The sequence below is a fragment of the Pseudopipra pipra genome, chromosome 8, assembly GCF_036250125.1.
Source record: "Pseudopipra pipra isolate bDixPip1 chromosome 8, bDixPip1.hap1, whole genome shotgun sequence".
Taxonomy (NCBI): Eukaryota; Metazoa; Chordata; class Aves; order Passeriformes; family Pipridae; genus Pseudopipra; species Pseudopipra pipra.
In genome coordinates this window covers 35,232,290-35,376,468 of record NC_087556.1, presented here as the reverse complement: position 1 = coordinate 35,376,468, position 144,179 = coordinate 35,232,290, and the positions used below count along the sequence as shown (strand labels likewise).

Below are 144,179 nucleotides of genomic sequence, written 5' to 3'. Positions count from 1 at the left end.
AGATCATTTGCATGATGGAAGTTAACTCCCAACAAAGCAGGGGTGACTTTAGAGCACAGCAGCTGCCCCAGGTGGACAACCCTGTGAGCCTCCAGGAGCCATCCAGCCTACACTCACCAGCTTTTTAGTCAGTCAAACACTGATAGTTGCAGGGGACAACTCCTGCTACCTCTTTCACACCAAGTTGAAGAGGGAATGAATTGCCTCCTGCAGACTCTGTCAGGCAGAGGGCACCCAGATTTTGGGCAATCAAGGATGGAGCACTGAGCAGCTCCAGCCAGCATGAGCTCTGTGAGCAGTTCCCTGCTGAGACAGGACAAGAAGACCTTCCACACCACCAATTTTTTAGGCATTTTGGTTCTTGCTGCCACTTTCTGTGCAGATCAAGTAGTCCTGCAAGAATTTCCCGCGGGGCTGTAAAACCACTTTCCTGCAGCCACGTTTGTCCTTTTGTTCCAGGGACTCTCTTGGCACAAAGCACAGGTTCCCTTGCCCATCTGATTAGATCGAATTACATGCTTTTACTACTCCTACAAGCTAAAGCAGCAGACCTACAATTAGGCGTGGGATGGTTTAGGGTCTAAATGGAACTAATGTCTGGCCCTAGCAAATGCCCCGGGTTCTATTTTTTTTTCTCCTTTCAATTTATATTTTTTCAGGCTGTTTTCCAAAATTTAAGCCCCTGAAACAAGTCAGAACAGTGAACCCACTCACTCTATTCACAATTATTGTTGCTCCCAAGCCATTTTTAGTATCTCTGACAAATTACTCACCGTACAATCTCGCCCTTGTAAGGGAGGAATGAACTGGAAGCAGCAACATGATGTCATTCAACCTTGTACAGTATCAGGAAATATGACTGTTAGCATGACCATGGTTATGGGCAAAACACTGCAGCTTTATTTTTCTCCACCTTGAGGGTGGAATACAAGAAAATATTGCATGGGATGGAAAAAAACCCAAACAAACAAACAAGACAAACCAAACCAAAAAAACAACCAGTCCTAGAAGCCCCTCCTTCCCTGGCAGGAAAGCGAGAAAATACCAGAGGTGTTAGAAACCCTCTGGCACTGCAATTCCTGAAATTATGACAGAGCCTTCGAATTTGTCCTGGCTAGTTAGTCTGAAAACTTCCTAGAGGGAAACAGATAACTGGATAACAACATGATTATTGCCCACAGGCCCCATATGGAACAGGAGTGTAATTTCAGTGCACTGATATGATTATATTTAATTTGCTTGCTATAGGCTGCAGCTTGTCGTGTGCTGAGGAGGACAATCAGATAACCCTCTGAATGCTGCTCATGGAATTCAGAGCTTCTGGCACCAGCCCTGAAATAAGATTAATGGTAACTCCCTTCACTTTGCCTTGAAGTAGGTTTGAATCTGGTTTCGCTGGATATTGTTGTTCCCGGCATCGTTATTAAAAAATCACAATAACAATTTAACATCCAGAAACCTGGCAGCATGAGGAGCTGAGGTCTCATTTGCATTCATCTTCCTCAGTGATACGGGGATTTTGTTAACTGAGCACTCTGTGTGTTTTCTTCAGCTTTTAAAGGAGCAAGAGAAAAGTCTTCTATAACCTGCAGTGGGACACTCAAATTTAACAACAATTTAGTCCATCCATCAGAACTTCCAGGCAAAATTTTCCAGCTGAATTTTCTCATTTGGAATAAGTTCACAAACAACCTGATTCACACTGTGCTCACTTCCCTCTCCCTTGTTCTCTCTGCTCAAATTTTTTATACACTACACTTGATAATTAGCTTTAAAGATCTACCCAGATCAAGGCAGTTTTTAAAATTTGTAGTACTGTGAAGTTTACTTTTTCCAAAAACATCCTGGTTTAATTCCCTGTGATATCCATTAAACATCTCTATCTCCTGTATAATAATAAAATCAATAGGTTCATAGAATCATAAAAGGGTTTGGGTCGGAAAGGACCTTAAAGATCATTCAGTTCTACCCCCTGCCATGGGCAGGGACACCTTCCACTAGCCCAGGTTGCTCCAAGCCCCATCCAACCTGGCCTTGGACACTTCCAGGGATGGGGCAGCCACAGCTTCTCTGGGCAACCTGTGCCAGGGCCTCCCCACCCTCATAGCCAAGAATTTTTTCCTAATATCCAATCAAAACCTGCCCTCTGTCACTCTGAAGCCATTCCACGGGAAAATATTATGGTTTAGTGTGTCAGAATGTGTCATTTCTTATACACAATATGGAAGTGCCTACAAATGTTCAATGAAGTAACTGATTGATTGTTGAAACCATTAAGAGTTAATATAAACCCTTGTTTCTCTCTCTTTCTCTCTCCCTCTCTCTTTCTTTGCCCTGGAGACCTGTCAGTATGTAATTATTTTCCACACTGATGAGCTTAAATTGTTGGATCTTTTCCAGCTATGTTCAACCTTCAGATTACATTCTCCTACTTACTCATTTGTGACAGAGAGAACCCCTTGGGTAACCAGCCAGCCCAGCCTTTTCCAGTCATGCTTTTTGGGAACCCCGCCCTGGGTAAGATCTATACCCCTGAGCTATTCCACTCAACAGGAAAACATTTTATATTGTGTAATGCACCTTTGTGCACACTGCAAAGGACCTGAAGCTTTCTTAAGGTCTGTCTCTCACACTCAGCACAAAGAAACCAGTAACAAACCTTCCCTCAACTTCCAATCCACCCTACCCACAAGGAAATGAGGTTATTTTTATTAAATGTGTCATTTCTTCTACTGGCATATAGGACAGTCTCAGACTAAAAGAAAACAAATGTGGTCTGGTATAAACTTATTTTTTTTTAAGCTAAAATGGTCTTTATTTACTTTTCATTCACTCTTTCATTCATTCATGGCATGTATGACATTTCACTTCCATTTCCAGACCATACCACTTCAGATACAAAAATGTGGTGGTCTGATGGACGACACTGGAAATTAAATGTGGTCGGATTTTCCAGCAAAAAAATTACCCTGGCACTTCCCACTAACTCTGATTGTGTGCAAGGCAGGCTGGGATCTCTGAGAGACTTTCACTATGTAATGTAGAATTCTTTTTTCCCTTGTCTTAGAGGGGATAATTTTTTAAATATGTGCCATTGAAGGCATGCAGGACACAAACCATTCAGCACCAATTCAGGGCACTCCTTCCTTTTGCATTCTTTCTTGCTGGTAAAACTTGGACATCTTATTCCTGTATAGATTTTTGTAGCCCTAAACTCTTTAGGTCTCTCCTACAAGCCACTGTCAGCAAGTGGGAAACGAATTATCTGACCCTACTCCACTGTTTTCATGGTTTTGCAGAGCTTTTCTAAATCATGTTTTCATGGAATGCACCGGGAAGAACAAGTTCACCTTCATATTTTTTTAAAAACTCTACACAGATTTTCACGAAATTCAGAGAATGCACAGTTCTGTGCATGTCAAAACTAACATTACATGGCCAAAATTACTCTCCTTCATCCCACAGATCACATCACTCACTCCTTGGGGAAAGCAACGCTGTTATCTCTGTCCAAATAAATGATCACTAGAAAAATAAACCTGAGCTGCAAACAGATTGTTGGACAGAGGTGTGCATGGGGGACCCAAAAGCCATCTGGTGAAGTCTGGTCTTTTTTTGATTGCAATAGCAGAATAATTCCAAAAAAATCTTAAGAGATTGGCTCTTTATCTGAAGAAATCATCTTGCCCAGAGGCTACTGAAGCAGCTAATTTGAGTTCTTTTTTTCTGTTTTTCTTTTAACACTGCAATGATGATGTGTGTATATTTTAATATTTTTAACATATATTACTAGGTCACCATGTTAGTTCAGCATCAAAATAATAGACTGTAAAGCACAAATTGGCAAAAAATATTGAGAAAACATTAATTAGGAAAATACTAAAGTTTGATGCACTGGAACCATTGCAGAAAACAAAACAGGAGGAACAAGGACAATGCCATCCATATTTCCTCCTAGGGAAACAGCCAGTTTAGGAATAAATTCCATCATTTATCTGAATTGGTCAGAAATTGCCTAGGAAATATGTGCTTATATATGTTTTTTTGCCAAATTAACATTTTATCTCTTGAAACGCAGATTATTTCAAAATTGGTTTTTTCCCCCCAATTTCTCACTCACATAACTGGATTCTTTCTGAGTAAATTCAACTGCATCTGCCATGTTGCTCAGTGGGACAAGCAGTTCAGGTGATTTATGGCCTCTGTCTGTGAGATCCTGTCTTGGGCAGACCGTGATGCACTGGTAGAGTCATATGATGGAGCCTGTGACTCATATTATTACCTCACTGAAGCCATGGTCTGGCTCACAGGGATTTATTCCACGTGGTACTCAAACATCCCTTGTGCTGAGAATACTAATTCCCTGTAGACATCAAACTGCTTGTGATCCACTGGCCAAGATTAATAAAATTAACACCAAAATCGATACATAAATATATATATCTCTGAGCAGGGAAAAGTAATTTAAAGCTCTTTGAGTTTTGGAAAGCTAATCAACAGTGGTAGCTAAAGGTGTTATTAGGTAAAGAATATGGATGGGACATTCACAAACATGGGAAATAACAAAACCTTGTATTTCCTGGCTGTTGCCAAAAGACTGATTTCATTGGATAGTACCTTTGGGTTTTTCCTTTCTGCCTTATTCTTTCCCTGATGGCAACGTGGGGATCATTATTATTAATAAAGAGAGAGAGAGAGATATTTTTTTTTTTTTGTGAGAGAAGAATTCCTTGAAAGAGCTGATGCCTCCATCCCTGAAATATTTTTGCACAGATATCTACGTATATAATTCTGTATAATCCAGACCCTAAATTTTACTACTAGTCATGCACGTTGGCTGGAAAGGTCTTTAGTCCAGTTTTCCCACTTGAAGCAGAGCTGTCACCAGCTCCAGCTCAGGCTGTAGGTGCTTACCCTGAATGGCTCCAGGCTGCAGGAGTACCCAGAGCTCACAGGATCAAGATGTGCTTACACACACACCAGCACAAGACCTGCCTGCTCACTTCCCTTTTCCTTTTTGAACAGGTGGTCCTTTGCTCCTGCTGTCCCTTTAAAAGCCATTTGGTGCCAAATATCAGTAGAAGGATGCTGGCAACACCTTTTAATAAAAGGCAAACCCCACTTACCAGTTTTGATATTCATTTCAGTACCATTAATCACGGTGAATTCATTCAGCACGTCGCGTGACGGCCGGGTGTAATTTCTTAGGAATTCCATTTTCATTTAACATTAATTAAAGAACACTTATTAGAGTGTTACCAAAATTAATTCCCGGTCTGCAGCCCCCGACTGCCAAGTTTCAACCTTCAGCAAATTATTATGGGTGAGTTATAGAGCCTGGGAAAATGAGGTCTAAAATGGAATATTAACCCTGGTGGTGCATTCATCACTACAGGGCAATATTCAGGGAGATGGTGATCTCCCAAAATAATGCACTCCATGATCCTGCTCCTGTCCAGCCCTTTAAGACAGTTATTGGAGCCCACAGAAATTACAGATAGTTAGCAAGCTTGTTTAATCCAATATGGCTTGAGTGAGACACTCAATCCTTCTTGCTTAGAGTCTGTTTGATTATGATACACTGATCAGACTCAGGATATTACCTCTCTGGCAATTCAGCTTCCTGCTGCTGAGGCTGCACAGACACCGTGGCAATATTTTTGATACAGCCCAGCAGAGCTAAGTGTCATTCATTAAAAGAAGATTTATTCACGTGCATCTGTCTTGAATCTGTCATATTCTCCCTAAAGAGACTCAGGCATTTAATACATCTTTTTTTTTTTTTTTTTTCCATCTATGACATTCACCACGGAGTATATAATCTTAGTTTTCCCATATTTTCAGCACCAAAATAGCAGTTTTGTATATGTTAAGGGATTTTGCTGCATCCTGTTTTCACAAGAAACCCTAGTGAGATCATGAATTATATAACAGACCTTCCAGGAGGAGAGAAGTTCGGGCATTGCTATTTTTTTCTTGTTTTATGCAAGTTCACACACCAGTACTTGGTCCCTTGTTCTGGCATCTTTCCTATAAAATTCTGAACAGCTCCAAAGCCTTCCTGCTGAGAAAATAAAAAAAATCAAGGCAAACAGAGTGATTTTTGCCAAGACTGGGATGGCTTTTCTTTTTTTTTTTTTTTAAGTGAATAGAGGGAAATAAATGCAGGGGAAAGCCATAGAAGTGACCAGCATGGGAGGACTCTCTGTGCTTTCCTTTCCAGTTCCTTATTTAATATTTGTCTTCGGGAAAGTTGTTCCCCAAAATGGCACTTAAGAGAATTTTTAATTCCCTTAAAAAATGCTGAATTTCACAGGTATTTAAAACCTATGGTATGAGTACAATAACAAGGGACAGAGAAGAGGCTTGTGCTGCCCATGGGGCAGATGGGTCCATCATAACCCAACTGAGAATATGTTGGGACCAAGGCCTCTGCCTTGCTGCTAGTCCAGAGCAGGTGGGTCCCATGGTGGCTACCTAAATATGTCCTCCCAGACATGGGAATACACCAACCAGAAAGACCTAAACCAACCAAACAAAAACCAGCTCAACAAAATCACAACAAACCCTGACTTCTGTCTCACATATCAGCTCCCAGGGATTCAAAATGGAATGAGCCCCCACCTGTTGCATCAGTGAGGAATCCCCACTGGATTCCTTTCTCCCAGAGGAGCTTTTGCTCCTGCACCTCCTCCAACCCAGGCCCTGGTGCCCTGTCCAGAGAGGAAACCAAAGATGCAGGGAGCCCAGACTCCTAACGTGATGTCATGTGTTTCAGGAAATTATTGTTACAGTACTGCAATGCCAAATCCAAGCCATTCTTTTCATCCTGACCCTCGGGGTCTCAACATTCAGGACCCTTATTCATTAGGTATTTGTTTCTCACACAATTAGACTCCATTACAAAACCACAGCCTGTGTTTACTTGGTGAAGAGGATGGTCTTGAGGCTATAGTGGCAGACTGGTATAAGCTTTGGTTTATAATAACTACATTATAAAAAAAAAAAAAATAAAAAAAGCTTTTCCAAGCACTAGGGTCTGTTTCCAGCTCTTAAACCACTCCAAGAGAAGCAGCTATCTTGACATGAACTGCTCAGACCTACAAGTTTCTTGTGTGCAGTGATGTATATAAAAGAGGTTAAGGGCTGAGACTGTGACTATCAGACTGAAAATACTAAAAACTGGCATGACCTTAGGTCAGGAATCAATGATTAACTACTAAACTATTAGGTCCTTTAGATACATTTGCTTTTTCTACATAAAAATATTGAAGAGAAAGCTTAACAAGGCACAAGGAAATAGCTCCAAGGTACAAAACCAGCTTCTCTCAAACCTTAATGCTGCTAAATGTTGAGTCACAGGGGTGCTACCATTCAATCTCCTGCCAGAATACATGAGCAAAACACACATTAAGGAATTTTTTCCTTTTCTTCCAAGGTGACATCCATCACATTCAAGCAGCAACTTGCAACAGTTTGCTCTGAAATGCATTTTGTGAGTAGGTGCTGCAGGTGAAGTTCAAAGTACAGATCAGTGGGTTCTGGGTCATGCACAGGCACACATCTGAGGGAAGGGAGAGGTCTTACCGACATTTACAGGGAAGAGTTTCTTGTGTGCTTTCCACAGACTTCCTCTAAACCCTGCCAAACTCTGCCAACACATGCCTCTGCTATGAATAAAAGACTCAGCTAAGCAAATGTATCTATCACTGGCAGGAAATGTGCTACAACCTGGTGACCCCCTCACATAACATTTTCAGCAAGGATATGAGTTTCACCCAACTGATGACAACAGCTCTGGGAATGTATTTCACTCCACTGTTCCATTTTAGCCCACTTTGGGCTCCTGAGCAGTTGAAGGTCCTAATCACCCCCTATAAACAGGTTGTTGGCAGCGTCTTCAATAAAAGTATCATCATGTCAAGGTTACTGAAACAATGGAAAATAAAGTAAAATGCTATGATAGAGTTACAGAGTCATTTAGGTTGGAAAAGACCTCTAAGATGGAGTCCAGCTGTTAACCCAGCACTGCCAAGCCCATCACTAAACATGTCCCCAGGTGCCACATCCACATGTCTTTTAAATCCCTCAAGGGTTGGGAGCTCCACCAGTGCCCTGGGCAGCTGTGCCAGGGCTGGACAACTCATGGTACCCAAACAAATGCATAACAAAGAGGCAAAGGGTCACAAAAAAACCCCCAACACCCTATGGGAAATAAAGAACAGAGAAACTAAGATATCTGTCCTACCTCTGTGGTGTGCAATATTTTCCAGTCTTTCTGTGAGTTTCTGTAATTTTATTATTTGCATAGTAAAAAAAAAAAAAAAGAAAAAACTCAAAGACCAGAGTGGTGCATGTAAAACATCAAACCTGATCCCAAGGGCTGAGGTCAAACAGGCAAAAGGCCTGGATTTCACTCAGGATTACTCATGGAGTGCCTGGAGTTTCCTGTCACCTCTGTAGCTTACAGTTAGTGAATAGGCACTAAATTCAAGTGGAATTGCTCTTACTAAACTCCAGCTCAGTCCTGCAGGCTGCTTGCACACAGTGAAAAATATTTAATGAGACATCTTTTCCTTTGATGGAGCTTTTTGAGTTTGTTTTTTTTTTTTTTACTTTGTTGGGAAGAAGGCAGGCTATCACCAGCCACTGCAGCAGAGGGCAAGCAAGTACATGTGCCTGCACTGACACATTTTCCACACTTTAACTTTTGTCTGGTCATAAAAGTGCATTTTAAAAGATTGTTTTGGGTTGGTTTCCCAGGCTTTGGAAAGTGAAAGGAGACTTGGCTTAGCAGGTCATTCCATCCACACCCAGCTAATTCTGCAGATGATATTGATCTCCTTCAAGAATATCACTAAAGAAATATCCCTTCAGCTCCTGATTTTTCCTCTATTTTCCCAACTCCTTAGAGTTGTGCAGAGTCTTTGCAAAGCCTTTAGTGACCATCTGAGTTTCACCCAGTCAGTGTGACACTGAAGGATGCGAGTAGATTGAATTTATAACACATGAATCTCAAGCAGAGTCTCCATTCCTTTCAACATGGATCAGTTTTTCCTCTTCAGAAATACCCTTCATTTCAAGGAAGGATACAAAGACATGTTAACATTATGCACTTAAGTCTTTTTTGCATACAGCTCTCCATAAAATCCCACTGTTGAAACACAGTTGTGTGTCTAAGACAAGTGCCAGAATAATTGAAGCTGCCAAGATGTCATGTTACCTTGAGGCTGCAAGGTAGCAAAAGCAATTGCCCCATTGCTCAATCTTATAGGAAATATTCAGAAATAATTATCTATATTTACTTGGGAACACTGGCATTTTATAGGGCTTTAGGCCCTTGAATATTTCAATTAAATCAGTAGGTTTAACTGAGTTTAACAGGTTAAAATCCTATTTTACTCACCAAAAAAAAAAAAAAAAGAAAACTGAATAACCCAACAATTGGTTCTAAATCACACCAACCCAGATGCTACTGTGTAATGAAGAACAATAAATTTAGTTCTCTTTATTCTTTGAAGCTGAGGGCTTTTACGCAGGACCTGAATAAAATATAGTGTCCAATGAACATTGAATTTCCATTTCTCTGACATTTCGCTATAAGCACTAACTTGTTGTGGAGACATTTCTTAATTTCCTTTGAAAACCCTGGTTTCTGAGTCTACAGATTCAAAAGTGTCCCCTTTGGCTGAAGATCAGAGCAGTTTAAAGCACTGTATCTCCCCTGGGTCCTCCTAAAAGACTCTTTGTTAGTTCAGATTTGGTGCCAAACCAAGACCTCCTGAGCTGGGTTCCCTGGTCTGTGTAAGCCCAGAGACCAGGCTGGTGAGGACTGGTTGAATTGGGAAGAGGATGCCAGTGCATTGTTAGTCAAAATTGCCAATGGGGTGGCAAAACAGGAGAACTGAAGTTTGGGAGATGCCAAATAATTCTCTTTCTTCCCCCCCCCAACATACTTCAGAACTGCTTTTACAAGATGTGCATGTCTGAGCTCCAGCTTGCAGGTGGAGTCCTTCAGACATAACAACTACTGAATCCATGAAGGAAACACCTTGTAGGTAACGGGCTTTGCAAAATAGAGCTGAAAAAAAAATCTAGGAGACACAGATTTGGTCAGATAGAACATTTTCGTGGAGAAGATTGGTTTTCACTAAACTTCCTTTGCGGAGCTTTCTTCGGTCTCAGGTGACTTTTCCAGTCCAAACACAGGAGAAAGCATCCACTCTAAAAAAGTCTCATTAGAATAACATTCCTCTCTGAATATACCTGTAGATGGAAATTCCATTTCAATCCATCTTTGGAAAAAATGTAAAGATTATAGGATAGTTATCATCCTTCATTTAGGATTTTGGCTGAGGTGGCTCTGCCACAGGGTCCCTTTACCCAACAAACATCCTCAGATGTTGATCTTCCCTCCAATATCAAGACAAACAATGGGAACCCTCTGTGCCAGTGCATTGGTTTGGCTTGATTCATTATCATGGAGGACTGGGAGGCTTTGATTTAGAACCTCTCCCTTCAGCTGTGAGGAATGGGAACTATTTTCCTGCGTGTAGTCAAGCCTAAGTGAATAAGAAGATGTAATACTTGGAAAGTTGCTCTGACTGGTGTAGTTGGCAGCACAGTAGCAGTTTTCCAAAGATAAACATGACTATCTTTTAAGCAATTGCTAAGAAATTTATTGTGGTAAAACAGTTTATCTTCAACAAAGGGTCTACGGATATTTCTGTTTCTCAGGTTTCCTCCAAATAATCTTTTTTTTTTTCCCAGATTTTCAATTGCATATATATACAAATGCTTTTGTCTGCCTTGGCATTCACTGCAAGGTTTTATAGTTCCTACCTCTTCCCCTGTGGCTCCCTTAATAAAATATATTTTGTGTGTTACATAAAGGAAGAAATTACTTGGGAATTGTGGTTGTTTGGGAATTGGCCATTTCCATGATACCACACTGTTTGCTGACACAGCACTGGGCACTGACACAGCACTGGTTTCACCCCTCCATCATTTGTTAGCTTGGCTTTAATTTCTGTTTAAAATACAGATTTTTTGGAGTAAAAGATGAAAAGGAGGAGTTTGCTTCCATAAGAGGTTTTTTAAAAACCTGAGTATTGTGAAGCATCACTCAGCTGAAATTCTGCAAAGTTATCCAAAATAACTACTTTTCCACGCATTAATCTTTCAAAAGGGCATTCAGCATCTATCAAAATTCCTTCTGCAAACAGGTTTAACTTTTTTTTTTCCCAATTTTTTTTTGCCATTTCAGGTAATGACACTTGACCTGCTCCGTTCAGTGCTGGGAAGTCTGGGGAATGTTACGGGTGTTTGGCAGAGGGGAAGTGACTGCACCAGTGACACTGTCCAGGAGTGAGTGGTGATAAACTCTGGCATGGCAACAAAAAAGGATAGCCAGGCAGAGTGACACGAGAACTTGTGGAGTTGCTTTCTGCAGTGGAAGGCAGAAACCCACATGAACTCAAAACATAACCAGTTCAAATAAACCTTGTCCCTTGCAAGCTGTAAACAAAGCTCAAGAATGAATGTATTGGGTATGGCATGGAAGTGAAGGGAGATAAGAGCTTTTCTTCTACTAGTTCTTTTAATAAAAAGCTAAGTATGTTGGCTTCACTGTAAGTATGCTTCACAATATAATTCCAGCTTTAATCAGTTCAGAGAAGCCCAGTTGCAGCTACCATCTTGAATTTATCTTTCAAGAATTTCCTGCTGTTATTATCTCAAAACTCTGGCAGTTTAATTGAGGCTGAATGGCAGCTCACTGTTAACCAAGTACAATAGCAGACTTACAGTTTGGAAAGAAACAAAAATGCACCAGATATTTCCCTGGATTCTGATGTGCTGCTCATGTTTTAACTTTAAGCTCCATGTCATTCTACATGGGGTTCACTCTCCTATATGCTGCTCATGCTGAATTATTGCTGTCATTCCCATTTTTGCATGAAATATGAGCCAGTTAATAGATATGCCTTATTTCTGTTCAAGATAGAAACTCAGAAAGGACTGAAAGAAGAAATAAAATCTACCTATAAGCGATGAAATATCAAATAAAATATTTGTATCTAAGAATCTATTCATAAATAAAGCCATTTTGAGCTTTCATTAAGGAAATGTTAAGTTCCAATAGATACTGACCTGCTGTATGCATGAATTCCATCCATCCTAATCTATCCATCTATTCCAAGTAATAGCTTGCATCCCATCACATCTAAAATAAACTTTTGCTAATGAGTTCAAGGGAATCGAAATATTTGCTTTGGCATCCTGGATATTTATATTTCACAGACTTAGCCCATTCTGACATAATCAACAGCAGGATAGCACATTAACTTTCCCTCAGTGTTCCTAACTCAGCAACTTTGATAGCCAAGCACAAAGTCAGGTAGTCCAGACAATTATTTAGGAAAACAAGAATAAAAGTCTTGAGAGAATAATATGAGATTCTAACCTATGCAGAGAAAGGTTAAATACAGATAATATTTGAACTAGAAATGCACAGGCCTAGGTTGAATTCTTTCTTCTGTCTCAATAGTTATCATATTTATTTGCTCAAGCAATGGCTGATTAAGTTCTCATGCCAGTGCATTAAAACATAAATTAAGACTAACTTAATCAATGGCAAATGCATGACTCAGGCACTGATGGTACCAATAATGCAGAAGACTTTGTCAGCTTACAGTCTATGCCTACTTCGGATTTTGGAAGAAAGAACAAGCCCATAATTTAGCACAGCAGTCAGTTGCCCACATGGAAGCACCCTGTTCTATTGAAGATACTCCAGAGGATCTGAGACAGCTTCATGGGAATTGTAAATAAGATATGAGACCTCTGGTAGACAAGGATCTTTGGGACATTCTGGCTTCAAGTGGGATCTCAAAGGGCAGAGAATACAAAGGCCACGGAATACAAAGATGGAAACATTTCCTAAAATTTTTCATTTTTTAATAGTTATTGGTCAAATAACCCTTATAAACATCAGGGCAGCACCTCTGGATCTAATACCAACTTAGTAGCTCCTGATGAAGTATTTCTCTTTTGAGGCACTTCCTTCCTCTTTTTGACTTGTTTCAACTTTTTTAAGACTTTACCAAAGAAATACCTGTCACAGATGGAAATATTTGTGTCTCTTTGAAACCTCTTATTCTTTGCACAGTCCTCATCCAGGGTTTGTCACAAACTGAAAAAGCATTTCACGCTCAAATCTCTGTGGTAGCTTTAAAGAGATATAAAATATGTGTATAAAACATCAAGACAGTTCCCTTAGACCATCAAAAGAAATTATTCCAAAAAAGAGGCCAGCATTAACCTAAGCTGAGATAGGGTCTTCAGCTACTCCTTCTTTCTTCTGTGTGAATTAGTTTTGGGGATTTTTTTTACTGCTGGTTTTCAATGGGGGTTCTCTGAAGCTATTTTCAGCAGTTGGTTGTCAAAACTTTTTCTGGAAAGCATTGCTGATGTAAACAGACTACTGATCTAATCTTGCAGTAGCCCTGTATTTAATTAAACTTATAGTGTGTCTTCACATTAGGGATTTTTTTTTTCTTTTTAGGCCTTGAAACCTGCATATAAAGCCAAACTCTTGCTTTGTTGGAAATGCCTCTTTGGGAAAAAGGCAATAATTCAAAATGCCATATTTCAAAGAGTTGCCACACGAGTAAATGCAAAGCTTACCTCCTCTGGGAAATGCCATATGATGGATTTAAAAGATGAACAAAATCCCAGTGTTTATTCATTCTAATGGATAAAAAGGGCAAACTCACTGGCTTATCACAATGGTCAATTGTACAAGAAGCTGAAAGAGGCCATTTCTGACAGCCAGTGAAAAGTAACATTTGTGCCCATAAAAAAAAGAAAAAAAAAAGAAAAAAGCCAAAACAACCAAACCACTCATGTTGTATTTCATAAGGAAAAGCCAACAGAAGTCCCAAGCCAAGCTCTTTTATCACTAAACTATCTTGATTTATACTTTGTTTGAAGTTCTCAAAATGAAATGTTCAGTCTCTAGCCCGCTAAAAATAACCTTTCTGTAGCTGGCTGGGAGGCAGCTGACACAGGTAAGGTTTGAGCCTTCAGCCCTTAGGAGAACAACTGAGGGATCACTCTTTTGTTCTGCAGAAAGCAAGCACGGCTTCTACATATTTCAGCTTCATGTCTGCAAATTCCTAGTAATAAATAGTCCATCTGAGGCTGATTTGTGAAATGGATTTGCAGAACCTGACCTTTTTCTGAGAAAATTCAACGTTATTAATGGGAAAATGAGCCCTCTCTGCACACAGTTCAGTTCATATCCTTGTAGGTACCTGTTAGCAGCTGAAGCACCGATAGATGCTGTGAGATCCTGAAAATAAAGCAGTCCCTATACACATTTCTTCTTTAGATTTAAGTTGTAAATTGTGAGAAAGCTCAGTAAAACCTGGCTTTATTGCATTGTTACCTGGGTTACTGCTTCACCCTCACTCCTATATACACACACCTCTTGCCTGTGGACAGGGTAGTACTTGCCAGTTTAACCAGATGATCTGTTAACCAAAATAAAGTTTTAACTGGTAATCTGCTAGGATGGCTGAAGGCTACATCATCTGACTGTTGTTAGTCAGCCACCTTTCCCACCTGAGCTTGTCTCAAAGGATAGGTGAGACCCACCACAGCTTACTGGGAAGCACAAATAGGGACTGTGTGAAGTCCCTGCAGTGTGAAGTCTGACTCCAGCATGAACAGGAGAGAATCTTAAATATCCTTTATCCCCACTCTCTTTTTTATTTTTTTTTTATTATTTTTTATCCTCCCCAGAATTTAGGCAAAGCTCTGTCAGGGTTGGTTTGCAGTAGATGACTGCTCTGAGACCAGATGACCTCTCCAGGTTTCCACTTCCCTATTCAGATTCTAAGAGTTTTTACATCAGAAAATCTGTTACTTACACGGGCAGGCACAGCACTGCTAATTCAAACATGATTTATGTAGTTGGTTCTGAACTCAGACAAGGCTGACAAACACTCTCAGACCTGAGCTACCCACAAAGACATAACCTAATCTCTGTGCAGAAGGGCACTGAAGATAATATTTAAATGACCTGCAAGACAGAAGACATGGATTATTTCAGACCAAGAGGAAGGGAAGTGGTTCAGAAGACTCCATAAGATAAGAAACTAAGTGCCTTCTTCCCACCTCATCCCTCCTTTCTTGGATAACTACATGGACTTTAGAAGGCAGAGGTAGACAGTCGGGTCTACATCAAAACCAAATCATCTTTATATCTCACAACTATATCAATCCTTCCCCTCCCAAATATTAGCTCTTTTCAGATTTCTTTTCCTACCATTTACTTTTTTTTTTTTTTAAACTGAGATGTTACAAACCCCATAGAAATATGGAAAATAAATTCCTAATCTTGCAGATGCTGTTCACATGTCTTTGGATTTGCTCCACTGACAGAGCAGTGTTGTACTGAGGTCAGTTCTGTGGGGTTGCATGATGGTCAGCTCTCATATATAATAAATATGTTCTTTGGAATATATATTTAGCAGCCACTAATGTATTAAGGGAAACTTTCCTTTTTATCTTACTAATAAACATCTTAGTTTATCATTTTCTATGCTTCAATCAATTACGTTGGGACATTCTTGCTTAACCCAAAACTGATATGGAGTAAGAAGATAAAAGTGGAAAAGTTGCAATCCATTGGATCCCACCACGTGCATAAGTCCTGAAATTCCTCATTTTCCTCACCATTTCTAACACACAGCTTCATAATCTTTGAAAGAGCCCCAAGGGACTATTTCACTCAGAATTTTACAGAGCAGACAAGGAGAAGGAAAGAAGATAGAGACATCAGAATTAAAGGCTGAATGTTTAAGGGATTCTGCTCAGCAACTGGGCTTATTTTAATCCTTAGTGCTGACATTGTTAGTCCTAAAAAAAAAAATAAAAAAAAATATCAGCTGCTGAAAGTTCTTTAAGTCTCAGAACTGGGATAAATGACATTTATGCTACATTGCAAACTGCTGCAGAAAAGGTGGACGTTGTCTTGCTTTGAATGTATTCTAAATTAAAAACCATAAGGAAACTGCTGTGCTTGTGTTCTGTAGAACAAAGTACATGTTGTAGAGTATATTCTTCAACAATTCAGATTTTAAAAGGCATGGCATTTCAAGCCTTAAAATAACAAAGCTACACTCTTGCAGAGGTTATACCACATGGGGGTGTTCATTTCCCTTTGTCTTAGCTGCATAAACTCAAAATCAGCCCTATACAGTAAATGATGGCTGCCCTATTGTCTTACATAAACACTCTTTTGTTTTTCTTCGGTGCAAAGCTGTGTTTAAAGAAAGCTCTGTACGAGTTCCAATAAAGAAACCAGTGTAAGAAAACTGGATCCGTAAAATGAATTAGAACAGCTCTACTGTTACTTCTCCTGGTGCTGGAAAGCCAGCAGAAAGTCAGATAATATTTTATTTGGAGCTGAAATGAACTGTTGTGAACTCTGACAAACCAGCACTTCAAAGCATTCTGAACACACTGCCACCAGCATAAGGGAATTTATCGTGACTGTGAGCCTGACTCTCACCCTCCTTGCACCATCTTTACTCTGCTGACTTCAGCTGGATGGAAGAGCAGACACAAGTCATTCGTGGCTCTCCCTGTTATCTGGGATTTACAGAAACGTGGAAAAGAAAAAGATGGGAATCACACTCGACACACCTATTTTACTCTCAACAAAAAAGCATCTCAGAAAAACCTCAGGCAAAAATTGGGGCAACTTCGTGGGTGGGCTGTGCAGGAATCAAGAGAAACGCTGAAAAGTAAGATGTCAGATTTTGTGATACTGCTGAATCTTAAGAAATTCCGACTTTCTGGGAATGGGATATAGCCCACATCATTATATTATTTTTCTTGAACCATAGAAATGCAACAATGTGGCTGAATTATAATATAAACCACAGTAAAAGTATTTTAAGGCTTTAAGAAAAGATACATATTTTTACAACCTCAAGCCTGTTATGGATTTCATGGAGAAATATGTGTAACAACTTGACATTATTATGATGATAATTTATTAATGATCTGTATATTTCAGTGCCCCTCTGGTTCTCCTGAGACAACATCAAGACTTCTCTCTGCTATGCATTTCACAGGCATAAAGAATGGACTTTTTTTGTCCTCATAAATCAACAGAATAATGCAATTGCTGAATGCACATAAAGGCCAGAACACAAGAGGATTGTTATACAGCAGGGTATAAATCGCACTGCCAGTTATCCCTAAATGTTCCCTTTCTGGATCTTTACAGGGTTTTTTTTAATCTATACTGTGCATGGATGTCCTCAGACAAGGAGAACTGTTGAAAACTTGTTAAATTCCTTGATCACACACAAGTGAGTGAACAGTAAATATAGTGCAGCCACCAAGAAGAATTCAAAGGACTTTGAATCTTTAGATCTGATGTGTAATTCAGCTGACACATGGCACGTGAAATTTAACATAAAGTAATGCAAATTGGTTACAGAAATGCAGTTCAGAAGGAAAAAGTGAAAGGGGGAAAAACACAGAGGGGCTTAATAACACTGGACACCCAATAAAACAATCCTAGAAACTGGCCTGCTGCCAGTACAGTACAAATACACACATCCCCGGAGCTGATAGAGCAAAAATCTCACCAACACCCCACAGGGGAGCAGGGTTAATCTTAGCTGTGGCTATGATGTCATGAAAAGCTATTATTTCATTCCCATTTTTAGAAAAAAAAGTAGAAAATTGAGCACAGCCAAGACGAATTGCACAACGAAATTGCTCCCCCTGTACTAACATGTGCCCATGGTGTGGTGGCTGGAATGCAGAGCTAGGTGAAAACAGGTTGCAGTTTTTAGGAATTTATCAGCACTGTGGACTTTTCAGCAGTATCCTCCATTACAGTTTTGGGGTGACCATCTTTAAAGTGTAGTATCACGTCTCATCCTTGCACCGAGGAGCACCACAAAATCTGTGTGCCATGTGTGCATTTCGAAGTACCCACCCTAGCCAGTGCTACCTCCCTAATCCAAAAACTGGCAGGATTATTGAAATAAGTGAAAAATTCTGTCTCTGCAAATAGTGAATTGCTGGAGTCATTAGTCCATTTAAAATACTTTTTTTTAAAGGTCCTTTAATTTTTCCTTTCCTCTTTTTTTATCGCTTCCGAGTCCCTTCAAATTCCAACGGATCATGTGTCTCTAATGGGATTGCATTAAACACTGTTGTATCTTTGCCATTTTTTGAACTTTCTTGGACAAAACAGTTTTTCATTTCTCATTGTCCCACTATCTCTAGGCATTCAGAAACACAGATTATGATGCCAAAACCAGCAAAGAATCTCATATTTGTACATGCAAGACGAGAGAAGTGCTTAACCCTGACTATTTGCAACTGGAGCTTTGCAAAACGTTGTTGCCTTGATAGTTTAAAACCTCCTTTCATTGACCACTATAATGTGCTTTTGCAAAGCTCTTGATGAATCCCAGGTTAGTTGAACTGTTCAATTACAGCTTTATCCTAATCCTACTTGCTAAGCATTAATGCTCTCAACCTCCCACATCCTAATCCTGTCCCACTTGACACTGACCCACACTCAGTCCCAAATGATGTGTGTGTTAGCATAAAGCCATGCAAACAACATATAAATCAGGAATGCAACGAGAAAGGGGGAGATATATAACAGAGCAGGGAAGAGCTTTTCAGCCAAAACACACCACACATAGGCTTGGCACATACAGATTTAAATACACCTTAAAAAAACCATAAATGCATGCACAAATGTGTTGAGTTGTCCCAGGTTTTTTTACTAAGCTCTTAGAAGGTGTCTGGATCATGATTTAAAACAAGAGGTAAATCCATTCTGAGGTCAGATTGAAACTATTAGAATTAGACACAGACTTAGAAAATGGAAAGACTTTTATGTGTGATAGACTCTCATCCTCTATAATTCACTGCAGATTGGGAAAATGATTCCTTCAGATCTGCTGCTGACAGCTTAATATCCCCAATGATAACGTTGTCAGGTGATAACACAGAGCCAGCCTATACACTTTGTTCTGAGTGGAAAGTTTGCATTAACTGCAACATTCAGAGAGATTCTGCTTGGGAGAAAAAAAGCTCAGCTAAGCTGAAAGGTTACCTGAAAAGCATTTAGTTCTGGTCAAAATAGAAGTGCATCAGCTTTGAATAGGTCTAAGTTGCCTTCCCTGAACAAATTCCAAACAGTGACCAAAATTCTCTCTCCAAAAATATTACAGAGGCAGACAAATGCACACACACACAAAAAAACAATCCCAAAGAACCTCGTATCCAGTTTTTAAATTGAGTGCTGTTGTCAACTGTATTCTCTCAAATTTCAAGAACATGAATATATGGCTTGTAGAAACTCTTGGTTTCAATGCCTCTCCACATCTTTTCCTAGCTAACCACAAGACCAATGAAATTCCTCTAGGTTTCTACATCCATACAGCTAAATATGCTTTCAATTATTTTCCTGGCACGGTTAAAGAAGACTTTTGATAGACTAAGGCCTTTATGTCAGGATAGTAAAACTGTGTCTTTTAGAATGCTATTGATACTGTTCTGTTCGTGTCTGACACAGTAATTGCACAAGTGAAAGGCTGGACTGGCCCTGTGGGTACTCAACGAGGAGGGAAGAGCTGAGCAGCATTTCCCCCACCATATACAGGAATTAAGGACAATTATTCCCTGCCCATAGGCAAACAGCACACAGAGGATAGAGAAAAGATAGGGGCATGATTCTTCTCCTCAGCCACACAGAAACCTTTGAAAAAGGTAAAAGTACAAATGTGGGGAAACTTGTAGTATGGTTGGGGGGAAAGATGCAATTTCTTCATCTTCCAGGGAGCTCTAAATTTGAGAAGAAAAGGCCAAAGAGGCACGGCTGAGTTTTGCACTGAACTCAAGAGCAGCCCATTTGCATGTTCAGGAGTCCTTTTGCCATTAAGAAAAGCCTTAAAAGCCTTCCAGTGAAATGAAGCTGATTTAACCTAAAACAGCAGCCAGCAGTGTTGGCTAACAAGCAAAGTAAGAAACAAAGGTGGAGTGCTTCCTGCCTTCTGGTTGTCAGTGGTTGATGGAGTTTCTGTGCTGGAGACTGCTACCAAACATCATGTTTAATTGGCTCCAATGCCTATTGACTGGAGAGCTATGGTGCTCTTAAAATCCTGGATGCTTTTGGCTTCACAGTATCCTCTGTGTGTGTATAAAGTTTGTTGTTGTGTCTGTTGTAAAATACAGCAAATAATCCTTCCCTCAGACAGACCTTTGTCCCTGTTTTATGCTGCATATGAATATCTGCCATAATTGATCTGTCCCTGCTTTCAGTCTCCGGTGTCAGGTGCATTCTGCTTGAGTGTTTGCTCTGAAAAAAACCTTGTCACTACAACACACTGAAGTATCACATGCTGAAGCTGAGGGATTTGAGGTGGCAAGCAATGTGGCACTAATGGTTAAAATCCACCAACACAAGCTGGAAATGGGATCTGAAAAATAACCCAAGTGTTTTAGAGATTACGATGCATTAGAACTCAGGGAATAATTTGAAAATTGCTTTCAGGTATTATGTTTACTAAAATTGCTTTCCTACCTTGACTGAATTGCCGAGTATTATCACCTACCACACATACCAGATAAGCTGTAGCATTTGTAACTTGAGTATTATTCATATCATAAGGGTTTCATTAAGAGCTTCCATCCGATACTCTGGTGTTTATATGCACACACACGTGCCCTGTTGGTCTGTGTGGGCATCATCAAATTACTTTCCTTTTAACTGCAAAATTCAGGCTGGCTTTGTGCTTAATACAGGCATTCTGCAGTGGGGAAAAAAGGAAAAGCATAAGAATAAGAGCCACTAGATTTCCTGAAATTCAAAGTGCTTCTGTCAGTGAGCATTCAATGCACTTGGCAGAGTGGTCAATTAATTGGGGCAGGGGGGGAAAGGAGCAAGCAGTGCCTTTAAAAAATAAATTGAGTACATCACCTAAGCACAATAAAATATTTAATAACATAGGAACTTAAACTTCAACAAGTAGAAAGACAACAGCAGCCATTTCTGTAATCAGGGTCTGCTTTTGGCAGTGACAGATCGTTAATAGATTTCTCGTTAGGCTGTTAATTGTTAATTTTAACCCTCATACACAAAGTGAATGTTCCAGATTGGAAATCTGGGCTTGAAAAAAAAACATATTGCCAAAGAACTGCATTTTCATTCTTCCAAGTGGAAGGAACAAAGTCTTGGTGAGCTGAAATCATGGCATAATTTTCACATAGATCTGGGTGCCACCAGGACATTCTCCTCACTGACCCCATGGGATTTATTTCTAGAGGTGTTTCAGAACTAAACTAGAAGAGTTTTGTCTTATCTTCCTATTCTAGCTATTGTGCCTGGACTTACACTTGCTTTTATTTCTCTTGTCACCTCTACAGGGGTTTTAAGTTTTGGAAACTACTGTATTTTTTCCAATTTGACCCAACAATGGCCTAAAGGTGGTTGACATATTATTATCAGCCCACTGGGGAGTAGAAAAGGCTACAAAGATAGAGCTGTCAAGTCCAGGTGAACTTGGTTAAAAGAGGTTTCTTTCATGCTGAGATGATAAAAGACCTGTGGAGTAAGGGTGGGTCATGCATCACCAAAAAGTACACGTGAAAGTTGTCCCTTGCACAGTTCTTCACTTTGTCAGTCCATTATTTATCATAAATACACCTTGTGTCACTACCTATGTCACTTCCACTACCCTGTTTACGTTAATAAAAAGCAGACTGACAAAATCCTGGTCTCATATACATGAAGACAACACCCACTGATTTCAGAGTTGTCCCAGGCTACTAAAACACTGTGTTTGGTTTAAATATTTACATATGAATATGTTGTGCTGCTCCAGGTTTTCTAGATTTTTTTTTTTAAGGAATTTTTCCACATGGTCTTGTTTTAAATTTTTGGTGTACAAGGAACTATTCCAAGCCCGTATTAAAATCCCACCTAACTTGCCAGATAAGGTGGAATCTGTGCCTTCCATCACCTTCTGTTACTGGGTGTTAAAAGTGCAGTAAAAAAGAAATCAAGCAATAAACCACTCTAGACAGTGAGAAATAGAAGTTTTCTTGCCTTCCCTCACCCCCTTTTACTATTCTTACTGTCTCTTGTAGATGCTATACTGCTAAAAACACAGAGAAGGGGCTTCCATTTGTGTAGGTATATAACACATAAAATATGTTAAATGAATTATTAAAATGGTGGAAGATTTACTGCTTTACAGTGTTCTCATCAATATATTTGATTGCCTGTCTTTATTTAGTATTGTTCATTCATTTGTTTATTCTTCTTACTCCCGTGGTCTATTATTCACATTAACATTACTGAGTGAATCAGTGAGTGGCTACTCTTACTCAATGTGCTTTAAAACTGCAATATCTGTAATTTCACCCTCAAAAATAGACACACCCATGCCCACATCTCACAGTACTGATGCACTGTCATTGATTAAATACCAAAACATAATACACTTCTGAAAATCTTTCCAACTTCAAGCGAGCTGGAATACTGCCTAGTGTGCCTGGGTAGGAATGAAAAAGGTGAGGAGGAAAATTATTATTCACATATTATTCACAGTTTTGCAACCTCTTCTACAATGTTAAGTCCGACAACTTCTCCTGTCACTCTTCTTAGAAAACTTTCAAGCCTGTGTTTTGCCCTCTTTCCCTCAAAACTTATCCACAGTTTTTGGAAATGTTTCTGTTCCTGGCAGGGCTGCCAGGACCTGGTGGCAACCCCTGCATGGGCAGCAGCTCCCTGCAGAGAAATGGCAGTGTTTTCCTTTTCCCAGAATGTTGTGTACCCTCACTGTTCCTCTCAGTGTGAGGTTCCTGGCCAGAAGAGCATTTTGTCCTATGTGTCATATGCTTGAGCCCTCACGCCTTCCTGCTTACAATCATAAGGTTGCTGCTAACAATAATAATGTCAACATTCCAAATTTACAAAAATAAAAAGGAGCAGAGGTTAAGTCCTTTAATTAATCCCTGAAGGAATAATCCAGACATTGCTACCAGAGGCACTGGGGGAGGAAAACCCTTATTTAAATTAATTTTCAGATTATTGTAAACTACTAAAAACTGAGTGGCAACAAGCCAAGCAGACATTCAGAAGCAGCAGCTGCTCAGGACAACTCCAGATCCACTTTATGGGCTCAGGTTGGGCAGTTCTGTCCTGATGCAGGGAGATGGGCTGTTATCATCACAAAACTCTAATGGGGGCTGTCACAGGCATGACAGGCACTCTCCCAAACCCAGATGGAGAAGGGATGTTCTCTGAGATGACCCAGACACTGGGGTTTTTTTAGAGTATGACCTCACTTAGGTGCAACCCTGAACGAGCTCAGTGCTTTCCATGGCTGTGGACACGTGAGCACAGTGTGGTACCAGACAATGCTCCTGCTCAGGTGATGCTGTTCCATATTTCCTCAAAAGGAACAAACCAGATTTCGCTCTAGTGGACAGAAGTCTTTCTCCAAACCTTTAATGAGGGCTGAATTGGGTCTTTTTTCACACAGCTCAATGACTTGGTATGAGTAAGAACATTACATCTTCTTCTAAGGGTGTTTAGTCACTGTTGACTTTTCCAGTACTGGTGCCAGCATTTCTCATCTTGTTGGGAAAAAAAAAACCAAAACCACAGTGAAGACCCTGGCAGTGCTATAATGGAGGTTTCATGGTTGCAGAAATCCTAAAACTGTCGAGTGTTCTTCTAACACATATGTTTGGGAGTGCTAAAACACTGACTTCACCCACAAGTAGTTCAGCATTTTACAAAGTTCCACATCCCTGCCCTTGAGAGCTTTCTATCTTAAATGGCAAAAACAAAAGAAGGGAAAAGAACAGAGCAGAACTGAAAAATATTTTTTTAAGAAAAGGACTCTGGTCTTTTGTTTTATAACTTTTGTCAGTAATTGTGACAGAACTTTTATTGTGACAGTAAATGAATTAGTATTTCTGTGAAAGAGTACTGAAAACTATATAATGGACTTACTTTAATAATTAAGTCTTTCTTCTGACCTTCTACAAAGGTTGAAAATGCCTAGGAATTGCTTCATGGGATCTTACAGGAGTCAGTCCAAATTCTATTAGCTTGGGTGGAAGGTGGCTCAGATCCATTGTTTTATTCTGTGAAATGAATGGAATAATTTCCCAGAAAGATGGCAGTGATTCAGGAAGACTAATTGTAGAATTAAATATGAATAAAGGCACCTATAAAATTATATCTCAGTAAGGCTGGGGAACACTTCTCACTGTACAGCCAGAGTGCATTTCTATACTGAATAAGTTCTTATTCTGTCAGTAAATGTTAACACTAGCCCTTTTCCTACAAACACTAAGAAAAAAATTTTCCTAAATGAAATGCAAGGAAATACTTGTAACTTGGCACTTATTAATTAAAATAAATACATTTAGGAGTTTCAGTATTAAAATAAGGAATGCATTATTGCTTCTGCTGTAAAAGGAATGGCAGTGCTGCTCGGGGAGTGATGTTGATAAGTTTGCAAAGAAATGATCCAAAAGTTGTGCAGACATTCCTAGACCAGCAGTAGGAAGTACAGCACCTACAAACCTCAGTTCCTGAGAGGAGGAGGCAACTCAGACATCTAAACTAGAACGGGGAGAAGTGAGAATGAGCAAGTATAAAGGCTGCAGTGGACCAGGCAGGGTCTGATGGTGGTTTTTGCTCTATGACTCGGAACAGTAGGATTTGAAAGCATTTTTCCATTTAAAAAAAAAATACACAAAATGACAACAGCGAGGCCCAGCTTTGATGTCTACGTATAAACAATCAGCGCTTGGGTTTGAAACTTGTGGTCCCTCAGACCTCCTATTTTATTTTCAAACAGCATACCCCCTGCCAAGAAGTTACATTTTTTTCCCTCTTTAAATAAGCAGCCAGGGTAATGGCGTGATGAACAAATTTCATTTCTCTCTGCCCCGTTTTTTCCATCTTTAATACAGCCTCCAGCAGGCCAGATGGCACCAATGCAATTGCTAGTAAGTCAATACATCTGGCTGCATTCCTGAAATGACAAATCTGATGGATAGAGCCCCAGCTCCTATACAAAGCCTCTTTTCAGAACGCTCTCCCTGGTACTTGTCTGCTTTAAGCAAAACCTAATGTGTGAAAACAAAATAAAATTGAGCTCTTTCACCACCCCGCGCTAACGTTTCGTTTGCAGTGTTTTTATTAACGCTGCTCCCTCGCTGCCCTGCTCCTGTGCCTCGGCCCTGCTCTGCCCAGAGCTCACTTTTTGGCACAAGATGGGCTCTGTTCGAAGCCCTCCCTCTTCTGGAGCTCAGAACAGTTCAAAGCAGGTTACAATAAACACTCTGGGCTTTTCTCATAAAGAGCAGCGAGATTGTTTAGGAAATTGTCCTCGAAGAGAAAACAATATGAGAAAGGCAGAAACGAAGCAAATGTTTCTTTCAACCTCAATAGTCTCTCATCGGGCGAATTAGGAGTTAGAAATACGTGTGACCTCTTGCCATCAGCAGAGCAGCAATCTGTCAGCAAGGCACTGCACTGATACTGCGGCTGCAATCCCAGCCTTACAAGGTGTGAGGAGCTCTGGGGACTCCCACAGTATCCCTGGATTATTTACAGACCCACAAATAAACCTCTGGAGGCAGCTGGTCGGACCAGCAGAATGGTGTGTGGCAGAAAAGCAACAGACAACAGCACATCAGGTGTTAACCACCTCCAGAAAACTACAGACAACAGCACATCAGGTGTTAACCACCTCTTAGACAACATTGGACTTCGTCTTATTTTATAGTTTTAACTTGGGAAAGAAGCCAGCACCAGATAAAATGCAAAAGCACAAAAAGGTGCCTGTCCACCAAAGAAGAACTGCTCTGTCCCCACAGCTATTTTGCAAAAATAAAGCAACATGTGAGGGGTGATGCTGGTAATTTGTGTTTGTTCATTACTGAGAGACTCGTGGAAAGGAAGAGTTTATTTCTGTGGTAACTGTATGATAAATATCAAACAACTGAGAGTTTTAAGTCACAGCCCCCGAGTTACTTACACAAGAAGTGGCTCAGTCCTTGAAACTTTTACCCTTAAAAATCAGTACTTTGCCTCCTGAGTAAACTTGCTGAAGACACTGAGATGGCTCGAGGAGTAACAAAGGTGCAAAGAGATCCAAATACAAAAATCAAGAGACCCATATTACAAACACTAATCACACTAGGTAGCAACTAGAGAGAAAAGTGCCGTGTCCAGTGGGTTAAAGATCCACCATTCCATCCCAAACACAAGCCATGCCTGTGAGTCTGAGCAGCCCCACCATGAGCATTTCTGTCTGCAACCTGAGATGATTAGTCTCAGCCCAGAACATTAAGAGTGCAACAGGCAAAAAATTCTGATTTATTGGGTACAGTCTTTGGGCACAGGAACAAAAATGACGACAGTGAAGCTTTCCCAACCTCTGTGCTACTCACCAGGGCTACGATCCCTTCAGAGCTCAAGTTGGCTTCTTAAAGGGGAAAAACAATTCCTGCTGAGCATTGCAAACAAACCTATTGTAGCTCAGAGTTCATCCCCAATGAGCATCAGCTGTTCAGGGGCAGATCCTCTTTAAAAATCCCTGCCTTATTCTTCTTAAGGCTTTTAGGATTCATTCTGCCTTGACTATATCCCATATGGAGAATTAAGTTACTTGCACAGGGGCTCATTGCATAGTTCAGTAATACCAAAGTTAAACCTCTATTTAAGTAGATCTCATTGTTTTAACTTTATTTTTTTATGACTCATAGAAATAAAAATGTTTAAAGCCACAGCTAACACTGGGGGTCTGGGATACATAATACAGATAACAAATCATCTGCCCAGTTCTCTGCCCACAGCCTGGTAACCTGTACCACAGCATCCCTGGCCTGCTTCTCATATGTATTTAGGGAAGACAGGAGAGGAATTTGGTTTCTTTTAATCTCTTTCCAGATAATGTGGGTAGCCCTAAAAGTCAGATTCCCATTTTTTACATTTTTCAGTGAGCAGTGAAAATAAAATCCTTGGCCTCATCGGTAATTTATGTGTAAATAATTTGGGCATTATTTTAAAAACAGCAGTGCAAAAAATACTTTGCATACCTCAAATATCAACAATCAACAACGAAAAGAATAACCTTTTCCTCATCATGTAAGTTAGAATATAAATATTTATACACAAATTTACACATGTAAACACTTAGCCAATGTATTATTAGAGGATATTACTAGATTTTATGATACAAAACTGTGTCTTCATAGACATATTTCCCAGCATTGTTTCCAGAGGTGAAGATTTTCAGATACTGAGCTACTATTATTTAAAATATCGCTGAGCATCAGAGAGGTCTATATGAATTTTCTCTAGATATTTTACCTAAGAGTTTAAAATAATTAAAAAAAAAAAACAGCTATCACTATGAGAAGAATGTTTAGAAGAGAAAATTGAAAATCCCATCAAGTATAAGGGGCTCTAGAACTGGAAGAATGAATGCAGAAAGACCCTTGTTTTCCATGGCTTTCCATCATGTTTCTCTCACTGTCTTGCTGTCTGTAGTTCTCACTTCTTAATCATTATTTCACCTTTCAATCTACTGTAGCCATTAATTATTTTACTTTTGGATTCCTTTAATCTCTCCAGGTTGCTTCCCTAGCCGTCCTCTGAGGAGTTATTACATGTGGATGAATATTTTCTGTTTCTCCATTCGTTTTTGTTCAAATGACACATTTTAAATTGCCTCATTCTTCCATGCAATTTTTGCCTACCAATGTCATTGCTTCACGGACTTAAATCATGCAATATTAGAACATTCTGAAACAGCAGGAATGATCTGCAAAGCTAAAAATAGAGAACACTTTAGAAAGATCTTTCAGTTACGGAGAACCCCAAATTATTCTAATTTGGAAATATATTTAAGCAAATTTGGGAAGGTTGTGCAGTCAGTGATTTTTCACCACGTTCATTTGGCACATTCCACGTTGATCTTCTGAAATCAAAACTTCACTGGCCTTGTCACCCTGCTTAACTTGCTTAGAGAAACAGCCCTGAGAAATCACTCTGTTTTTGAATATTTATCTGTTGAGTCATGTATTGAAGCTTAAAGCACAGTGATTGACTCTCAACAGATTAAATCACCTTTCAGGATTTGGCACATCCAAAGGATAACACACTGGCTATGTTTGGAAAGAGGCTGGTGGGGAGAAGGGAATCAAAGTAACCACCTTGAATGTGTTAATAGTAAGATGCCCGGGAAAATCCAGGCTTTACAGGCACTTACATCCCATTAGAGCTTTTTTTATGTTTTAAGTCTGCCCTTAGATATTAAGGCGATAGGAACTGTGGAAAACAGATGGTATTCAGCCCCGGGAATACTAATTACTAGAAAATTAGCATAGCTGAAAATGGCATAATGCAGGTGAGCAGATACTCTGTGTTAAAGTTTGAGCATTGTTCAAAACAATAAGCAATATGCTGAAAAGTGTGTATGTGTCTTCTGGTTGAGTAACTGGACAGAGACCCTGGAGGTGGTTACAGCTCTCCAGATTTGACACAGGCACCTGGTATCCCTGGGATTGATGAACTTCCCTGCAGGCTCCCGAGAGTGGTGCAGCCCCAGCCTCCACCAGAACCCCCAGACATTATTGCTAATAGAAGAGAAATCAGTCCCAGCTATACTAGCAATGCAAATATATCTGACCTTTGGCTAGTTTGTATTAGATCTGATACAATTATGGAGAAAACCAGTAATCCCACTGCGATTTATTCCTAGGAAATTTGATTAGGCACCTCGATGTGGGCGCTGTTCCTTTATGATTGGAATATCACAGGGATTCACCACCATCAGCCAAGGTGATGATTGTTTGTCTCATCCCACAGGATCAGCTACCAGCTCTGAGAGCTTCACCTCCTTCTAGTCTGACTTGAGTCAGGCAGGTCTGAGAGAGGCACTTGGAAGGTTTCTCCTCAGAAACAGGTGCTCAATAAGGAGATGCTCAGGCATAACTGATACTGTTTTTACCTCAAGGTTTTATTCAGTGCACGAAACATTGCTGGAATCACAGTTTGGGGCTTTGCCTGCCTGGGTTGCTTTTCTTAAAATACTAGGTCCTGGATACTTCTATCCCTGTTTTTCAGCAAATAACACAGGGCAGATAATCAGCTTTGACTGACATTTTGAGGGATTCTGACCTTTTTTTGTGCAGGAAAATGTAGTGAGCATGAAGTGATATCTCTTGCTGTGGTGAGTATGAGTGTGCTATCTCTCTCTCTCACTGCACCTCCTCGGGTGCAGAATAAATGTCCTGGATTCAGGTGTCCTCCTCCTTTAAAAGATCCCCTTGGCACCTGATACCCTGGTGTACCTGTGTAAGAGATCCTCTGTTTATCAGTACTGCTCAGAACAAAGCAGCCCATTGTCCCTGGTGTAAAAGAAGTTATATATATTAAATCATTCACCAAAGAGGGTGGTTCTGAAAAAAAAAAATGTAGCATATATGAACATAATAACCAAGTATGTGTCCCACTATTTTGGGTTTCCTTTCAAGAGAAAACAGAAAACTGGAGATCATATCTAGACAAGAGCAACCTGTAGCCATTATAAAGAAAGGTGCTTTTCAAGGTCCATTAAGCACTAATCATACCTTAGATTAAGGGGAGAAGGGGGAACCACAGGTTTAAGATTGTTTAAAGGGTACATTTCATACTATTAAGAAATTTAAGACAGGGACAGGTCAGGCTGAGTTCTGTTTAATTTAAAAGATACTCATCTCAAGCGTTAGTCAGAAGTCTCAGGATACTGAAAGTCTTTCTTATAACAGTGCACACTGGAAAAAGTGAGGAGGAAGAATTTCAGGAGAAGAAAGAGGAATGCAGTCCTGACTCAGGTCTAGTTTCTTCCATTCCCCCCAAAAAAACACAGCTTAGGAATCAATTCTAGTATTAATCTCACAAATGTGCAAGTTGCTCATCTGAAACACGTATCTAAAATACATTTATCCCACCCTAACTTGTCAGTTGATTTGCATCAAGGTGCACTATCCTGGGCAAGTTCTGCTGTTCTGCAGGAGTATTTTTCTCTCAGTTCTTCAGGCACTGCTCCTTCAGGCAGTGACACTCTGCAGGTGTAACTGCACCCCTGCACACACTGCTGGGACCCCCTCGGGCACCAGGCACGTGCTGAAATCAGATAACTCACTGCATTCTCAAATAGAAGCATTACTTCCTACTGAAAGGGGTCTTGCCACCTCTATCACACAGTTTCCAGCAGTAAAAATTTGAAATGCAAGTACAGTGATGCAAGTTCTTTAAGCTGGAGAGGGATTTTTGATAAGGGCGTGTAGTGATAGGACAAGGTGGGATGGCTCTAAACTGGCAGAGGGCAGGGTTAGATGGGATATTAGGAAAAAATTCTTCCCTATGAGAGTGGTGAGGCCCTGGCACAGGCTGCCCAGAGAAGCTGTGGCTGCCCCATCCCTGGAAGTGTCCAAGGCCAGGTTGGATGGGGCTTGGAGCAACCTGGGCTAGTGGGAGGTGTCCCTCCCCATGGCTGGGGGGTGGAATGAGATGATCCTGAAGGTCCCTTCCAACCCAAACCACTCTATGGTGCTATGATTCTAAATGTCTTTGACTGAGATAGGCAACAAACATTTTAGCCTGAGCCTAATGGAGAGGATCTAATGATTTAGCACAAGATGCTGGCAGCCTGTTCAGAGCAACAGGTGAGTTATCCAAGAGCTCCAGCCACCCAAGCCAACTGGCACCCTTCTCCCTTCCAATTTCCACACAAAGCAATCACTCAGTCAGTCACCAAGTTGGCTAAGGGCCCATGCCAGCTCTCCTGGCCAAGCACTCCAGGGCCTGATCCAAACCCCACTGGTCTCTGCTCAGCTCCACCCCAGCCTGAGCAGGCTTGGCTGCTGGAGCCTTCCCCAAACCCCCCATTCTCTGCAAAGACCTGACCAAAGTGCCCCACTGTCGAGTCAGTTCCAGACTTCTGCTCCTTTGGATGGGTGAAATAATCTCAAAGCAAGGTCAGGGAGGAAAATGTCACCTTTGAAATGGTAGGAGGTTTCTGTAGCACATTATCCTGTAATGTAAACAACAATGACACTACAGACAGCAAAAGTTTGCAGCTGTATTATAAACGTTCTTCCATCCCCCCTGCCTAGGAATAAGTCATCCAAACAAGCCCTGGCAGTTTTGACTGCTCAAGAAACTTTATGGCTGAGAGCTGCACAGATGATTTACCGCCCCGTCCCCTTTTTCCCCTCAAGCTTGCACTAAAGCAGAACTTCACAATTGTTTAATGGGGGACAGCACACTCGCCTTTTCCTCGTTTTTTTTTTTTTTTTTGCTTTTCCTTCTCATGAGAAAACTTGTTTTATAGTTTTCTTGTGAAAGAATTCGTGATGTCTGATTACAACACGGAGCTATAAATCCAAGTCTTAAAAAACAGCATCTCTTTCTTAGTTTTTTTCTTTTTTTTTTTTTTTGTGCTCAGCATTAAAACACACTTGTTTTAATGAGCCAACCGTCTAGGTATGAGAACACACGACTGCTGAGAGGGAGAAGATAAGACAAAGCACCCTGCTGCATCCCTGACGTAGTCCTGATGGATACTCTTCTAACAAAGCACGTAGCTGGTACTTAGAGCTGTTTATAAACTTTAGGCCAGCCAGTTTCTGCTTGTGAAACAGCCTGAAAAATGAAGCCCAAAGCAGCCCCTGATGCACCGAGGTACTTCAGAGGAGATGTGATTTCAAGTGCACTGCCTTCACTGGTCTGAGATTTAATCATGGAAATACTACAAGACTCTTCATTTAGTCTATGAAAATAACATATGAAAAGTAATTGGTTTTGTACTAAGACAACATCACAGAAATGCAACCACCACTTTCTTAGGAACAGGTGTAAAGATAAAAAAAATCTATGTGAGTAAAAGGAACTCCCACCTCTGGTCTCACAACCCGAATCCTTCTAAACCCAGTGATCCTCTCACAACCACTGTGATGTTCCTGAAGCCAATTTATGCACAGTCCTTCACCACAACAGGTCATCCCATCACCTGCATCTCTCCTGTTCATGCCCTTGGACCCTCTGATGACACTAACACCCAATCCCCTGAGCAGGGCACCAGAGGTGACTGTCCCAGTGTGATGGTCTCTCTGGAGTCACAGTTGCCAGGAGAGAGGGATGCCTTCAGGACACTTCATTTGCCCTTCCCCAGCCTTGGATTTGCCAAGTACATTGGGAGAGACAAAAATCTCACCCACATTTTGGGCTTCTCTCGCAGCAGATCCCAAACTTTTTGCCCCAAAATTGTGCTCTAGGCACCTGCAGACCAGTCCCTTTCCCTTCTCCAGCTGCACCAGCTGGATCCAGCTGCAAGCCTGTGAGGCTGATTATTAAATCTGCTTTTTGCAGTGCCTGTAAATACAGGGCTAGTTTGAGTGTCATCATCATCTCTGGGCAATCCAGTAACTGAAGAATATTTGCTTAAGGTATGTGTTTGCCATCCATTGGGCAAATGGATGTGATCCTTGCTTTGAAGGATCACATTTTTCATTATAATCTGCCCCCATAGTTGAGGAGATAAAGTGAGATTCAAAAGTTACATGAGGTGTTTAAGACCCTTCATGAGTGAGCACATTCCCACAGAGACCAACCAAAACCAGTAAGGGACTGGGACCAACACTTCAACAAAATCCAGTATGCCCATCAGCACTGTTTTGCTTCCCTAGACCAATATTCTTTTTTCCAGTAGTCAAAATGGGACTTAGCAAGAACAAACTTGAAAAAAAAAAGCTCCCTTCCTACATTAACTTGTACCCAAGAAACTCTGAAATGTGAGTGCAAGTGCTGCAGCTGTGATGGTGGAAGGACAAAGGCAGGAGGCAACATCTACCAACTCTGTGGCTTAAAAATCAACCAAGGAAAATTTTCAAAGCCAGAAGCACAAGAAAACCACTTTCAAACCTTGTTTTTGATGATTTTCTAGTCACTGCTCCATCAAACATCCAGGCAGACCTGCACTGAAGCAGAGGTTGCCCTAACCAACAGTAGCAGGGTGCCCTTCTTTCTTTTCCTCCCTGCAACATTCTCATTACTGTTGAAATTTGTGGAACTTAATATTTTACAGCAAATTATTCTTTGAAAGGTGTAAGACCAATCATATAAATATATATATAAATTCAAGATGCAATGACTTTTCACACCACATATTACCAATGGTGGAATATTTTCTCTGTTTTTTCTGAAGAGGTGCAGCAAGAATTTCAGAGGGATATTCAGTCAAATGAAAGTTCCATGTCTTGCAACATACTTTTCTATACTAGGAGAAAAAGAAAAGAAGAAAGTACTGCTGTACTCACAGCACCCAAGACTGCAGAAGAAAGAAGATGGACAAGACCTACATATTTATTTTGGTTCCCCCCCCCCTTCATTTTTCACTGAATAAAATGCTTCAAATTCAGTGCAAAATATTTCAGCTTGGGTCCTGAAAACTGAAAAATCTCAATTTTCTTTTTTATTCTCCCTTCTGTTATTCCTTTCTCTCTCCAGAAAGGATGAAATAATATGAGATACTAGAAATACAAGGAAGTCCACCCTCTTTATTTCTCTAAGATTTTTTAGTTAGAAAAAATTACAAACATTGGGATGCTGTGAAAGTGGGATTGAAGAGACCTGCTTTTAATGCTTAACCTCTAATTTAGAGCATTTTTAAAAGTCAAGTTCTTTATGTGTAGATACCTTTCAGTAAGATATAATCTCTCAAACAGCAGTCAGAGAACAATAAAAGAAATATTCAAGCTGATTATTTTATTCAATGAAGTTTTCATTAATCTCTAAATAGCACTGAGGTCTTGAGGGAATAACTTGTTTATTTTTCCATTCATTGTGAAAAATGGTTGACTACATCATGGTTCTTGTTGTTGATACTAATAATTTATGTTTCAGATTCATATACTGCTGCTTTAGAAACAATGGGCCTGACCTTTTCAGTTAAGAACTATCAATGAAATAGCAATGCTTATTTATTTAACAGAAAAACAGCCTTGTCTCTAACTTGCTTTGCTCGAGATAGAGCAAGATGTCAGCAGTGCTTCACAAACTGCACTCACATTAAAAACTCAGAGTTACAAGTTAATCTAAATCAAGGTTTGAGTTTGATTCAGAGAAAGAAAAAAACCCCTAAACTGCTTGAAAGATACTTCTGCTATATCAGGGCTTTTCCAAGACCAGCCTTTAAACTGAATTTTCAGCAGCCTGCAAACAGGACTCCAATGATATTTACCTGTGACTGAACCAAAATACCAAATGACTTTTCGATTTCCCCATTTAAGATTGAATCCTTGTGAAATTTAAAGGAACTCTAAACTGAGGTGTCTGTATAATTTCATCTTAGTTGTTTTTGGTTTTGTTTTTAAGAAGAAGCAGCAGGGGGACACAAAACATGTGCAGGTTTTCTTTTGAATTCAATAATTTTTTATCATGTTTTCTTTGGTACCTTGGAACTACATTCAGAATGCAGCAGAAAATGAAGACTCATGTGCCAAAACACAATAGAGGCTGAGAGTGCAGGTCCAGAGGCTTTGGAGAGCACTGAGATTTTCAGAGCAGAGATTCAGCATCTTGAAAAAAGAGCATCTCTAGTAAGTAATATAAGGAGAGGCTGCTTTCTCTCTGAGATGAGCCATGAGAGGGGACAGGGACATATATATGTGAGTTTGGATCCCCATCCAGATCAGGCTTTTGGCTGTGATACCATTGCCCATTCACAGGAGTGGGTAATGATATGGATTATGGTACCTTCTGCAAGTTCATAATACTTAAACATTGTATTTTGTATTTATGTCCTACCTACACCAAATAAACATAAATAGAAATAGAAATAGAAATAGAAATAGAAATAGAAATAGAAATAGAAATAGAAATAGAAATAGAAATAGAAATAGAAATAGAAATAGAAATAGAAATAGAAATATACTAGATCTGGATTACCTAGGTAGCCTCCCAAGCCAGCCATGTACAAAGTTAAAATTCCTGCATTAACGGATTTATCATGAGCTAAAATAAAACTAGTGCTTTTAAGAAAAAAATATATTGTTTCTATAAATACATAAAATACATTATTATTTTTTAAAAGCAATTTGCAAATAAATCAGAATTAAATATTTAAGGAGCCAGGCATACTGTCACTTTTGGAAACACTGTGAGGAAAGAAACACCGCAGGCTGGGAAAAACCTGCCTGCTTCTTAGGAAGGGAAACCGTTAAAGTAAACAAGATTCTCTCACTCCAAAAGTATTTGAACAATGGACAGTTTCAGTTTAGCTGCTGAACTTTTGAAAGACTGGGTGTACTCATAGCACAAGGTGTACCAGCCCTGCAAAGCCATCAATCAAAATGAGCAGTTCTGTGTTTGCTGCTTGAGCTTTTTGGACTCTGGCTGTACAATTTTAAATCAGAAAGTGTCAGAGCTCTGGTTTGAAGCCTGGATCTGCAACCTTGAAAGCTGAGTATAATTTCCTGCATCCCACCACCACCATCCCCCGCACCTTTCATAAAACACACACACTTCACTTTTACTTTGCCAGTGCCCCAAAAACGCTGCAGTGCACATTTCTGGCTCCCAAGGAAAACATCAGGGAGTGGGTGTACTTCCTCAAGATTGTATTGTGCTTAAAGATAAGCCAAAGGGAAAACAAAGAGCACATTATAAGCAACTGGAATAGCAGCTTCTGAGGTTTCCAGTGCTTAAGTAAGTTTAAAGTAAAGTGGATATTAATGACAAACAGCCACTTTCTTGATTAACAGCTCTACCTTTGCCTTTTACTGGATGAATCTGGAGGGGACAGACCATACTGATAATGCTGCATTTGGCTGTGTTTGTGAGGTTAGTGAGGTGAAAGTCAGTGATGCTGTGGTGCACAGCTACTGTAGGAAATACAACCTAGGATACAGATATAGGGATAAATTTACCGAGGTTTGTTGCTTTTCCAAACATTCCAAGAAGGTGGTCCACTGTGTTAGGCAGGACATGCTCCAAATGGGAGCATATCATGTATTTACCTTCCTTGCATAAAATCTTTCGTTATAAAGGAGTCCAACAGGCTGTTCTCAAAAAAGCTCTCCCACTTCTGATGTTTGCAAAAAGCTTCTGATGCTTGGCAAGCAGAGTATCTTTGAGTTAGAAAAAGCCCTTTTATTTGTCTCATCAAATTTTTCTTGGTCAGTGTTGATATGAAATTGTTAAAAATCTCCATTTCCCTCCTCTGGCCTGCCAAAATAGCAATTAACTGCAAAAGGTGGCTGATTAAAGTCTCAAAGCAACACAGACTTTGGCATGATTTTAGCTTTAAGTGATAGTCTCTGCAAGCGAAACCATTTGTTTTAGATTCCATTTTATGGAACACACAACGTAAGAGCAGCTTGTAACACACAGGGGAGATTAAGAGCAATGGTTTAGAAAAGGACTATGCACCTATGAAGACCACATTCAAATCTGGGGGGTTTTTAAAGGAAAAAGGAAGTACTATAGAGAAGTATTCAGAACTTTACTAGGAGGTTGTGTAGAACAACTTGGCATCAGCTGAATAATTGCTTGTTAAGGCAGCACGGAAATTCAGGGTAGTATGGCTCTAAGGGGCTAGTTGGTTAGGAAGTATAGTGACCCTAAAAGAGAGGATAAGAGTTCACCAGGTTGTTTTTTCCCCCAATATAAAAGTTTGGACAATTGTAGAATTACCACTCTGAATGATCTAGTGGCTTGTAAAGGTGAGGATACACCAGGACTGACCTCTGAACACAGTTTGTCAAAGCTGTCCCCAAATCTATACTAGCAGTGCACATGATGTAGCATTTGCTTAGTGACAACAACAAATCAAGCAATGAGAGATGTAGACATTTCTAAAATTACTGCAGAAATACTTGCCCTGAAGCACTCATCTGGCTAGTAACACCTCCAGAGTTTTAGGGTCTCTGGATCCATACTTGAGTTACATCAGGTACATGAAATTACATAAAAGTCATGGAAGTTATTCATCAGCCACTGATTTAAAAAAATTCACATATATTGGCAGGCACAAGATATGAAAACCCAACAGTCCAGAGCAACTGTGCTGCCCTGTGTTCAAATACAGGAAAGGATGAAAGCCCACAAATTGACTCTTATATTTACATTATTTACATAGTCTAAACCAGCACAGAAACATAAATCACCTGTTTTGATTTGTTGGATTTTTTTTAAGTAACAGTTCAAAAATGCAAACCATGAAGAAGAAAAAAAGCAGAGGAGAATACAAAACCAGTCAAATAATTTGCCTTATGATTTCTCATAATACATTTTATATCTTGTAATTCAGGTAATTAAGTATCAGATAATCCCCACAGGCTCTGCTTTGGCCATAATACAGGGATAATATTGTCACAAGAATGATTGAGAACAACTGGCATAGTGTAACACGTGGCTCTCTGCAGCCTGCCAGGACCCAAAAGTGGGGAAAAGACCCAAAAATGCATATTTAAAATTAAAGGCATAGGAAATGTAAAACAGCCTGGATTTAACTGTGTTAGGAGGAACAAAAGGAAAAACATTACTAATAACCTGTGTTTCAAAGGTCTGCTAGGCTGAGACAAAACCTGACTTTGAGAAGCAAGGAACCACAGACAATGCAAGAAGGAAAGTACTGGAATTAGAAGGAAAACACTTTGTCCCAACTACAAAAACAGGTTTATGTCCAAACATTTATCATGGGCCATCTAGGAAGGCTCTTTCTTGCCACCACACACCAGTTCCCCTAGAAAGCCAAAATCACTGACATGATGAAAGATGCTGGATCTATCCTTTTTAGCAAATCCTAAAGAAAATACACCTCTATAAAACAGCATTTAAATATGGTTGGGTTTTGAGCTTTCTTTGACACTCACTTGGTTCTTTCACATCTGGAAATTTTTCTAATTTCATCCTTTTGGATGACCTCCCATACTCCTAATTCTAAGGAGAATTTAGTACTTTTTCTTAACATATCATTGATACTTTAGAATGATCATATGAGAACTTCAGCCTTCATCAGGAAAAAAGTCTTCTAAACATAAACTCTAAAGGTCCAAACACCAGAATTTTAATAAAAATTACCTCAAATTTTAGCTGGTCTAGCACTTGGTTAAATATTAGAGATAGGAAGGACAGACAAGAGGTTTAAAAAATTCAGATTTAGCAATATTGAGCTGTAGATTTCTTTTATTCTCAGAGTAGATAATGTCAGTTTTAACTTCAACACTGCACAGTTCAGATCCTCACCATGCCATAATGGAGTGACTTTGCAAAATGGTGTCCTTCCAATAAGTATTCCTACTGAAAATATTTATATAAATGAGAATTAAAGTCATTCTAAGGCAGCTAAATATCTAAATCTAGTGTTTGGGATTGTTTTGGAATTGGACTGTCAGTAAGATTAGAGATAGTATGCAGAAGAAAATTCAGGCTGGCAAACAGAAGCCACACTGGGATTTGCCATAGCTTGAAACCAGCTAAGACAAATGTCCAAAGCTCACCTTGAAGGCCAGTGGAGAGCTGAGCATCACCAAAAAAGGCTGAAAACTGCTGGTCAGCTTGCTAAATGCAGCTTATCCAACATTCCCTTTATATTTCCATGCACCACAAACATCAGTCTAGACCCCTGAATCACTGTTTTGAGCCTCCCCAGTTCCTCCCAGAGGGATAGTTAGAGCCCCATCTACTCCAGGAGATACATGGACAAGTTCCAGTCAGCTCCCCTAACAAGCCTGGTCAGAGCTGGCAGAGGTTTTTAAAGGCATGGCACATGTGCACATCTCCTGTGGAGAAAAAGTCTTTTGTCTAAAGCTCTGCTGCCTCTTCTTCCTCTCTCCAGTTATCTGCACACAGCTTTAACTCATGGTGTGTGTGCTCTTTGCACATTTCCTCTGCTTAGAGAAAAAAGAAACTAAAACCCCTCCAAAAAAAACCCCCCACACCCAACAAAACCACTACTTTTATGGCCATAAGCCAGGTCTTACACTAATAATGAGATTTGTATTAAAACCAGCAGTCTGGTCCCTAGATTCCTAGTTTCTAGGGTCCTGTGATGTATAGTATGGCCACAAGCTATGCTACACATTTGGGTTGCAATATTGTCTTATTTCACAGGACAAAGACTGAATGTACCTTCTCTGCCTTGATCTGGGGGTTCCATTTTGCTACATATTTATTCCAAGTCCCAACATAGAACAGAAATGGGAAAAAGTAGAGGCAAGGATTCAGCTCAGAGTATGGAGGGGAAATTTGAAGTAGGATCTACTCAGGAGAGGCTTCCAGGAAGCATAAAGGAATGATCAAGGCACAGGAACTTCCTCAGGACTTGGTTTGTTAACGTTATCACAGGTTGGTGAACATGAGGTATTAAAAACAAACAGATCCTTTAGCCATGTGAACAGATTCCAGGAAAAATCACCCAAATTGAGCCTCTGCACGTGGCAGATTTCACAGCTCCACATTGCTGCTCGTCCCACGTGAGCAACTCCAGGTTGAGTTAGAAAATATCCACCTCTAGAACCTCAGTGATTCCAAATGTTTTATGGCTTTATGTGAGTAGGATGGCATTCCTTGTTTTAACTTCCTCCACGGCAAGAATCAGACTTTTGGACATGGAAAACAGCAAGATTTAGCCTTTAGAAGCTTAAAGAAAAGCAAATTTAGGGAAAAGCCACTGAGAATGGGGCGGAGAGAGACAGTGGTGGTGATTGCTACACTTAAACCTCAGCAGCTCATCCTTTCTCTTCTCAGGTATCCTTGCATGTATTCCCACAGCAGTCCCCATCCCCATGCTCAGCTTTTCCAGGAATGATGAGAAGGAAAGACAATTACAACTGCTAACCTCCCTTGTGAAAGAATTTTAAGAATTCAGGCAGATATTCATCAGAAACAAGTCAGTAAATTTAGTTTGTCTTAGCCATTGGGAAGAGGGAAGGAGAAAGGTCCCAAACACTTGTGAGGTCTCAACAGTTCTTGAAATATAAAGAGAGAAAAAAAAAAAAAGGGGGAAAAAAAAAAGAAAAAGAAAATAAAAGGACCTGAAGGACACAGGTTTCAAAAATAGCTCACATATTTTTCTATTTGCCTATAGTAAGTACAAACCACAGGAGCAAGTTGAAACCCTGCTTTTTTCTTTGCCCAATTATTCAAGTGAGGCAAAAATTTTCTCTCTCCAAGGTGAATAAACTTCAGCCATAAGTAAAGTCCTGCTTAAATATTGACACAGACCAGTATATTCTCCACTACCCGCTGTTTTGTTAGCAATTAAAGTATTAGATAACCAGGCACATGTACACAGCTGGATGAAGAAACCTCAAATTTCTGAACAGCGTCCCAGTTTCAAGAGTCGGCGTGGAGTCAAAATGACCTTTATCTTGCCAGTGTTAACAAATTTAGATTAAGCACACAGATACCAAATTCCTTGCATGATTTATCGACTATGTAATGCTAATTTTTGTGCCCATGCCATTTGTACAGGCTCATTTTACTAGGAACTGTATGGAGCAACGTGCCAGGCATGTGGCAATATTGAAGATGAATGGGGTCGTTGGTTTTTCTCTTAGATTATTTCGCCCTCCCCCCACATAAAATAACCTGTGAACACCCTGATAATTGGGAAAGCACACAGTTCACCTTGCAGATCAGATTGGCAGGGGACTCACCAAGATGTTGCAGAGGAGACAGGCTGAGGTCTGGAGCAAGTGAACTGCTGTGAGTGGAGTCCCCGTGGGAAGAAGGAACTGCTTGGATGCTGCCTGAGGGCTGAGATCTGGGTCCATTGGTATTTTTGGGAGAGAGAAAGACAGATGGGAACAGTAAGTTTCATTCTGTGAGTCAGAAAGGAGTGGAAAGGCTAACATTGAAAACACATATCTGTCCTGTTTTATTTAAAGCAATGCTAGGCACAAAGTAATTGGCATCGAGATGTAGGTAAAAGTGAAACTCAGAATATTGCTCTCACTTTCCTATGTTTAAAGCTCTTGTTAGAAGCCCTGCCATAACATGAAATTTAAAAACAAGTGCATCTATTTCTAGATGTCCACCAGTAGAACTTCAATTACATTTGTATTTGTCTATGCACATTTACATCTTCCTGTTCAGTGTTCTGAAGAAATTACATTTTCATTTGTAGGTTTAGTATGGCAATGAGGATGGAACAATATCAGTCTTCCTCCAAAAATAAAATGATTTTTAAAGGTTTCTACTTTCACACCCTCCACACATACCTTATCATCCCTGTTCACTGCCCACCACGTGCACTGGTGCAGCATTTTGCCATGGTCTGCTAGAAACTGGATTAGTGAAGTCATAAAAGTTATAAAACATAAAGCAAAAATGTGGGTGCAATCACCATCCAGACCCATGCCTGTAGAATGGGACTCTCAAAGAGCCCTTGCAGTAATTAGGTGATTGCACAGCACTCACTGCAAAGGGAAGCCTGCCAGCTGATCTGATGCCTCACTACATAAAAAACCTCCTTGTATTTCAGAATAATTCATCTGACCCTCTCAGCTTTAAAGTCTTAGAGACAACTCCAGTGTATAAAACCCTACTGAAGCTCTATTTCATGGCATATTACTGTTAAAGAGCAGTAGCAGCACTGTAGTTAAAAGTGGCTTATTTAACCATACTCAGTGATAAGGAGGGGCAGTAGTAAATAACACTCATATCACGATAAAAATAAGGTTTTTAACTAAAGTGCTTCTAGTAGCTGTCTTTTGTAGGCTGGAACGTGCTGCAGCTCTGACTCTCATTTCTACGAAAACTCAGAATAATTATTTTCAAAATTAACCAAACACAGGTTTGTATAAAGAGAAATCATTGAAGTATACAATTCCCTGAGTACAGCTGTGAGGTCAGGAGGTCAGACACATGCTGTGTGCCAACAGCAAGAGGTTAGAGCAGATTTTTAAATCCATTATGCTCAAGAGTAGGTTCAAAATCGTGAAAAAAGGTTTGCTTCTTACTTGATATCCTCACAGCACATAAAAATCCTGAACTCTAAATATAGATTGGTATTAGAAGACAGCTTCTTTTTTTTATGACAAAATTATTGTGTAATCAAATGCCACGACCAGATACCACGAGAATAACTTAATGATGTAGGAACACAGAGTTGGCATGAAATAAAATATGCTCACAACCTCAAGGCTGTGTAAATTGATGCAACTTCCTTGGTTATCCATTTATATTCTTTTATTCATTTACTTTGGTAATTCAGAAACTCAATTTAAGATTTAATATGATCTCAGGAAAGAATCTATAACCCTCAAACATCTGCAGTGATGGTCAACTGATCAATACAATGATGGCATTCACATGAATTTCAGCAGAGCACAATCGAGGGCTTGTGCTTAGTGCTGGGATATGTGTGATAAAATATTTTGGTTGAAATCACTCTCTTCTGAAATGTAGCAATTCAGGATTCTAGCTACTCCAGAAGGATAAAGGAAAACAGATTTACCAGACTGCAACTGGGAATCTCAGCTTCTGGCCTTAGGACAGTCAGCTATTCTAGATATTCACATTTATCTGTTGGTTTAGGAGCTTATTTAGGAGTTGAATGAACCCCTTGACTGTTCAAAAGAATGTTTGAGACAGTAAAGTGCTTGACAGGTTTAACTTTTCCTTGAATGCAGAGACTCCATGAATAGATTACAGCCTGTTTGGATGCTCTCCATAGTGAAACCACAACGGGATTTCTTTTCTTGTATTTCATTATTGCCCTTCTTTCATCAGTTGTTCACAGAGCTGCTAAATACTCTGTGCTAAAGCCATTTTATGTGGCACTGCCTCCCCAGTTGTATTTTCCAGCCACTGCTACCAGGTTGCTGTGCCCCATTCCCTTAGGGCAATACCCACATTTACCATGGATGTGAGACAACCTGGGGGACAAACCCTCAACACAGCTTGCACACAAGCACACAAACATCATCTACAATAACAGAGACTCTCATCAGTGACAGCAAACAACCTGCTGTAGAGCCCCAGGTGCCCTTTTCCACTCCCATCCCATCATCTGACACCTCCCTCTCCTTTGGTATCACATACTGATTTCAGTAGTGGTGTGACCACTCTGGATGAAATCCAACCTTCAGCAAAGAGCAGGAATAAATACATTTCCTATGACTTCCCTCCCCAAATTAAGCTTCTGCTATGCTTATGAGGCAGCACTATTCCTTTCCTCATTATCACTGCTGTGATCAGACAGAAGTGCTGCACTCACTTTCTTTCCCTTCTTTTTGGAGAGTTGGGCAAGTATCTGTGATACAAAAACGACAAATACAAAACTTAACTTCTGCTGAAGCAAACTATTTCCAAGATTGCTTTTATACGTGGTCAGGGTTGACAAGACTGCAACACTCTCAATGTATGAGATCCAGAAAAGTGAAAACAAAGCCAAAGGAAATTCAGTTCAAAAAAATCCAAGCAAATATTCACGGAATATTTTGGCAAATATTCACCAGGTCCAGTCTGCGTCACATTTTTAACCTGTGTCCCTTTCACGTTGCCAAACCAATGAGACACTCCTGCTGTTGTCCAGAAAGGACAACATCTCTGTAATACACAAAAACCCCTCCAGAATTACTTGCCAACTGCTCTAAGTGATTTGTTTGTATTTGTTATGGACGTTCTCCTCCCTGGGACAACTTTGGCTTGAGCAGTGTTTGCATCAGCAGGGAGGTGGGCCCAGAAAGGTAACCCAGACCTGTGCTATGTCCTGCTAAAGCTGGCTGTGCTCCTGTCCCCAGGGACACTCCTGTTCCATGGCCCTGCTCCACATGGGGCAGCAGAGCTGGAAGGGAGAGAGAACCTCTTCATGGAGGAGGAGTTTCAGAAACTGCCCATTAAAATGAACCAGTCGGATATCTCTCCAGTCACATCCCCCAAGTTTCATTCCCACAAAAGCTCTTACGAAAGAGTGAACACTGCAGTTCTGGCTGCACTAACGAGTGTCAGCCTTGTCTGCAGGCACAGTGTCCATGCACCTCATCAAACTCGAGGGAGGAATTAAAAATCCAGCAAAAATCAGTTTTGTCTTAGATACCTGAAGCACAAAACAAGTGGCCTATAGCCACTGCAATAATACTGCTGGGAAAGAATAAGAAAAATAGCATGTTTTATCCTCCAATAAATAACTTGCAGTATGATCAGGAGTGACTTAAGAGTCAACAGGAGATAATCATTCCCCTTCTGCACTAAAACATGCTTGCTCCCTCTCCACATCCTCATAGTTCTGAATAGTTTAGGATAAAATAGATTGTTCAGCAGGAGATAAAATAAAGACAACACCTTCAAGTTATATGTCTGGTTTATAACCTTAACCATTTACTTTTGCAACTACACTCTGTTATTAATGTTCCCTGATCTCAGTTTGCATGCCACATTATATTAAAAAAAAAAAAATACAACTCAAGAAAACCACATACCAAAAAGCCTGTCAATATTGTGACAATTGCAGTCGTGGCTAAATCATTTTGGATGCCTCTTTAAACTCCCAAAAGTCCTCGCTGGAGTTTCTTTATCGCTGCTGGCAGAGAGCAGGATGCTTCATCCCCTGGATGCTTTCAGACTTCTGAATTTGCTGACATTCTCATTGCATTATGTGCCAAGTTTGTATTACTATATCTGTAACTTAAAAAAAAAAAAAAAGAAAAGGTTTTAGGCATCCAGATACCCTGCTGGTCAGATGTGCAATTTGAAAGTAAACATCCAATGAGAAGAGTTTATCTAAAGGCAGCTCCAGCAAGTTTGCATTAATTTAGGGGTATTTTGCATGTACCTCTTAGAGTCTCAGTGTCAAAATTACATCTTTTATACATTCATTTTCCACTTTATGTAAAGCAGAATGTCCTACAGTGATCAAATTGAAGAGCCAAACTTTTCAGACAGAAACAAGAAGCTGCTGTGCTGTGTGTAGAGATTAATTCTACCCCAAGAAGGCAATTTCTCCAGGCAACTAATTGCAGCCTTATCAATTAGCTCTTGTGATGGAAGGAATTTTATCTAGTGGAAATTGGACAGAGATCTGGTCTGAAAACTCACAGCATTTTGCCAGTGAGCTCATGGTAGGGACACTACTGTGCATATCCAAGATCTCAAATTATCTGAATCTTAACTTCTCCAATCAAGTATAAATAAAACATGACAAAAATTGTCTAGCAAGTTCATGAAGCACAGAATGGTTTGGGATGGAAGGGACCTTAAACATCACCCCCTGCCATAGGCAGGGACACCTTCCACTAGCCCAGGTTGCTCCAAGCCCCATCCAACCTGGCCTTGGACACTTCCAGGGATGGGGCAGCCACAGCTTCTCTGGGCAACCTGTGCCAGGGAATGCTTGTGTTTCTTTAATTAGATCTCTGTTTCAGGACAAGTTAAGAGCCCAATACATTTGAAGGAGTAAGCCCTCATTTAATGAGCAAGTCATCCAAAATCTTTTTTTACAGTGCATTTTTCAGTAAGTCTCATTAGAGGAGCCGAGAAGAAATTAATTTCTCTACCAGACAAAGTCATTATTCAGATATGGCAGTAATGGCAAGGATGTTTTGGTGATACATGGAGCTCATAGGAACCCTTCATAAAGCATGGAATAAAAAGGGAAACAGGACATTTTTGTGCTCTATCTGCATAGCTAAGTGACAGATGTACCAGCAGCAAACTATATTGGTCAGAGAAGGCTGAGCTCAAGTGGGTCCTTTTCATTGCCTGCCAAAACAGAGCTGCCTTGAAACGCTCCTCTAGGAAATGGAAGAATTAGAAGTGTCTCTCTGAATCCTGCTGTTCCAGCTGCTTCTCAGACTTTTGACTTCAAACTACAATCCAGCTGCTGGTATTTTCATTCCAATTAAGTTTTGAGTGTTTTTTAAACAAAATATTTTCATAGAGCGACTATTAAGCGATTTCATCATGATCTGATTTCAAACAACAAATGCTTACTGAACTGCAGAGACGGAGTCTGAGAGATGAAGAAACGTGTGTTTGGAGATTATAAAAATGCTAAAAGGATTTAACTTGGCAAGCAGAAGCCTGAGAGCTCAATTTGACTCAAGGGATGCCAAAGTATTGAGGGCTGTGGTAAACAGTAACCCAGACCTCCTCCAGAAGCTGTCCATTAATAAGGGACCTGAGGGACACATTAGAAAACTAACAATTGGAAAATTTAAAACAAATCCAAAATCCAGCTGAGTGTGTGCAGTGTCCAGGTTATATGGTCAATGCAGTAGCTGTCTTTAGAGGATCACACTGCAGAGACACTGGAAGTTGGGATTTTGTTCCAAAATAAAGTGAGATGCATTTTTTTTAGGAGGTAAAGTGGCAGCCAGCGATGTGAACACTTATCATACCACAAAATTACCATAAGATTTCAGAGAACCCAACATTTCTCTATTAATTACAGGGAAAAGATCACAATCTAGATGTCCATGGCCTTTCCATCATCAGAAGAATGTCGCTGGCTCCCTTTTTCAGAGTGGTGTGCTGAAGTCAAGCATCTCACCCTCCAAATACTCCTTGCCTTTCAAAGAACAGCATAAAGTGGGGATTTAGAGATGGAGACAACTTCCTCACCACATTACTCTGGCACCATAAGAAACTTAATCATGTGGCTGCTGGCAAAAGGCCTACTTTTAATGGCATCAAATACACATGGACTTTGTTGAGACAGATCCTTGTTACTTTTTTATGGTGGGTTTTGAGTGCTGGCTCAAAACAGAAGTATTTTAGGTAATGATGGGCTTGTAAGGAAAAACAAATATGCAAAAATGGATACTGGCCTTCATTGACTATCACACACAGGATTAGGTGCCAGAAACCCTAAAAGGTTTATTAAGTGACCTAACACATAGAAAAAGGAAAAAGACAAAGCCTTATTTTCTCTCTCAACTTTGCTTATTGCAATGGAAGTCGAATCCCTTTTTTTTTCATTGCCAGAATTTTTTCATTGTCAAGATTTTTTTCATTGGGTTAAAAAGCTCTGGGGACATTGCACCTTCCCAGGTGTGTATAGGAATATATTCTTTATCTCTTTTATAAGAATCAACCCAATATTTGGAGTGCATATGAGCACAGGAACTAATATCTGAGTGTCTTTCTCTTTTCATATATGAAGAGTACACAGTAATTTACACATGCTTGTAGTTGTAACAGATATAACAACAATATTGACATTTGTTAATGTAAATCCCAAGGAATACCAAGCATTTCTCCTCGAAGGATATTCAGTGGATGGAAGAATAAAAATTCATATTTTTTTTTCAGTTTCATATATATTGCAGTTGCTTTGAGGAAAAAGGATCACACACAATAGCAAATAAATAAATAAATAAATAAAATTAAGCTGCTTCTACCTGATGGTAGTCAACTTCCTGGAAGTCAGTTGGTGGATTATGTCTTTACATAGAAACACTGCGGAAATCAAGTACTCCAGAGCTGTTTAAGAAAGTGTTTACAGATCCAGCAGGGAACTTTGTCATGTTTGCATCGTATCTCTGTTGTTAATTAATGAAGTGGGAACATTTCCCCCTGAAAAGGAACATACCATTCATGACTGCTGTGCTGCTCAGAGTAAAAGCAGACATTGAGCCTGCAGAAACCAGGCAAATTTAGTGACTTACCACTTTGTCATCCGATGCTCCTTTTACCCCACTTCTACCCCAGGACCTAAAGTAAACCCCTAGATGCTTGTCTTCCCCTTGGCTCTTTATTTCTTAAAAAAAAATCCCTTTAAACCTTTGTGGGTGTAATTTTAGAGACTGAAAATACCTTGGAAAAACCTGGAAAAACAGCCATCTTTTCTTTGTTTTCTCTCCAGGCTTCTCGAAGCCCCGACTCTGACGACGTTTGAAAAGGATTTCACGAGCAGTATCTGGAAACTTCAGCTGAACTGATGGATTGTGTTTAATTGCCTTTTGGTTTCATCAATGCAGAGCCATAAATCTACTGCTTGTCAAACAGAGGGAGTTGATTAATGGAGCAATGGCTGACTAGTCGAGTTGCAAAGAAATCTCCACCAAATATGAGCCTTTGAGGATGTATGTTTTTTAACTACTGATCTGGGGTGTACCAAAATCGGGGCAGGAGGTGGTGGAGGCTCCAGCAAGACAGACAACGAACGTGGCTCTACAAAAGCAAGGCTCTGCTGCCTCTTCCCTCCTCATCTGTCTGCAATGAGTGAAAAAAAAAAGCCTGAGGAAAACCACAGCAGATTTTTCCCCCTCGTTTATTGCAACACCCAGGAAAAAGGGAGCTCAGCACACGTACTGTGTAACTGTGAATTCAACACTTACATACACAGAAAAATAGAGATTACAAGATAAGAGTCTGGATCCAAGTGACATCCTTCATATTTAGGGCACCCACTATCGCAAGAGACACCAGGCATGACATTCTGGAGGGATTTTAAGGCTGGTTGGAAGCATCCTGAATGTAGCTGTTGTTTCCCAGCTATTAAGCCAGATGAGGATCCAGAGCATTTGTGAACAATGGAGCAAAAAGTCAAATGAGGAGCAAGCAAATGCTGCCAAATAATAAAGGGAAAAAAAAAAACCCACTACTTTTAACTCACAATAAAAACATTTGTTTCCTTCACCATTTTTATCTGGTTAGTAACATTTTTAGTGACTCTTCCAGAACCCTGTCATGATTATGTCTATTATGTGATTACTGAACATTTATATGGCATTACCTTCATGATTGAGCAACCTGTAAGGCTAGACCTACAAAAAAATCTTGTACAGATATAGTCTGTATAACTAATCAGAAATATACTATTGTGACTGAAAAATCATATTCAAGTGCTACTTACCTTTAAAGAACAAATCAACAGATTCTTCATTCACCAGCTGATAAGTAAGCATTACATCTCCTCTGACATGAACAAAGACTTGGATTACATCAGCTGAAGAAGCCCACCATTTGTTATAGCAGCTGTCAGGGAAAAAAGCCTTGGAAATTTTAAAGGAGAGGGAAAATACGAACTTGAAAAACTATATAGGCAAATTTTTATGACTTACAATTCCCAGCAGAAACGCAAAATGATTGGGCTTTTTCTCAAATCTGTAACGCGAAAAATGCAAACAGTTTAAAAAAAAAAAAAATCTTACCGAAAGGTAAATGAAATCTCTACTCTAGAAAACTAGTAAGAGGGGGTATTCATGACAGAAAATGCTTCAGGAGGTTTGGATGTGCCAGGCAAGTTGCCTGCCAGCAGTTCTGCTCAAAACCATCAGCAGCTGCACAGGAGAGAAGCACACAGGCACTCGGGGCAGCAGGTCCTGTGGCTGATGGGGAGAAAATGAAGAGTTTCATAAGGAAACACCTTGAATTAAGATCCAGTGCCAGCTGTGCAAGTTCTCTCCCCTCCTTTCTCACTGGTTGTAGACCGTGGCTGAAGGCCACTGTGTGCATCTTCTGTCAGCACAAAGGTTGCACCAAAAGGTTCCTCGTCTTCAAACTAATTTAGCACCAGCAGAAACTGCACATTGAGGGCTCTGTCCTGTCCACTCCAAAACCAGCTGGTTGACCAAAAGAACAAAGGGCCTCCTTCTGCCACGGGGCTTCACTGCTCTCCTCGTGAGACCTCATCACAGCCCAGCATCTCCTCAGGAGCTTTCGTGCTGGCAAACTGCTCTGAAGAGCTCTTGGCACTTAGGATTTGGCACATACCACTTGGAATTCAGGCACCATGCAAGAAGATGCAGCTCCATTTACTCCAGTGCTGTCACAGTCCCTCTGTCCAGCCCTGGGTGTGGTTGCTCCTCTGAACACCCAAAGCATCATTGCCACTAACTGAATTTAGCCATACAGCAGTGTTCAGCTGGCAATTTGTGCACCTCTGTGCCAAAAAACTTTTGGAAAAGAAAGCCCTGCATGCTGCTGAACAGCCCTAAAAAAAATTATAGTTGTGCCAGGGACACGTGTCTAGACAGAATGTTGTACCTCAGCTACCTTCTCTCAGATGTCTTTAAAACAGTCCTTGGCAGTATTGATTTTTTTTTCCATAAATTGTACTTCACATAGGTTCCAGTGTAATGGGCCATAGATTTCCCCAGACAGAAGTGACATCAGGGCTCTCATCTGATGTCCTATCTCTACCTTCTCCTTATTGCCTCAGACAATTCAAATGCCACAGCAGAAGAGAAGAGTTGCTCCTCTGCCACAAAGAAATACAGTCCTCCCTGGAAATCCTTTGAGGCTTTGGAAAAGCTTTCCCAGTAATTCATTAGCACACAGTGCTGGGCAGTGGAAATGGTACCAGGTTCCTTACAAACCATCCCAAGATACCCTGGCCCCTGGCCTCACTCACAGCCTCTGATGGGAAGGGACAACAGAGGGTGCATCAGGAAAAAGCCTGTCAAAATATTAGTAGGCAGTCTGAGCAATATAAACACCTTTGATACTTAAAAGTGTATTCTTCAAGGAAACCTCATCTTCAGCCTGAACTGGAAATAAAACATTTTAAAAGTGCAGTTATCTGCAGTACCTGGATGTCACTTTGGGTTAGTCTAACCATTCTGTTTTGATAAAATTGAAATATTCCATTCTTACTTTGACTTTATATGCTATTGTCTACTATTAAATAGCTGCAACATAAAATGACTTCATTTCCTTCTGACAAGATGACTATGACAGGGTCATGTCATTCTGATAAAGTCAAAACACTTCATCTTCTGCAGGACACTCATGCTTTAGAAAGCTTTTGACAAAACAGTGTTTTCCATTGCATAGGAATCCAATCACAAAATTTTTGGCCAGTTGTGATAATCAAAGCAAGCCAGAACCTGACTTTTAACATCCTTAATAGAGGGGGACATCTCCCTTGTTAAGTGCATCACTAAATTGAATTTACTGAACAATACATCCCACTGACAACCTCAACACGTGCCAGTGCAGGTTTCCTGAACTCTGCTGCAGGTCTGGGTTACCTTTGGCCAGTAACACAGGTCTGCAAAACCACAGAGAATCTGGAACCATCACAGAATCATCTGGAAGGGACCCTGGAGACCGTCTGGGCCAACCTTGTGTTGGTTATCCAGATGAGGTTATCCACAGCCCTGTCAAGCCAAGTCTGGAATATTTTCATCCAGGCTTCTCTAGGCAGCTTATCCCAGCATCTGAGTGGTCCCAAAGTGAAGAAATTGCTTCTAAAATTCACACAGAAATACCCTAGAGCAACTGGTGGCTCTTCCCTTGTTCTCTCTGTGCATTCCTGTGAAGAGAATGACCATGTGTCCAGCTTCTCTCTCCTTTAGGAGTCTTACAGGAAATCTGGTTAACAGGCAAACCGGGTAAAGGGGGACAAAAAAGAAGATTTGCTCCACAAAGTCTATTGCATTTAAGCTGCTCAGAACATTCAGGACTCCCAGTGACAAAAGCTCAGAAGTACAAAGACACACAGGCCTTTCCAAGCACAAATTATTGGAAGTAACTTATGCCTCATGACAACAAATTTATTGCATTTATTGTGGAAAAATCAATGAAATTTTTCCAATTATTAGATCAAATTATGCAGCTACAGAACTTCCTGATTACAGAATGGACAGATGACCTTTCAAAAACAAGTGTTGGTTGGTTGGCTTTTTTCCTCCCCTTCTATTGCTTTTTTCTTCTATGAATAGCAACTTTTTTACCTTTTTTTTTCCCCTCAAGTATGTAAGGCTGCTTAAAAAAAAAAAAAAAAATGCAAATGAAATTAAAACACATTAAAGTCTCTTGGAGGAGGTTTGCTAAGGGATTTGTCTTCTAACAGTTCTTTACCTTTCCTGAACAGGCACTGATTTGAGCAGCCACTCCCTGGACTACAGAAAATCTCCAAAACTTATTAATGGGGATCTGCAGGACATGACTTGGAGGATGGGAGGAAACATGAAACCCAGCTGCCTGATGGATTTTTCTCAGTGCTGAGCCCCAGGAGAGGATGTTTGCTCCAACTGGCAGTGGAGCTTTTAGGGAAGAATTATTAAAGAGCATCTTTAACACCTTGATCAAGGCAACTCTTAACTTTCTCTTGGTTTAATTAATTACTTAGAGATCACTGAACCTTTCAGTAAAATGATGGTCTCTAAACCTCAGGGTTTTGTACTGCTCTTTTCTCAAGGGCTAGACATGAGAATTACTGGATTGAGCACACAGCTTGGTTCATGTTACTTCCAGAAACAGAACAGTAAACTTATTTGTCTTTAGACAGATTCGAAACTCAAGACACAGCTCAACTCTTACTTTCGCAAAAGCATAATGAAGCAGATATGGAATGGTATTAAATCATCAGAAAGACAGAACTGATGCTATATTCTTACCTGATGGATAGAGCCCATACTACTTGCTATATTATAATAAAACAGTGAAAAAAACCAACAAAACAGGCAATAAGAACTTGTTCATCGATTTGAGCCATAACAAACATTATTTCCACATTCATATTTTCTCAAATATTATGCAGAGTTGATTCAAGTCAATATTTTAAGAGGGGATAAGAAACAATTAGGTGCTGCAGGAAACTGATTATCCACAGAACATAACCCTCATTATCCATATCAATATAAATCCATTTCCTGAAAAAATGCTACTCTTCATTATCGCTCCTGTTATTAAAGGCAACTTCATTTTTAGATGAGATAGCAATCCAAATTCCTAACCCTTTCTTCTCATGAAACTTCCAAAGGTAGGTAAGGATAAGGAATATTTCCCCTTTGAACAAATTTCAATGGCAGATTTGATTTTCTGCTTCCTTCTTTCTCTTGCAACTCCACACACAGAGGATATTCTGCTTCTACCCTGAAAACTGAGACCTCTGTGCCCTGCTCTAGAGCCAGGGTTTTCAGAGAAGGAAATTGGTCACCACCCAATGGACAAGAAAGTCTCCACATAGCAGGAAAGAATAAAAATAATCCAAGGATTAAGGTATAAAATTAGGGAAATGGTGTAACACAGCTCAGCCAACATCTGTGAAACTGTGAGCTATCACCAAGGTGCAAATCTAACTCTTTGAGAGCTAAAAAACGAACAAAGGAAAAGCAAACAAACTCTTTAAAACAAAATCAGGGTAACCAAATAAATGAAAATTATTTAGCAGCACCTTTCACCATGTTTCTGTGTGTTTCCATACTGTTATTTTAAAAAGACATCAAAGTAGGAAAGATGCATTTAAATCCATTTCAGTACAAGCAGAGCAAGATTCAAGATCTTCTGAGAGCCTGTAAAAGAACTCTATAAAACCAGATGTGTGTCATTACAAATATTGTGCTTTCTGTCCAAGAGTAGCCACCACTGATGCTAATTAATAGATGTTGTGGGGAAAGGGAACATGTTTTTTAGTGAAGTCAGTGGGAATTTTGCAATTAGATAATTCTTAGTAGAAAAATCTAGTTTTTAACACAAACTTTTTGAGAAAGTTTCTTGGGATTGGCATGGGATTTTTAGTCAAAGTAGAAAGAGACAAAAAACCCCGAAAGAACAGTTTAGTGTCTGAAGAACTTTTACAGCATGTGGTGGAAGACCACATCCAAAACCTCTTTTCTGGCTAACCTGCAGCAATATGCCATAAAGTCCCCATTTCTGTCTCAAGCACTAGCTATTTTGGTGTGTCTTCCTTCTGTTTTCAAGTAAAAAAACCAAATAATAATAATAAAAAAACTCTTTCCATGTTGTCTCTTTCCATCTGTTACAATTTTTTTTTACTTCTCCCACGCAAATGGTCCTTCAGCCTCTCCAGTATGAATCAGAAATCTCACTAATTAAAGGACACAGCCTGACTAAAGAAAAAGAGAACATACTTTATGTCTACATTATGAGCACTTCAAACCATTTTCCACCAAAGACTGTACATATGTTTACTCAAAGAACCCATGCTATTCATGAGTGGGCATTTTACAATACAGAAGCAAAAGCACTATTCCTGAAAGGACTGCTTTGTAATATAGGATCTATGATAAGGTCAAAAGGAAGCATTTCTGGACGTGTTCCATCACTTGATGTTCAGGAAACCATTTTGTATGACACAAAGGATTAGGAAAAATAAGCTGCATGACATTTATTTTGTAATTTTAACATTAAGATCTGTAGAAACATTTTATTGTCAGTACAAAAGTTAACAGATTTTAATACTTATTTTACCCAATTTAAAAAAAAAAATATTTAAAAAAAAAAAAATAAAACAAAACAAACACACCACCACATAAAACAGTGTAATTTGCATTCATATTCCATGGCCACATCAGTGTGAGTGTTCTGAAAGTAAAAACACGAGACTTCCGTAAAAAGATACAAACAACAGTGATATTTTAGCAGAGGCCAGTGCTATACCTACTGTTATGGAATGGATCAGAAGGAAATACTGGAGTCAGCATGAATTAATCCCTTAAAAAGACGCTGATATTCCTATGGCAAATTGTCATTATAAACAACTTCTCTCTCTTTTTAACTTAAGTTACAATAGAGGGATAGTCTGAAAGGCAAAAGATCCAGGCCAAAAGATCTGGAACCTATTATCCAACTCAGGGAAGAGAATTGTAGTTAATTTGATGCATGTGCAACTCAGGGTAGAGGCTCAGTCCCTTTTAGAGCAGCATGTTCTGCTATGGTTATAGACAAATTCATGTCTTTCCTTACTTTAAGAACCCTTTTTAAAATTTTGGGGTTTTTGGGGTTTTTTTTGGTGTGGAATGACTCTGCTTTTTGGCCATGGGAAACCTTGCTAAAGAGTTAAATTGCTAAAGTGACAGGTATTGAGAATAAAAGACTTTCTTGTTAAAGGATTTGGTTTTGATAAGAATAATCATCTGACACTGCAGTATTTAAACACAAATAAATCAAAAGTTTAATTCCCCAAAATTAGTTATATACTGTAAATATTTCTTCTTTTAAGATCTGAAAACTAGTAAAGTCTGAGCATTATATCTACTAGTTCTCTGTGCTGCCTGCATAGAAATGCCATTTAAATTACAAAAACACAACAACCCTATAAACGATTAACTGTTTTGTACATTACCAATTAGTTAATAAATTAATGATATACCATTTTCCCTGAAAGCAAAGTATTTTCCACCCCTGGATGGTGAAAATTAAGAAATTCTGTGTAAGAACAGCATTTAGCAAATAGCTGTTAAAAAAAGAGACTAATTTGCTAGGTGGATTGGGACATCCATTTTTTAAATCAATACAAAAAATAATTCATTGTAAATATATATAATATATATTTATACATATTTTGAATATATTTACATACATCCAGCACCTATATACTGCATTTTGTGCTCTGTAAGTGTGTGCCAACATATATTTTCTCCAAATATTACAAAATAAACAAGAAAGGCAGACCCCCCCGAGTTTGCCTCAAGTCCAACCGGGTCCATTGTACAAACAAAAGTCTGTTGCAGCTTTTCAGGAAGCCAGAAAATTCATGGGAATGGGTATCTGGACACAGCCCACAAACATTCTTTGTTGGGAACGTTTAAAAGTTGCGAACGATGAGATTCTTTACGCAGGTTCTGACTGCTTTCCTCCAAGCTGGGTTTTGTTGGTTTTTGGGTTTTTTTTCCCCCATATTTCATATGTACAAGCAGAAAACATTTAAGATCCTGGAGGAAAGCTTTGGTGTGGTACGTGGTAGGTAGCTTGATGTTTCTTTCTTCCTCTGCATGACTTCTTTTCATGTTTTAACGCTTCCATTCATGTGTTGGTACTTGGGAAGGCAAGGTTCGTAAGGCATCGGGTCGGGAGAGAACACCGAGTCATCACCCGAGGAACACGAGCTCCTCGTGTCGGGGTAGCTGGGTGAGTACTGCTCCAGAGGTCCACTGAGGTCCAGGTACTCCTGCAACAGAACAAATAAAGTGCTTTTTTTAGACAGCGAGCAAAGCCGACAGTAACACGTCACCCCTGCTCAGATTTGGGTTGATCATCCAGTGGGAAAAACAAAGTACACTCGTTTCTGCAAATCAGCTGCATTCAAAGCTGCCTGTTGCTCAAACATCTCATAAAACAAGGAGCTCGAGTAGAGAAAGAAAAACCAAACCAATAACACGGTATTTTCTGAAGTCCAACATCACCAGCATTAGCTGTGTCAGTGGGAATAAACATGGCAACCACATCAAAAGAGGACTTTTCACTCGCAATGATAAAAATGAAATTTCATCCTAAATAGAACCACTTTTTCTTTAGCACATGGTAGTGATTTGGAGAGGGAAAGACACTTCCAACTTTATATTCCTTTGGTCACTTCGAATATCTGTTTTATATTTCGTGATATTAAATTTGTGTTTAAACACGCAGTGGCATACGTGCAAAAAAAAAAAAAAGAATAGAAAGAAAAACAAAATTAAACTCACAGGATTTGGGTTTTTTACACTGCATATTTGTGTGTGTGTGTGTGTGTTGTGTGTCCCAGAGTAGCCATGACCAAAGCAGTCGTTAAAAAAGGAAATATCATCTGCTGAATCCAAGTTTTGGGTTAAGGCTCTTTCGCTAGAAACAACAGTTTTGGCAAGAGAATAAAGTTATTTTTCCCCTTGAAATGTTCCTTCTCTTTCAACTTCTAAAGGCAGCTGCATTCATTTAAATGCAATCTCTTCATTTGCTAAACCACAAGTTACGATCATACTGACGAGACAAGTCTTCCACCTCAGTCAGTATTTTATGCTGCTGTGCTTAGGTTTGGGGTAATTTAGTTGTTTGGCCAACATACTTTTTTTTTTAAGTCAGACATTCAATCATTACCATATTATAGTTAAAAAATGGTCACCATTTTGAAAGGAGGGTGTGGAATGCAAGTTTTAAAATGCTGAAAAATACAACAGGCAGCAGAAGAAGGGAGTTTGGATCTATTGATTGCTGCCCGTCTGGTTGCCAAGGCTTTTGAAAAATCCACAAGGGCAATTCTGACACGTATTCATGGATTAGAACATCAGTCCTAAATGGCCAGAAATAATCAGCCACTTTTTAGATAGACAGAATGGGAAAGTATCCCAGTATTTGAAGCAAGAGGGCTTTCTCAAGGGCTATCAAGATGTGGCTTGTCATATCAGAAGACTTGATGTAATCCAGTCATGAATTCAGTATTGAAGGGAGGATCCATATCCCCTCTCCCACATTCTTATCCAGTGCCAATGGTCAGAGTCACATCAAGGGGCATAAGAACTAACACCCAAGTTGGCTCCTGGTGTTGATACAACAACACAGCCAGGACACTGACTCTTGGTGACCTCTGCTCATGTGGCTCACGGAAACTTGGGAAATAGGGTCTTTTGGGGAAAAAACCTAACAAAAAAACCCATTAAAAACTCAACAGGTGATGATTCAACACGGAAAAGAACAAGACTTCACTATTTAAGCAGAAATAATTACTTGCACAAACACAGAAGAAGATATTATTGGTTGTCCTAGGAATTCTTTAGGTTGTTGGGTATACTAGGTTGACCCTATGTCAAGTGTGATTCTGGGAGGAAAGGCAAAGTGCCACTGTGGAGAGGATAATCAGAGGTGCTGTCACATGAAGGATCTCCACTTCTGGAAAACTGTGCAGATTACACAAAATCAGAGATCTCAAAACCTATGGAGGAAAATGTTGGAGTTCTCAGGAGACACTGAGATGACGACAAGCTTTCAGGAACGTGAAATGCGCCACAAAGACAAGCAAAAATAATTTACTTTCTGTGTCCAGAGTAAATAGGACAAAAGCAATGCCTGATGGTGAAAGATTAGAGGAACAAAGCAAGGGGCTGTCAAGGGGCGATGCCGAAACACAGCAGTGGAGATCTTTAAGGACAAGTTACATAAACATCTGTCAGGAATGACAAACGTATAGTGCATCTCGCCGTAGGCCCGTCAGATGGACTGGACTTGTTCCTAAGCTTTTTCCATCCGTTTTTCCTATGATTCTACTCTTAAGTAATTTACATAACCCCAAAGGCCTTTTCAGGTTACCTCTGAGATCATTCCAGGTCTATGAGCAGTACAGAATTGGGAAGGCGAGGTGGTTTAACACACACAAAAAAGAAAGCAAGCAGTATCCTTTCCCAGGCTTAGAACTGCAGCCCAGAACCTCCCTCCTGAATCTGCAAACACGTATCCAGTCCAAGCCACCCAGCAGTCCGCAGTGGCAGCCAGCCCATCCAAGTGGTCTTGTGAAATCATATATAAATCAGGCAGGAAAAGAGGCAGCCAGCACTGGAGGAGGTGAAAATGGTACCAGGACACAGAGCTGCGTCACCGACTCCATAAGGGAGCACATATTCCTGCCCCATCTCTGAGCCATTCCTGAAGATGCCACTTTTTAGAGTGAGCCTTTAAACCAGAACCAAGATAAATTCATAGCTGCTGCTGAAGCCAAAGAATCTTTTTCAACCAGATCTACTGGGCAAATGATGATTACAAAAAAATGGCATCTCTTGACTCAGGTTCTCCAGTCATCTCCATTGCATACAGGCTTTCCTAAAGCTCCTCCAGAATCCACTCTTTGTTTCTCTGATAATTCTAAAAAATTAGAATGTAATGTTGAGAAGCCATATAAAGTGATTCAAATTTTTCTCCTATCCTTCTCCCCTTATGAAGAAGCAACAAAAAAAATCTGAAAATCTCATTTTGAAATGAGTCAAAACAAGTTGTTGCAACTTTCCTGTGTAAGTGCTTTGTTCTTTTTTTTTCCTCCCATTATACATATAATTTCTCAGAAGTAACAGGAGTTTGTAGAATATTTCTGGGACACCAAGTATTTTCTCTTAAAAGAAGTTTCCACCAAAAGAATCAACGTTTCCATCACTTGTGATTTTCCTCAAAGGTGCATGTGGTTTAGTGATAAGAGAACTGATTCCTGTGTGAATACCCTAATCAGTGTGTTCCTAGCTAAAACTAATAATATCTCAGACCTCTGAAAGAACGCTCTTCAAATAAAACCTTTTTGCATTCACATACCCCAACCTGAAGCAGTGTTAGGCAGGACCTTTGGATAATTGGATGGCTGTTTGCACGTCCCCCGTGGGTCCTCGTTCCCTCCACAGAGAGCTATTTCACTGAACCTAATTCACTCTCAGACACATCATCTGAAATCTGCCATTGACAATCTCTCCTCTTCTGACCTACATACTGTGGGTGGGGATCGAACCGAGCCGATAAATGGAAAAACGCCACAGACTCTCCGTCTCTCCTTCACGTGAAATTCACATTGAAACACAAATATTGCCTCTCGACCTGTCGCCTGCAGTCCCTCAAAACATCAAGAGATGCAATAAACAAAACCAGTTTAGTGGTGTGTTTCTTTTTAGTGACATAAATCAAGGCATAATGGCAAGAGACTGAGGATTTCACAGATACATAGTTTAGCTGTGTGTAACCTCGGAGGACACAACGACAAACAGAACAAGAAGTGAGCTTGAGCAAGATTTCATAATTAAATAAATTCCATCTGCCTTCTGAACCATTTGTCCTGATCAGCGGCTTATGGAGGGAAACAATTTACCTACCTCATTAGTTGTGAGGGTGAGAATCCGATCCAAGTCTTCTACCAACTGTTTAAAAGTCGGTCTCTGTGAAGGCACAGCATGCCAGCAATCTCTCATCATCATATAGCTGCAAGAAACACACATTTGCCTGGCTTAATTAAAATCACGCATCCTCCTCACAAACCTTTGCATACACAGCCCATGTTGTTCTTCACCAGCAAAGCAGGGAGCACACACAGCCCTACACACGGACCACTGAATTCCCAAACTCGTGCAACACTCCCCTGCCCTCAAAGGTGCTTTCTGCTTCTGTCTCTCCCCAGCTCAGTGCCTAAATTGCCTTGTTGTGGACTCAGTTCTGCAGCCTTCTGTGCCAGCAATTTCACATGAATCGGTATTTTTTGCATGTAAGGGACTGCAGTCTTTGTGAAGAAATTAAAATGGTAAAATAATTAAAAATAGTTAAGGTCTGTATTGAAATACCAGAAAGGGAAAGCACATTCCCCTCATCACCAGGAGATAATGCTGTGTTAACACAGAAGTTCCCAGCTGTGTTTTTTGGTGTACAAAAGCAGCCTGATGTGCCTTACATATGATCAGTGGTATGTGCAGCATTTATAAATTTTCATGTTAACAATATTAAAACAAATATGGGTGTAAAAACACTGTCAGAGACTGGCTTGCAGATAATCTCTTCTTTTTTCAATAGGATCACAGCAGGGTGTGCAAAGAAGCCTCCTCTTCCAAACATTCCTTGAAATCCTTTTCATATTCTTTCTTTACATATCTATACCCACACATATATCCACAATTTTAGAGTCAAGCACTTCTGAAAATGTTTGATTCTGCTGGGGGTAGCATTAAACGTGAATTCAGTGCAACTGTGCCCTTCAACCCTGGTACAGCAAATCAGGGTCCTTACAGTTCATTGGTGCAGTTGGCAGGTTTATCCATCCGGTGCCCTTCTTTAAGCAGCTTAAAAAGTTCCTCCACTGGGATTCCTGGGTAGGGTGACCCTCCTAACGTGAAGATCTCCCACATTAACACACCAAATGACCAGCTGCAAATCAAAGAGAAAACTGCATTAGGAGATCTGCCTGACTGCTGGAAACAGAGAATTCCAGTCCCTCCTAGGAGATGCTTAAATGAGTCTCTGCCCAGCTCTGACTGCCCGGAGCAGAACAGTGATCTGGGAAGTACATCAGCTGCATGGACAGCATACAGAATGGGGACTGACCCCAGCATGTTCCCAAACACATCCTTTGCCTTTGATGCACTCTGAGCTACTGCAAAGAACTGCATCTTCCCAGCTTAATGACTTACAGAATGCTCACAGCTCAGCTGGATCGCAATTATGTGGCAGGATATTTTGGAAAAAGCAGGCTGTTCAAAACAAAAATATTTTGCATCACCCTGCTCTTCTTTTTTTTTTTTTTTTTGTCTTTTGTTGTTAACTTTTGCTAGGAAATGAAGGAGGATAATTTTAAGGCAGTTTTCCTGCCTGCTTGCCTGCCTCATCACGTCTTGCTGGCAACCTGGGGCTCTTTGGCAGGCAGCTTTGCCAGGTGAGCAACAGCACACAGCTTGCACTGGCTCCTGAGCTCCTCTGCAGCTCCCCCAGCTCTGCAGCAGGGCATTTTAGTAAACTGTTTGCACAGACTTACAATAATATTATCTTTAGCCATCTTCAAAGCCACCATGGGGCCAAGAGTCTCCAAGGCCCGGCACTGAAATCCTCGTGCTGAGGAGCTCGGACTGACTTTCAGTCCCGAACCAGTGAAGTGGTTTACTTCGCATTCACCTAAATATTTTGCCAAGATGTTATTTTAAAACACAAGTTTGATCCACCCCTTAACCTGTGTATATAGTTTCCTTTGTAAATGATGTAAAGATTGCAGGAAACGCCTCAGTAAATGGTTTTCATAAGGAGAGAAGTGCACACGGGTTAAAGACAGAGGAGATACTTCTTATTTTCTCCATCCTGCCTTTTCTCTTTTTAACCCTGCACTGACATGCATAACCTTTTACACCTGTGCTGGGAAGCATCCAGCCCTTTACAGTTAACAGCTTCTCTTGGAGAAATAAAAAACTTAAGATCTTCATCTGTATTGCATAATAAATACACGTCTACTTCAAGCACAACGCACACCAAACTCTAATAGCAAGCAGAATAAACCCTGAGCAGTTGCATCAGCCAGCAACTCTGTGCTCACATTAAAAGATTTTGGAGTGTCAGAGTCCAATGATTTCCTACTACCTATGAACTACTGCTGGGAAGCAACACCACTTCTAAAAACCAGCAAAATCTTTTCCAGTATGCCCAGCCTATGTTTTATTATACCTAATCTTAGCACGGGTTTTTATAAGAAGTTTTCATGAACTTTCCCTTTTTTTTTTTACTTTCTTTTCTCTCTCTCTCTCTCTCTTTTTTTTAAACCTGAAGGAAGTCCAGAGTATGTCAAAAGCCAAGCAAATTAGATAGACTCTTTGTAGCTGCACATCCGTAAATAAGTTCAAGGGGGGAAACTTCCGCAGTGACAGAAGGAGGTTAGCATTTTCCACCTTTCATGTGCTTTGAAGCTGGGCAGATTAGTAACAGAGCACTGGTTAGCAGTCTACCATAAAATCCTCACTTTCTAAGGGCCAGTCCTGTTCCATCTATTAATATGTGAAGCAGAATGAAAACTCTTAAAGGTAAAGGACGACAGCAAAATACATTTGAAATATCCCAAACTTTTACAGATACACACCGAAACAACCTCCCTTCCCACCCCCCAAACCCCATTCAAATCAGACCACTTACACATCACTTTGATGTGTGTAAACTCTGTCAAACAGAGCTTCTGGAGCCATCCACTTTACTGGAAGCCGTCCCTGTGAGTTTGGAGAGGAAGGGAAGAAAAAATTACAATGGCAGCGATTTCCAGGATGATTCCAGCAGCATAATTTCTTTTAAAGATTAATCAATTCTCAAAGAGAAGTCTGCTAATGCAAATCAGCACATAATTTACCTCTAACATATTCAGAAAAATTAGTAAAATGTGCAAAAGTGGGGGTACTGTTAAGTTAAATGGATATAAACACTGAAGATAAAATTGAAAGCATTGAGACTTCCCCAAAACATTCCCAGACTGCTTGCTAGGAGAACGATAGGATAAGCAGATCAAAACAAAAAATATCATTTTACTACAGGCGCCTTAAAGACAAAAACACTACAATTAATAAACCTCTGAAAACCAGGCCTGCCTGCAAAAATAAATTGATCACTAAACGCAAGAATTTTGGTTTTTCTGTTCCTTTTGCAGTGATCCAAAGCTCACAGTCAGAGCTGCCTGTTGCTTTGCACACGAAGTCTGCCTGGAGCTCAGGAACTGTGCTAAGTGTGACATGAAGAAGATTGAATTCCCTCCAGGACTGCTGTACCTGGTTCTTCTTCTGGCTTTTGGAAGTAGGCAAATATTACCAGCAAAATGCCACTAATCACTTAGTGATTTTCATAGACAAGCCACTTAACGTGATTGTTAACATTAAGTCATATTCATACATAATAAAGTCTGAAGAACTCAATGAGTTCTGCAGAGTTCCCATCAAAACCCAAATGCAGCTCAGCAGGACCTTAAGAGAACCCGTGAGGGGGTGCAAGGAATTCAAACTAGGTACCAATACTACATCCAAAACGTTTTAGCTTCTTGATTTGGAACAGGTTAAACAGCAAACCAGTGACAGTGTGGGGAGGACAAATCCATTTTCTCAACCTCTAGCCCCACTTTGATATCACCACCATAGTTTGTACATATCAAACTAAGTACAGGCAAAGGCATGAAGCTGTATGTGGCATCACCACACATAAACAGGATTTTTATTATTAATTTCCACTTATTTCAAGTGGCTGGAGTCAGGGACACAGGAAAAAAAAGTTCTTGTATTTTAGCATTTCTAATCCTATAATATACAGCCTCTTTGCTTATCTTTTTAGCTGTCACTGTAAGAGGGGACAGAAATGCTTATGTCCTTGATCCCTGTTTTCTGTCAGCGATGAAAAGTGAGGCTGCTGTACAAGAAGTCCATTAAGTTTACAACCACAGTTTTGAAATGAATCACTGAAAGAAACACTTGTTTCCAGAGATTAGAAAACCATCCACTTACATTAGTAGTCTTTTTATAATAATCTATATTGTTGATGTCTCTGGCTAAACCAAAGTCTGCTATTTTCATGACATTGTTTTCTGTTACCAAAACATTTCTTGCAGCCAAGTCTCGATGGATACACTGGAAAGAAAGAAGAAAAAAACAGGCCACTGAAATAAACTGTTGTAAAAAGTGAAAGCACTTCCAACGCTTCCAGCACCATAACAAAGTCTCCTTTACAGATTTAACCTGAATAACAAGGTGGGAAAGCCACACATTGATAACAAGCCCGTGAAATATGATTTTCTTAATTATTGCAATCCATCCCCTCAGCTGCTGTTTCCAAGTTGAACACAGGCCCTAAGCAGTGTCTTAGAAAATCCTGGTCTACTTAAGACTTTTATTTTGGCTAAGGTTGAAAGCTTGGGAGGTGACCCAAATTGTGCCAAGTGATTCACTCTCCATTACATGTGCCCAGGTACAGGTATTGTAGCACTTTCACTACAAATACTGTTAATGAACATTTTATTGTGTTGCTTCTCTTAAATTATATTGTCTTACCAGAGCTCAAACTTGACAATCTGGATCAGTGCAACTGTTCTTAGCATTAAAGATATTAATATAATTGTAAACTAGATGTCTAGGGTGTGTATATTTACTTCAACCATGAGACTGTAATAATCTAATGATGAAAAGAAAAAAAAAAAACAAAACAATTGGGGCTTGATCGTTTGCTTTTAAAACAGCCTTGATACTGAAACTAAACATGTTATCTCCTGAGAGATGCTTCCTTATGTCAGCACTACCCTGACACTGAAAGGACTCTGTGACTGCTCTGGATATTACTTCTGTTTAAAGTAGCATTATTAGGGTTGATAGAATGTGGCAGTGGAGCATGGGAAGAAACGTGGCATTTGGAATCCCACCAGGATATTCTGCCTATTTTCAAGTTAAACATATATTTTTCCCACCCTCCTCAGTTTTGGGTCACTCTGTGTTGTACTCTTTATTTCAGTGTGTGCACAGACGTGCTGGACCGAGCCACTACAAAAAGCAACACAACAGTCAACTTCTTTCTTGCATTATAATTTGCCCCAGGAATCTGCTGAGATCTCTTATCCCACATGGGCCAAATGAGCCTGTGAAATTTCTGATCCTCACTCAGTTAAGCCATGGGGAACTGCCAGGAAAATCCTGCTCCAGCAATGCCTTCATGTGCCCAGGACCAGACAACAGTAGATGATTTCAGCATCCAATCAGCCCTCTAATTCAGCCTCAGCAGTGCTATGGTAGCAGAGACAACATGGGCCACCCTTTCTACTTTCAAAAGCACCCAACCAACTTTGCAAATGGGATATTGTTTCGAAGTACAACTGCTTGTAAGGCAAAAACTTTTTGTAAAGGCAAAAAGTAGGTGCACAAACACCATCTTTTTTTTTTTTTTTGAAGTCTCAGTGAGCCATTTATTGGATAGAAATAACAAGAACACTGGCCTTCTCACAGCTCCTGCTTGATGGAAATACCGTGAGAAGACCAGTTCTCTTATTATTCCAGCTCAGTAAATGGATCCCTAAGGGGAAAAGGACTCATGAAACACAAACAGAAATGGTGGGATATCTGAGGCACCGGAATGCACAGTTCTGCTACGTGCTGCCTTTGTTTTCCCTCTGCCTCACACTCTGTCAAGTTCAGCACAGCACCAATCAAGTGTTTTTGCAAAGGAGTTGCACCAAGGATGCTGTGTGTCCATCTGTGTGAGCACACACCTTCTTGGCAGTGTCCTACAACAGCACCTCTGAGCTTCTCAGCAGGACGCCCGTTCTCAAGATCTGCCGATCAAAAGATTTATTTTTGCCTCTCACATCAGCTCTATTTTCTTGAGACACGGCTCAGGGCCAGGCAAGAGTTTCATTAATCTTAGATAGAGACATCCTGAGATGTGTCACCTAATCAATACTCCTGCTTACTCCATTGGAAGAGTTTTGGTGTCATGCACATCACCCTGTTGACCCTACTATGCTAAGATTTACTGTTTCAAAACAAAAGAATGAAAAGCAAAATTAAACCTAGATTCCCTCTCTCCCCCAACCTCTACAAGTACAGAAAAAAACAGTAACAAAATCATGACTCCACGCAACAGGAATGGAGAGTCACTCTCAACTCTGGTCTTTGGTTAAAAACAGCTCCATGCTTGGGAGTGGGCATTACTGGAAATCAGTATAAATCCCACTAACCACTCCACACCCTGCAGGAAGCACTTATCATCAATATCTGCTGCTCTGGTTTAACCATTGGGTCCCAACCACCACCGAGGGTATTCATGATTGCTTGTCCACCAAGCCACAGTATGTTTACAGAGTTAGTTATACAGGGCTATTTAAGGTTTCATAACTATAATTTAATCAAATTACTGGTTAAAAAAATAACATTTGAAGACCAAGTTTAAGAAATAAGTGTCTGGGGATACGACAGGATAAATAAATTCTTTCAACAAGCTTGCTCTCCTGGCAAACACCAGTTTAAAGTAAAGTGCATAATTTAAGTGACTAATACACTCCATTTATTTTTGCCTCTTCTGTTGACTATTTTTGCCCTGGTGTCTTGGGCCTTCTTAACTCTGCCTGTTATTATTCTGTAAATCCTTTCAGTAACTGAATTCATTTGTTTTACATCACTATGTGAATGGATCTGGTTGATTTGACTGGAAACAGAAGGCAAACAGACCCTGCTGTCTCATGGGTGGAGTAATGTGACTTGTGTAATCAAGTGACCACCTGTGCTTATGAATTCAAACTGCAGATATGCATGCAATATTTACTTTAAATGATCCATTCCGGGCCTCATTTTAGCAATACTGTTAAACAAAAGATGAAAAACTTAAAGTGCACGAATTTTCCCACTGATCTCCGTGAGCATGGATTATGCAACTTGTTTGAGAAAGCTCACTCTCCCAGCAAATTCTTGAACATAAACGAGGCGAGAACAAAACTAAACCGGGAAAAAAAGCGCCGAGGAAACGCACGTCAGGTGCTTTGTGAGGTGTTTGCTGAGCTCTACCCACTTTTTGTGAAGCCAGGTACTCCATGCCTCTTGCCAGCTGGTACGTGCAGGACACAAGGTCCTTGAATGTCATCTGCTCCTCTGGTACCCTGTTGATGTCAAAGGAGTACTCCATGCCCGGGGGGCGGCGAGCTCGCAGGTACTCCCGCAGGTTCCCTTTGGAAGCATATTCCACTATCACGTACAAGGGGCCTGGGGAGGGACAGAAACGGGGGGAAAATGGGAGTCAGGTCCAAGGGGAAAAGGTTTTTTTATGGAAAGAAGTTTTTTTTCAGCGTTCTGTAATAAATAAACTGATTCAATAAATGTCATGCGGGGAAATCAGTAAACACCACTTGAAGGGAAAAGAAGAAAAAAAGAGGAGGTTTGGACCTGGTGAAGTGACTGGCCCAAAGCTCCACAGCAGGATGGTGGCTTAAAGTACCTAAATTACAATACAATTAGTGGCTTAAAGAACCTAAACTTTGACCCTGTGCCTGTTCCTTTCAGACCACGCCATGTACTGAAAAATGTACATTTTCAATCAAAAAACATAGTGAGATCTCAAACATGGGGAAAGTGCTCCTTAAATTATTTTATTTTTTTTCATTTCCAGAGTCTTATGCTGTTCTGCACAGCTTTACGTGGCATAATTAGCTTTCCTGGACTAAAAGTGCTCGTTTCAAATTCGTGGGATAAAAATTCTCCTAAAGCAGGACTGACAATTCAGAACAACAGGCGTGGGTAAAGCCCCTGCAAAAGGTCATTTGTTCCCTACAGCAAAGGATTAGAGAGTTTTCATATGATATAGTACCCCTTCTCATATTAAGGCTGCAGCTATAATGAGACACAGAAGTTAAAATATTGCTGTTAAGCTAGAGAAATACCTAAAAATCCCATCACTGCATGACTGCTTCCTTAAAACCTCTTGAAAAATTATGATTAATGAGACTTTTGCAGACCCATTGGAAAGTCCTGGTTTGCTTTCTTTTCTCTACTTACCATCCTGGGTACAGGCTCCAAGGAGATTGATGATATTTTTATGCTTCCCAATCATCTTCATCATCTCCATCTCTGACACCAGGTCAGACAGATCTTTTTCTGTGGCATCATCTGTAGAAGAAACAGGTTCAGTTCATATTTTCTAGCATGCCAGCCTTAACTTCACTAAGGCTCAGCAGTTGGTGTAAAAGACGTGACTCAAAATGCAGAACACATCATATGTTATACAAAGTCATATGTTATGTTTTAAATAAAATAGTATCAACCTCTTTGATGGACTAACCAAGTCTTCAGTGTTTAATGTTAAAAGGCAGCAGAGCAATATCAGACATAAAAAAGCTGTCTTTAGCTATCAAACCTCCAGTAACTACACCTCTCCTGCAAACTACCCTCACAATTAAATTCAAAATAAATAGGCACCAACCACCTGGACTGAATGGGGTAGGATCTACACATGGATAGCCTCTGACATGAAATAAACTAAAAGCAGAGAGACCCACACGATGTTAATACATCTCCTGGCTCCTAAATACTCACTGCTCAAGATAAACAGGCTGTCAAGGGCGCAGATTTACACCCCAAACTGCTGAAGGCTGAGGTCAGCTATGTGCTCTTTGACCCCCCCCACAACGATGACAGGGTTCAGATGCCACAAAAGAAACTTTCTGTGGATATGAGAACAGCCATATCGCCCATTCTGATCCCTAATCACCCAATTTTCTTACCTTTCAACATCTTCACTGCCACGGTCACTGCTTCTTTAGGCCTGTCTTTGTCAATCCCCACCGCTTCGGCCATGACGACCTGCCCAAAGCAACCCTCTCCCAGGGGCTTGCCCAGCGTCAGCCTAGAGGTGTAAACAGCAGATTAACACACAGCAGCTGGGCAAGGGATGCAGCCAGTGAAATTCCAGGGCTAAAACATAAAAAGCTTTCGGCAGCTTGCAGCAGCACGAAGGGTTTATCACATGGAACCAATAAGGCCCCGGGCCCGCGCTGGTTTTTGCGCATGCCGGAGCGTGTTTTCTTAGGGATGGGAGAGCACCTAGAAAGGCACATCAGTCACCAAACCCAGCTTTCAAGCTCTCCCTCTCCTTGTAACAAGAGGCTGTACTAGATGGCTCGCAGGGAGACACAGCATGGAGGGGCAGAGCTTTCAGAGAGCATCGGACCACGGCTGGAATTCAGGAGCAGCCAGCGACGGGCCAGTTTTTCCTGTCACTGTAGCACGGCCACTCATCTTCGTGTTCACATGGACTGCAGGGACGTGGAAGTAAAATTTCTTTGTGTGTGTTGCCCTGTGGTTGCTTTCAGGCAGCTGATGACCGATAATATTAATACAGGTAGAACCATGATTATTTATCAGTTAGTACTAACTTTAAGAAGTCTCTTTAGGTGGCTTTGAGAAAATAACACCTTTTGTCATGGACAGTTCTCTGTGAAAGTTCAGAGTTGTAACTTTTGCATAGAAGAATTGTAATTTTGAGCCTTCTGACAACTGTTCTGGAAATTGTTTTATTGATGGAGCTGAGAGCTACGTTAATGGTGCTGTCAAGAGCAGGGGAATGTTTTAAATATGATTAACTCTTGTGACATAACAGCACAGTGCACACAGAAAGGAAAATCACACACACTGTCAGGCAGCTATATTTTAGCTCAAAATCCATATTCTTGCTTTTTGTTTGGGGATCCTTTGCCTAATGATCTCTTGTGCCAAAAGACAGAGACAGCAAGTCAGCTGACACCCAGCTGTGGGTAATCACAGCACCCTTTTCTCTTTCTAGTGGCCGATGGGGTGGCCAGACAGAAGATACCAGGAGGTGCCTCCTGCCTGCAGCTCCTGGGCTCAGCTCATAGAGGGGAGGCAGAGACTGGGGGAAACAAACTCAGTTGTAATCACAGCACCAACATAAAACCCCTTTAAAAGGAACAGTCACTAAGTGGGCCCTGCAGAGTACATTTTGTGTGGTATTTACCTGGTAGCAAAACCTGCTCAGCTCTGACAGACACAGAGATGTCGATCTCGACTTCATGAGGAGAAAGATATAGAATAAAAAAACAAACTTCAAAGCCTCTGGGCAAAATCTTTTTTTGTTCCAGCCTAAGTGCTTAAGGGCCAGATTTGGTCTCCTTTACTGGAAGAGAATACCATCTAACACCCAGAACAGTGCTGTGCAGGAATCAGAGAGGGTGCTCAACGAGTGTGATGCTGCTAATGTTACCCAGTGTAGGGGCCAGATTCAGACAAACATTTTCATAAAGAAGTTCTCAAGGACTTGGCTTTCCATGGTCAAAAGCAGGATTCACAGATGTGATACATGGACTCATTGTTAAAAGCATGGACTTCTGTCCTCCACCGTGAAACACAGCGAGAGGTTGTCAGGCCATCAGCAGAAGAGTGTTAGACCAGGGCTAAGTGATTTGAAATCCTCACTTATCTGCTCAGGTACAGGACAGGAGTCAGAGGTGGTTCCTCCCGAGGGCAGCCAGCACACTCGGTCAAATGTGGGCTTTGACTTGGTGAGAGTTCCTCGAGCTGTTTTGGATTGGTTTCTAAGGCAAATGCGAGTTTAAAAAGGTGCAAAGACTGAAGGGCAGCACATGCTATGCTGAGGTCATCCTGCATTTTCTCCAGAACTAAAATTGAATTTAGGATCTTGGCAGAGAACAAACATTTGCATTGGAAACTGGTTAATTTATGTGCCATTGCCCTGCTAGGACCAAAGTAACAAACCCCTCATTGTGTGCCTCCTGCCCCCCAACCTAATAAACTGCCTCTAAATAGCCTCCTTTCATTGCAAATCTGCTCCACCTCCATTTGTGCTGAACGCTGGGTTTAAATGTTTAGCAACTCTAAAATTTTCCGCATTTAGTGTATCCCCCCAGGGTATGGGCTGACAGAAGCACACAGACAGGCCCCCACTGTTGACTAGAATGCTGCAGGTGGCAATTACAGCATTTTACACTAGTTTTCAGCTACATCAATAAAACAATTTCCAGAACAGTTGTCAAAAGGTTCAGAATTGCAGTTCTTCTATTCAGAAGTTACAATCCTGAACTTTCAAACAGAACTGTCCATGATAAAAGGTGTTATTTACTCACAGACACCTAAAGACTTCTTAGAGTTAGTACTAACTCTGATAAATAATCACGATTCTACCTGTGTTAATACTCTCTCTCTTCTGCATGTCTTTTTTATATTAAGAAATATGGTTACAGTTTTAATTATATTATTCAAAAACTCATTTTGCATGTTAGTCAACAGACTTTGAAGAAAATATTATGTAGCCACATGAATTTGAATATATCAGAATTCAGTGTGTTCTGCTTGAAACCTAATACTTTTAAACCACAGAAGTTGTGCATACATGCACACAACATGCAAAATGTTGCCCTAAATCAAAAATCATCATCTCCATTAAGACAGGTTAATGCAAAATCAACACCAAACCCTAACCAGAGTCCTGACAGAAAGAAAAGGTTGTCTAATAGCAAAACCTAGACTTTCTGTATCTCCTACATGATGTTGTATTATCTGTTTTTTAAATATTAACCAATTAAGTAGTCGACTAAGAAACATGGTTTCATGTTCAGAGGTATTGTTTAGGGAAAGCTTGACTGCCCGTCAACAATGCTTGTATGTGGACATTTTTCCCAGTCTAGATTATACCTAATCTGAAATAGTCACTCCTTTCCTAACAGAGGAGTTACCTTTCATCAGAGTATCTGAAAACCCACAAGAAACCTGAAAATATAATCAGAAGGACAGGCAGAGAAAATTTAGTTACTATTTAACAGATTCCAGGTAATTGAATTGAATTTTGATGTTCAGAGGAGCTTCAGGTAATTGAGATTTTTCTTTAGAACTAAAGAAACCCTGGGAGACATCAGGAAAGATGCCTCCTCCATTTGCCTTAGAAACCAATCCAAATGTGTCAGGTTTTTCAGACATGTATAGGTAGTGTCAGAGGAAACAGGCTACATACTTATCTCTTGGAAACTCCCACTTTGGATCTTCTGGCAACTCGTATTCTGAGACTCCTGCCAGCATGGGGGCATCAGCAGTGGAGGAGAGGCGGGTAGTTATCCTCACCAGGGGTGTGTTGGAATTCATGGAGGAGCTCGAGTCTGCAGACACCTGGTGTTGCAATGCAAGATGCAGGAAGAAAAGAAAAGAAGGCAGAGATGTAATCTTGACCCAAAATCTGAAAACCACCAGTACCTGATACCAAGCCAGCTCAGAACCATGGTATTAGGAAGTGGCTGAATCTACAGTTGTTTTTCTAGTGCACTGCTCTCTCATTTACCCTCCCTTGTAAGCACAATACTGATTCTGATTGCTGCCAAGGCTCTAAGTCTGCCCCACAGGCCAAAATCCAGCTAAGTTTTACATAAATTCACTCAGAATATATTAATTTGTTTATCAAATTAAGATTTTTTTTTTAATCAACTGACAGCATTTACATCACTACCCTCAGATATCTAAGTGGGCAGCTTATACCATAAGCAGAACTGACCAATAAATTCTCTTCTTCCACTCACTTCTAGTTGCCCATGTCACCATGGCTTTTCCCACACAACCAGGTGGGGGTGGGTGTCTTCTCCCAGTGAACAAGTGATAGGACAAGAGGAAGTGGCCTCCAGGGGAGGTTAAGATTGAGTATTAGGCACAACTTCTTCAGTGGAAGGGTGGTCAAGCATTGAAACGGGATGTGCAGTAAAGTGGTGAAGTCATCAGTCCTGGAGGGATTTAAAAGACCTGCAGATATAGCACCTGGGGTCATGGTTTAGTGGTGGACTTGACAGGATCTTAAAGGTCTTTTCCAACCTACAGAATTCTATTATTCTATATTTTTCACGTTTTCAATATTAAAAGAATGAAGAAGCTATTACAATAATTGGGGGATACTTAAGTTTTCAATTAACCATATTCTTAATTAGAGATTCTGCAGGCAATGTGGAGAAGGGCTCCTAAAAATAATTTAATGCCCGATGTTTTGAAACTTTGGAGTGTGATTTCTCATCAGCCTCAACATTTTCCTTAGAGCAGCAAAGGTACTTAATGATAAATGTACTGAAAAAGGAGGCAGCTGTTCCACCTGTGTAATTTTGGTGTGAATGGTGTGAACCTTCTGTAATGCTCTTTCCTCAAACCTGCAAGCAGCAGCCTGTCACCTGCTGACTTCAGAGTTTCAAGTGAATACTAACACAAAAAAAAAAATGCTTGTATTGCCAGTCTTCCCTTCTTTGAAGTGTGAATCCTCCTTCTCTCTTCAGGCCATGACAGTCTTGGCCAAGCCCAAATCCCGTGGCCAAGCTGGGCTGCAGGTTGTTTCACAGTGAAATCTCTGGTACCCATCCTCACACCAGGCAGCAGGAGGTTCTTCTCTTGGACCCTGCCCAAGCTGGAAGCCTGGAACACCAGAGTAACTACCACCCTCCACCTTCATCCTCATCACCTGGACTTGACTTTGACACCACATTTGCCCATGTAAAATGTCACCAGGCTACAGTTTGGTTCCATGGGCCTTATAACTAGATTAAAAAAGCAATTATAAGCAAACAGATCCTAACAGCATTAAAGTGCAAATCAGGGAGACACAGTGATATGGACACAAAATCCACTTGTCTCTATGACATGGGAAATCCAACTTTGTGGTTCCTTAAGTCCAATCAAGAATTAGAGTGTCTCAGCCCACAGAATTACTTGAGCTCCTCAGAATGGGACTGAAAGGCTTTTGCAGGTCATGCTTTTACACAGTGTGTTTTGGCAAGACTAAGGCTCTCAAATTTCTCATCACAACTCTCACCATCTGCTTTGTTTGTGAGCTCTTTTTGCTGGTAGACATCCTCAAACCCTTCTCATTAAATGCATTTGTCTTCTCGACACAACTTTCTAAGATCAGAGATTAAGAGTGGAAGGGTTTCATTGGGAAGAAAGTGTCAAGGATAGCCAACAGAAAATTAATCTTGGTGACCAGATTTGCAGCTGACAGACCTTTCCTGGTATGGTATGAGAAGCAGCTCCTGCAGGCAAGATGTGGTGTCTATGGAAGGAGAGAGTCTAACTGCACAAACAAGGCCACCATTCAAAAAAGAGAGGTGGACTGCTTCCTCCTCATTCATCCCACCAGCATGAATGATAATATTGACTTTCAGCAAATACAAGCACCTGGCACATTCCTCTAGGAAAATAAATCCAGTGACCACTTGGGATACAAACAGAAAAGTACTATTAAGGCAGACTATGGAGCTTTAAATAAATCATAAGTGAACACTGAAGGGAGTCCTTCCAGAGAGATGCTGCCATGGCCAGTCTGCAGAGGGGAACTCACCTGCTGGACAAACCAGCATGAGAACCAGGGCTGGAATCAGACTTCCTTTTTTTTTTTTTTGCTCATTTTCATTATTTCATTACAGTTTAAAAACGATGCTTCACAAAATGAACCAGCTCAGCACAGAGAAATGTGCAAATCTCCATGACCAATGTGGCACTTCCTCTGCCCTTACCCCTGACTTTCCTGAATTCCATTTTTCTATTACTTCTTGTTTCCATTTTTTCATCTCTCACCATAATCCTATTAACACTCTATGACCACTTCCTCCATATTTCCAAAATCTACCTCCTATTCTCCAGCCATTCTACCAAGATCTTTATTCAAGTTTTGATTATTATTTCTTTATTAACATTGCCTTTACTTCCATACCTGTCTTTGCCATTATAGCCATTGTCTTCAGGGACATCAGAAAGGCATGAAAATCAAGCTAAAAAATTTAGATTATATACCTTACACATGAGGAATGGTTCAAAATGTTCTGGGGTCTTTTATTTTTTCATGAAACACAATAATTGTATCAGACAACTATTTGGATCTCTTCCAGAGTTTCATCTTTTCACTAGCTCTACATTCCCCATCCAGCAGTCTTAGCATGGGTAAAGCCTATAAATGTAAACTTGCAATAAACTAAAACACTCCTTTTAACATTTTTGCACATTTTTACTTCACAGAAGAACTGGATGATGGGCCAGAGATGCTGTAGGTAACCAAAGTGCATTAACGTGGATAGGAATGATGAGAAATCCAGAGGAACTACTCAGTGTCTGGGAGAAGAAAAATGGACTGTACTCCCAGGGAATATTCTTCTGATTGATTAACTGGAGCAGTACAAGGAGTTACAGGAGCTCAAGGGCTATAAAAATCTGCTCCAAAAAAGATGAAGCCAACACAGTCTGGCCTGTGGTTGGAGGAGATTTTCTATTTCAAAATGGCCTTTCACCTTTCCTGCAATAATAAAGAATTAACCTTTGATCCCATCCCTTAAGCATCTTTTTTCACTGCCTTAGAGCACACTATAAAACAGGGAGGAAAATCCTACCTATTCCAAGGTCAGTAGGCACGGTCAATTTTAATCTACATTATACATTTAAGTAACAGCACATAGAAAGCCTTTTTCCAGCCTGCCACTTGCAACACTGCCCTCCAACCCCTTACCACGCAGGTTAACCTGATGTAGGTGAATTAGACACCTTCAAGGTCCACTCAGCACGTTGGTGACACCTGTTTTAAGTGATGACACCATACTAAAGAGGTATTTTGAGTGCTTAATTAAAGCAAGGCAGGCAGAAGTCAGCTTGAATGGAGCAGAGCACTGAAAGACCTATTATGGTGTATGTTAACCTCAACAGGAAGGCAGCCCTCCACCAGAAAATATTCTTTGTGTGCTTCCTTTCTGCTTTTAGGAGGACAGAACTAAGAACAGTACCAGCCTCAGACAGATCTTTAGCTCCATATCTGCTCTTGGGATGGAGAAAAGCCCACTGTGTCCAAACCTCCTGCATCAATGCATGATTATATCCCCATTTTGACAACATATTTTTCCTTTGGCTGTGTTTAATCAGCTCTCAGTTAATGCTTTACAAGCATTTCTAAGCAGCAGAGCATTTAAAACAAACAAATCTTTGCTGGAATCTTTAAATGCCATGTGGCAAAATCAGCTGCAGAGCAGTGTGTAATTGTCTGTAATTGATTATGAAGGGTGTTTTCCTCCACTGATAATTCATACCATGTCCTGAAGCCTAGTTCTGGCAGTCAGGCTGTGAGATTTTAGCAGCCATGCAGTGATTTCCTATAACTGTCAGTCTTTGTGAAGGCTCTGCTATAAAAGTTAATCTGAAGTCATATGCATATATGTATATGTATAATTAGTAAGTGATGCTGGTAGCTGCTGATAGAAACAGTCCACCTGAGTGACCAGATCTAGGAAAATATAAGGCTAAATGCACTACACAGAACTGAGTAACCCTAATGTTAAGCACTGATGTTTAAAACACATGCACCACCCCTGCATGAAAAACTCTCCTTTTGAAACACCTCCACACAAAATAAAGTCCTATGAGTACTACCAGGCAAGACAATGGCTTCCATATAGAGAAAACCAAGGATAAAGAAAAAATAAAATAGGTATTAGGGTAAATAATTGTGTATTAATCTTTGTATTTCACAGTCTATTCCTTTAAATAAATGATATTTTCACAGCTCAATCCCAGGAGAAACACTACATGACTCTCTCCTTTTCCCTGATTACTTTTCTTCTTTCCAGATTCCAGCTGCCATTATTATTTTGAATTATCTATTATCATATTGAATTACCTATTTTGCTGGGTGAGCTCAAGTCTTACTTTAAACCAATCAGCCTTTGTTCATCACAATTATGCTCATTGTATCTTTATGAAGGATTAGACGCAACAACAACTTTAGACATAAATTAATGGGAATGTATTTTAAATACTAAGCATAAAAAGATCACTGCTCTCTATTTAAGAAACATACTTGAGGGGGTCCAAATTTGACAGATTGCCTGTGGTAGCCCTAATAAAACACTCTACTGATGACAAACACTTGACTTTGACTGGGCAAGTCACAAGGGATGGGACTGTCTTTTTGCCTGTTTCAAGTATAATTTATTTGTTAAAAGAAAGCTCTATAAAGTAAAAGTATATCCTATTGAAGGCTACAATTTACCTTTTGGTTCACTGAACCTGTCACTTAAAGCCTGTATTGCAAATCAGCCTGTGAGGTTCAATCCTACAAACACCTCACAAGCTGGTACCTCCCTGCAGGCCACGGCCAACACCAACAGGGCATTGCAGCTCCCTGCTTGCATGGAAAGAAAAGCTGCTGCTTGCTGGATTTCCCACTAAAAGCCTGAAAACCAAGCAGCAGATCCTGGTGAGGCTGAGGATTGCAGGGGGAGGGAACTGATAATTCCTGACTTCATCAGGACCCTTCCTGTGAAGGCGAAAAGAGTCGCTTTTTTGGCAAGGGAAAAACACGCCTGCGTGTGGGGAATGATGAAATCCTGTAGTGGCTCAGACTAAAGAGTGTAGGGGAATCCAGGCCTGCAAACCAAACCACATGTAGCTCAGCAAGACTCTTCTCCTGCTCAGACAGGATGGCATCAGAGCCGTGCAAATGCCTCCTGGTGAACCAGGATTATTTTCATACCCGTATCCTTAGGGAGCCTGACCCAGCAGCAGAGAGCTTTGAAAACAATATCAAGAATTTCCCAATCCATGGCCTCATTTCTCTGGAATTCCAACAAATCCCATCACCCAGCCCTGGATCTCTGGCCCATTTTCACAGTCTACCTGCCACGAGCATCTTCCCTGCTCACTCTCACCCATCCTCCCAACTCAGCCACTTTCTCTATTCCTCCCACACACAGCACAGAGGCAAGGGAGAACCTTCTGGGATCAACAGATAAATAAAGGTTCAGTGACAAAACCCCACCAGGCTTTAAATACAACTCTCTGAAATACAAATAAACTGAAACAACAAAGTAAACTTGGTGGTACAACAAAGCAGAGTTGAATAATCCAGAAACACACACACCCAGCAAATAAAACAGGGATTATTTTTCAATTCCTCATTTCTGGCAACAATTCTGAAATCCAAAACCAGCTTTAAGAGATGCAGAAACTAAACAACTACTGCAGCCTCAGGACCAAGGAGATGCTAACTAAAATTTTAGGAATCTTCAGTTCTGACAAGCAAGTCTTCAGTGACTGTTTGTCTCGTCCTGCCTCTGCAACCTGACCAGTGAAATCATCAAACCAGAAACAGGGATTGCTCGTAACACAGCAATGAGAAGCTCCTGTTAACAAAACAGCACTAGGAATAATTGAGAGTAAAACCCAGTGTGACAAACACGTTGCAAGACAGTTTGGGTTTTTTTCCCCTCTGTGAAAACAATAGCTTTGGAGAAGGTCCATATTGCATCATTTAATGATAAATAGCTGAAGTGAGGGCAGTGGTTGGCACTGCTGTCACATGAAGTGAAATAACACTGCCCCCTGAGGAACCATTTCCCACTGACACAACTGAGCTCACACCAAAACTGAGGTATTTTTTATGCCCTCAACTTATCTCTGAGTCATCATGATGCTTTTATATTCAGGCAGAAATCTAATAAATGTCTTCTATCTGAGCAGCTGATATGGATCTCTCTCTCTCTGGCTAAATACACAACATTTGAAAAGCCTCCTTTGTCCAGAAAGATACACAGATTTCTAGCCAGAGATGTGTGAATTGAGCTGAGGGTTTCTCATCACTCCTTTTGATACAGAGTCAAAAGTCCCTCTCGATCCTAGTGATATTCAAGCAAATGAGTACAATCATGAAATCAAAAAAAAAAAAAACAAAAACAAACAAACCACCAAAAAAACAAACAAGCCAAACCAAAACCCCCAAAGTGGCCAAGAAAGTCAGAAAAAAAAAATAAGAATTAACACTTTTGCTCATAAAAGAAACCAAATATTTTTCAGATTGGACGAAGTTCATGTCCTCCACTTTAAGATTTTGTAAAATACTGCATTCAGAGGAAGAAGGCTAAAGCATTACTACTCCCTGGTATTTTTAACCAAGGAGATTCAGGAACCATGAAACATGGGTTCAGTAAAAAGCAATACTGTTCAAAACCTCCCACTCTGTGTGCCCGTGCATCTAATTTCAAACACTTACCCACACTGAAGAAGGATTTTTAAGGTACATGATAATGACAAATAGTCTGGACAGGCTGCAAAAACAATCTGCAGAAATTCTGCACCACTTATTCATGGTGCTGACAGACCCAAACTGAGCCTTCATCTCCAAACCCCAAGACCAGAGCCTGGACCCAACCCTTCTAAGATGGTCCCTATTTTGGATTATAAGGTGAACCACAGCCTCAGATACCAACATCCCCCAGTCTTGCAGGGCTGAAACCTGAGGGAGGATTTACTGGGTGCAGAGGTCTGTTCTTGAAGATCTACTGCATGAAAAATCAAAACCTATTAATCTCCAGCTTCTAAAAAACCCAAGTCTTTCAGGAGAGGATAGCATGTGGGAATGGAGGCTGTTTTTTCCTGTGATAAAGCCAAAGTCCTGTTACTCCTTCAGCTGGTTTGTTGCCCGTGGTGTTGCCCTCTCCAGAAATGCTCGTTGCCAGCCACAAACAATCACAAAACATATTTCATGCAATGATGTTGTGCACCTCTTAAATCTGACATTTGCTTTTTGTTCCTTGCTCAAAAGCATCAACATCTTAATCAAACTGTCCAAGATCTGATATAGTATCTCCCCTATTTTTACTTTACTGTAGTCTTTTTTCTATTTTGGGGTGTTATCTGGATGCTTAGCTATAAAATTCCCTCCCCTCGGTCTTCAAAATCCTTCCTGAAAAGTACCTTCTGTGTCTGGTACCTAGTTACCACAATAATAATCACCTTAGAAACATTATAAATACACAATTAAACAGGATTATGTTCCAAAGTCCATTAAGTCAGTAAAATTTTTTCCACGGACTTCAATGAGCTGTGGGATCGGGCCATAAAATATTTTAAATATATTTTTTCCATCTCTAGGTTGTTAACACAGAATCTACTCCATTTTTCACATTTCTCCCTGCCCTGATTTCCTCGCCTTGAAAGACAACCACCGAGCTGAGGATGCACTTCCCACCCCCATCTCAATTTGGTACATAACACTCGTTGCATTCCCCTTCCCAAAGCTCTCAGGAGGAGGATGTGCTGGCTGAGTTGTTTGGTAAAAAGTTTTTTAAACTCTTTATCTACTTTCTGTTACCTGTCTGCGCAGAGGGATTCGCTTGGTCAGCTTGTGGACAGCGGGCTGGCTGCTGAAATCCGGCTTCTTGGTGGTGTTCCTCATGCGGCACACGACGACTGTCAGCACCATGCAGGCAATTAAGAAGACCCCTATGCAGTAAATTGCTATTTCCAGGTAGTCTGGAGACGTTGGGTATTCCTTTTCCTTCTCAGGAGCTGCATTGGAAGTTTTTAGGAGGGAACAATCATGCCACAGGGTTAGCACACGGCACAGGCATCGTCGCACGTGGAACGAGTTGAAATGGTAAGACATAATCAGTTCCTGCAGTGACTGTGTGACATTCAGGATACTGTTAAATGTTTAGGCCATCTTGCAATCTGAGAGTAATTTCTCTTCCTAGATCACTGCTTTGACTTCTCAGTTTGCCACTGAGTGTGAAATTGTGTGTCTATGTATACACACATAGACATATACATGTGTCTGCCTACACATATACATTGAAATATTGCATGATCAAGCATAATTTTAGGGGGTGGAAAAAACTGTTCAAACTGGGTTCAGCTTCATTTTGCTACTGGAGTCAAACTTCTAAAGCACTATAATTCTTTTGAACCACACAAAAACATAACTAAAGTTAAAACATTGAATTAGCTAGACTAAAAGAAAAGTGTCTAAATTCGCAAATAGACGTTTCTGCTTGAGTCTGCATTGCTTGTTTAACCAAAATTTTCAGTAGCATCTCAAAATACAGAGGGAAGAGAGGATGACTCAGTCCCTCATCATGTCTATACATTCAGGGGTTTCAAAAGGGTTTCAGGACCTGGCTGTCCAGCTGCTTAACCTGTTGCACTTCATGTTGGATGCCCAGCTTCCTTGAGCTCCTTTGAGGAGCCCAGTGCTGGATTAAAAAATCATAATTCAAGTGAAAAATGAACAGCAATATGTTAATTAATCAGTCCTCTTTTGTGAGGACTGTGTATTTCAAGTAACCTCATCAGTGGTTACTGGTCTATGAGATTAGATTTTAGTGGGAGTGGTTTCACCATAGCTGTTACTCTGATTGAAACCACTCTGAAATTATCTCCAAGACAGTTATATGTGCAAACACTGTCCCTAAACCCTTATCTGGGATTCAACCCCCGGATAAACAGCATTCCACAGCAATCAGTGGTCACTCCACAAGCAATGCACGTTCAAGCCGAAATCTTCTTGTGCCTTTCTAGGCTTATAAAAATACTTTGGTCAAGAAAATTGGTTAAAAAAAAAAAAATGCTGTTCAAGCACTTGCAAAATGCAAACACTGCTAGCAGAAGCAAGCTCTACACAAACACTGCTCTGCCTGCTTGGTAACAGACCACACAGGCTTGGTGTTCACTTAACAGTGGGATGGAATCAAGCTGCATTGTTGAATGTATTTTAATAAAGGGTAAGAAATTATCTGCAGAAAGTGGGACTGTTTAACTCCCATACAATGAACCTCAGCAATACACACATGCAGGTTTCGTACCTCTTACTTAGGATTAATTAATAAATTAATAAACAATTAATAAATGTTAAGCACAAGATGACCCAGCAAACCTCAGGTGGTTCATGTTTTTTCAAAGGAACTCCTGAAGCAGCTGCCAACAGTTATAAACGAGAAAATTTGACTAGTGTCAAAACCAGCTACAGTTACATCTTCTAACAGCTGATAACAATTTTCAGGCAACAAAGCACATTGATGTTTGTTTCTTTTAAGGACAGAAACATCATCAACACCAGAACAGCAAGACATGCTTTGCAGTAAAAGCAAATGACTACTTGTTTTCTTAGAGCATGCAATGTTTAAAGATGCACGGAGCCGATTCCCAAGATATGGAAGGCACTGCTTCTGTACGTGATCCGTTGGCACTGAAATCAGAACTTCCACATTTGCATGACAGGTAAAAGTGAATTTAAGTACACTGAATAGCTCAGGTATTTTAACGAACCAGTGGCCAAATTGTTCCAGACTTCATAACAAACTGAATTTCATCCTCTTGAAAAAGTTTACAATGATTTACGTGCTGATTTTCAGTTGTCTCACTGAAGTGCTGAGGAAATGCAGTTCCTTAGCATTTCTGATGAACATTTAACAGATTTTAAGAGTAAAAATATTTCAATAAGTGCAATAGCCACACGCCCCCCCCCCTTTTTGTTGTTAGGTTTTTGGAGTTCCAAATATACAATGAAACAATTAATTGGCTTGAGACAACCGTGTTTAAAAAACCAAAATCATTGTAAAAGTGCTTTTTTTTTGTTTGTTTTTTGAGACAGAAGCTGTGCTAATTCTGCAGCAATCAACAAGGGGAGAAAAAAAAAAAAAAAAAAAGAGGAAAAACCACAGAAAGAGAGCAGTGTATACCTGGCAGAACTGTCAACCATGCAGTGTGAAAGGATATCCCAATAGAATTACCCGCCAAGCATGTATACTCCCCAGCATCCTCAAAAGTTACATTCCGTATATAGAGAACCTCAATCTCTTTGTCCGTGGTGTTAACACCGGCAGCCTAAAAAAAAAACAAGAGGGAAGCAAGAGAAAAAAAAAGCTAGACACTGAGAGAATTGTTGTGGATAGGGAGATGTGGAGCCACGGGGCTTTGCACTTTGTAAAGGCAGAGGTGGAGAGATGCAAAGCTCCTTCCCCATCCACAGTCCCTCATCCAAAAGGCATTTACCAACAGGTCCCAGCTCACCTCAGAAAGTAATCAACACCCTTCACCAGACCTAAACTCACCACCTAGACATGCATGCAATCAAATGACATGGAAAAATTAACCCACAAAGCTTTTTTTTTTTTTTCCTTCTTTTTTAATAAAAGAAAGTTGAAAGAAAAACAAGGAGAAAACAAAGTAGGACAGAACGTGGGATCCTTCACATGTAGATACCTGTTTGAGAGGAAAGAATTTACTATAAAAACATACTCTAAAAGGACTTAAAAAAAAAAAAAAGGTGTGAATTCTGCTCCAAAAGACACAACTTAGTGTCTGTTTTAAGCACTGTATGATCCTTTTATCAACCAATGCACTACATTTTTGTGTAGCAACTACTACTGTGCGTTGTGCAGTGTTGCCAGATGTCATTTTAATCTCAAGTCTGGTAATATTTGCTAATATTTGGCAATATTTGCTCAGAAGCACAGTGGAAGGTATCTCGTGTTCAAAAACAATCAGTTGTGCCTCTCACAGGTGAGAGGAAAAACAGACTCAAAAAGCTCGAGAACCATGAGATGGAAATGAAATACGTTTTTCTACGTACTAAAGCTTTAAAAAAAAATATGCATGTTTTCGTTTTTTTTCTAGTCATCTTTCAAATTTGCTAAATCTCTGTCTTGACAAGTCACTGTGCAGCAAACCAAGGATCAGTGATTATCCAAACTCATACAAGTGGTGTAAATCTTAGACCTGGAACTTCCCAGCTGTCCCAGATGGGCACACCAGGGCACCAGCACCAAGGCCTCTGTGATGGAGATTCAGAGAAATTAATCTTTGCTGCCTTTTGTCTCTTGTTCCGTTCAAAAATGCTACTTTGAAATAAATGATGAAGGAATAAATACCCTTTTACCAGACCATTTTGAAGCAAATTTAGTTGTGAGCTGTAGTCACACGGTTGCCAGTCTTTATTATTACTGCTGAGTAACCACCAGTTAGTAAGAGGTGAGTAACAACTAGAAACTCCTCCCAGCCCTGCAGAGTCACAGGTGAGGTGGGAAACTGTGACTAAACTGACCTGACTTGTGCTTTAGTGGGTACATATATGAACATTTAAAATAAATAAATAAATAAATAAATGTACACCTATGTGTGTATATGTATAAATAAATGTACACTAATTAGGTTGTAATTCCATTATTCAATGTGAGCCCTACGTATGAACTGCGAGGTATGCAGAATTAACACCAAAACTGGACATAAACACACAAACACAAAGACACCAAAGAGAGAATAAAGATCAGCATCAGAAACCAGTGCTTCTGGTACACACAGAATATTGTGGGAATTTTTCCATGGCTGCTGGTGTAACACCAGTTGCATCACCGAAGGAGGATTACACATATACCACAAGGCCAGAGAGTATCCTACAAGCTGCCTGCAGTCTCCCAAAGCACCATTTTTTCCAGCTTCTACATCCAGCTTGCTTTAAAAAACATTGTTACCTTGTACACTTGGCAGAACAGAGAGCCAGGCAGACTGGTTGGCCTCCCCTATATAATTGGAGACCTTACAAATATATTCTCCAGCGTCCGCCTCTGTCACATTGTACAGTGTCAGCACTTCAGCATTGGAACTATTTATCCCCGAGTGCTAGAATAGACCAATAACACAGGAGAACAATGTCACTGCTGCCCAAAACCCACACCAACCTGTCTATGGTCCCACCACCAACACGTCACAAGAACAAGGCTTCCACTTCAGACAGGGATCAGCGGCAAAACATTGGAAGTTTAGGGTTTACTGAGGTTTTTTTTGTTTGAGTCTTTTTACGTCCAAAGCATCACGTGAAAAGTTAGAAAACAGAAGCGTGGGGGGGAAAAAAAAGCACCTGGGCAGGTACACTGGCTGTTGTGGAGCAAGAAGGTGCAGAACTGGCTGTCCTATCTGCCAGCACACTGAGCTTTGGCAATGCCAGCTCGGAAAACTTCAGGGTTTCCTTGGTCAGGTTTGCTCAAAATGCCTGCTGGCAGCAATGACACTACTGATACACCAGTAAAAAAACCAGACATCTCTGCAGGCTCAGCATCCAGACGACCCAACACTGCCAACAAGCTTTTGGCAGCAGGTGCCACGTTACTTTGAAATAAAGGGGTTGAAGAAATACGAAAGAAATGGAGTAGATTGTCCCAGTATGTTTTGGATGCTTTCTACCCACACAGAAATATCAATGATGTTCTTTAAGAGGGTTTTTAACTTTTTTTCTGAATAACTCACGCCTGAAACATTCAGAGGTGAAGGAAGTTTTACGGAAGTAAAAAAGAACACAATAAGCTGCACAATTAGCATTTAGCCAACCAAATGATATTGTTTCATACGTAACACAAAGGCTTCCATTTTCCAAAAAAAAAAGTTCAGAACTCAAAATTCCTTTAAAGAAGGGCACCTGCAAAGCCTCACCTTTAAAACCTGAAGGTAGGGCAGTCCATCCGGCCCGTATTTACTGCCATTCCTCTCCACATGTTTTATCCACTGGATGTGGGGCTGAGCATCGCTGTAGACTTTGCAGACAAACTCCACGTCCCCTCCGACGACGGCGGAGGCGTTTGCTGGGAGCCCGGCCTGGAGGATGGGCCGGTGCGGGGAACGCTCTGCAAGAAACAGAGAGAGAGAGAGAGAAATAAAGATGCATAAATAAGTGGAGCTGCCAAGAAAACTGTAAGTGAACTCGAGCCAAAAAGCCCTGTAAGCCTGTTGGCTGACTCCTCCGAAGTAACACTGCAGCCAAAACGTATAACAAGAACTGCAGTTCAAAGGAGATGATGACTCGAGAGCTACACTTGTAATTTAAAGAACAGCCATCTGGGGGGAGGGGAGAACCCATGCTTAAAAACTTTACACATTTTCCATAGTTTCAACTCAGCAATAATTAAGTAAAAGATCTCCTTTTTTTTTTTTAAATGCTGTTGTAGTAATCACCTCTGAGTTCTAAAACTTTCTGATTCGACTAAATCTTCGCGAATTAAGAAGAAATATTATAGATTAATTTTAGAAACTGATTGTTGTGCTAAAACAAACCAAAGGGAATTTCCCAGAACTAGCAGCAGAAGCCTGAAACTCCTTGTGCAGGATGCACTTACCAGGCAGCTCAACCTTCTAAAATACTCTGACCAGTTCCATCACCATCACTGCCCTCTGCTTTACCCAGACACAGCAGCAGAAACACTAGTTCTTATTCTGAGCAAGACACAGGGAAATACAGAACTCCCCAGAAAACTGCAGCGTATTTCATGTGAGCCAATACAGCTTTTAATCTATGCACTTGTAGAAGCATTTATCAAATATTTTTGGTCAAGTTCACATTACTGGATATACTGATTGCTCCCTGGACCATCTGGGTGCCCAGAGAGCCACTGCAGCCAGCATTCCCAGCCCAGTTTTGTGGATGTGATATACACAGCCTTTGGGGAAAGCACTGATGGGACCTTGTCCTCAGCTCTGGCACAGAGGCAACTTCCCATCACCCTCACTAAGCCTGGTCTAACAGTCACCAACATCTGGGCAGTGGGCAGCACATGAGCCAGCTCCCCAGCCTCCAGGGCCACCAACAGCCCTTCTCTGCTGGACGAGGCAAGTGGGGCAAAGCATAAAAACTTTCTCTTAGTGAGATGCCTGAAAGAAAGGTCCTCAAAGTGACAGCTCTGCTTAAGCAAACTGCTCTGTTACCCAGCGAGCAGGAGGGACAATGCCACCCTGCCCAGAAAGCCTTCAGACAGGTGAGGTTCCATCAGCCTCGCTGGGAACTCACCACCTTCTTCAGGTAAACTTAATTCTGTCCATTTCTTTTTATAAAAATGCAAAGTTAACACTGACCTACACATACTTTCAGTCTCTTACGAGGAGCAGCTGAGGGAGCTGGGGTTGTTTAGCCTGGAGAAAAAGAGGCTCAGGGGGGCCTTTTCACTCTCTGCAATTCCCTGAAAAGAGGGTGTAGCCAGGTGGGGGTCAGTCTCTTCTCCCAGGTAACAAGTGACAGAACAAAAAGACATGGTCTCAGGTTGTGCCAGGGAAAGTTTAGATGGGACATTAGGGAAGATTTCCTCACCAAAAGGGTTGTCAAGCATTGCAATGCCCAGAGAGGGCATTTAGAAGTCGTGTAGATGTGACACCTGGGGACTGGATTAATGGCTGTACTCCATCACCCTGGAGTGTTTTTCCAACCTAAAGGATTCTACGAATTAGAAGTGAAATGCTCACTGCCCAGCCTCAGCTCTCCGTTCTCCCCTGCTCCAGGAATCCTTTCAAAGATAAGTAAAAAATAGCAGACCTGAATGTTTATTTTTGGAGGCTATACACTGTGAGAGCTTTGACGTTACGAGCCAAATCAGCTGAATTTCAAATCAAGCGTTCCTTCTTAAACATACTAGTTTCCAATAAATTGTTTCACAAGCAAACATTGTGAGCATAATAGCAAATAATGATGCCCATTGAACAATGGGATCTTTTATACAGTCCAATATATTTGGCATGCAGCAAACATCTACTGGGAATTTATTCACTGAGGCTATGCTGGCAGCACACCACAAAGCAGCACTCTTACTTTACTTGTGGCAAAAGTGCATTTGTGTTGCAAGTTACTAAATTATTCCATGGCTATGTGTGTCATTTGCAAAGATCTAGGAACAGTTTCACATTTTTTAATTCGTAAATTACAGTAGAACATATAAATTAGTATTTTACAGTTCTGGAGAGAACTTTTAGTTTCTCACCTTATGCTAAATAAGCTCTAATTCCATCTCCCTCATTCCTTCATTTGGGTACAAAAACAGCAAGCAAAAATCTCTCTTTAATAGAAACCTTACACCATCTTCCAAAACTTATTACAGCTGCCCTCGGTATAAAATGAAACCTTAGAGAATGTTATTTAAAATGTTTTTTAGAAGTCAGTAGGCCTCATGTTTCATTTCTCCACATCAGGGTTTGATTTCCTTTGTGACCTTATTCTCTGCCCTTAAACAAACCAGAGAATGAGGCCTGAAACATCTTGGAAAAGTTCCTACTATGCCAGCATCAACACACCAAATGTGTTTAGTTTATCCTGATAGCCATCAATGATTTAATCCTTTATTGATGACTGTCAAACATTTCCTCTACCAAAAAAGAGGAGGCAAAGCCGAGAAGTAAAAGCAGAGTTCTTACATTCTTAGTCTCAAATTCCTTTTGAAAAAATTGAAGTGTGTGCATATGTATAGGTGTGTATGTATGGACGCTTGTAGAATTTCTTCTCTAAGGGTAAATGTGTTAAAAATAAACTTTGTTTGCCCTCCAACACATGGAGCAATGATTAATGTTCATCAGCTCTCCCACTTCGGCAAAGGGGAATATTCCTGTGCCCACACAGGAGAACATCATCATCATCATCATGTAAATACAGCAGGGCTTCAGGACAAACCTGGAGTCCAAGGACCACAGGAAATAAACTTGGTATTGTGGAAAATAACTAAATATGAAGAAACTTCCACTAATTACCAATTACCAGGTTTAATTCTGTACAGTATCATAGCTTGGAAATAGTAATTTCAGGATGTTGTTCTGTCTTGCCTACTTCTCTGCAAACCCACACAAATCTAAGGACTTTGCTAAGCACAGGTACTGTCAAAGCCATACTCATAAATCTCACATCACTATTTAGCATTTAAAATACAAGCTGTACATTTGTAAGCAGATCTCATCACTCAAACAGCTAGTTACACTAATATTAGATGGAAACAGCATGTTCTTTTTTACTAAAGACTAGCAAAGGAAGTTGAAGTTCTCTTCAAAAAAATCTTAAAGGTTGGTAAAACTAATTTTATCATTACCTAATAATTACAACCAGGATCATCACTAAAATATAGTGACCATATACATCTCTAGTTATTTAACTCAAACAATATTTTTATACAAAACAAGTCGGCAACCAATGTCATAGCTCTGTAGCCTTAGTGATTTCAATATTCCCCTTGTTCATTAATATTGAAGAACCACTTCAAGAAATAAATCCTTGCTTCCTGAACACTGAAATTTCAGTGTTCTAGTCTCACATTACAAAACCAAGTCAGAAAATCCCCCCCAGCATGCTTAATGCTGGATCCCACCTTAAGAGACAAACACCAGCTTGCTTTCTCTCCCCCTTGCAGCTCAGATACAAAACCAACATCATCCCCATTCGAGGAATCAATTATTTACAAAAGGCAGAATGGAAATGATTGCTCATGTGAGGAGTATCACATTCAAGGCTACAAGCACCTAAATTTTACACCACCATAAAAGTGCCCAGGGCTTGAGCATTTCTGCTCACTTATCTACAGACAAACAGACTCGCTATCTGAGGAGGCAACAGGACAAAGAGACCTTGCCCAAAGGCTTAGAGGAAACTGTCATTTAGCCTGTTAATGTTAAAACTTCAGAATACTTTCCTCCAAGAGATAAATACAGAGAATCTAGGAAAGCTGGAAAACTCCAAGTTTCCAAAGAAACTGGCACGATAGAAGGAGCTGCCCGGGAAGTTTCCAGCTCTGCAGGACACACAGAGATGGTGGGAGCCTGTCCTGCCATAGATGATGGAGGCAGAAGTGACTGGGAATGACTACTGTAGTCTACACACTTAGCAAGGAGTGTTGAGAACTGGCTGCTGGAGAAACTGAAGCCCCCAAACAGATGATTCCTACAAAAGGGCATCATCTCTCTCCCATCCTTGGCTTTATCTCCTGCAATTTTTTTTCCTGACCAGCTGCAGCCAACACAGAGGGGAAACCAGAGAGGAGAGAAACAGGAAAAAGTCGTGATGCAGCCATACGGGGTGAAGACTCTGGGGTATGGAGGTGGGTCACAGGGCCCAAACCCCACGTTTCACAGCCAAGAGAGACCAGAAGACACGATCCCACCACCCCAGTCCTAGCACAGGATGGAATGACTGCAGGAAGAGAGGCTGCTCGCCAAGCACACCCCCGGAGGGAAGATGCAGGGCAGGGTTTGCTGCTGTCAGAGGCCCAAGTGGAGTGTATTGTGACTGAAAGAGTGGCTCTGCTGCGACTGGAGTGCCTTGGCAGGGAGAGGAGACAATAACCCCGGAAGGGGTGAGCTCCGGGACCCTCGCGAGGCCAAGTCTCCTTAGCAACCTGGCTGTGCCAGGGGCTGAGAAGAGCTCCAGGAATTGTCTATCCAAGCCTCCTTCTCACCCTAGCACAGACAGTTCAGGACCTTTCACGGGAGCTAAAAGCCAGAACCAAAGCCCATTGAAGTCAGGGGGAACACTCACATGGAATTCAATGGGCTTTGCATAAGGCATCCAATTCATTTAAAAAAAAATGAAAACTACTCTTATTTTCTCCTTTTGAATGTGCTTGTTTCCTCTCCTTGCAAATGTGTGATTCAAGTGCAGGCTAGGAAAATAAAAGCTGAATAGCAAATGCAAGACCAAGCACAAGTTCTGGGGACAACAGAGACATCCTTAGCTAAGGAGGGGGAGAGAGGGAGAAAAAGGTTACCTAATTCTTTTCCACAATTTTTAACTAGACACATTTATCAGAGTCTTTAATACCAGTTTTGAAATGTTACTGACTTCTAAGGACTCATCTTGATGGCTGCCACTGAGAAGCTACACAGGGATCCCTCAAACGATGACAATCAATAGCCTCTGGTAGAGTTTCTGGGTATTCAGTCATCACTGAATGAAAAATGCAGTGGTCCCAGCTGTTTCTCTATTAAATGAAAACACAGACCTGCCATGCCCTCTTCTTCACTTGCCCTGGTCAGCACAGCACCTTCAGCTCTAGTTGCTTATTTTGTCCAATTCCAAACGGGGGAAGTTTTCAGCAGCAGCCTGGACCCTATTTGGTGGAAACACTTTCCACTCCCGACCACCTTCCTTTGGATCCTGCAACATCTGCTGCTGTGGAAGATGCTAAATATTCTGTAAATTATGGGTCTCAAAAGCATCCTACAGCATTTTAGGCCAGATTGTAATCACAGTCTCTTGCATTGGCTTTGGCTTAGCCAAAAAACTAAGCTTGACTGAACTTGTAAGATTGACTCTTCAGCCTTAAAAAAAAAATAACCACAGCCCTTTCATCATATGCTTGGACTGAAATATTCCTCTCCTGTGTTCCACCTTCACTGCTGATGGAAGAACATGTCAATATATGGCTCTGTCCCCAGATTAACTGCAGGTATCCTCTTTTATCCCACAACATCTGGGAATTCCCTTGGGAGATATTTTAGGGATGTACACGGTGAGCCCCTGACACCTCATGCCACCCAACTGACCCACGGACCTCATGGAGTGGGAAGCCAGTGCTGTCACCCATCTCTGGGACACCCAGAGTCCCCTCCCCGTGCTCTCTTCCAAAATGTATCCATGGGATTACTAAAACTGCTCCAACAAAAAGTGCAGTTCTACAGTAACTTTTCAGGTGATTTAACCTGGAGGTGACATGAAGGTGAAAAGGTATAGCTAAGCTTCCCACAGGACCAGTGCACCTCAAAGCTGAAATATCACTTCTTCTCAGAAGAAATGACACTAATGACCATTTCAGTCACTGTGCTCCCTTTCTGGCATCCCTTATGAGACTGTACATGTATATACTATTATTGCTGGCTCTGATGATGATTTTGGTGGTGTGGACACCTACTGCTGGATGAGAGCACTTAATAAAGCCACAGGTCCAGCCACAGGATATCAGTCCCTGATCACTAACTATTTGGGCTAAATATCAACTATTAAAAGAAAAGATTATCAGGTTATCAATCTCTCACTGTTCAGTGAGTGAAGACCTCCAGGTTTCTATCCTGTGCTAGCTGACAGCAAAGGAACCAGTTTGCAAGGAGAAACACAAGTACCACCATCTTTCACGAAAGATCCCATCTACACGAGCTGCAAATCAGTTCACAAGCACTCAGAAGCTGGATTAATTATTGCTCTCTGAATTAGAGAGCTTCTTCTGAGGTGAGTTCCAGGAACAACTCCACGAGGAGTTGCATGAGGAACTGCAACTCAGGTTTCTCTATAAATCCAGCATTATCCAAGTTCACACAAAGGACCCAATTTGAAACTACACTTGCTCTCCATACCCCTAGGTGGAGTGGCATAGGAGGGGTCTAACCAAACATGTGTCAGTCCCCACAGGAATTTCCTCCTTCGAGGTAGCTCTGTACACACGGGCCAAGCTAAACCTTCGCTTCCTCTCCCCAGCACAAAGCCATTGCTTATGGGGGCCTGTGCTCTATGAAATGCTGGAAGCAAAACACTCCTAACTCCACTCTTTTGCTCCATGGTGTGGAGGAGTAAGGCTGAGTGCTGGCTGCTCTTTCAAAAAATCAGAAACAACCAAGCAGGTGTAGGCAAAACACCTCTGCTAATTAATGTCATACGCTAGATACACCCGAGCCAGGAGCTGAGCAGCTTCCACCAGCTGCACGTCAGTTTGGGTTTCTTTCTGTATAACATGAAGCACTGCATGTTGTTTATGGCCAATTCAGAAGTGCTGCTGAACTGTCATGTTCTATTTATAAGTACATAGATACACACCCCTCAAATCATTGCCTCCTAGGTAATTTATACACGATGAGGTAGCGCCCGCAGCAAGTTAGGGACAGTGCTCTCTTCCTAAACCCTGCAAAATCACAAGATGCTGTAAGGTTAGAAGGAATAATGTGTCACTGTCATAAAACACTAAGAGATAAAGACCATCGCTGGCAAGAACACTTGATAAAGAACAGGGGCCTCTCAGGCAGACTAACAGAATAGCTTATGGATCAGACCAGCATAACCACCACGGATGATATCACGCCTTACAAATTTTGGCATCTTTTACCAGTGGGCATTAGCCAACAAATGTCCATGCTGCTCAGTGTTCCAGTACAGCAGGAGTCTCCATGTATAGCATTTCCTATTGGCTCAACACTACTTGAAGAAGCCACCTCAGTGGCCAAGAGCTCAAAGGGATATCGCTGCAGCTGGAGCTCCTGGCCCTCTCAAGTGAACCTGGCACAGGGATCTGTTCCTGCAGATGGGAGTGAGGGGCCAGCCTCCATAACCACTTTCTAAACTCCCTTTGTCCTCTAATTTAGAAGCCTCATATAAACTTGAGGCATTTCTTTCTGCTGCTGTGTCACACACTCCATCATTGCTAACAACTGGGCTCCAACACCCAGCTCTGCTCTGGTCTGTGGACAGTACCCAGACAGCAGGGAACCAGACTCCATATATTCCCTGATGTCACTGAATACTTTCTCAAGAAATTGAGAACATTGCAACACTGACTATTTAAGAATTTTAATGCTAAAGATTAGAATTTTGTCCCATACATCAGAAGCAGACCCATTTGCTACCCCGTAGTAAAATCTCTGCTGCCCCATCCAACCTCCTCGTGATACCCAAACCCTCCTACTCACCAAGGCCAGCCAAGTAAAAGGCAGCGCCTTTTTAAAATCTTCACAGAAATTAATCAGGCATATTCAAACTCTATGTCCTTGGCTTCACCACCCTCACCTCCAATTTTAAGTAATGGCACTGTTTCTCAAGCAGGCACAGCTCCCACTGATGTTATCCCATCTGTCTCCTTGGATAGCTCTACAGCACACCTTCAGCTCACTGTCCTATGTGCATTTTAGCTAAAAATCCATCTTTGCACACCTTTACAGCAGAAGTGCATCTGCACACCTCTTTCCCATATGGCAGCAAGCCGGGGAAAAGAAAGTAAGCAAGACTGACTTATTTGGCTTGATAAAAAACCCACTGATGTCAGTGAAAACAGTAGGGGTGGGGAAAAAAAAAAATCACCATCAGAACTAGTTAAAAGCTGTTCTTTCAAATCACACGTATATCTGAGGGTTAAAGAGACAGGAACGTTCAGCAAGCCCGGGGCTAAGGCAGGCAACATGAATGTTCTTGTTTTAAAACATGAAATTATCAACAGGGTTTTGAGACCAGTTTGTCCCTTAAGCAAAGCCCTATTGTCAGGCTGACACAGCATGGGTTTCATCAGCCCCATGGAGCAGAAAAAGTCATAGCAGCCAGAGTTGTACAACAGTAATCTTGAAGCTGCCTTGCAGTATCCCTCACACAGTGCAGGCACATAAGCAAAAGCTTCATACATGTCTGAACAAAGGGCAGAGAGGTCTTATTTTAGTGTGAAAAACCAACGGAAACAGAACAATGAGGAGCTAAAATTTTCATTGAAATTCTTTTCAGTGTACCCTAAAAGAAAAAGGCTACGAGAGACTATGAAAAACAGCTTGTGACTTCTCACAGACAAGTGGTAAAATTTTATTGTTCTGGCTGTTTCCAGAGAATGCATTAATTTTTACACACAGAGATATCATCCTTTGTACTGTGCACAGCTCCCAGCACTCAGCTGCTGGATAATAAGCAGAGACAATGCTGGGTCCAGCATCACTGGACTGGGCCCTCCAACAGGCTCTGCCAAAGGTTTACTGTATGCCTGGCAAACAGCATCTCTCCCACAGGGATGATGTCCCTCTTCCAGCTGCAGTGGGTTTAACTCACCAGTGCACCCAGTGATGCCATAAAACACACAGGGGGAGTTATTATTTCTGTTGTTATTGTGACCCGACTGCACATTTTTCATCCTCCAAATTTCCTTTCCTGAAAACAGCTCTGCCTTTAAAGTAAAATGGAAAAGATTATGTAAAGCTTTAAAAGCCCTCTTGTATTTCTATGCTTCTCCCCCCTTCCCTTACACAGCACACTTGCTCTATTGAGCAATGCAGGTGTGAAATTATTGGAAGGACTGCGGAATTCGCCGTTTCCCAGCTCCCTGCCAGGCTGACTGACCATAACCACTGTTCAGGCTCTTGGGGCAGGAGAACCTCCAGCACCCAGAATTTCAATGACCTGTGCTGGGTAATCCTGGCTCAGCCTCAAGACATGTCTGTGTCAGATCTCACTCACGCTTTGGGCTTGTCTTCCCTGCTGATGAAGTTTGCCATCACGTGGCCCCATGTCAGGAAGGGAGACAACCCTCCCTCAGCATCACATTCACTTCTACAACACACAATCCATAACCTCTTCTAAACATTGGACCAGATGCTGAAGACAACAGCTCTTGGGAAGACCCTGACTATACACATCCACCATTATATTTCCAATAAATCCAGGTAAAGTTCTCAAGATGCAACAGCATTCAGAGAAAGCACTTAGGCTGGCCACGCTTGGACACAGACTTCATGCTCCAAAACAAGGAAGTTTATCTGTTAACTTTCTGCAGTTCTTGACCTCTCTTCTTGTCCTGCTTCTGGCCAGGGTAGAGTTAATTTTCCTCCTAGTAGCTGGTATAGTGCCGTGTTGGGATTTAGGATGAGAATAATGTTGATAAGACACTGATGGTTCAGTAGTTGCTGAGCAGGACTGACACTAAGTCAAGGACTTGTCAGGCAGGGGGCATAAGGAGCTGGGAGGGGACACAGCCAGGACAGCTGACCCCAGCTGACCAAAGAGATATTCCAGCCAACAAGTTGTCATGCTCAGGGTATAAACAGGGGGAAGAGCTGGCCGGGAGCTGCTGCTCAGGAACTGGCTGAGCATCCATCAGCTGGGGGTGAGAAACTGTTTTTCAGCTGCATCACTTGCATTTCTTGGGGTTTATCTCTCTCTCTCTTTTAATTATTTTGCCTTTTCGTTATTATCATTATATTTAAATTATTGAACTGTTCTCATCTCAACCCACGAGTCAGCTCACTTTTACCCTCCTGATTCTCTCCCCCATCCCACAGACAGGAATAAGCAAGCAGTTGCCTGGGGCTTAGTTGCCAGCTGGGGTTAATCCACAACACTTTCTGCACCCCCATTTTCCTGCCTTTCAGCAGACACTCTGAATGGACTTCTTCCTACAAAGCAGAGAGCCAGGAATACCATCACCAGCCTCTGGCTGAGCAGTGCCAGAGCTGCTTTCTGAGAAAATGCCACTGAAGAGTGAGGGTGGGGAAGAAGGGGGGTCATTTGTTAGAATATTCATCCAAATTTAGACATAGGTATGTTCACAAACACTCCAGGTAGTACATTAGCACAGGTATCAAAGGCAATGCACATTTGAAACCAACTGGTGCAATGAAATTTTGTTGCTCTGTAGTGCATATAATCTAACAATGGCAGGAAGGATGCTGCAGATATAAACAACTAACCAATGCATGGGTATTCAACTGTAAATGCAGAATACATGAACAGCTGATGCTTTGATCACCTAATCTGTGATGGTGATTAAAAATCCCTAAAAGTATACATAATTCTAGACTTTCACAAGCATCTTGTAAAAATAGTAGACTGCCTTTATTTCCAACTAATATGGTCATGTTGAGTTCTTTCCTCAGCTCAAGTTCTGACAGCATCAGTGTTTTACCTTCATGAACAGTTAAAAATTTCAACTTATTCACACTACCTCTAAAAGAGCAATTTGAAAAAAGTAAACTCAATATTTTATGTTTACAGAGCAGTTCAACATTCAAAAGTGTTTAACAAACTACGATTTTTAATGTGCCTTTTCTATGTTTAAGTGGAACAACTGCTGTTGAAGCTGCACCATGAGAACAGCAGCAATCCAAAGATGACCTGATGCCTTAAAATGCTCAAAACCCTGCAAATCACAGCCACCTCTGGATTTCAGGTCACACAATGGTTTGCAGAGCAGTGAGAGGAGAGGATACAACACAAAAGGTTCTAAGTGTGACCTGTTGGGTTTTTACTGGACACAGAATTTCACTGTGTGAAATGAATTTCACAGAAATTTCACAGAATTTTACAGAGTTTTCCATGCTTTGGTCCTGTCAGATCTCTCACCCTCCTACCTATCTCACTCCGACAACCTGACCTCCCCAACCCTTAATGATTTTTTCCTCTCCTGGATTGTAAATACCATCCATGTCCCTCTGTGCTACATCTCTTTTAGTCCCAGTTTTATCCCCAAAATCACCAGTGTGGTGGTCTCAGGATTTATGTCACCCACCACCATTGCAGCCATAGGGTTGTCCCACCTCTGCCTTTCCTCTCATGCTTGGGACAATAAGAAGAAACATAGGCAGAACCTCCTCACTAATTAGACAGGCATGATTAATAACCTCGTGTTTGCCTTTAAAATGGTCCATTTATCTAATCTGTACCAGTTCCTTTGCAGCTTTTTTGTATTTTTTTATAAGATTTATGCCTTTTTATTTTTAAGAGGACATAGCTTTACCAATTTACCGCCAATTACACTGCCATTTCTTTTCACTAATAAAATCGTTAGAACAGCCTGGATGAGGTCAAAAAGCCCCTCTTATTAGGCACAGACATTGCTTTTGACATATGCCAACAGCAGATTTAACAAGGCACCAGTCTTGTTTGCATCTTCAGACAACTCCTGCAAATTCCTACTTGCATCTCCACGAGTAGGATACTGTGCAAATTACAAGGGATGATTAAAAATTATAATAACAGAGCTGAAACAATATCCTGCTCATCACTCATCAAAAGAAAGAGAAATACCTGCCTTGGGGCTGTAATAAGACAGAAAGTGGGACAGGGAGACCAGTCCTCCCCAGCAGACTCTGCAGGAAGCATTCCAAACATGACAAATTCACTGTTCACCCAGCAGATGAAGTAATGACACTAGTATTTGTCCATAAAATATAATTTAGCCAGACTACTCCAATGAAATCAGAAGCTTTAATGCTATAAAACCACGGGGTTAGAATATTTTTACCTTATTAAGAAAGCAGGGGGGGAGGACCCATAAGCTTTTATTTTCCCTTAGGTGAACCATCACACTGTGGGCTTTGTTTCCAGGAGCAAACCACCACAGCCCCCAGCACCGAACAATTTGCGTAATTCCTTCTCAGATGCACACACACACCTTGCCAAAAAAGCCTGGTGCCAGGTGTAAAGTCCACACACTTATCAGCACACTCGATAAAACCATCTTCCCCCTTGGCCTAACCAAATCCCTGAGGGCAAGCACCAGGCTGGATTCCTTCGTGCCTCCTGTCCCTGCCTCGTCATGTCCCGCGCCGGGGGTGAAGACATCAAGCCAAAGCTTGTCAGTGTAAAGGAGCCAGTCAACAACTTACAAGCACATCTGCCAGAAATGCAAGTTTAGGCTTGGTTGTAATACCTACACTTCACTCCTGCCAGACATCAGTGATGCAAGGTCCCAGGCATGTATTTAGTTGGTGTCAGTTCCTTTTTCGCGTGTAACCCGAATCCTAAAGGCACCTCTCTGGAAATCAAGGAACGAACTGTAGTTAAGCTGAACTAATTCTGAGCTTTATTTCGACAAAACAAGGCCCAGCTAAAGGCAAACAACAATACATATGTTTTTATGAATTAAGGAATGACAAAATGGAAACATGTCTTTTAAAAAAAAAAAGTATGTGCTCATGCCATGTTCACAGCTAGAGACTGTGAGAGCACATGAAAACCCAAAAATAAAACTTGACTAGAAACAAAGGCAAAAGTTTCCCCTTCTGCCTAGACCAGGGGAAATAAAAACAGTGAAGTATCAATAGCAAAATGTCGATTCCACTTTAATCAGATTTTTAACAACGTGCTATAAAAAACAAGAATAAAATTCATCCTAGAGCTCTAAAACCTCCAAGAGTTCAGAACAAAAGTGTTTTTCTGCACAGCCCATCAGTAAAATCACTCATACATGAGATTTCTGAGGCACAAGCTTTAAACTGAGAGGCATTTAAAATGCTTTCTGGATGAGAAGTTACTCTCACACTGGTTTTATATGAAAATACGAATTACTGCTAAGGGACAACTGTGTTGTACTCTGCCACCCCTGGAGCTCACTCCTCAGTAACAAGAGCCAAAGGCATGGCTATTAGGCAAATGGAAAACTGGTCAAAGCACAGCTAAACTGGCTGCAAAAGGACTTCTTTAGAAAAAAAGATGTATTTGTGGCATGTTCATTTTCATAGTAAACAGCAGGGTCATCCTATAGATTTTTGGAAGATGTGTCGTGCTATAGCAGCTGCTTACAAAATTCAGCAAGTGAGGTAACATGGGGAACTTCATCTGAAACCAAACCATCTTTTGTCTCCCTGGATGATGCCATTAAATAGGGCAGAAATGGCTACCTGCACTAGGACTGTTCAAAGCCCAACCTTCCTTCCTTTGCCGTTAAAACACAAATTCAATTAGTTCCTCCATGCTCAAACAGAGCTGCCGCCGCTGAAATTGTACTCCAGCGATAATTGCAATCCAAGAGTGATCTAATTATACACAAGTCTCAGTGGCTGCATTCCCACGTTGCTTCCTGCAACCCGGATTCACTACAATGCAACTCATAAGTGAAAACCACATCGTTTTCCTTCCCTCTCCCTTAAGACTGCACGACTTTATATACATTTAATGAGAATGGAGTTAGTCTATTAGTGAGCTTACTATAAAAATGCAAGTTTCTACCTACTGTTAAATACAAAGGAAGAGAGAGGCACTTCAGCTGCATGTAAAAAAAACCAGCTGATGGGCTAAACCATACAAGGGAAAGAACATTCTTTTAATTAAGGTACTGGATTAGGATTCAAAGACCAGCTTTACTTTTTGGCTCTGTCGCCAGCTTCCTGTGTGACCCAGGGCAAGAAATTTCATCACTCCCCAGCTCGGGTTTTCATCTCTAAAATGGACAGTGACATTTCCTTCTCCCTGCCTTGACGCATTTCAGTTGTGAGCAATTATTGTGCCCTGGCACACTGCCTTGGACAGTAAGTATCTGATATTAATTGAAGCCTCTGGGTAGTACTCCAATAAAAAAGCTAAAATCAACTCCTCTCCCTTTCCCAGCATCCTAAAGGAGTTTTGTATGGCCACCACTTGCCACTACTGCAATCAAACACATTTAACCCCCGAGCAAACAGCCTCCTTAAATCCCTGTTTGGAAACGGAGGAGGAGGAAGAAAAAGGCCATTGATTGGGGTATCCCAAACATTTAAAGAATAACTTTGTCCAACATAGAACATCCTGGCCAACTTGAATGGACCATTCCCTGCTAACACAATCACTGTGCACAAGTATCCTGTGCAATAGAGAGGCTGCCAATGACTTGCTGCTTTTTTCTTCTGTGTTTTCTATTCCCATTGTAAAAAAAAAATCAGTGCAAGGGTTTTGCCAGGTTTGTAAGTTTGAACAAGACCATCTGAGCTGACTCTTTAAAGAGTTCTTGCAAGTAATTACAAGGTAAAAACGAGAATACTTCACACCTACATTCTGACTGAAAACTTCTCAGCCCTGCTGGCTCCAGGCTTTTAATTGTCAAAAGAGTTCAAGGTTTGGAAAGTTATTGGCATATTCCTAACTAGCATTGTGTCACTATTTGGCACGATTTTTCCTGGGATACCTCCCAACTCTGTGACATAATCAGAGGGTTCTCTACATTACACCATATAGTCAGATGCTCATGTTAGTGTAATATGTTACCATGTTTAATACCATTTGCTATTACTTACACTTAATCAGCTCTGGAACCAGTTAAACCATATAGGAAAAGTAATTTCAGAGGCTTTCAACTGACAGTTTTCTACACAGAACTCGACCTAAAATTACGACCTGAAGTTTGTAAGATGCGGTCTGCGTACGCAACTGCCTCTAAACAAACATTCATAACTCTCCACGACCTTGTGGGAACTGAAAATTCATACGAAAACAGAAAAAAAAAGGCATAAAATTGACTCTGTAGAACTGTCTCCACTAGAAAAACTGTCAGAGTTTCCCCTTCTGGCCAGCCTTAATTTACTGCTTCAGCAATTTTATGCTCCACAATTACTGCAAGCTTTCAGCCACACAGAAATGGCTGAGCTCTCAAACATCAATCCCCATTTAGTTTAAAGTCCCAACATGGTGTCTCAAGAGACTCACACTAAACTCAACCAAAGTATCTTAGGGTGCACCTTCCATACACGGGTTTGCAAAGTAAACTATCAGTTACACCCTTGAACTCATCAAATTAAATGAAAAAAAGTAGTAAAATCATTAAATACCCAGGACTCCAAAATGCAGGTGGTGACTTGTAAAAGTAATTTCTGGACTTCTGGTTTCAGGTCTCACAGGACCCAAGCAAGGTCCTCTGGGTGCCATCAGTTGGGTACCCAGCACCTCAAATCATTAGTTACTTCTGAAAAGCCTCATTATTTACTTTTCTGCCTCTCTATAGGAAAGGACTAGACATTTAAATAAATGACATAATCCTTACTACCATTCCATTCATTCATGCAGGTCGCTATAATTTACTGCAAGAAAAAATAAACTTCTGCAAAATGTTCCTCAATGTAAGACATTCAGAAGGCTCAAAGGGGGAGAGGAGGTGAGAAAGCTCCTGACAAATATTTGCTCAAGTGACCGCATCACCCATGAACACATTTGCTTGGGTGAAGAAATTTATGGTCAACAAGAAACATGCCAGAGTGGGACAGGAAAAAGGATGGGGGGCAGAGAAAGGGAATTTTTAACCAGTTTCATTTCAGCAAGGACAGGCTTTGAGTGGAGCCTGGTCCCTGGCAAGCCCATGGCAGCAGCCTGTGCCCTCAGTGAGGTGGCCAGCAGAGAACCACATCATGCAGAACACAACTTCCCACCTCCTCCAGCAGCCATTGCTGCTGCACCCTCCATAAACTTTGTTTAAACAAGTGTTCAAACAAAAAATAGCTCTGCCAGTCGCTCAGTTCACCTCATCCATACCCATAGCTCACTCTACACCAAGGATGACAAAAATATCGCCAAGGCTATGAAAATCCTCACTGCTTTCAGTGTTGACTACCTAAAAACCAAGTAGAGGTGAGCTGGGTGGTTCTCTGTAGGCTTAAATGTGTGAGGGCTGGTGGTAAGGCTTTAGTCCTATGGTAACCCCATCACAAAATGATCCTTCTTCCTCCTCTGCTCCACAAAGGCTGCCTCTCCTCAGCATTTTCACAGGGAACCTTTTCCTTTCTTGCTGCCTGAGAAGCTGGCACTAGTTTTCTTTTGGATTTGGGGGTTTCCACAGATTTAAGTGGCCTCAGACAAAATAAGACACTGCTTTTAAACACCAGCCAAAACAACACAAGGGATGCATTTTTACTCATGTAAAACCAATCAAGAACTAGGGAAATGAAAATTTTGTCACTGTTTTAGTCATATAAACCCAAACTCACGTTCTGCACAGAAAATGTATGGAGTTGCCCCGTCAGTCACCAGCCAAAACCAGCTTACAGTAATCAAATGAATTTTTGCTTTCAATACTGATTAATCAGAAGTTCTATTCACGGAGTTTGTGACGCTCAGATCACCTCACAAAGCTGGAGAGAGCAAAGCCCATTCAAGACATGCTTCAGAAGCCGTAGCTCAGATCCCCAAAGGTCCTGCCAGCAGGTCCTATTAGAATCCATTACTTGTGGACAGGAATGCCTTCAGAGTCAATAAAATTGCTCACACCCATCCAGGCTAATCAACAAGAGCAGAGGTGAACAGAAATGGTTTCTGAGATTTCAAGCCCTAATTTAGCTAAGCACTTAAATAAATATCTGCAAGCCTTATTAAAGTCAACAGGATTTGGGTATTAATAAGTTAACATTATTAAGCATGTGTTTAATAGTCCTGCTGAATATCACAGCTTTGCTACTACACAAGACTTCACACAGCTGTTTAGAATTTGTCCTCAGGTAAAACACTTCTCCACAATTTTTATCATCTGTGTTTCAGGGGCTGCTCAGAGCCCACACAACAGGCTACAGTCAGATCTCTCTTAGACTGCTGTGAATTCAAAGCACCTTTCCTGAAGCTCCAGATCTGCTCTAGCTTCACCAAATTCAACATCTAGCTTTTCATTAAAAAAACCAAGAAAAATCATTTCAGCTATAATAACAGCAATCTAAAGGATTGCTCGACGGTTTTCATAACCGCAGTTATTAAAACTTGTGTTAGTACAACTGTGAAAGTAATAATTAAATTGTAATACCAATGATTAAAATTGCATCAGCATTTCTTATTTAGTTGTCATGGTAAGCTTGTAGGTGGATATTAGACATGGATATTACACCTCTGCCAAGGCATGGGCAGATTAGTCCTACAGACACGAGTGAGACGGGTGAATATATAAAGTTATGTAGCAATTGGCCGTGCAGTGAAATCTTATCTTTGGAGTACTGTGAAATCACCTCCAAAATTAATGAAAAATGCACCAGCTTAGTTCTAAATGTTTTAGTAGAGGAACTCATCAGTGAGAACCAACGAGTGTCCCACGTGCCAGCTGTACTCACCCACCACGTCGAGGTGGTACGTGTGGTTGATGGAGCCGTACTGGTTTTCCACGATGCACGTGTAGTTCCCTTTGTCCGACGGGACCACGCTCTCCATGATGAGACTCCAGTGCTGGTTACGGACCTGGGGGAATGGAACAAGAGAGGCTGAGATCTTCACTAGCACAGCTTCACCCTCCCTGCCTCCACAGTTCCCCGAATGGTTAACCCTGTGTAATCCACATCTAAAAGCCTCTTCTGTGCTCGTTCGACCGTTCTGGACACTGAAATTATTTATGCCTGACCTGGGACAGCACGGCTGCAGCACTGAAAGTTTCCACACATTCTGCTATAAATTTCCCTGGCCCCTGCTCTGAGCACTGCACACATTGGTGCACTCTCAGTCCTGCTGAGGATGGCACCAATTAGCAACACTCGTCATATCGGACTTTACCTTTCAATCCACTCTAAAGTGAATTCACACCCTCAAGATATTTCCCATCCGTCTCCAAACAATCATCTGATAATAATTGCCCACCAGCAATATAGGATGGATATGATCCCTTAACATCTATGTCTCCATCTTTCCCTAATAGCTCAATTACACACTTCGTGTTTTGGAGAAACAGAGTACCAAGGGGTGATGTTTGGGATCCCTCCCCCAGACCCATGGAGCAGACAGACCTCTTGCTGAGGTCTTTCTTGAGAAAGAAATGAAGATGCTGCCTCACGAGAAATGCCTGAAGAAAACACCCATGGAAAGGGAGCATAAGGATATACATTTATCTCACGCAATCCTCCTCAGACAGAACGCATTAAAAGTGCTGATTCTGTTCCCATTTGAACTCAAAAGGAACACTGGCACTGGTCTCACAGAAAATAGGATCCAGCCCAATACTGGAAGGATACAGAGTCATCCGGAACACATATATTTCCTGCATCATAAGTTGGCTCCCAAAATGACCTTCTGCTGGCGACCGACTAATCCCTTGTTTTAGCATTACATTTTTGACAGAGCGCTCAAAAAGTTTAACATCATGTAGCTGCAAGGTACAACGTTTCAATTGCAAAGTACATATTTCAGCAAATGGAATAAAGCACAATCTGGTACAGTCATTTTAATCAGCCAAATGGAAAGCAGTAATTCAGTGCAGAACACCAGAAAAATTTATGGACCATTCAGCGACACTTCCAGTAACCATACGTTCTTAAAACATCATTACAACCATAGCTCTGAAATCCTGCTTCATGCCTGACTATTGTGTAGGTCCTTATCCAGCAGGAAAAGGCTGCAAAGGGCTGCATCCCAGTGCCAAGAGCTTAGCCCTCACACTTGCTGGAGGTAAAAGTGCCTTCAGTTCAAAGCCTGGAAGAAAGGTTCTTTCTGCCAGGGGCTCCTGGCTTTCCTAGTTCCCCCAACTAGTAATTAGCTCAATATCTCAATATTACTATTATTGCTGAGTCATGGGCTAATAATATTAGCTAAAGATTGACCATGAGGGCTTTGAAAAGAGAAGAAAGTACAGACAAGACTCCAGCAGCAGGTGAAGAACGTGGGTGTTAACCTGATGTCAGGGCACTGTGTGACACAACTTCAAAACTGCCAGACCTGACTTAAGGCCTCTCTCCTCAGCCCCTCCTTTTGATGGCACACATGAAAACTGTATATTGATTTTTCTTCACACTATGAAGAGCTAAGGAATAAGTTCATAAAGCCAGAAAGAGTTTATCAGTGTTATTTTAATGTCTCGTCATTCTGCTAAGCAACCTTGAAAGTCATAATTTGGGTCGGGAAGAACCACTGTCATGAACAACTGGCAAATAACAAATACAACAGCTACATGTTTTGAATATTTTACTTCTTTATGAGTTATTTTGAAGGAGACATGGTCAAAGTGACCTGAACTTTTGCCATTACAAGTTAAAACACACTTCTCTGGAATCAGAACAAGTGTTTTTAACCGATTTGACTGCAAAACAGGAAGCACAGATCATGGTTCCACAAAAGTTAAAACAAAATAAAAATTAGTAACTGCAAGTCATTAATTTGATAGGAAAACACGAGAAATTGTTTAGCATTCAATAAGAAGACGTAACTAGCTTACTGACACAAGTGGATATACCGGACTGCAAAATTAAAAAGTATTTGTGCAATTCCTCTTCCAGTAACTCCAATGAGCAGAGATAATATCTTTATAATGAAACAACAGCTTACGCCACTTCAGTTTAAGCTAAACAACTGTTGTAGAGGCCCAAAGCAGTTGTGACACATTGTCACACAACTGGATTTATGCCATGGCTCTGGATCCAACTGGATTCAGCTTGTTGGCTTAGTGTTTTCCAGAAACAAGTGCAGCGTTGCAAAGCCCAGACAAACTCCCCTTTGCTGGGGACTTCTGCCCTCTCTTTTTTTTCCCTATCACTTTGCAAAACCCATTTTCATGTTTTATCTGTGCTTCACACTCAAAAATGGTACTTCATCTGCAAAAAGATTGAGATAATAAATATAATCTCAACGTGGTTTTTTCCTAATCAGTTATGGACACTTCCAGCAAATTACTGACACGGTTTTTTGGCAAATTTTCTCCATCAAAATTTTAACCAATGCTTCCAAACAGCTCTCCCAAAGATTAAATATTTAAACTAGATTTTCAGTACCAAATTCATACTACTGCACCCTTAAGATATAGCTTGGAGGTTGGAAACTTAAACTGGAATCAAAATGCCAAGAAATACTGGTGAGAAACCGAGGAAGGGGCGAGGAATTTTTCACAGAAACATTTTGCTTTTGGAGTATCACATAAAAAATAGTGGACAGCTCTGTTTAGTCTTAAAATATGTGTCTTCATTGAATAGATAATGTCATAAAAAGTTGCCACTTAATTAAAAATTAGTAAAAAGGGGACAATTTTCAATAATTTCAGAAGAAAAGGATTAGAAACCACAATACAACTCTCCCTAAAATCAGCACAGTTCAGACATATAGTGGTACTGCTTAGGGAAAGAGAACAACTGCAGAACATCCCTGAAAAAGCCATGGGGTTGTGCAGTTGTTCCTGTAGTCAGAATTTTCCTTACTCTGTATTTACCTGGTTGAATTTAAATGTGTGTAAGACGACTGCAGTGTTATCAAAATGCATAGGTGAAAACACACACCTGTTAAAGCTTAAACAGTAACAGCTGATAGAAGTACATTTGCTTTCTGGGTGGTGTACAGGAAAGTAAAGGCTCCTCTGATCTCTCATAGAGGATTTAGATTATTACCTTCAAGAAAGTATAAAATACCTTTAAAGGCACAAGCAAGAGCCATCATCGCTTCAGAGACAGGTATAAAAAAAAGACTAAAAGGGATTTAGACATTCAATGACTGATCATATTCTCACTGTAAGAAATTTGGGCCTATCTTGAAAAATCATAAAAGGATCGATTTTGAAATTCACCACCCAGAATTAGTCACGGTGGAGGAATTTCACTCTGGAAGCTATCTTGGCCAGCACATACACCCTCCTGCTACCCTGCCTGAGTGCAAATTGACTCAAGACATTCCTAGTCAGAGGGACAAAGTGCTACAGGCCACTATCTGATTCCGATAAAGACAATACAAGAAGAGATTTCTCAGCTCAAGGCGGCAGGAAAGAGGTGGCTGGAGGATTAGTGGAAAGCTTCACGTTTTCTTTCCCTTTGCTTTGTCCCTTCAGCCTTCAAGGGGATGATTGTCTCTTCCAAACTGAGACATCAGATATGGCCAGGTTTGGTTCCAGCTGTTTTAGTCACCCAAAAAGTATTGTATCTCCACAGGAATGCTTTACAGAGAGCAACGCCCAGGCTCAAGACAAACTCGCGTGCAGGAACTATCACGGGTTGCTGTGATACCTCCCTGAACACAGACCAACACAGACAGACTCAGTCCTTCCCAGGGATTCCTTCCTGAAAGGTTTGTTGGTATAGGGGTGTCAAGAAACCACAATTCTCTCTTTATTCTGGTGTAATTTTGAATAAGCCCACAGTGACTTCATTATGTCCCTCTAGTAAGTTAAGGATACAGATTCCAGGAGCTCTGGGGGCCTCACTCTTCAACACCCATTCACTGGAAACAAGATTCCATCTTAAAAGACGACTATTCAAAATGACAGAATATAGAATATACAGAGATTTGGTAGAGTTGACAATGATAAGTAAATCCTACCAGATAATTTAATGTATTTCTGAGCAACAGGAAAGCCTAAAACCCTCAGCGGTGTCACCTCTTTTTTGAGTTCAGACTAAAGAGATATAAGAAGTTATGGTATATAATTAAAGGTATAGACTTCACTAACCCAGCTGGCTTTAGACACAGGCATCCATGTTTTTTTCCCAGAGTACACACATACCTAGGAAATTGTATACATTTAATACATACGAAAAAAATTTAACTTGTGACACTTAATGGGCACAAATCTAAATGATCTCTCCCTCACAGAGGACAGCAGTGCCAGCATGGAGCCCCACAGGGGCTGATTTACTCTGCCAAAGGTCACCCTCCAAAGCAGAGACCAGGTACCTCCATCCTGCCTCTCCAGACACACATTTTCCTTCATGGATTTCAAGAGTGATATCTGCATTTCCCCTTCATAAGATGCAAAGTGTTAATAATGTCCTAGTTAGTACCAGAGCAGTTACTGTTATTTTCCAAGACAGGATTAGTTTGGTTGGGTTTTTTTCTTTAATTGGTTTTTTTTGTTGTTGTTTTTTAAAAAAGCACCGAGAAAGGCAAAAAATCACTGAACTGGAGCCAATTCGTTAACACTCCACAGCGTTATGAAAGGCAGAAGGTGTTGCCAGGTGTACACTCATAACCAACAGTAATTTATGGTGTAAGCAAACATAGATGGAAAAGTCTACTTAGATAATTAGCGTTCATGCGGGGAGATTTTCTGGGCTCCGCTCTCCACTAACACAAATGTTGGAAAAACTGACACTTTCTGCAGTAAATCCAGAGAGAGAAGGAAGGAGACTGAGGCTTGTCCTCCTCTGCACTGGAAAACAGATTTTTTTTTTTTTTTGCACCAAGCAGCATCTGAATCAACAGCACGCAAAGCAATACAACCCTTGGCTCAATCAAGCAGCACCCCAAAAATACTGCAATCATGGGGGTAAGGCAGCAGGGGACAGGGGAGCTCAGGACTCAGTCTTGAGCTCGCCACATTGCCTGACAAAAGTTAACTCCTGTCTTAATGACCATTACAAATTGCTCTGAGCAGCTCAGCAGGAGTTCTAGGCTGTGCCTTACAACCCTGACACGAGGTGACTACCTTGGAAACTTCTCATCTTTGGAGAGAAGTTGCTGAGGTGTCGGGGACGTGAGCAAGCCGCTGACAGAAGATCTGCAGAAGAGGTTCGAGTAACTCAGAAATGCAGGGCAGGGTGGCGAGTGCCTGGACAGCAATTTGCCATCAAAGTCACGCATTCCCATTCCTTGTGAGGAGCGGGATAAGATGACCCAACCCTGACTTCTGACCTGACCCAGGCAGATACCAGGAGGTTAAAGGTCCGTGCACTAACACACAGAGCAAGCTGGCCTCCCTAAAACTCTCTCTTAATCAGTAACCACCAATTTAGAATAAGACATCTAATCTGAAGCTGTTTAAAATTCAAACAGACCCTTCCAAGTAATTGCTGCTACTTTCCCTCAAACTCTTCTTCCCATTTCAGTTTCACAGATCATAAACCCTATAGAAAATAATAACTTTTGACTTCCAACCCTTCCTTTATTAAGCTGCCTACACTCACCAGAGTGGATGGCCAACAATGCAGCTGAAAATGAACAGAGCAAAAGAGTCTTAACCTGCTCTTTTGTAAAGTCAGTCTTTAGTTTTCCAAATAACTCTCTATAAATAATCCTTAGCTGCACTGCTATGCTACAAGCTTGAATTTCAGGAAAAAAAAAAAAAATACAGAATTGGTGCTCAGTAACCGCCAAAGAAACCACCCACCCTTCCCCAGAGGAAAACAACTACTGTTTTCTGCTTCCACGTTTGATCCCAGGCCATTAAAAGGTTTTCTGTCGACTTCAGCAAGTTTTTAAGTTTGGATTTTTTTGGTTGTTTTGTTTGGGTTGGTTTTTTGTTTTGGTTTTGTTTGGTTTTTTACAGCTTTGGTCAAGAACAAAAATTACAAAACCCCACCATGAGACCTTACCTTATACCCGCCGATACGATGCTCCTGCTTAAACTCTTTCCCGTTTTTCAGCCACCGCATGGTCGGTGTGGGGTTTCCCATTGCTGGACAACGAAACTTGACGGTGTTGGCTGCTGGCACAGCGTGTAGCCTCTTCTCCATTTTGTCTGTATGTGTCCAGTAAGGTGCCCCTGTTTCAAAGAGACACATCCAGAAATGTCAGTACTTGGAAACCGAGCCCCCCCTCCAGCCGCTTCCACAGGCAAAGAGCTTCACACGTTTATTGGAAACACAGTTTAGCAAGAGTTCCCAACAAGAAATCATGTTACAAGTGTCAACCAGAGTTTTGTAAAGGGCTCAGTCTGCTGCTATGAGTATTTAATTCATGACAAAATTCCAATAATTAGCCACAGATAGCCTTTGTTTGGTGTACGTCAAGTAAGATGGAGGGACCAAGTTTTCATTGGACACTTCTGACCTCAAGTTGAGTTACTGTGAGTGCTCAGCAAACTCTGAATTCTTGGACATCAGAAGGGAAGCCAGACAGAGCAGGACAGAAGACCTGTTGGAAGCATCATCCTTCATCTTTCCCCTTCTTTTAGAAGGGGGATAAGCATACCTACCTGTTGGACAGCACATCAAAACTTACAGTGTGTCATGCCAAGGTGAACTGTGCTGTTACTGTCACTGAAACCACTGAAATATATTTACAACTGGAATATATTTCTGAAATCTTAACCAAAGGGGAGGAAAAAATGAGTAAATGTGGATCAGCAAAACTCAGAAAAAGCATTTATCATTTTGGAGGGATTTCCCACTCTAATGAGCCTGTCAAAGTACAAACACTCAGTGACGTCCACAAACGTGGCATGAAATGAGAGTGTCTCTCTCAGCCCAGCGAAGTGATCATTTTTCCCAAACCCTGACATGGTTCTCCTGGCTCTCACTCCCTCCTTGCCATGCTCTGGCCCAGCCTGTGCCACCATGAACAGCATGAGAAGCACATGGAAAACCCCTCCCTCATCCAGGTTCTTAACTGTTTGTTATGTAGCAGTAGAGGAAACACAGCAGAACAGAACATACAACAGCCCATCCTGTTTTTACCCCCCCCAAGAAGTTAATTTGGACCGAGACAAAGGTTATCCCATACTCTGGATCCATGAACCACTTCAGCTACATTTCACAATGTCTTCGTGCCATCGCTTCAGTCATCTCACCGTAGCAGTTTAAGAAGTTAAATATTCAAGATCTGTTTAATAGTAGGAAACATTAATTTCTTTTACAATGGAGTTTTCCTGAAGCAAATCAGATTAGTGTGGAATTTTTAGGACTAGAGTGGTCCAGAAAAATAACTCCAATTCTCTCAGCCTTGTTTCATTTCCTTCATTAGCAGCCCAACACTCCACTATAAATAAACTCTTCCGTTCCTCAAATATTTATAGCAGTTCTTACAATCAGTGCAAACTCACAAATCCTGCTACCCCCCTCTCTAAATAAAAATACAGCTGGACAGAAAATACAGGAATAAATCCTTTAACAACATCTCTCTCAGTATAAAGAAAATATTCTAAAAGCAAGTCTTATAATGATGCTAGAAACGATAAGTGTTTGGGTTTTTTTTTTTTGCCTGAAGTGGCAATTAGTGTTAAAATTAATGAAGTAGAAAAGCAAAGCAAATTTGTGCATGTAATCAAAATAGAAAATCAGGTAACTATTGAAAATTTAACTGCAACACTAAGAAATTGTTACACAGACTAAAGTGAATTAGGGATGTAAGGAAAATCACTGTTAACATTATTTGCTAAAAGCAGGATCACATTAAAACAACAGAAGACTTTAAACAAAGCCAACCAGAGGAATTAACTACTGCACAAAGGCCAAATTACATTAGAACAGGCAAAGGCAGAATTACTGATGGATTAAAAGGCTGTTTTCTGTGGACTGCTAAACATCTTCCACCGGGCAATGCAAGGCAACCACTTGCTCCCACAACTCCCACAAAGGCAAAGCAAACTGGGGCAGGTCCTCAGCCATCCACACAAGTTATATCAGCATCTCAGACAGGGCAGGGGGCTCAGTTCAGACTCCAGATGGGTGATGCCAACCCAGCAACTCCGCAGCCAGCACGGTCACCTCCCATCACATCCGTCACATGCACCTTCTCACAGGGACAGGGCATAAAGAGCTTGGATGTTTTTCTTATAAATATCCTTTCCATCAATATCCTTTAAAAATCTGCCCCTGGAAAAGCTCCAGTAAGACTCGCACTCAACAAATGCACAGAGAGGAAAATCTATGGAAGAGGTGGGTACAGAAAAGAAGCCAGGAAGATGCAGGCATGAATGGAGCAGCTTGGTTTTGTACCACAGAGAGAGGGGGGGAAAAGCAAACAGATCAGACTAGGAGAAAGGATTCTGCTTGGAAAGCTTCCCCTTGCACAATCCTCAGCATAACCTGCAATGCTCCTGAATTACAGGTCAGCTTGGAGAAGAGCATGCAGACATCACATGTGGAAAGCGCCATCTGAAAATGCTTTAAGACATCTTAGGTTTTTCACTAGGAAGCAGCAACACAGACTGGGCAGCTCCTCAGTAGGTTTAAGGGAAAAGAGGAAAAGGCAGCAACACCCACAATCACAATCACTCTCAATTTGTGCTTTCATGCAGTTGATCTGATTAACACACAGAATTCCTCTTTATAGATTAACTCATCACAACCTAAAAGCACCTTTTTATTGCTTCTCTTTTTCCTTGAGAGGAAAACCACCCAGATTCACTAAAACCAATAACAAACATAGTTAATGAGTGGAAACCACCAAGTGCTGACTCCTCTCACAGACCCTGTCTATCACATCCCATCTTTGCTACCAGGACAGGTGGAAGGAGGGTAACACCGCTGCTAAAAGTTCACAGTAACAAGAGGGCAGACTCCAGCATGGAGAAGTAACGAGCAGCAGGGGAACGGGTGGGAATTCCTGATTGCTTTTAGAGTTCTCATTAGCGAAGAAAATATCCTGCTGACCCACACTGCACTCCACTGCAAAGACATTACATCTAATCAGCCAAATCTCCTGCATGTGAAATTGAAATTAGGAAGCCCAGGGGACCACTTCACTTCAGGACTCTTCAATTTTTATTTGGACTTATCTAACACAAAGAAATACAAAAGTAGTCAACTCCAAGCCTGCCTGACAAGCACCTCAAGCAGGCAACAGTGTGCCTGAAGTGACCACATCAAACCCTCCAAGGTTTTAAGTACTATTGTATTTGACCTTTAATTAAAAAACACTTCTAGGCAACATCCAATTTTTGCTGCTCCCCTGAGTGGATTTCCACTCTACAGGATTTGATGAATTTGAACCTTGTTTCATCCTTTCTGAAACTCTTCAAGGCATGAAAGGAACAGCATGTGGATTACATTTAGATACTTTTTGTTCTTGGTGCCAATTTACCATTGCTTGGCCCAGAAGAAATTGTTTAAAGGGCGATAAGAAAAAAAATGTCATAAAGCTTCCAGTCGCCTGACTAGAATTGAAGGCAGAACAGCAACATCTTCAGGGCTACCCAGGGGTCTACAGAATAAATTAGCTGGTGGATTTCATTGCAACCATCACAACAGCTGCTGCCTTGCCAGCATCAAGCCAGGATTACAGAAATCCCTTAAATTAGGGCTACCTCTTAAAATCATGATGAGGACGAGGCAACAAGCACTAACCATGGCTCTTCCACTGCTGCCAGAATGAACTGATGGTGATCAGCCCTTAGCTTTGTAAAAGCCAGTTCCAGGTCAGTGTCCTTGGAGGTGACCCTCCAGAACCAAGCTAAGGCACCTCTTTAGGGTAACAAAGGGGAAAACTTGAGATGCCAACAAAGGCATTTTGTGGAAAGAGGGGACTCTTTTGCAGTGGAACCAATCCTGCACCTTCCCCACCAGCACTAATCCCTTCAACAAAAGCTGGAAGTAATAAAAAGCTATTCAGGATGCAGTCTGGAACAAATCTACCACAGTGTTTTTTTCAGACAGTTAAAATATCTGTCAAGCTAAAAGGACACCAAACACAGAGTGAAATCTGCTGTGCATGCCTTTTACTTAAAAATACACACAGGGCAAATGGTCAAATGCACATGTGTACACACGAGTGCCCTCCTCTCCAGAGGGTGAGCTGCTCCTCACAGCTACCAAGTCACAGCCTCCACTGACTCCAGGAACAGTTGCATCTTCTGGGCAGCCTTGAAAAATTGACTCTAGATTTCCTCAACAGCCTCTCTGCCTGCATTTGAAAACCTTGGCCTCTGGAATTTATATTTGTAACAGAGGCAAAGAAAATAAAACAGCTTAAAAGAATACTTAGCAGCATAAATAAAACAGCTCTAAAAGCTTTGTTTTAAATATGCAGGAATGAGAATGCCAAGGTTCAGCTTCCTGTGGAAGGCACTACAGCCATTTCCTGCTTCATCTCATCATAATTAACGTGCCAGGACAGCTGGACTTTATCAGAATTGTTTCATCAAAAAGCAACAACCTTTGAAGACTATGGTCTTTTGTTTCCATCAGTAAAGGCATAACCAGGCCAATTTCCATTGCTTATCCTTAATGATCACAGCTGTAATTTGTATGTAAATTATCAGTTAAATCGTTTGAGATCTGCAAAGCTCAAATCATGATTCAGGAAACACTTAAAGACTTCTCTTAAAGAGCAGCAACCAGGGACCCTTGTGAGGTCCTGGACTTCCCCAGGCTTTACCTCCCATAGGCAGGAGAAGGAGGTAAAGGGGCATTTGGCCATTGGATACATTGCCTGCCCCACAGAAGGCTCAAAGAAGACTTGGGACTACCCCACAGCTCCTCATCCACTGTTCAGCCTGCCTTATAACACAGTACCTTAAATGAGACGTGGCCTTTCCGATGGGATATAAAATGTGTAAGAGGAACAGAAGGCTCAGAAGACACACGAGCTCCAGTGCTTTACAAAAGCACCGCACCAAGTCCCACCCCTCACTTTCATACAGCTCTAATCTTGCCAAATCACAGCCCTCTTTCATCAACCTTGTATTAATCCAGAGTTGCCATGATGCAACTTTTCATTGAAAACAGACTTGGAGGGACGCGGTGCCACGATTGTTCTCCTGGTTCCAGCTCAGAGCCCGGCAGGAAAGCTGTGCTGCTCCCTGCATCCTTGCATGAAGCCCCAGCAGACTGTGGGCACCTTGTAAAGAGCAATCCAACGAGGACTTGTTGGTGCAACGCTCTGCTCAGGAGCAATCCATCTTGTTGCAGCTCCCTCCCTTCCGCTCTGCAAGTCTGCATTTTCCCCGCCATCCGAGATGTTTGAACGCTCACGCTCGAGAGGCATCTTTCACTCGGAGCAGGGAAAGTGTGACTGACCCCTGCTGCAGCACAGCCCCCCCACCCTGGCAGACGGAGTCTGTCACCGGCCTTTCACCAGCTCCTGAATCAAGATTGATTAACAGCAGCTTAAAATGATAGCTCGTCCTACAGGAACGTCGCTAGCGTCAGTTCTCCCTCGCACGTGGAAGGGCAAGAATCATTATGGCACCATTACAGAGCACAGTTGCCTTGAGATCACATCCTTTACTTCTTTCCCCTCGTTATACCTACTTCCAGAAGCCATTTGTGCTCACAATGCTCACCCAAGCCGTCATACAGATCAGAAGCACAACTGTCACTGAAAATAATGCAAGCCGCTTTCTGACCTATGCCAACAATGCTTTAAGAAACAGCAGACATTGGAAATGTTTCCTAAAAGGAATTTCTAACCATTATTCCATTTCAGGATTGGTGGGTTTTACCTAGACAACTTCTAAAAGCAGTGTCCTTTTCCAAACTCTCCAGTTATCTCTGCCACCTCATTCCTTTGTCAGAGCAGCCTCCAGCTGCCCGATATCAGCCCCTTCCAGGAGCACCTGTGAATCAGCCCGGGGTTAATCACACCAACAGATGGCAGGGGCCAAAAAGGCAGCTAAGAACTTATATCATTTTAAATAGCATCTAATGTTTCACAGCTTCAGACCAGCAGCAGTGGTTCACAAAAGGAACTAACCAGGGGAGCCGCAGTCGGGCTCTTACTTTATCACCTGAAGGTACAGCACAGCTGCCAACTACTGATCAGGCCGAGGAGCAAATACACGACCTGGCTACTGCAGGCACTTGCTGACATCTCCTGTGAAGGATTTCTGTGTTTTGGGTGTTACTGACTTTACAGAGCACCAGCAACAGCAACCCACCAGTCACCGAGGGGATTCTGCGACAGCGCAGAGCGGCACAAGGAACCAATATGAATTTTACATTCTCTTTTCTTTCTTCTTAGAGGCTGCTCTATTTAGAGCCTATTAATAGCTTTCTGAATTCTCCAAAGGGGCTGACGTTTAACATTCAGATAGGTTTAAGATTCTTTTAGCCCATTTTCATCATGCATAGGTAACATAAAACGTGGGTTTAGCGCTGAATTGCTTTCTTTGCAACAAACCTTGAGGTCCTTCGCAAACAAAAGAACCTCACTGTCTCCAAATTCATTCTCCCCAGAGAGATCTCTGCCAAGATTAAGGATTGAGGGATTTGCTTCATTACAACTTATTATTTTTAAAGTTTCCATACCACCTCTTAACAAAATGAGCTGGATCTTTGTTTCTCCTGTTAAATTTCAGCTCGGGTTCAGGGCAAGTTAGTTCATCTGTGAGAGTCTAAACCAGACAAAGACCAATCTCCAATTCAGGAGGAAAGGAAACTGCAGAAATGCCAGGAAGGAAGGAGAAAAGAAAGTACAGACCAGAAAAGCACGTTCAAAAGAATATTAGTTTATTTCTTTGTTTCAAGTTACGAACTACATGAAGCAGAAAATGGAGAAGGACAAAGATACCACTATTTGACAGCACATGCAGTTAACAATCAAGAAGCTCTGAAGACAGGAGTGCAAGAGGTGGGACATTATTTTCCACGTGGATCTTGCTAGTGACTTCTGGCAGTTCGCTGTTACTTACTCATCTGGTTGCTGTCATTCACAAAGTCCTCCGACCCATCACTGTCGTCTTCATCATCCCCAGAGGAAAGAGCATCTGCACATTAAAAATAACCAAGTCTTTAAACCAGCCTAGGTTTTTTTTACAGACAAAAAAAACCAATAAGCTACATCTTAGATTGTATATCAAGGAGAACAGATCTCATGTTAGTTGTGCAGAAGCTAGAGAGAAAAAAGAAAATCCAGCCACAAAACGTGCTATTTGGTATAAAATCATAACAAAACTAGCTAATAATCCTGAAATGCTGCTAAGTTTCCCAAGGGAGCTTGCTAACTCCAAAAATTTCTTTCCACTTGCAACTTTAACTTTTGTTAAAGACATTCAGTTGAACAGAACTGAGCATCTCCAGAACAATTTGTCTCTGAACTTAAGGGATGTAGGACATCCCTTCTCCTCTTCTGATGCAGGGGGTAAAAATATTCATTCTACTGTCTTTATCATCAGCACAGCAACTCTGTCTAATTGAATCCTGTCACAGTGGCATAAAACAGAGAGCTCTTCAGCAGCTGTTAATCACTACAGAGCCCACGAAGCAAAAGGAGTATATACAAACTGAGTCCATTTCAGGGTCAGGACAAGGAGAAAAATCCCAGTAACGGCTACAGAACTCAGCTTAACTCACCGTGCACAAGTGCACTGTTTCATGTCAGATCAAAATGTGTTTTTATATCACATTTTACAGCTTCTACATGCAAAAAAACCCACACCTATGTTTAACTCACTCACCTGTAACATTTACAATGAAGTACAGAGTATCACTGTCTAGGGTCCTAACAGCAGTGCAAGCATAGAGGCCCGAATCTCTGGCTGTAGCATCCTTAATTTGTAAGTACTCCCCAATAATCACTGTCCTATTGTCGGGCCCCAAAGGGACCCCATCCTTAGTCCAACTGATCATGACGGCGTCTCTCAATTGACAGCGCAACTCAAGCGGCTCTCCTGGAAGTGCTGAGTAAACATCTGGCTGAGAGATTTGGTATTTGGTTGGCGGCTCTGCGAAGGTGGAAGGAAAGGAGGAAAAGAGAAGAAAAAGAGAAGGGAAAGGAGAGAATTTCCAACAAAAGTCAGTGAAGGCCTTTCTCATCCACGGAAATCAAGTTATGTTAAATAAAGTTTCATCCAGATTAGCCCAGCAACCTGTCTTGTTAAACTGAGCCATGTGCAGGTGTGGGAGAGGCTTTATTTTTCAAGAAGTTAACCACAAACAAAGTTCATTCAGTTTTGATTTGTATCTTGCATGTGCCTTGTCCCCAGTGCCACACAAAGGCATGACCCTCCTCATCAGACACAGCAAACTGACCCTGGGAAGGTGAGCACTGCTGAATGGGGGGGCTTCAGAGAACTTGGAGGAGCAGGAGGAGTTCAGAAGGCAAATCTGGTTTTACATCTTAGCGTTTGGGTCCACAATTCAAAGGAATAATTATCTCCCCCCATCTGATTTTATTTTAAGTTGCTTTTTTATTTTTAAGCCTGAGAAGTGCTCTTTTGAAAGGAGAGGATGGCTAAAAAACCCCCTCACTAACTAAGCTAATAAACACAAGTTTATATGCAGCATATATGATGTCTTCCATTTTTCTCCCTGCACCCACCCCAAAGTCTCTACATTAGCCTTCTACACTGCCAACTCTTTTCTCTACCACAGTAACTGTTTCCTTTCATCTTTTTATTTTTGCTTCATTACTTATTTCACAGCCTCTCCCAAGTGGAATACAGCAGAAACTCAGGAGCGCAAGCGAAGCTTTCAGAGTGTACGCAGCAGTTCAAAACGAAATGGCTCATCCATCAGCTCCCTTTTGTAACCAAACAACGAGAAGAATGTCAAACCACAGCCTTTTTCCAAAAAAACATCCTTGGAAAACTACATCTGCCTATAGTTACTAGAACTTCATCACACCCCCCCCCCCTTCCAAGGCTGGCTCTCAGCATGGGGAAAGGAACTGCAGCCCCGGGCACTCCAGACAGTCTCCACAGTGCAGTGGGAAGGCTCAGCACACCTAGGATGAACTCAGGCTGTCCCAGATATAGGCACTGCTCCTGCCACTGGATTCTCCCTACAAACACACTGTCCCTCTCCCACGAGCCTCTTGGCCTCGCCAAGGGTGGCAGGAATGGTAAATAAAGGAAAGAAGCACACGGGCATCTTCTGTTTGCTCCCGGGGAGGGTCACACCGCACAGACAGCTGCTCCCTGCGCACATCCCTCCCTGCACAGCCACCAGCTGTGCACCACTGTGTGCACACAGCAATAAAACACACCTCTGTCTGCTTGGGAGTCTGAGGGAGTATTAAAAGAGGTGAGTCTTTGATGTCCACCCTTCCTTCTAAGGATACCGAAACCCTGAAACCCGTGTTCCTTGTCCTTGGGGCACAGCGTTGGCATTTCTTGTGTCACGCCTCCAACAGAGAAGTCAGAAACAAGCACCACATCTGAGCAAGCCTGTGCATGGGAGCCTGGAAACACTGAAGTTCTGTCAGTAGCTGAGTTTTGTGTAGGAAGTTGGACTCTTTGATCCTCATGGGTCCCTTCCAAGCCAAACTATTCTATGATTCTGTGAGCAGCAGAAGTGACCACCACAATGGGACACTCCTGCATTTAAATAATCAGGTTATGCTGATGGACTTGAAAACAGCATGCCCAATTCCTCTTCCCCACTCATCCTGGAATCATGTAATTTCAGGGATGTGCCCTCTCAGAGCTTATTCTGCCTTTTTTCTTAGGGCAAACACATTTTTTCAAACAACAGACGGGGCACCTGCATCATACAAAGATGGCACATAAAACCATTCAACCACAGTTATGTAGACTGTAAAGATTCTTGGATTTAGAGCTTATAACAAGGTCTCTAAACTTTCTAGCGTGCAGACTTACATCTCAAAGTTTAGGACGAGCTCCAACACAGATTTATACCCCTTATAAACTAATTCAGTCTTGCTGATACAGTCACGAATCCACAGATCTGCAATGCAGGTGTTTCACTGATTGCTACATTATGCTGTTAGAAATCTAATTTCCAGAAGGAGCATGAGCTCCTTTCTACATATATTTTGTAACAGTAATGAGTATATCTGAGTCTGCTTGAGATTTCTTTTAATTAGATTTCACTGTCAAATAAAAAAAAAGGTACCTGAAGCCAGTTACCTAATTTACTTTGAAGTTAATAAGACTCCTTTGTAATTCTCTACCTGCAAAGAAAATTTCTTGTACAGAGTTTACACTGTGCCAACAGTGCACTGGAGTCTAAAACTGTCTTTGTTTAAACTTTTTAAAAGCCACCTTGGCTGACAATAACTCAACTCTAAGTGCATTAGAGGCTTTTGCTCAATAGTGCCAGCCAACTCACAGGATGGTCCCATAGGCTGCAGTGTGCTCTTGGGCAGATCAGTTGTTTACACACAATTAAAAGGAAAATAATTTTCTAACCTCAAATCCGTGATTTCAACTCTTTTTAAACTATTAACCCCAAGTTTACACTGAGCCTTTCAACATAAATCCAAATCCAAACTCAAGAACAGTAATCTATTTCAAAATTACAAGAAAAAAAAATTCTTTTTGCAAAGAAAATAGTATACTAAGGAAATCAAGTTCCAAATAGGTATTAGCATTTGATAAATATTATCTTTCTTTATTTCTTTACCTCTAGAGTATCAGGGAAGATGCAGCAAAGTGTTGTCATGAAATAATGAAGTCATGTTTGGAAATTGTGAGTTATTTCAGGTAAGCCTTTGTGTTGCCAAACTAGAATGTAGCAGCACTTAGACTGTCACTTTTTATAATGTTTGCCTATAAACTTTTTCCAGTGTGGGTTTGAAATGGTGCCCAAAAGCAAACAAAGAACAGGTGGGATTCTGAGGCACGAGTCCACCCAACAGCTTCACAGAGAAAATCAACCCCTTCAAACTGTTAAAAAATTCCCAGCAGCACACAAACAAACCTGCTCTGCTAAAGTTAACTCTCCCCAGGACTGCATAAGGAATTTTACACTGCTCTGAAATTTAGGGACAGATTTTGGACTCATGTCCACGCTGTACCATCAAATCAATGGCTCCCCTGAGGCTGACAACAGGATTCTTTCCCTGTTTCCACACCTGGAGACATAAGGCTGCGAGTTTGCTCAGCCATCACTTGTACACATCCTCCAGTGTTTTCAGCAGCATCCTGAACTTTCCCTTAGTGAAAATAGCTTGGGGGGAGAAGGAAGAGATTGCCCTGCAGAGCCTGCAGCACCAGGCAAGGTTTGATGATCTGCTATCACATCCATGCCCCTCCAGCCCTCTTTGGAGCTCTGCCTTGGAATGGGATCCTCAGCCATCACCAGAAGCCTGTGAACCAGCCCTTTGCTTGCTTTGTTAATTAGATATAAGGAGGAAGGTTTTTCACAATGAGGGTGGTAAAACACTGGCACGGGTTGCCCAGAGAGGTTGCCCACAATGCCCCATCCCTGGAAACATCCAAGGCCAGGCTGGACAGGGCTCTGAGCAACCCCATCTAGCTGAAGATGTCCCCGTTCAGTGCAGAGAGGTTGGATCAGATGGCCTCTAAAGGTCCCTTCCAACCCAAACCATTCCACGATTCTAAGGCAGTACAGGATTCCTTTCCAAGTAAGTTCTCCTGCAAACCCTGTAATGATGCCATTAGCTCCTACTGCAAAGGTGCACCACCTGATGTGAATTATACCTTTCTATCACCCCTTAAAAAAAAACAAAAAAAAGCAACAACTGCACGTGCAAAATTTCTGGGGGTGTTCTGAAACGCTGAGGGACACAGGAGGGCACGTTGCTTCTGCCATTGTCTGCTCTCAGCTACATCCTTATTTGTAATAGTGGTGCACACAACGTATTTAAACTTTATAGGTGGAGCTGTTGAACAATACTGCCACTGAAAACCAGGCTGCTGTTAAATAAACAGCTGTGAACTTTTTCTCTGCCTGCTCATGCAGCCTCACAGCATGGTTTATGCCATCCAGGCATCCAATGGAGTAAAGACTGTTTGTATAAAAGCCATGACCACAATAGAGGATGGGGACGCTCTGACTGCTCTATCTCAGATTATTATGATACACGGTTGTATTCCAAATCATGTTTCTGTTCAGGACTCGGTCACTGAGAGATTTATACTTCCTTAGGTTTCAAATTATTATTATTTTTTTCACCATTTAATAAAATGTTAACAAAGAGCTGCTTATCTTAAGTCTCAAGTCATTTAGTTACTTAGTTACAGAGCCAAATAATTAAACGATCAGCTAATAGCTAACCCCAGCAAAGATTCTCACACAGCTCTGCAGAACACAAAAGCCTCAGACCCCATCAAGCCACTTTCGCTTCAAAAGGCTTTAGTAAATAACTAAACACTCACCACAGTGTGCCCAGAAGGGTCAACAGACCTGACCTGTCAAGAATCCAAGAGGTTCTTTGCAAAACTGAATGTCCCCACAGGGAATGCCAGCCTGCCAACCACCACCACTGCTCCTGCTTCTCCTACCCCCTGCTCACAGCTTTCCTCTCATGGAGGAAAAGTCCAGCAAGACCACACTGGATAAACAACGTGGAATGGGGATTTCAAACGGGTCCCAAGTCAGACCCAAGGCTTTATGCTCTCTCCAGGAGGCAGCCCAGGTATCACCAGCCAGGTCTGCAACCTTCCCTCTGCAACCACCCCTCCCACCTCCCAGGTAAAAGCTGGTGGGATTCTCCCTTCATTTACGTTGGCAGGCCAACAATAAGAGTAGCTCCATGTCCTCTTCTGACAATGGATGATAAACTCAGACTGCAAAAGGCACGGCCACCAGTTTAAAAATGCAAAGAGTCAATCCTGGCCATGGTGACTATCTTCCATTAGCCAACAGCAAACCAAAGCCACAAAGGCTAAGCACGTCTCCTCACACAAAGGGGGACAAAGCAGTGTTTGCAATTCCTCCATCTGCTGCTCCAAAGTCACTGGATTCCTGCTGTCCTATTTGTGCTGTGTTTCCGTCATTAGCTGCCAGCTCTGCCCAGCTCTGCCTCCGCCAGGCACTGTCAGGAAGTCTCTGTTCTGATAAAATATTTTCCAAATTGCTACAGTTCCTCCTATAACATTAAACAACTAAATGATTTATTTTTTTTAAAAAATCCCTTGTCCCTGAACAAGACCACGAAGAGCAGGAATTATTTCCCCCCTCCCATGTACAGAAACATTAATTGTTCAAATCTGATGAAAAACATTTAGGCTTTGCAGAAAAACTTCAAACACAAAGCATCAAAGAGCTATCCATGATAGCTCCAAACATCAACACGTGGCAGATTTTAAGTCCTCACCTGTTCCTTTAACACAAGCTCCTGGGCTTCTCTTTTTGAAAGCAGCAACTTCCACAAAACAAAGTGCCAGATTCTCCAAAATATATTTTTCCTGGCATTGTCTTTAATCTTGTTATCCTTATAGAATAAGGAGCTAGTCATGTGATGGGTAGAGAGATGAAACCAGACAGAAAAAAAACTAACAAACGGGAATAATCCTCTTGCCCTGGAAGTGAACATTTGCAAAACAAAGTTGCCACATCACACATGCCTGGTGCTCCAGCAAGTGTAGAGCTTCCAGCCACACTGACCTGCTAGAGCTTGGACCTCCAGCATCATGTCAACTCCTATTGAGTGCTACATATACCAAGCTCATTAAAAAGAAGCGAATCTCCTCCAATTGCAATAACTTGCCAATGTCATCACGGGTAAGGGAAAATATTACACTGCACTATAACTTGTTTTCCTAAGCTTTGAAGACTTAGAAAAATAAAAAGTTCTGGTGAGCAGCAAAGCATTTTGCCACTTGCAGGATCCCCTGGCCAAGAAAAAAAAAAACCCTCTGCATATGCACCCAAAAATGATCCCCACGTGGTTACATCCATCTGCCTTGTGTCATGCTCCTTGGCAGAGGAGCAGCTACAGAACTGCTACTCCTTGAGGTGGCTACCCCCAAGCCCTGGCTACAGCCACATGGGCCCCACTGCACTCAGCAGAAGAGGGCAGTGGGAGCAAACCTCATAAGTGGGAGCAAACCTCATAACCCTGTTATGTTGGTTGACACAGGGTGAGGTACATGAACTGTTTCAGCCTGGCTTTGACGGCTGCCAAGCAGTTGGGTTGATGTGTCTCACTCCCCCCCCTCGTGGTTAAAGGAAGAGGACTCCTTCTCAGAGAGAGAAAGAAATTGTACTCGTCGAGGCTTCGTGCAGAGATTAAAAATTCCTCCAGCTTGTGGCCTGCTTGCTCCTACCTGCCTTTATAGATGGGATCGTTGAGTTATGGCTGCACAACCGCGCAACGTGCGTCAAAAATGCCAAGTATCACATGCTCGTGGGCTTGGCTGTGTGCTTTGTGCTTCTGGAAGCCAAGTCAGGGAAGACTCGGAGCATGCCAAGTTCAAAGTAAACAGCAGAGAGACCAGCGAGGCCACCTCCTGCTGCTGGGAACTGCCCCGAGATTTCTTCCTGTTTGTCCCCGTTCTTCACCGTCTGCTCCTGACAGGACCAAGACTTCTTTACACAGCAGTCACCACAGGATTTATCTCTCCAGATATGGGACAGAGCAAGAAACAGGATGACTTCTGCACAAAGACTGTGTAACCACGGAGGGAAAGAACACCCCCAACCCTGAGAGGCCACACCAAACCCTCTAACGTTATTGTGCTGCCTTTTATCATTTCATCAGGACGATGAGGAACTACAGGCCATCTTCAGGATCTGAACGTCTGGTTCCAGGCACCAAACCTTGACTATTTCTGTTCAAGTCAAACTCCACCATCTGCCTAAAGTAATAGAGCCTCTGTATTAAGAGAACTGGGGAGTACAATAAAAACCTAACACACGTGTAACACAATCTCAAAAATAATTAACTACTCCTCAAACTCATTACAGAAGAGTCTTCTCATGTAATCTATTATACAGTACAAAGGGGAAATGTATCACCTTTTGCCAGAACCTCAAATGAAAAGCTGAAAAAAAAAAAAAAAATTAATCTTCTCTCTTGAAAAAGCAGAATTCAAAACCAGGACCACTTTCTCATCGTTTCTTTCAGCAGTAGCAAAACTTCAAATCTCCTTGACTGTATTCTGCACATAACCAACCAGCAGAGTAATTTAACCAAGTCTCATTGTTCAACCCAGCCTTATAAGTCTGCTTGGGAAAGGCTCCATAATAAAATATACAGCCTTGGGAAAATGTATGAGCACGTATATTTGGTCGCAAAGGGTTTTTCTTGGGTTATAATTTTCTTGCATCTATTCCAATCTGTAGCTTTTTTTGAGGTTCTTTATTTGCATTTCAAGAGCAACATAAAACCATAACAGAACATAGCATAAATCCAAACATAAAAACATAACCTTTTTCTTCCAGGTTTGCCAGAGGCCACACTCAAGACTATTACTGCTCAACGTGCAAAAGAAATAAATTACAACTGTGAGGTTAAAAATTGCACAATTCAATGTTGCAGTGTTAGTTCTGGATGCAGAGAACTTCTCTTCGGATTCCCTACAAGCAAGTCAGCAGTTGTTTCTTTTGTACACGGTCCCATTTTCACTTGACTGTACAAATCCCCTTAATTTTAGCAGCTCATCTGGAAGTCTCATCTTGCCTGTTCCCCTGAAATTCATCTTCCCCCACTTCCTAAAGCAGGATTTGAAAAAAAAGTCACTGGAAACAATATCCCCAAAACATCCCCTTAGCACTTTTGAAAGTCTTATCCACAGCACACAAAAACCATGGAATATTCTCCAAATACCTCGAAGCTTCAAGGCATACCAGGCTGCCTTTTAGCAATAGTTAGGCAAAAGGCATCATAACTTGTTTAAGTCCAGCTCCACAGGGAGGATAGTCTCTAGTGGGGAAAAAAAGCAGCACAACAAGCCCCGAAGTGAAAAGCCAGGCTGGCTCTGTGCCCTTCCAGGTGGAACACAACCATTTACACAACGCTTAATTTCAAGTTGCAGACACCTCCGTCACTCCTGACGGTAGCAGTGGCTCCTGGGCACTTTGCCATACTAATGGAAGATGGTTCAAACCCTTCTGAATTGTTAGGAGAAGGGCTATTACCGAGCAGTGCTTCACTGCAGATTTATTAGAGAGTCTCCACGTTAATCCTGCACGTCTGAAATACCTGTGCTACCCTGCTGAGTAAACAATATCAGAGAAATCTGGGTACTTCGCTGTAGTATCTAAACAGGATTATTTTTCCATGATCAAACAATGTCTAACAGAACCAAGCTGAAGCACGACTCAAAACCTGAACTGGGGTTTTAAAATTTTTAAGAACTGCTGGGTGGCAATCAGAATTAGAAGTCATATTACTTTCCTTGAAACAAATTAAGTATTGCAACACTGAGACACTGAGCAGGGCACTGTACAAACTTGCAAAGCCAGTCTCACGAAGGCAGGCTCTCCTTGCTGCCCAGCAGCAGGTCCTGCCAGCAGCTCACCCATCCATACAGCCCATCCTAAAGGAAGCGCAGCATGAACCTCACAGACCTTTTCTACCCCACAACTTTTTATTATGCTTGAAAACCAAGTTGTCACGCAGTGCTCTGATCGAGTTCTGTCCATACAACCCTAATTTAACCCGCAGACTTGTCCTGGTCTGTGCAGTCCACCAAGGCACCCCCAGCCACAGCATCCCACTCCAACCTCGCTCAGAAACAGCCACAAGCCCCCTGGGAGAAAGCCTGAGGTAATAACTACTGTGCCACAAAACTCCTTTCCAAATAGAAACTCGTGAAAAGAGATTTTTCTCCTCCCCAGCCAGCTTCTCATCCTCGTTTCTCTCCCTTCCAGTCCCCCAGCACACTGCCCCTTCCAGAAAACCCTCACAAACACAAGCTGTTCCCTCGGAACAAAGGAATTTTCCCTTCTTCCCTGTTCTTGTGGCTTTGGTACTGTAAGGCACTTTGCTAGACACAGGGTAATGTCCCAAACTGATGAGCCAGTTCTTTGGCGGGGGAGGAAAAGCAATAATTACACACAACTTGCAACGGCGTGTGAGGAGGGGAATGAAAGTAGGTCAGATCTCAACTCCTCAGCTTCGCTGAGGTTCACCAAATGCTTTCACTTACAGCCACTTCAAAAATACAATTAAAACAATAACAGCATGGCAAGCACATGAAGTGGCACATAGAATTCAGCTTTCTGTCCCTTCCCTCGATACAGACAATGCCATTTGTGTGGTGACAAGCAGCAGAAAAACCTGAACCAGCAGAAAGTGAAGCCCATAAGACACATCCCTATACCAGGTGCTGACTACTCTAGTACTCAGAAGTCCAGGAAAAACAAACCCCTAAAAAAAAGGTTTTTTTGGAAACAAAACAAACCAAACCAACCAAGCAAAACAGCACAGGAAAACCGGGAGTGATAATTAAGAGATGGGAAAGGACAACCTGGAGACGTACTTAATTGGTTTATGAATTATAAGCTGGTTTTAAAAGTTTAAAAAAAAAAAATCCACATTAAAAAATCCACTCCTCTTACTGAACACATCTTGTTTTGCAACTACCCTTGTTGGGAAGCACAGTCCCCAAGGAGCAAATGCCAACACAGATCAGAGATTTGCTGACGCTCTCGACTCCGATTGAAACCCGAAGGGCCAAACTTCCAGAACAGCTCAGCACTCCCAGCGCACGTTTCGTAATTACAACAGGAGCTGTTGGCTGCTGCTCTCTTGAAAATCTGGTCTTTATTTAAGATTCGACTCCTACAAAGTTGCTCCAGCTTCTCTTTCAATCAGCTCAGAAGTCAGTTTAGTCCCTGGTACTACAAGACGGCATCTCTGATTCGGGCAGCACGCTGTGCCAAAACCTCCCAGGAACCACTACAGGCACACATTGCAATGTGCTGAACCAGAACTCAAAGGTCTGAGTTTCAAATCAGTTCCCAAATTGCTGTGAGGATGATTTTACACTGGCAGGCCCCGTGCCAAACCAAGTATTGCCCCGTTTCCCACCACCACCACTAACACAAGCAGCCTGTCCTGACAACTCTGCAGAGGATGCTCCCACTTGTCCAGTTGGGATGGAGGAGCACAGCATGTCCCACTGCCACTGGGGAACCAAACCCTCAGTCACACTGGTGCAAAACTCTAGATCTCTCATCATTTCATGTTTTGGAGTCTTTTCAGCCTGAATTTTGCACTTCTTTAACTACGCTGAAATAAATTTTCTCTTCTAGTCAAACCAGGTGTGCTATTACAAGTAGACAAGATGTAACTTGCTTAAGTGGGTGATGGTTCTTCTAAAAACATGGATTTATACTGCTCTGGAGCGTTGCTTTGAACAAAGTCCCTGTTTCACTGTAAAGCTTCAACCTTGAGGACTCTCAAAATGTTTAACACTTAAAAATCTGATGCTTCCAATAGAAAAATGGATAGTTAACTATTTTTCCTGCATTCCCATCTGATCATAAACTAAATATTAATTCTAAGAAAATACTAATCTTTGAATGTTTTTGTTTAAAGCCAAGTGATCATTTTTCCTGAAGCTGGGGAGTTGGATATAGACATATGCTCACTAAGAGCTGTGTTATGGTTATTATTAAAACATCACTATGGACTATTGTCCATCATCTCATGAGCACACAACCTTCCATAAGTGGAAATGTCAGCATTTTCATGGCAAATTCTGCTTTCAAAGGTTTGTAACTTGTCTGTAAAAAAATTTACTATGGCCTGAAACTTGTTGCAAGTTCTCTGCCAAGGAAGAACTATTTTAAAAATTAGGAAACTATGCATTTGTTGGAGTCAGCCGCTGGTTTGGGGGTTTATCTATAAAAGTGGTTTTAAAAAAAAAAAAAAAAAGGATAAAAAAACCCCTCACAACTCAGCATCTTTGAAAATCTTCTGGCTCAAAAAAAAAGAAATAAAAAAAAATTACTAAAGGAATCAAATTCCTAAAAGTTAATAATTTTTGTACCCCTTCAAAAAGCTGTGACTGTACGGCAGATAAACACAAAACATGCAATTATTTCTGCTCCTTTGCAAAGCAGTAGCCACACCAACACACCAGCTCCCAGTGCCTCATCAACACGGACTGTAAATAACAACCCTACCCGTGCCCAATTAGTTTGCAGCTCAAGACCATGCCCCTGCTAAAGCACTGCATATTTTAAACACAGAATGGACACATTAAGACTGATTTAATCCTGCTGCCTGTACGATTCCCCAGAACCTCAGCTGGCAAATCCTGTACTGGGCCAAATAACTTACTGAACCGGATCCCTGAAAGGGCATCCAGCCCTCACCCGAAGCTGTGGGGATGTCACATTCCTCCCTAATGGGCTTTGATAATTGCCCTTCCTTAAAATGAAATTAAAAGTAAAATAAAGTAAAAAGATAAAACTGATTAGCTAAGTCAGAGTTGGCTTTAATTATTAATTTGACTTGCAGATATCAAAGCCGCCGTTCTTGTTAAAAAAAAAGAAAAAAATAAAAGCCAAAACACAACAGTAACAAGGAAACCCTGGGTGAACTATTTGCTTTATTTTTCCTACCAAATTGGAAGCAGCATCTTGGTGCTTCTACACTGCCTCTGTCCATGGAAGATGATGGCTGTGTAGGGTCACCTGTCAGCAGGGTGGCACTGGCTGGAGAGGATCCATGGGGGCACCCCAGGATGGAGAGCACCCTGCTGCTCGTGGGACAGGGGACATCCCATCACCACTCATCCCTCCTCCACATGCTGCAGCCCTGGCTGCTCCTAAAATCCCACACCCTCATCCAGGCAGCTCACAGTGGCTAAAAGGGATCTCCAAGTGGACTGTGCTGACCACTGCGGCCACAGGGGACGTTCATCTTTAAGCACTGCAAACATTTTACAAAAATTAAGGTATTTTGCTCATACTATCCAGCATTTTTACAAACAGGAAGCTACTGCGCTGAAAGTGTTTATATCTGTATGTTGTTCAAAGCCAGAAAATGCCTGTGAGTGAGTTAAAACCCAAATGACAAGTTGTTTCTCGCTTTGGACCCCACCATAAACACTCTGTCACCCACCAAAGGAGGTCTCTCTCCCCTTCCCCACTGCTCCAAAATACAAATCTAAGGCCATTTTGAACCATCGTGTTTTTCACAGGACACAGAAATAGCCTTGTGGAAAGCTTAAATTAATCTTCTGAAATATGACCTAAATTAAAAGAACCGAAACACAATGTCACTCCACCAAGTGGGTGCTCCAAGGACAGTGTGGAGGCACTGCACATGGGGGGAGGAAGAGACCAAATTAGCTCCCCAGCAGAACGATAACACACAGCCTGGGCAAGGGAAGGTCAAGGGAGAGCTTGCTATTTATCAAATATATGTCTAAACTAATTATTCAGTTCACAAAGTAACCCTTCAACCCATGTGTGCGGTCAGAGCCCTTGTGAAATGCTGGCTATCATCAAAGGTCCTCACAGCCTGGGCACGCACAGACACACACAGAATGGCTCCTTTGTACACACTGAGGTGGATTTATGTCTTAGTTTTAAAAGCAGAAAGTCTTTATGGTCCCCAGGACAAAAAACATATATGTAAACACGTGATGCAAGACACAGTTTGACGGCTGACAGTGCCCACACTAACTCCTGCAGGTCCTGTTTCTGCTCACACCGAGGAACAGCCTCGGGTTTTACCACCTCTGCTGAAGTAAAAAAGCACCACACTGAGACCCACCACACCCAGGGTCCAGCCCTCAGGGAGCACCCACGATACCAACACCACCATTATCAGTCACAGTGGCTCAGTGTGCCATTCTCAGTGTAAATACCTTCATATGGACCAGAGTCATAGCCAGTGGTCACAGATGGATATTTACTTATTCAAGATTGACTGAAGGGCTGATTGCCCTGTTAGATGAATACTGCTTATACTAAAGCACACACTTAACCAGAGACTCCGAAGAAAATGACTGCAAATATCCCTGAAGTTATGTTTAGCCGAGAAAAGGTATATTCTCTGTTACAACCTAAGGAACAAACAGCCACCATCTCAATTCTTGTTAATGTTGCAAACAGCTTTTCCAATATTCTGACTCACTAAGACAATAAACAATAAAAGCATCTAACATGCTAAAAGGAAAAAAAAGGAAGACTCAGGAACAGATCAACATGTGTCACCAAAGGTCATGGCCCTGCTGACCTTCTCAGCTGGTATGAAATGTCATAGCTCTAATGACTGCACAGTCAGCAGCCCCACTGAAAATTTACATTATTAGAGCACCTGACCCCCCAGATTAGCTGTGGCCAAAATGTTTTGGCATTTACTAAATTAAAAGAGAAGTCTGCTTTGTCTTTGAAGAGATTATTTGAAGGGTTTTTTTTTTTTTGGTTTTGGCTTGAAGAGCTTGTGGGTGGCAGTGATAGAACCCAGAGAAGGTGATTGTGTAAAAACTTGGTTTTGTTTTGATTTTTTTTAAAAGGGGTTTAACAAAGCACATAAAGGAGGTTTTATTTCCCAAATCTCAGATATAAATCCCACACAATTCCCTGTATTCTGCAGCATAAAAGCTCTTATTATGCCATTAACTTAGAAGTGCTTTCTGACTTTTTTTTCTTATTTCTGGTAATGATTTGGGTTCTCACATCTAAAATTGTTTCATGTCAGTAACATTCCTGCCCAGGGAAGAAGTTTTAAATCCCTTTTAACAATTTACTCTTGGATAAAACCCAGATTCCACCCCCTCCATATTCACCGTGGAAGAAACATATATTTTTAAAATGTGCTTTCTAAGACAATAAAATCTATTCTTTCACTGAAGAGTTGAAAAATTATCAGGCATCATTCAAAAAATATTACTCTTCTTCCCATAAAATACTCCACCAATTCTGCAATCACATTCTTTCTAACTTAACCCTAAAATTAGGGGACCTCACTATAAAGCTAGTCTGAGACCAGAATTATTCATGATTTTGTCATTCCCCTGAAAAGCCAAAAAGGCACCAGATGTTCAATTAACAAATCATACAGCAAGTGGTGGTGAGAGTTGGGCTTTTTTTTTTTTTTTTAAATTCTCAAGTTACCTTCAAAAGAAAAAAAAACCAAAATCTTTGCTATCAACAATCTCTATGGCTGACAGATGACAGTATTGCTATACTTTATGAGTTTTTTTCAGGAATGCTTGCTAGGGAAGAGGGCTCATCATCTCTAAATAGTTCATCCCCTGCCATCAATAAAAATGTACTTGGAACGGACTCCAAAAATGTGTTAGCTGGTGATGCCTATTTTTAGAGGCAGTGGATAGAAACAAGTAAGTTTTGTGTGAAAAGATATTAAATAAAAACAAAGTGTATTCGTGGACATGAGCAGCAGAATGTGTAAAGGCCAAATTCTCTCCAGCAAGCTTGTCAGACCAGAAATGCTCTACAGACCACTATATCAGCTGGAGAGTTATTAGAACTGTAATCACTTCCCAAAAGACAGGTATAACCTTATGAAGGAAGCCTCACTTGCTCCCCCCCAGGTGCTCAGAGAGCAGCAAAGATGCAGCACAACACTGGAAAAACACTCTTAGACACAATCAGCTCACGACAGTAAAAAAGCAGCCCTTCCCCAGCCCTTCAGAGGAGAAAACCACTTTGCAAAGCTTGGGGAACAGATCAACCTAGAAGAACATGCCAACAGGTGCAGGCTCAAAATAGGAGATTTTATCCAAACACCTCTTCCAACCTGAAGGTCTCAATTAGCCTTTGACAGTAACAAACTTAAGCCCTTGCTATTCAGATCTCAGCATTTACACTTTCAGGACTTGCAATCCACACACGGCACCGACCGTGCTTGGATATGAACAGCGAGAGAGAAGTTTGTTCTAAGGGCAAACACCACCAAAGGTGCATTTCTGCAGAGTGCCTGGCAAAACTAAACACTCAGGCCACACGATTAAAAACTAAGTTCTTTGGACTTCTCAGGTGAAGACAACGACAAAGACAGGCAGCCACTCGTCCGCTTCGTTCCTCGAGACAGCAACACGGAACACGTATGGAAGTGCAACAGGCTGCTTTCCTTAAAGACCCATTCCTGAAAACTTCCAGCCATACACTTTGATTGTACAACGTGATGACAGTCCCAAGTGAAATCACTGACACCACTTGCTTGCACAAGAATAAACAAACGAGTGCTTGTACAAACACAGCCCATGTGAGAGAAGGGAGAGTCAAAAACCACGACTCTCTCTCGAGGGCTCATCTGTTACTTGCCTTAGATTTACCCAAGCACAGATGATGTTGACTTCTGTTTCAGACGTTCAAGCATTTAAAAATTAACTCCTTTTAAAGAATTAAGGGTTCTAGAGTGATTTACCTTCGGGTTCCACCGTGGTGTCTTCAACAACTAAATTAAATGAAGGTCGAGCCAGGCAAAGTCCAACCATGGTGACCACCACCAGGCAGATAAGGCAACCTGAATCCCAGCTGACCATCTTTTTAGAGTAAATTCTTGGTCCATTTCCATATCTCCATGTGGACTTTAATCCCATCTGAGCACCTCTAGAGAAGCATGGAGAGAAAGCCGTGCCTTCGGCCAGGGTAGTGCCTCCTCCCTTGGAACAACGGCGGCTGCTGTGGGGAGGAGAGAGATTTAACACTGTCAGTAGAAACATCTCACAACACACACCAAAAAAACTTCATAAAGCCTCGAACAGAGAGCTGAGGTGAGAGGGAGGGGAGGAGGAGGACGGGAAAAATAGTTTTCCAGCTTCAAGAATATGTGAAAAGTGAGTGACTTTTCATCTTCTGTTAGCAGTTTCCATCATCACCTGAGGCGTAACCAAGTCCTCCTTGTTTTCACGAAATCACTTCTCAGCACATATTTAGAGAGCTATTTTACTGACAGAAAAACATACAGGTTTTAAAAAAAATGAGAGGCACACACATGTGCAGGCACATAACCTGTAATGCTACAAAATTACCACAATTATACAAATTATGTTCTTGTTATTGTTTGAAGGTTTATGTAAGTTTGCCTTGTTTTTCATTCCTTCACCTAGGTGGTTCTGCAGCCAGCTGAATTTACAGGAATTCAGTAATTTTCCACAAGAAAAACAGTTGAAAAATATACTCCTTAGACTTGGAAAAATCTGTAAAACTTTATTTCACCACAGGACTTCCAGCTCCCCTACGGATGTACCTTCTCCTGACTCGGTTCAGTGTCCTTTTAAAGCCGTGAGTCCCAAACAAGTGAAAGGCTCTTATCTTCACAGTCACACTGGTTCACTGCACCACATTACAGGCAATTAAAATCTGTATGAAGTATGGTACAGATTGCAGTTTCATGGGAGACCAGCCCAGCATCATTTTCCATCCATACATGCCAAGCTGTGTGGACAAACACTTCTTTTCTCCCTCTCTCAAATGATGCTTATTGATATATATTTTTCAACAGTCTGTTTTATTCACAGCAAAACTAAATTTCAGTTAATGGAGTCAACTGGTAACCCAGGCATGGGCTGATGGGAGAGAGAAGTGGCAGAAAAGTATCTGGCACTCCCTTCAGGGGACCCTGTTGCCACCAGACTCAGATGCCAGGTGAGGGTCAGAAGAGCATCCTCCTCACAGGGTGATTTAACAGCTCAAGCAGAAAATTAGACCTGATTTTCCGCTTCAAAAATAAAAGATGGTAAAGCTCAGTAGATGGATAAAACAAGTAACTGCAGCAATTGCTCTCATCTGGTCAATGATTCATCTTAGATGTGATGAAACCCAACTGAAACTTAGAGAGCACTTGGCTTGAAGGGAAAAATAACAGAAAACCTCTTTTTCCCTCCCGACCTCACGCTTAAATTTAAAATTTAAATTTAAAAAGGCAGGGAACATAGAGATAAAGCCAAACTTCTCCAAACTCCCTGTCATTTGGATGGTATGGTATCTCAGCATATAGAAACAGGGACAAATATTCTCCCCTTAAAAAGCCAACCATTAAATAGTTGATTCAGATTTTATTAGTCTTTTGCTACCTGCTACATACAAAGCTCACAGCACTAAGGACAGGAGTGCTGTTGAGGCATCTTTTATCTTGGGTACTATATAGAGTAACTTCTGGAGTCAGCAGAAACAGATTTTAGACGACTAAAAATAAGGCAGTCGGGGAAAATAATTAATACACGGTATTCCAGGTGAATCCTTGATACTTCAGGGCAAGGTTTTTCACCTCAGCTGGTATCACCTCAAAGCTCTCTCTCTGCTTTGGGGAGATTTTAGCACAGAACGAGCATCCCAGACCACAAGCTAGCAACTACTATTAAATCACCAGTGAAAAAACACCACCAGACCACTGCATAAACATTTGCAAAGAGCTTGCCGAGCCCTTCTCTAAATAAGCACAGAGCAGGTGTAGAGCTGAAGGGAGCTCTGTCTCTGGGACCCGTCTGTGCCTGGGGAAGGAGCAGAGCAGCCCCCCTGGATGCTGCCACCCAGCTCAACCTCCCGCCCCACCCGTCTGGCAGCCACGGCTCTGCAGCTCAGTTTATGCAGCTGTAAAGTGGGTAGAAACCCCTAATTAACAGGCTGGATGTAACGCTGATTTAATTTCCATACATCATCCTGTAAACTCTGCTTAAAAGACTGTGTCTATAAACGCAAAATTCAATCATAATTTTACAAAAAGAAAACATACCAGAACGCAAGTATATATTCTAGACTCCCAACAGCTTTAGTTCCACCGAGATTTCTGCTGTTTCAGATTTTCAGATTACATAAAATGCCACTGAAAGCATGTTTATGGTTCCTACCCTCACCCTAAATCCCGAAGTGCAGCACAAGCCTACTTGGCCACGCGTCTCCTCACCTGAAGATTTTTGCTGGCTTCTGCACCTGAACATCTGCCAGCAGAAAGAAGGGACTCTTCATCCACAGGGCAGCAGAACACTCAAAATTGTAGCTTGCAAAGGTGCAGCAAAGCAAAAATCAGAGCTCTGGACCCATCCGTAGAGCCAAGCCACTTTCTACCACCACAGCAGTGACCAGGGTTCGAGGATTGCCCTTTCCCAAAAGGAGTGAAGTCCAACGAAGATGAAAAACCAAATTCTTTTCATAGTTTAATTGCCACAGTTGCTGGGGGACGAGTCTCTGGAAAGACCTCCTGTGCTGGATAATTATGTACCTCTATCTCAATGTTTGGAACACAGCCCCAGCATGCTTTTTGGCCTCCACAATTCTGGCTTCCTGACTACAATACCATAATCCCTCCTGGAGTCTCAGACTCAGTGAAAGCCACACGTAGTGTTTATTTTTCCCCTTGAAAGGGAACTCTGTCTCTCTTCTCAGCCTACACTTTGGGGAGGAGTTGTCAGCCCCCAATGATTGATGGCTCTCCTTGCCACTCGCTCATCAACTCAATTTTCACCTCGTCATATACCTGCCCAAATTTTCTTTGCCAAACTGACAAGCATGGGAAAGCAGACTGGTTTGGGAGCCCAACCAAATTCCTCCAAGCTGTACTTCAGTTTAAACACACTCGCACACACAAACAAGTAGTACTTGTTCAGCAGTGGCATTAATTACATTCAATGCTCAGTGTTCTTTTTAATCTACTTCCATTGTTGTTTATAAGATGTTTATCGCTCCCCAGGGAGAGCACAATTTGTAGAGTATGTTAACCAAATCAATACATTGCTTTTTGTATAACTTTTCAGCATCTTTCTCTGTTAGGCAGGGAATAGCAAAACCTGAATGAAATATGGACCTTCCCTCCACAAAGAAACCTCAAGCGCCCTATAAAGCCCAAGAGCTTCATCAGAAAAATCCAGGTAGACGAAACTTTAAAGCTTCACACATACACAATTCCACTGGCAGGGGAATCGTGTATTGACAGAAATTGATAGAAATACACAAGACCATAAATATATATATACACACACACACATATATATATCTAACAGGACTCTTCATCACAGTTCAATCTCCGAGTAAATCTGCGCATCACAGCTATTTAACATTAATTCTGGAGGACTAATGGGAACCGGCTGGCAGCTTCAGTACTTTTTCATTGTTTGAACTTCTTTCATTTGCTTTCCAGGACTACTATCCTGTTTTTCTCAAGTCTTTTGCCACCAAGAGATGGGGGAGTGTGGAAATCTGCATTTTAATTGACATTCCAGAGAGAGAGAGAGAGAGAAGTCCAGAGGCTGCTGATTGCTGTCTATTCAGCCCAAACAGGCTTTTCAGATGAAAATGAGAAAAGGCTAGTGGAAGATTTACAGGGATTTGGTACAAAGGAGACAATGAAGTTTTAAATGTTGATAGCGTTTCACACCAAACGCATAATGAGTCCCAGTTTGAAGGGGCCGTTTTGCATTTAAATATATATTTCATTGAAGATTTCTCTCCCCCCTTATCCCAGGCGGGGCGGTTCTGCCCCGTGGCCCCGCAGCACTGGGGGCAAGGACGGGCTGCCCCGGGTGGTACCTCTTTCTCAGCCCCTGCTGCCCGTCCTGCTGTCACCCCTGGAACCATCCCCGGAGACAGCCGTGCACCCAGCGGGAACGGGCAGGGGGAAGGCGGGGAAACAGCGGTGCTGCTCGGGCTTCCCCGCGCACCGCAGTGGCGACCAAGGGACGGACGAACCGACCCGCAGCCCCGCCGGGGCAACGGAGCCCCCATCGGCACAGCCCGCCCAGGGACACCCGAGCCCCGGGGACCTCCGAGCCCCGGGGACCTCCGAGTCCCGCACCGGGACCGCCCGCCCCGGGGACCCTCGGGCCCCGCACGGGCACATCCCGCCCCGGGAGCCCCGAGTCCCGCACGGGCACATCCCTGCCCGGGGCCGGCGGGCACCAGGAGCGGGGCACCAGGAGCGAGGCCCCGCTCCGGCCGCCCGAGCGCTGCTGCGGGCACAGGGAGCCCAGCGAGAGCGGCGGGACCCCCAGCCCTCCTCCTCCTCCTCTGCCCTTACCTGCGGCGGGAGCGCTGGGCGGGCAGGGTCGGCTCCGCGGGGCTGGGGCTCGGTGCCGAGCGGCGGCTCCCGGGACGGGGGGGAAACTCCTTTGCGGCCGCGGTCACTCGTCGGGCGGCCCCGGCTGGCGATCCCGCAGCGGCGCAGCGGGGCGCATCCCCCGCGGGATGAGGGAGGCAGGAGGGCGGCGAGGCGAGGCAGGAGCCGGCCCGGCGCCCCGTCCCGTCCCGTCCCGTCCCCTCGCTCGGCCGCAGCGGCTACCGCCTCAGAGGGGCGAGCCCGCCGTGCCCGGCGCCAGCAGCCGCCTCCTCCCCCGCGCGGGCATCGCCGAGCTCCGCGCCGCGGGTCCCGCTCCGCTCCATCCAGCCGCCCGCCCCGAGCCGCCGCAGCTTTGTCACGCCGACAGCCCCCTCGGGTGGGAGGTGGGCTCACTCTCCCCCCTTTCCCCCTCTCGGCGCACTCCTCCGGCTCCTTCCTCCTCCCCCGGTCACTCCCCCCGCTGCAACCCGAGCCGTTTCCTGGACGGCGCTGCCGGGCTCTGCCAATCGCCGCCGAGCCCCTGCCCCCGCACTCGCCCGCCCGGCCCGGGGAGGTGCGGGCTCGGCTCCTCTCCCAAGCCCGCACCCCGCCCGGGGGTCGCGGATACCCCACACGGGGTCCCCAGGCGGGGACACGGGGGGCTCAGCGGGACCGAGGAGGGGCAGGAGGGGAGCAGGGAACCCCCCGCTCCGGCCGCTGCCTCCCCCGGGGAGCGGGGCAGCGCATCCCGCAGGGACCGCAGGGCTGGAGGGGAGCGCGGCTCCCGCAGGGTCGCTCCACTCAGGAGTTTTCCAATGGGTTGGAAAGAAAAGACGGGGAGCGCGGCACGTCCCGCCGGAGTGGTTGAGCCCGGGCTGTGGCACCGACAGTCCGGCGCTGGGCAGCATCTGCATCCTCACACTAAAATGGTACCAGCTCAACAGCCTTCCCCGAAACCTCTCCTAGGGTGTTTCTGGCTGGCCTGTGGCCGGTTCCAGCTCTAGAGGATGGCTGGATAACGTCCACTCCAAAAATCACCCTCAGGAGCCTCTCAGTCCAAAGCCCGATTCCAACTGCCCTGTGAATTTATCTGACAGTGCACCTTTAATACCTGTCTGTGTGGTGCCCAAACGGGAGAAGTTGTCGAAAAGTTAGGTAAACATCATTTACCTGGACACACAGATTCAAAACGGCATAATACGTGTATTCAAAACTCAATATAGCTTAGCCTGATCCTTGCTTAATAAAACATTTGCTTTAGATACCATCAACTAAAAGGTTTTGAATATGGAGTCTGCGTAATGCTTGCTGTGTAGAATCAACTTGACAACAAAATCAATAAGTGGTGGTGCCTCAAATTAAATCAGTGTTGATCAATTTAATGTTACTTTCTTTAAGCATAGCTCTACTGTACGTTTTATAAATTGTGTGCAATATTGATCAAGGGGATTTTCAAGGACTGTGGCCACACAGCATAATGTAACTCTATTTACACACTCCCAGACACCAAAAACTTGAAAACAAGTGTTCTGTAGAATATGTACTTACCTCCCAGAAAGTATTTTCCCACCAGTACTTCAGGCTTTATGAGGGACAGCAAACAAATTTGTAATTGATTAGAGACACAGGTTTAATATTTTTTTGTTCCTTAAGCGACAGAGATCTGAATGTTCTAATTGAGAAGCTGAGATGTCACAGTCAAGATCCAATTTTCCCAGCTCTGGGCATGTCCATCGCCCATTGAAAACATTGTTAACACATTCTCACATAAATTATTGTCCGGCACAGGAAGCTGCAATACCTTTCCCCATTCATCGATATCTTTGCATACTCTGAAAGAAAAGGAAGCATTCCACTAAAAATGACAAAATCAGAACACCTATTTCCAAGGTCTGGAAGCACTTGTCAGAATTTATTCTTTTTGGGGATGAAAAGATAGCAGTCTATCAATAGCAGCCTTTTCTCTTAAATGAGCCACATTCTCCTAAAGTGGCCCACAACAGCCCAGCTCCTCAATCTGAGAAAAGCAGAAGCATGTTTGGAATTAAAGGGGAGGGGGGGGGATCAATTCTGTCATCATATTTAGGCTTCAAGAGATCTCAGTGGGCCCAGGGAGCCTTTCATAGCAGTTAGGCTGCTGAATGAGAGCATAATCTCTTTACAGTTTTTTCCTCCTCCTCTCAAAGTGGCTGGGATCTTTTCTGTGAGCCCTCCTGCACGTGAATGGTGTGGCTAATAAGCCTATTAATGAGGTTCCACAGCAGAGTGTGAATAGGTAAATAAGCCCCAATCTGTTGAGGTTCAGGAGCAAGGGCAGTAAAGCCATCATGGACTAAAGGTGACAGTTTGAACTGAAATAGGAACAACAGCTCCAGGTTTCAAGCGAAAGAATAGACAGACAAGGCACACATTCAGGCTCCTTCTACCCCCTACCGAGTCCTATTTTCTTTCCCATTCTTCCTCCTTTATAAAATGTCTTGAGTAGTCACCCATTTTTTCAAAAGCTCTTGAGACGTCCTTTTTCATCCTGGCAATGATACATCAATAGGGAGGAAGGAAAATGAGGACACCAATGCTCCTTTGCCCCGCAAGTTTCAAAAGCAGGAACAGTGCTGTGTCCCCCCGCATATGGAAGCGGGGGAGGAGAAAGAAAGTTAAATTGAATCTTTCAGCCCTGCCAGCTCTTTGTCGTCGCTGTCAGCTGAACCCTGGTCCTCCCTCCGCACGCAGGCAGGGATACAGTTAATGTTCAACAGGGGCAGGGAACAAGCCAGGGGCTCCAGCTGCAGGGAAGGCACAGCTGGGCTCGGCCAAATCCCCGGCGAGGAGCAGGCAGAGGTGAGGAGATGAATTAGTTTCCTCCCGACATCTCTTTCATCCGGCAGGGCACGGTGAAGATGTGCCTGACTTCAGGCTGTTCCTGGGCTGGACCCACAAGAGCCCAGCTCATCCCTAGAAAGCTCAGCTTTTAGGGATGAAGGTAGAAGGTTAAGCAGGTGACAAAGAACTTGTGTTTGCAGAGAGATGAGGTAAGATGGGCCACCAATGCCTCCGAGTAATGTGGGAAAAGTCACCTCAGAAAAAAACACGACACAGAGCTCCTGAACACTCCTCAGTTCTAATCCTTACAGAATCTCTGACATTTCTTTTAAGTGCAGGAGATATCAGTGCAGCCAGGGCTCCACAGGAACTGGCTCCTCCATGGAAACCCAGTGAGGAACAAGCTGCAGCTCCTGCCACATTGCAGACAGATGGCAAGGGAGGCCACGGGTACCACGGGGAAGCAAGTTCTGCAGTACTGATCTATCCTCCAGGTGCAGGACCTGCTAACCTGTCACAGTTCTATCTGGTGAAAATAGGAATATAATAGAGAAAGTTAAATCAAAAAAAAAAAAAAAGAAAGAAAATGAAAAGTCACACATTCAAGTTTTAGAGATCTGTGGGGAGAAACTCTCTAGATTCTAATTCAGCCACACACATCACTGAGGGTTTACCTTCTCCCTGCAAGACAGTGGGAAGCAACAATTTTTCCCTGTTACTCAAACTGTCACATCCAAAAATATCTCATCATGATGATGGATAAATTAAATGCTTGTCCCAAATTTCTTTTTTTTCCTTTTTTTTTAAAGTTCTTCTAAAACTAAATGCCTAAACCCAAACTCTGCCAGCTAAAATATTTACCTGGTTTCCAAAGTGTTTATGGCTTCCTTTCCTGGCAGCTTTGAACTTTTTTTTAGGGTACCAAAGAAGCAAATCATAGGAACCCACTTCCAAAAATCATATTCTTTTCAAAGATAGGCAAAGTTGCTCAATATATTTCTCAGTGTCTTAGGAAAAAGTCATTTCATATAAACACAAAACCTTTCTAACATAAAAACTACTGATGAGAGACTTCCAACACTAGTCTTCACCAGGTATTACTTCAAGGTGCTGCTAAACTGAAAAACTGAGATAAAAATTAATTTATTTTAATGCCAAGAGATCCAACAATAATTATCCATCAAACTGTGAAGCAGATGGGCTATCAAGTTATTTTGCAGCAAAATGTATACAGGAAGGGGGTCTGCAGTTCCTGGCCTGTAAAGGGATGGTTTTACTGGGTGTTTATCAACAAAAAACCCCCTCATTTTGGTTAAGCTAGAGAAAGTGGCAAATTAATTACTTTTATCTATCAATTTTTGATTTTCCTCTGCATTATGCACAGCAGAATCTTCTAGGAGATACTTCTTCAGGCAGTAAGACCAAGTAGTTGGGGAAAAAAAGGTTATTTTCACTGCTGTTGTGTCAATGTCTTGCAATGGCATTTGAGTGTCAGTACTCCCTTTGGATTGTTATGCCTTGTAGCCATGTAACCTTTCTGCTGCTCCTCTCATTTTGTGGAAGTATTTGGTGGGAAATACTGTTGAATATTAAGGAAAATATTCAAAAAAATGTTTGTTGTTTTTATGACACTGATGCAAGATATATCTAAACGGGAAATGTGGTGTGTTATGAGCAGAGTATTACACTGGGATCCTGGACATTCAATGCTTTCTGCCCTTCTACACTGGCTTTCCTACACAGTCCTGGGAAAGGCACTTAATTTGTCTGTGTCCAAGCTCTCCAGCTATGAAATGAGAATAATAGATGCTTCCTGTCTCCCAGCCTTTATCCAGTTCATCTATTTAGATGGTAAGCTCCTCATCTCTGACCATGTTTTTATGCATGGCTTAGAACAATAGGACACTGATCTCAGCTGGAACCTCCAGGCACTTCCATAATGCAAATATTGAATACTAAATAACCAAAATAAAAGAAAATCCTCAATTTATTATGTATTCTCTCATAAAGAATTTGTCACACGCTGTCCTGGTAGAGCACCTCTGGCTCTTGGGGAATGGTGTCTTTTCTAAAAGAGTGGAAAGCAGCATGCATTGGAGAAGATCTTTTAACAGCAACCTCAGAGAAACCATATGAATAAACTCCCTCTCAGTGCCAAGCAGGGCACAGACAGACAGAGCCAGACTTATAAAACTGAGGAGACAAAGGCTGTGAAGACAATTTGTCCTTCTGTTACAGATCTTGGATATATTTTGCTTGTTGGCCCGTGCACCTCTTATTTCTGTTTGCAGTTGATCAATACATGCTGGTTTGTTTTACTGGAGCTCTGTTGTCTAATGAGACCAACTGGTGGTTGTGGCAGCTTCCCCTGCCACGTTACATCAGATCAGATTCTTCTCTGGTGACACCACAGGGTTCAGCAAGGGTGCTCTCACTTTCAGGCACAACCTCGGAGCAGAAGGTGTGAAGTCAGGCTCGCAGCAGGGTTCATGTTACAGCTCAAATCCTGGAAGGAGCAGAAAACTCAGTGGCAGGGACCCACAGTGTAGGCACTCTGTTCTTTGATCCAGCCATCCCACACCACTGAATCCCAACAGATCCCTCCTGCTTCCCACATCCTTCACTGCAGTGCCAAGCTCTGTGTTTCCAGTTCACCCTTTCAGAGGCCCAGCTGCAGACACAAGCAGGCACAGTCACTCTGTAGCAGTTCGAAAAAAATAAAGTAAAAATAAATCTTTTACTTTCCACAACCCTGGGTAATAACAAGCCCTAAATGCCTACAACTATTTCCCTGCCTCATTCTACTCAACCCTCAAACATCTTTTAAGTCAGTTAATATTCTTTCTTCTCTCCCCTTCCTTTGCACATAATTTCCCCTCCCTATCTCCTACCACAGTTTTCACAGGAATTTGCTTTTTCCTCTATGTCTCTCTCTCTGTGAAAGCCATGTCTTTTATCAGCTCCAGTCTCCACTGTAAGATAACCTCCTCCTCCACTTTGCCAGGTGATTAAGGTACCCATGATTTCACACTGGATGGCCTTGGAGAGAAGCCAGTGACCTCCTCAAGAAAGTCTCCACATAAACGGAGATGCATCAAGGTTTAACAGCCCTCATTTGTTCACTCTGTAACCAAGTTCACAAGCTGCAGTCCCAAAAACAGGCTGAAAAGGCAATGGTCAGGCAGATAAAGCCCAAAGGCAAATAGGGATTTGCTATTTTATACAGGCATGGGGAGTTCCTTAAACAAAAGTCATGGGTTTTACCATAGAAAGGTTTCCCAGGTCACCACACAGACTCAGAGTGTCCTTCCCTGCTTGCACAAACCCAGAGACACACTTTCCTCCTTCGTTCTTTCCTGTTGCAGGGAAACTTGCTTTGCATGAAATCTAGACTTGCATTACTGAATATTCATATGCATAGCAATGAATATTCATATATGTATAAACATAGAGCAATATTTCAGGGCTTGAAGAGCAGGCCTGCTTTTGATTTAGATAGCCAAGTTGAGGTTGTAAGGATCCATTCCATCTCTGAAGGGATAGCAAAGGTCGTATCAGTGATTGCTGGATGAGAAAAACCCAACAATGATCTTGCTGCTCTTCTGCCAACTGAGCAGAGACACAGATCCTGCCAGAGCCTCCCAGGGCTGGGGAACTCAGTGGGCCAGGAAGTGTTTTGCACTGTGGAGACAAGTAAGGAGGCCAGAAAGTTGATTACAGGGGAGACTTAGTTAAATATTCACTGGGATTCATTATGTGAAAACCACTAGAAAGGAACATGTTTCTACAGGAAGGGTAGGGCTGTTTTATTCTTGCTTCTGTTGTAAAACGCTACTGGTGGCTGTGCACACCGGCTACCGTCCTCTAGTGGGAGGAATACAGCAGGTCTGCATGGATGGGCAGGAATGCTTTCGCTGGTTGGTGATGTTAGTGCCCTTTTAATCTGCCAAAGAGAGCCTTGTAGAGCCAGCAGGACCTGGTTATCTGACCACCTTGCATTTGATGAGCAGCTAATGGGGCCGTTTGAGGCAAGAGGACGGTAATCATCTTGTAAATAAGGTTTGTAAATTCTCAGAGCTGTTGCTCATTTAGCTGAAATTATCCTGAGTGCAAAGACTGAGAACAAGCTGCACGAAAGCTCGGAGACTGGGAAAGCTGCACAGTGTTCCCAGCTGAGCCCAGCCATGGATGGGGATGGCTGGGTCCCAGGTCACACATCCCAGCCAGCAGGGATGTGACCAGATGCTGGTGAGGCCGGCACACTGATGTCCCACCTTGCAGCACATGTTCCCTTGGCTGGGAGGAGCACCAGGCACTCAGGGACCTCGCTTGCTGTTGCAGTGCTTCTTGGCCCCAGCCCTCAGCTGTTTGGGAAGATCAGGTCCTAAGAGCATAAACACAGGCTGAAAAAAATCCCCAAACATCCCAGCAGATCCCCCACGATGCTTCCTGTGAGGAAGCAGTGTGTGTGTGTGGGAGGGCAGGGGTGACCTGCCGTGCTGTCCCCAGTGGTCCTCGCTCTGGGCACAGACAGGCAGCC

At 41.8% G+C, this 144,179-nt stretch overlaps 1 protein-coding gene across 7 annotated transcripts; it reads right to left on the bottom strand.

Annotated features, from left to right (window-relative positions):
- Positions 1 to 54,130: 54,130 nt before the first annotated feature.
- FGFR2 (fibroblast growth factor receptor 2) lies at positions 54,131 to 136,914 on the bottom strand. Of its 7 annotated transcripts, none has more exons than XM_064663635.1 (18): positions 136,802 to 136,914; positions 132,215 to 132,471; positions 116,664 to 116,930; positions 115,899 to 115,973; positions 108,922 to 109,091; positions 102,766 to 102,889; positions 84,961 to 85,151; positions 84,006 to 84,153; positions 79,850 to 80,046; positions 71,714 to 71,865; positions 68,454 to 68,575; positions 67,729 to 67,839; positions 66,749 to 66,939; positions 63,706 to 63,828; positions 62,363 to 62,433; positions 60,482 to 60,619; positions 59,581 to 59,686; positions 54,131 to 55,937 (listed from the first exon to the last, which is right to left on the bottom strand). In XM_064663635.1, the coding sequence occupies exons 2-18, from the start codon at positions 132,387 to 132,389 to the stop codon at positions 55,773 to 55,775; spliced, it is 2,526 nt and encodes an 841-aa protein (XP_064519705.1). In that variant the 5' UTR covers positions 132,390 to 132,471; positions 136,802 to 136,914; the 3' UTR covers positions 54,131 to 55,772. The 7 variants fall into 7 exon arrangements, with proteins under 7 accessions (XP_064519705.1, XP_064519703.1, XP_064519704.1 ...); XM_064663633.1 differs by lacking the exon at positions 136,802 to 136,914 and adding an exon at positions 134,696 to 134,798; XM_064663634.1 differs by lacking the exons at positions 84,006 to 84,153; positions 136,802 to 136,914 and adding exons at positions 82,215 to 82,359; positions 134,696 to 134,791.
- Between the last annotated feature and the right edge of the window lie 7,265 nt (positions 136,915 to 144,179).

Bases quoted from the DNA above. Each gene is read 5' to 3' on its own strand.
- FGFR2 (XM_064663633.1), bottom strand. From the start codon at position 134,757: ATGAAGAGTCCCTTCTTTCTGCTGGCAGATGTTCAGGTGCAGAAGCCA. The intron at 62,434-63,705 runs GTAAGTGGATGG...CCAAACTCACAG, and splicing joins ATTATAAAAAGACTACTAAT to GGACGGCTTCCAGTAAAGTG. The intron at 55,938-59,580 runs GTAGGTAAATTG...GTTCTGTTGCAG, and splicing joins TCACCCTCACAACTAATGAG to GAGTACCTGGACCTCAGTGG.